This window comes from Hypomesus nipponensis, chromosome 19, assembly GCF_054491055.1.
Source record: "Hypomesus nipponensis isolate SF chromosome 19, ASM5449105v1, whole genome shotgun sequence".
NCBI lineage: Eukaryota > Metazoa > Chordata > Actinopteri > Osmeriformes > Osmeridae > Hypomesus > Hypomesus nipponensis.
Window position 1 is genome coordinate 15833462 of NC_140379.1, and position 131539 is coordinate 15965000.

At 45.9% G+C, this 131539-nt stretch overlaps 7 protein-coding genes and 1 long non-coding RNA gene across 11 annotated transcripts in view; 6 read left to right on the forward strand and 2 right to left on the reverse strand.

Annotated features, from left to right (window-relative positions):
* Positions 1 to 23844: 23844 nt before the first annotated feature.
* LOC146247209 (uncharacterized) lies at positions 23845 to 24762 on the forward strand. Its single transcript, XR_014732322.1, has 2 exons — positions 23845 to 24205; positions 24372 to 24762. It is a non-coding gene; the product is annotated as an uncharacterized LOC146247209 (long non-coding RNA).
* A 14645-nt stretch (positions 24763 to 39407) lies between these two features.
* calca (calcitonin/calcitonin-related polypeptide, alpha) lies at positions 39408 to 42207 on the reverse strand. Of its 3 annotated transcripts, XM_084682267.1 has the most exons (4): positions 42148 to 42207; positions 41344 to 41435; positions 40482 to 40619; positions 39408 to 39853 (listed from the first exon to the last, which is right to left on the reverse strand). In XM_084682267.1, the coding sequence occupies exons 2-4, from the start codon at positions 41427 to 41429 to the stop codon at positions 39667 to 39669; spliced, it is 411 nt and encodes a 136-aa protein (XP_084538393.1). In that variant the 5' UTR covers positions 41430 to 41435; positions 42148 to 42207; the 3' UTR covers positions 39408 to 39666. The 3 variants fall into 3 exon arrangements, with proteins under 3 accessions (XP_084538393.1, XP_084538392.1, XP_084538390.1); XM_084682266.1 differs by lacking the exon at positions 42148 to 42207 and having other exon boundaries at positions 39408 to 39850; positions 41344 to 41511; XM_084682264.1 differs by lacking the exon at positions 42148 to 42207 and having other exon boundaries at positions 41344 to 41511.
* Positions 42208 to 45906: 3699 nt separating this feature from the next.
* Positions 45907 to 49713, forward strand: cyp2r1 (cytochrome P450, family 2, subfamily R, polypeptide 1). Its single transcript, XM_084682737.1, has 5 exons — positions 45907 to 46176; positions 46694 to 46835; positions 46989 to 47621; positions 47899 to 48228; positions 48756 to 49713. Exons 1-5 carry the CDS (start codon positions 45937 to 45939, stop codon positions 48935 to 48937), a joined length of 1527 nt encoding a protein of 508 aa, XP_084538863.1. The 5' UTR covers positions 45907 to 45936; the 3' UTR covers positions 48938 to 49713.
* A 3359-nt stretch (positions 49714 to 53072) lies between these two features.
* pde3b (phosphodiesterase 3B) lies at positions 53073 to 83433 on the reverse strand. The gene is made up of 16 exons (XM_084682735.1): positions 83413 to 83433; positions 60955 to 61005; positions 59701 to 59949; positions 59104 to 59246; positions 58473 to 58576; positions 58159 to 58387; positions 57904 to 57995; positions 57521 to 57684; positions 57053 to 57187; positions 56458 to 56569; positions 56105 to 56218; positions 55107 to 55306; positions 54218 to 54421; positions 53903 to 54064; positions 53535 to 53793; positions 53073 to 53368 (listed from the first exon to the last, which is right to left on the reverse strand). Exons 2-16 carry the CDS (start codon positions 61003 to 61005, stop codon positions 53160 to 53162), a joined length of 2427 nt encoding a protein of 808 aa, XP_084538861.1. The 5' UTR covers positions 83413 to 83433; the 3' UTR covers positions 53073 to 53159.
* A 1621-nt stretch (positions 83434 to 85054) lies between these two features.
* Positions 85055 to 88148, forward strand: LOC146247213 (proteasome subunit alpha type-1-like). The gene is given in 11 exon segments (XM_084682736.1): positions 85055 to 85119; positions 85555 to 85589; positions 85592 to 85599; positions 85731 to 85832; positions 86464 to 86567; positions 86671 to 86759; positions 86910 to 86980; positions 87072 to 87201; positions 87305 to 87384; positions 87672 to 87776; positions 87888 to 88148. Coding segments are annotated over 11 exon segments (834 nt in total). The 5' UTR covers positions 85055 to 85069; the 3' UTR covers positions 87948 to 88148.
* A 1204-nt stretch (positions 88149 to 89352) lies between these two features.
* copb1 (COPI coat complex subunit beta 1) lies at positions 89353 to 98194 on the forward strand. 2 transcript variants are annotated; one of them, XM_084682574.1, is made up of 22 exons: positions 89353 to 89472; positions 89993 to 90144; positions 90389 to 90618; positions 91020 to 91189; positions 91500 to 91614; positions 91716 to 91808; positions 92042 to 92179; positions 92999 to 93118; positions 93235 to 93342; positions 93468 to 93614; positions 93702 to 93847; positions 93973 to 94069; positions 94433 to 94593; positions 94726 to 94846; positions 95157 to 95384; positions 95619 to 95798; positions 96038 to 96182; positions 96307 to 96426; positions 96560 to 96705; positions 96842 to 96931; positions 97305 to 97460; positions 97842 to 98194. In XM_084682574.1, exons 2-22 carry the CDS (start codon positions 90054 to 90056, stop codon positions 97899 to 97901), a joined length of 2862 nt encoding a protein of 953 aa, XP_084538700.1. In that variant the 5' UTR covers positions 89353 to 89472; positions 89993 to 90053; the 3' UTR covers positions 97902 to 98194. The 2 variants fall into 2 exon arrangements, with proteins under 2 accessions (XP_084538700.1, XP_084538701.1); XM_084682575.1 differs by having other exon boundaries at positions 89357 to 89496.
* Positions 98195 to 100009: 1815 nt separating this feature from the next.
* Positions 100010 to 121292, forward strand: rras2 (RAS related 2). Its single transcript, XM_084682424.1, has 6 exons — positions 100010 to 100350; positions 116959 to 117046; positions 117417 to 117519; positions 118876 to 118984; positions 120001 to 120119; positions 120355 to 121292. The coding sequence occupies exons 1-6, from the start codon at positions 100249 to 100251 to the stop codon at positions 120440 to 120442; spliced, it is 609 nt and encodes a 202-aa protein (XP_084538550.1). The 5' UTR covers positions 100010 to 100248; the 3' UTR covers positions 120443 to 121292.
* Positions 121293 to 126376: 5084 nt separating this feature from the next.
* tub (TUB bipartite transcription factor) overlaps positions 126377 to 131539 on the forward strand; it is a 40682-nt gene continuing 35519 nt past the window's right edge. The window contains exon 1 of the mRNA XM_084682414.1: positions 126377 to 126432. Coding sequence (XP_084538540.1) covers positions 126377 to 126432 — 56 coding nt within the window. The remainder of the gene's footprint in view (positions 126433 to 131539) is intronic.

Consider the following 131539-nt stretch of genomic DNA (forward strand, 5'->3'; position numbering starts at 1 on the left):
GCAGCACTAACACTGCACTTCAGCCTGCACAGGTACAACCCAGCCAGGAGCACCACACTTACAACTGCAACTACAGCTACATCTATACCTTCACTTGTATATTTTTAATGCTGTAAATGTACATATTTCTACTGTATAGATGATCTGAGGATAATGATGTGTTTTCCGTTGTTGATCATGAGATCAAGATACAGACAAAGAAGAAGAGATGCGTGGTCTGCATTGTGTGATGTTCTCTCAGTTGTGGACACGGAGCTCTGTGGACTGAACTCTTTCCTTCCTTTCCTACAGCCACATGCTGCTGTCAAGGGCCAGGGCCCCCACAAACTTGTTGTGAGCTTTCAGAGGCTGAGACAGTTATTGACTTGAGCAGGTTTATAATCAAACAGTATAAAACATGGCCCCTGGGCCCCGGGGAGCCACAGCACAATGACAGGCACAGGGAATGATAAATGATAGCCAGGAGATACCACGGTACTCGTGCTTCCTGTGTTTGCCAAAGCCTCTGTTGGCCCATAGAGGCTCAAAGCCTCTCAGCCAGCTAATCCATGCTAACGCTAACATAGCGCTCCCTCCCCACCGCCACCAGACACACGCGCGCACACACACACACACACACACTCTGACAGTAACTCGTACCCAAAGTGTGTGTGGGGAGGGCTGCTTTGATGTGAGCGATTTATAAGACTAATTATACAAACAGGATAATAACAATGGAGAATGTGAGCAGCCTGTGTGAGTTTACCCTCCCCATGTTTACATCAGAGACAGGTCCTTGAGCCATCCACACACACACCCTTAGAGTGACAAATACAGACACACACACATCCACAGACACACACTTACAGTTACACACATACACACACATGCATGCAATGACAAACACAGAGACATGAGCTCACACCTACAACTACACACATACACACTAATACAGCTACACGCACACAAACCCTGCGATATTTTACCGTACAATGCACAAACACACACGCACACTCTTGCAGTATAGACACATGGGTGGTAATTCTCAGTTGTTTCTTGCTGTGAATCAAAACAACAACAAACAACAATAAAAGCCTGACATCAAGGAGGGAGATCATTATGCAGAGTTAAGATTCCCTCCAAGTTGTTGGGTGGAGGCACAGTGTCGTGGTTCTGACTTCCTCCTGCTTTCTTCTCATTGATGAGGGGGCTGCTGTGGTGTGCCGCGTGTTGCATAGCTGCAGGACAGTGTGTTACCATGTGAACCCTCCACTTCCGGGGAAGCTGAACTTGTTGTTTGCATATTTATTCAGTATTGTGTATTCAAGCTTTCTGTGGCTCATCACCTAAATTGGCTCTCATGTCATTATTTCCGAACAGAAGTGGAGGTGGTTGATGTAGGTGGGCGTTCTCCGAGCATTTCCTGAAGTCTCTCTTTCACTGTCTCTCTCTCTCTCTCTCTTCTTCTTCTTCTTCTTCTTCTAAGGCGTGTAACGGTCTGAGATAACAAGCTCCTTTTCTCTGCCGTTTGTTCAAATTCTTGTACAGTTAAAGAACACAAAACCTCAGATGTACTTTGAAAAGTCAGGACAACGGTGGTGAATATTTCATTTGAAACATAGGTCCTTCGTCTCTTCTGTTCAAGTAAAAAAGAATAGATGGTTCTCCGCTCCGACTCTGTGCACCTTTCATCACTCGGCCCGGCTATTAGCTGGGCTTCTCACCCCATGCATTAGCAGCACATTAATTTTGGAATCACAGCACTCATCGGGTTCAAATAATGAGCATTTAATTATTGACAGGGGATGAATTTTTAACCGAGGTGCCAGGGTTTCACTTGGTTGGACTCACATGGAGCAGTATTAAGGAGGACATGCAGTGTCCATGACCCAGAACACACCCTCCCCCACCCCCCCCCCCCCCACACCACCACCAACCCCACCCACCTCCTCTCACTGAACCCACTGGTGCAGCCAAAGTGCCCTGAACGCGGGAGGCCACAAGTACAAGTGCATCAGGGCATAACATCTCGGTTGTACATACTTAATTGACAAGATATTTACCGTTTTTTGCAAGGCCTGTTACGTAAAAAAAAAAGAAAAAAAGTCGAATGTCAGTCAGGATGTGATGCATTATGAAACACACTTCTTAGCCGCGACAAGGGACCCGCACTATCTCATTTTTGTTTTTGGGAGACGTCAAGATAATGTACAATATCTGGGGATGTCCTGTCTTCATTCATTTGTAAACTGTAAAAAGCCCTGTTTGTCAGACAGCCACAGTCTGCTGTGGGACCGCACTCGGGGAATAACAGGACAAGACACAAAGAGAGACACAGAGCACAGAGAGAGAATCCTGTCCTGCACTGAGAGAGTCTACCACTCGACTGTCACTGCTGCCCATCGCTCTCTCATCCCTGCTCATCCTCTCCACTCATCCTCTGCTCTCGTCCTCGGTGCTTCCTGTGGACGGGAGGCCCACGAGATCTCATCTGTTGTGAGACGTTAAAAGGAATGAAGATAAAAGGATGGCAGGCCGTGAGAAAAGCCAAACTGGGAGACTGGGCTGTTGTCTCCACACACAAGATAACTCAGGGGACAGAGGGAAGACAGAGGGAAAAGCCGGTTGACTTTGTTCCGTTTCAGTGAGGAACGTTTTGTATATTTGTTCTTGCAGTATGTCAGTGTGCATCCTCCAGCACGGGTAAACAAGAGCTTATGAAGCACATCTGTCTGGCCGCATGTACAACACAACCCTGTACTTCCCTTGTCCTCTGCATGCATGTTGTGCCACCACCGCAGTAAACACTGCTAAGTCCCAATCCAGCTCCATCCATCTTGGCTTTTTAAAAGGGACCATTATTTGGACGTAGCTGTCCTGCTGCTAATGGTGATGATAGTGGTCCTGTGATGATGACGACCTTCCTCTGGCCCCGCAGGGCAGCTCTTCCAGCGGGCTGCGCTTGCCTCCACTTGGCTCACTGCTGGCAAATGTGTTTAAAATGCCAGTGTTTTACAGTGGAGTGGTGTGTGTAAATCAGGGCAGGAACCATCTCCTCCTCTCCCTGCCTGTCCCCACAGGTCCAGCTGGGCCCTTTGTAGTGGTACTGTATATCTTCCACTCTAGACCCTGCACTGCGACTGACCCACGCCAGCTGACATCTTAATTAAATCTTTAGGATCCCGTTAAACCCTTTTATTGGGCGGGAGAAATATGGGTTTGTTCTGAAGCCAGGAAGGTCACAAACCTCCCGTTGCTGTACTCCACAGAATGATGCGGAGCATATTGTATCCATATTTAGTGGCTTTTGTTGTGTGTTTTTGCCATAAACACTTAGCAGGATCCAACGCAAGTTCCTAGCACCCAGCTCTCCTCCCCAGTCACAGACCAAACTGCCAGTGTGATGGTTAATTCATCCCAATCGCAGGCGAGTTCCCTGCAATGCTTCTGACAGCTGAGAAATGTCATTACAGCCCATAATGAAGAATGAAATCAGTTACACCATTGCCACACATGCCCAAAATTTAATTAGCACAACTGAAGGTCAGCTTTAATGTTTCCTCTGTAGTGTTTTTCTGTAATGTTTCTCTTTGCTTGTGTACAATCTTTGGTCGTGAGATGTATCTCCCCTCAGATTCGACATGGAAAAAACATGAATTACAAAAGAAAGTGATCCTTTTTCCTAAAAGGCAAGGGCATGTGACATGTAATAAACTCCAATGTGTGTAACCTATGAATGGTCTGTATCTCCACCAACATGCTCAGACTTGACAAAGGGAACTGATAAATCATTGAGATTGAAATGAGGTGAGGAGAAAAGCGTTTTTATAATCCGGTGCCACGTTTCACACAATGCAAAATTAGTGCTCATACATCACAATACTGCAGAGTAAGACACAGTATAAGTGTTGCTCCAATTTGCAGATCATTTAGTCCTTTCACACGCAGTCGCCTTTGATAAAACAGCGGGAATCAAAGCTGGAAGAAGATGAAAATAGAGGGTGTGTGGGTGTGTGTGTGTGTGTGTGTGATAGAGAGAGAGATATAGAGATATAGAGGAAGAGAGAGAAATTGTGTGTGTGGGGGGGAGAGAGAGAGAGAGAGAGAAGGGGGAATAAAGTCATGCAAATGACTTTTGTTATTGCGCTGTGATTTTTTCTTTGAATTGTAAGTGATCATTCTGCCTTTTAGTTACAGCTGTCAGCCCTAATTAATGTGCATTATAAATTGCATCAAAGTGCATAAGTCTGCGTGTGATTAATTTATACAGCACTTGGTATAGGAAGGTGTGCAGGTGTGGCTGGTTCAGGGCTCCTTAGTGACGCCTAATGGCTCAGGCTGGGTGACAGTCAGTCTCCTCAGATCTCCATATGCTCGGTGTCAGTGTCACACCACCACCATCTATCTAGCTCCTCAGACCTGCAGGATGGAATTACACGCTCACATCCCCCTGCTAACATCCCGCCTATGGAGACGGTGAAAACGCTCCCTTTTCCTCCAATGAGAATCAGTCATGGCCTGATTAGAGTCAATGACTGATTAGCATCTTAACCTCATGTCATTTCCAATCAACATAACCAACGTAACCAAGGCACAGACTGGGGATTAGGGCTGGCTCTGTTTTCTGCCTCGTTAATGACAGGTCTGTTTAGGGTCTCTCCACAGACAGTCTCCACTTTATTAACATTGGGAGCTTAATGGTAGTTTACAAACACTGGGCTAATTCCTTAATTGGTGGTAAAACAGGTGTTGAGTACATTCACTAAGGGAAAGTTGCCCTTTACAATAGAGGCGGTGTTGATGAATGTAGATGGTCGTGTGGATGTTCCTGGTTCCTACAGCAGGTCTCAAGGTGAGCCTTTTCACATTCTCATAATCATTCGCAGACCTCCTTTTACCTCACCTGAATCTGCCGCCTGTTGCGATGCTGATAGACACCTTTTCTGCTACTTCATAATGACGACAGTGCAAGAGCAACACCATGGTGTCCTGGAAAACATCTAATTGACAGCTGAGTTCTAGTTATTTGTGCAAGAACTACAAGTCTCGTTTATTTTTTATTTATTTTCCCCCCCAAGTGTTGTGTGTTGCCTCCCTACACTTCTCCTAATGGAATCCCTTCAAAGAGTGGCATTATGATCACTAAAGGCTCCTGGGCTTTTCGTTCTGGTGTTCAAAGTCTTGGTGTGGACAGGATGTCCTGGATATACTCTGAGGTTTTTGTTATCGTCATCATTCTCAATGTTCTTGCTGCTGTTGTGCACATTGAAAGCTGATTCACACCGTGCTGTTTTGTCAGTTCATCACTCCTAATGCTTGTTGGTCAAGGAGTCTTACTCTGTATCGTGTTTTAACATACATGCTTTTAGATTTTTAGGTCAGCTTTGTCAGTTGGTTAGTGTGGAATGAATGTTGTAGTCCTCTTTTAGCACTGGTCCTGCTTGGACCCATATCAGTGCTGCTTCAGCAGCATTTCATATGGTCAGAAAGTGATCTTCCACAGCCTGTTTGACTCGGTTGGCCATCTGGAGTTTGCTACACAGGTCAGAAAGAGAGAAATAGAGAGAGCGAGAGTGAGAGAGACAGAGGGTGAGATAGAGAGAGATTGTTCTTCCTCCAGACTGCCCCGCCCTCATGACTTGGTTGGAGTAAGATCAGCTCCCCAGTGCTCTCCAGCTCCCCGCGCTCCAAGGCCATTCTCTTTACATTAAAGGAGAACATGTGAATGAGCTCTCAGAAGCTGAAAGAGTGAGCTGTTTTGGGCTAACATCAAGCCGCTAATGATTTTAATGAGAGCTCCTTCTAGATTCATATTTTTTTCATGGAGTACATCACACGCTAAAACAAAATCAATGAGCAAGATTAATTAGAGGTCCTTTTAGACGTCCTTTGCTGCATCTCTCTTCTTTTTTTTCCCACCTCTCCAGCCGTGGCAGTGGAGTGTTACAACCCGGCATTGAAATAACATCATATGACATTTAGATGGAAGAGGAGGGAAGGAAAGCAGGACCTAGCGCAGGGACACTTTTTGACAGGTCTTTGTCACGCCAGAGAGAAGAAAGGGTCTTGCTGTGAGATGGTACTTTGAAGCCCCGGAAATTTGTTATGAAAAATTCAGGCTACAAGAGAGAAGGGTACTGGGCAGGAGGTGAGGGGGGAGGAGGGGGGGGGGGATTTAGGGGGGCAAGCGCAACCGTTCATTTGGCTCTGCATACATTAGGGTGCGTAATTCAAAGGTTTTGCTATGTGTTTTTGTAAATTTGGCTCTAATAAATATCTTAGAGAATTGCTTTGATATTCCAAGATTGTGTGTGAGGCTAGCATCCGCGAGGGGAGAGAGGGAATAATCAGCTACCTCCTGGCTCTAATGAGAAGGTCATTGCTCTCTAATTATCACAGGCAGCTCAGCCGCAGCCCTTCAAAGGACCCCAGGACCGTACCCGCTTCAGACAATGCTGTCCCTGCACACACAAACACACACACACGCAGACACTCACACACACAAACACACACACACAGACACACACACTTAAACACACAGTATTTACACCAAACACACACATACACACACAGTCTGTCACCCAAGTAAAAGAACGTTTACTGTACATCTGTTGGTACAATGTTCACACGCACGCACACACACACACACACACATTTTGTATACACATGCACAAGCACACTATACACACATTTCATTATGTCATATGCTATTTCAATTACTTCAGTTCGGTACAAGGCTATCTCATTATATTTATAATTGTGCAAGTTATCCAACCATTCAATCAACCATGCTGTATATATACTTTTGTTTACCATAGAGAAGCTAATTAATAATGAATAATGAAGTTAATATTTCATGTACATGGGGTTTTATTCATCATGTAGAAATGCAGTTGAATTCATGTTGACCAGTATCATTGACAGAAACTGACTCAGTTAGTTTGAATCAGAGTTTTAGCAGCAAAACAAAACAAGTTTGATCCACACATTGTGATTGGCTGAGGGGTCCTTCCAAGTTTTGCATCCTTTGGCATCATTCTGCTTCTCCTTGGCCCGTTGTACACCTCCATGTGAGACCTTTGATATGTAATATTTGAAAGAAAGACCTTTGAGCTTATACTTGGTTTGGTTAGTGAACAGATTTGGACTGTCATATTGGGGTACTGTATAATATGATGCGGGTCATAATGGTATCTGTCCAATTTTTTACTATAGCAGGAAGTGCCATGCATCAGTTGTGATAGTGTGTCCCACCTTTCCCTGTCAGTGCAGAGAGCCACGCTCAGAGAGCCACGCTCAGAGAGCCACGCTCAGAGAGCCACGCTCAGAGAGCCACGCTCAGAGAGCCACGCTCAGAGAGCCACGCTCAGAGAGCCACGCTCAGAGAGCCACTCTCAGACCTGCCAACAGACAGGCCCCGAATAACAGCACAGCAGCCCGCTGCAACGCTGTCAGAGCGTTTGCCATCCCAGACCCTGCTCTCTGACAGCTGGCTGGTTAGGTAGGTGGAGCGTTTGTGGTGGAGGATTTGTTCTGTGGACATTACAGGTCCAAAGACAACCTTCCCATCGACGCTGTTTCTCCCTGTCTTCCATGTTCACTGTTGTAGCGATCAGCGCTTAGCCATTTAGTCAGTTACTGTAATAGAACTGCATGTGAAAGCAAATGATGCACCTCACAGCCTATTTTGCTTTTGTCAGAAATGGAGGGTTCCCCATCCGGTTTTCCTTATTAGGTGGTTTGTCTTTTTTATTTGTGGCTTTGATTTTGCTTCTCTCTAAGAATTCTGACATGTCATTGGCCATCTTTAATCTGAATGGCAGAATCCTGTTGGAGTGTTCTCAGTCTCTCTCTCTCTCTCTCTCTCTCTCTCTCTCTCTCTCTCTCTCTCTCTCTCTCTCTCTCTCTCTCTCTCTCTCTCTCTCTCTCTCTTTCTCTCTCTCTAAGACACAGTCAATTTATTTATGTTGCATTTATTTCAAAATAATTAGTGTCGGAGAAAAGTCCTAGGCCTTTGTCTAACGATGCAGAGAAACAAATTATCATTTATTTATAAGGAGAGAAACAGGATTTAGAAATAGCATGCATGTTTCATTATTAATGACCTTTTTTGACAGTTTTAATTTATACGATCCTGCAATTTTCACTGGGCTGGGAAGTGCGAGAGGGGAAAATGTTTGCGTTGCTGTTTTGGCTGATTTGTCAGAAATATGGAAGTTGTGACGCCACCCACACATAATCTGAACACACAATGTGGAGGAAGGAAAATGAAGCACATATGGATGTGCTCACTGCCTTCCCAATGACTCCAACTGTAAATTATTGTCTGTGAATTAATCTAATTAAGAAAGCCACAGTAATGTTCTGAGAGAGAGCCAGGGAGATGAAGTCACGTGGACAGGATGTCTCTTCTTAGTAAACAACACTGCTAAAAAAGACTACACACAATACCCTGGGAGTGTGTGTGTGTGTGTGTATGTGTGTGTGTGTGTGTGTGTGTGTGTGTGCAAGTCCTGTGTGTGCAGTCCACTAAAGATCGGACGTGCGAACACATTTCATTTCCGTGATGGTGTATTTCAAACGTCTGTCACAACGCTCATCCCTCCAACCCTTTTCAGAGACATTTCCGAGAAAACGTCTCAGCTGTGTTCAATTGCGAGAGTTGGGCCAAGCCTGTAGAGAGGCATGTTAAGCTACTACCGTGTTAACAAGCCACTACCGAGCCTCGACACAACACTTTATCACTTGTATTTGTGTGGACAGGGACTCCGTCTAAGATGCTTGGGCATTACTCAAGAGAATATAGTCATCTCTTTGCCATTTCAGAATACAGGCACACCAGAGTGGCCCACAGCCCAGAAGTACAATCACAATGCGAGACATCTCCATCAATTTTCCACTCTACTTCAGTCTGTTTCAAACAAGCCCGGTGACGGGCAGAACAGTACAGTAGGGAGAGTACTGGAGGAAGAGGGGGGAGAAGGGGTGGGTGGGGGGGGGGGGAGCTCCTGTCTTTCCAGGTTTCCGCCTGACTTCCTCTCCAGTCTTACCAACTGACCCTCCCATGCTGCCTGCGCTGGCGACATCTAATGGGTTTCATACGACACCGGGCCTGGCCGAGGCACCGAGTCTGGTTCCTCTTAGCCCTGGCTGCCATTAGCCACCGTGATGGGGGTAGGAGAGGGGGTAGGAGAGGGTGGGGGGGGGTCTGGCAGTCCCCTGAACGTCTACCCCGGTGACTGATGCAGCGCGGTGGCGGAGGCCTCTCCCCTGGGCCTGCCCTCGACGTATGCACTCCGACAAGCGTCTCTCTCTCTCTCCCCTCCTCTCCTCCCCTCGCTCCCTGCGTCCCGACGAGCCTATTATCATGAGGTCCTGTGAATATTGTGCATTCTGGGAAGTGGCACATAAAAGAATGATCAGGCAAAGCTTTCAGACAGAGGCCGCCTGTGAAAGCTGCCTCTCTTTGTCAAACAAAATGGAGACATGGCTGCCAGGGGTGCACCTGTTGAAAGCCCTGGTGAAGACACAGGCTCTCACACACGGCATTACGTGTCTTATTATTTATACGAGGCTGTCAGCTAATATTGCATGGCGCTCTCTCCGGAGCACTTTCTAGCCGGCTTGAAAGTCACAGCGAGAGGCACCCATGGTCCCTGGGACGACGCAGACCTAGTCACGAGGGTGCCCTCTCTGCTGGTGACATGGTGCATGTGTGCACTGGTGCCAGGGGCATTCTGTTTCATCTCACTTCACTGGCTCCTGTTCTTCTTTTCTTCTGCTCAGGCAGGCTCCTCCACACGACATCCCCTGTTCGGAGCATTTACGAAACAAGGTCGAGTTCGACCTACCAAACCCTGAAACCTTCTCAGGAATGCACACATGATATTTGCCGGAACAAAGTATGGCAGCTGGAAGGGTTTGCGTCAGGCTGGTAGAGATAATGAGAATGCAGTGAAGTACAGTCCCTGGTTTCTATTTCAAATAGCTGCAGGAGCCCCGGTGCATGGGGGGGGTTAAGGGCATTGTTCACTCAACTGGAGACGGGGACCAATTTTTATGCAACAGTGACCCCTGATTAGAGGGTGAGTTTTAATGGCAGCTAATTAGGCCACCTCTTTAGCCCTGGCGTAATGATCAAACAAGCTGTCAACGGTTACCTGACACAATGATCTGCTCACTCCTGATATGATATTTTATTCCTCTGCAATTACGCTACCCCCTGACACACCACGTGTGTTTATTGCCTCAAGCACACATGTCAAATTAAAGAGCAGCTTATGCACCTGATATTTAATTATTGCCTGCTGCACCGCAGTGCACAATGGGAAAATGTCAAAGGCAGCAATCGACAGTGCTTCAAGCAGCAGTCGGTGTGCAGCGATCACCGAGCACGCTCTCGCATGCTCTCACACACTCAGTCATATGTGAATTTGAATATTGAATATGAATGTGAACTTTGTAGTGCTTGTCTTGGCTCATTTGGCTAACCGTGATTTTGCTTTGTTACTGCAAAGAGACTTGGGCATGTCAGGAAACTGCGACGCGTCTCGAAAGACAAAATTAAGCTCCGATTCATCCTTCTTCTTTTTTATTCAGACAGAAATGTGCTTTTCTTTTTGCTTTTAATATGAAAATAAATACATTTGTCCATTATTTCGACGCATTGGAATGGACTGTGTTTCTCTTGTTCAAATGTTAGGATTCACAGTGTGTAAAGAAGAACTGGCATGTGTCAATACAGAGATAGATTGTCTGTGTTATGGAAATTAGAGCAAAAATCTGTGTTACAGTAATATGAGACTGATGCATTTCTGATCAAGCAATGAAAATATCCCCAAACACTTAATAAATCTATAGAAATCCAGAGCACTGAACCTAGTTATGAATATACATTGAAGAGAATGAGAGCATGAGCAGGACTCCATGTGTTTTTAATGGCCATGATGGTCACAGGATTCTGCCATAATGAGGACTGTAATTCAGAGGATAATTCATTTATTTTACAAACCATGAAAGTTTTATTCCTTTTCAACTAGCATTTGAGATGATTCCCATACCCTGTGTACTTCCTCTAGAGTTTCCTGTCAAATTTATGACTGTGTCAAATCTGAATCTGATTATATATATGCTTATAAAACTGTGTTTGCACCATGTTTTAAGACCTTAAATAGCTCCTTTTTAATTGACTTATTCTTCTCAGTTGTTTAAAAAAGATGTGGTCAAAGTGTTACAATTCTTACAATTTCCTCTTTTTGAAGAACTGGGCGCCTCTCCACAAATGTTTAAATCTGTTGCTCCACTAATTACATGCGTCTGGAAAACAGATTATCACTTCAGAACGATTTCTCTGTTTCTCTGTTTCTTCACAATTCTTCTTTTCCACTTCAAATGAATTGTGCGTTGTCATTCGAAGACACAGCCATGCAAGTACTTTTGAGAGTGGAAATTGTTTCACCCTAAAAACTATGTCTTGACAGTCTAATTTAATGTTCTGGATTGCTCTGACCAGACACTTTAACTTCTCACTGTTCTCTTCAACCCTGCTGTGCTTTTCTGTGGTATCCGTCACACTGTCCCTGCATGGTCAGAACTGTATTTATGAGACAGACAGGTCACATTTTAATAGAATAAGCAAAGACAGACTGAAGTATAGCTAAAACACAATTCATATTATTGGCACATACGTTCGTATGAGTACAGTATGGCTTGACTGCTTTATGGAGTTTAATGCTTTATGAATGTAGTGGATTAATATATTAATTGCTACAACCCTGATGAATTAGTGAGGTGGCATAGCTACCATGATTGACTTAAAAGCCCCCTCATGTGTTCATGTCATGAGGGATAATTATCTTCTGTCACAGATGAAATAGTGCCCAAACTTTTACAGCCTTTCCTGTGCATGTGCACTTTTCCCATGTTCCATTCCTTTTTCACTGGAAAAAGAGAATGGTGGAGAGCCAAGGTATTGGAACCAAGAGAAAGAAAGAAAGTCTCAGAGAGAGAGAGAGAGAGAGAGAGAGAGGGAGGGAGGACGGTGAAGAGATAGTGAGAAGAAATAACATATATCAGTGTAAAGAACAAATGAAACATCCCCCACTCACCAACAGAACCCACGCAGTGAGGAGAGGCAGAGCCGCAGTGGAGCCGACTGCAAAGGCTCTGTGACAGTTGCCTTTTTGCTGCTCCACTGTAATGGCCTGTGCATTCAAAGACTGAGTGGCTATACATGACAGGCCTGGTCATCCCTGCTGTCTTACACATCCTGGGGGATGTTTCATCTAACAGGCACACACACACACACACGCACGCACACTCACACAGTCTGGGACCCTGGTGAATAGGGTTAACTGAACACCTGCTCTGCAGTGTGGTTTGTGACAAATGATGATAGATGTTAGAAGTTTAAGGAATTAATTGATTGTTTTAGTTAGAGAATTCCCCACAGATGTTAGCAATGGCTCATCTTTAATTGTGAATTTATCACCGGTGTATGTGTGTGTGGACTGATTGTGTTTGTGTGTGAGAGAACGTGCAAGTGAGTGTGTGTGTGTGTGTATGGATTTTACATAGACCTGTGTGTTTGTACGGAATGTACATGTGCGTGTGTATGTGCATGTGCATGTGTGTGTGTGTGTGTGTGTGTGTGTGTGTGTGTGTGTGTGTGTGTGTGTGTGTGTGTGTAATCTAGGGGCTCTTGTAGATATTGAGCGTGAGGATGCTAAGATCCTGACTCTGGTGGGAGCTTTGTGGAGGCTGAGGCTTACAAAGCCCTGGGACTGCTCCCAGCTCTTCTATCCCTTAAAGTCCTCCAACGGCTTCCAAAAACACTCGTAAGAACACAGAAGAATACCCAATCCTCCTGATAATGAACCGAAGAAAAAATCTGGACATGTAGGCTACTAAAATGTCTTACCCATCTTTGTTGTCTTTATCAGATATTCCCCGAGCATGCAGGGTTTTTTAAAGGATTTAACAGTCAATCCGTGCTGGAATTTGCTGTGCTATTTGCCATAGGCTCACTGTCTGTAATACAGAGAGGGTTTTTTTTCTTCCAAACATGCTGTTATTGTTAATTGGAAGCTCTTCACCAGGCCAGAGGCCGGTCTGGTCCATCCCAGGCCCCAGACTCCTCTGCTGGAGTGCAGGCTACAGGGGAAACCAGGAGCACCTGCTCTGTAGATGCAGAGATGGAATGCAGCCGGTGGAAGTTCCTCCAGTGTGCCCCAGATGCCAATATAACACAGATGTCACGGTGTCGGTCCAAAACCACAATCACAACATATGGTAATTGCTGCAGAATTATTTTCTGGCTGGTATCTAACCAGGGGCTGATAAAATAGAGCAGTCAGCTAGCTTAGTGAAGCTCCCCAGGAATGAGGGCCTGCCAAATGGAAGGAGAGGAGATGTCAGGGCTGTGAGTGAAGGGCCACCAGGTAAAGCCATCAGGGCTGCCGATAGCCAGAGCAATCTGGATGGCCAAGGGTGAACGATTCCACAGATGTTCTCTGAAAGATGTTTGTCTCTTCACAAAGTGGATTGTTCAAAGTTTTCCCAGTGGCTGCACTGGTTATGTTCTCATGGACCTACACTGTGGTGTGAATTTTAATACATGCTGTTGGGTGACAGATTTACCTGTGACAGATACACTCTTTTTTTTGGGGGGGGGGAGGGGGAGGTAAAGAAGGGCAGTTTTTGTGTTTCAAGACACATATTTTTCCTCTCTGAGGGATATTTGGTAAACCGTGGCCAAAGGCCAAACCATGGACAGACAGACGAGTGTAAGAAATGATAACAGTCCACGAGCAGTCTGAAATGCAACTGTTCTGGGGGTTTTACTCAGTGAATTGCAACTTTCCACTCTCTCGTCTTCTCACTTACAGACTGTTCAGTCTGCTGTCTTTTTCATCCACATTTTCAAAACTACCACACACACAGACATAAAAACATGTTCAGATATAATGGACAAATATTGATCCACACATCACATGTTGTTATTGAAAAAACATGCTCTCTCGTTCACAGACGAGTATTTTAGAAGCTTTGAAGTTCCCGTCATGGTCTGAAAAGCAGCATGGAAATTGTAAACTTGCTTAAGATATTCATCCTCTGCCACTGCAAATGAAAAATCGTCTCCTTTTCAAATTGACTTCCCCTGCCCTGTGATGTCAGAGCACATCTTCAACACAAATAGTTTGTGAAGCATTCAGCAGGGTCTCGGAACAACATTTCATCTCTCTCGGTGGAGCGAAATGCTAACCACCCAGATATTCAATCACTGAGCTTTCTTAATTGTAAATGTTCTGATGTCGTGTTGTTTTTCTCGGGCTGCAAACGTTAGCAGTGTTGGGAGGGTTTTTTCGTTTTCAGTCCGGTAGAATCCAACCATTATTCACCCATGCCCCGGAACCATCCGATGGAGCTTGAAAACAAACCCTGTTCTCTGCTTCCTAAGTGAGGTGTTTTTTTTTTTTTTGAGTAAACATGGCCACACACACACACACACACACACACTGATACGCACACATGCGTATGTGTCCCCACATATACACGTTCACTTTCATATACGCACACCACTCATGAAGATGCGCACCAAAAACACATATGAGGAAACATACATATTCACACTCAAACACGGAAGCAGGCAGGCAGAAAACGATCCCTCCCTTCTCCCGTCAAATCCAAGTTACAGTAACATTCACTGATGAGTTTTTGGCTCCACCATCTGGCCTTATGTGGCATGGATGAATAATTTAAGTAGAAACATTCCCTCTGTTTAAATTACATATCATTTATATCCCTTAGGCTACTAAACTCTTAGCCTAACTTTATTAGAATAGAAGTAGACAGATTTGTAAACTTCTTGAGGTGGCTGTTAGGTCAATGTGAGGGAACAAAACAACTTTACTTTACAAATGGTTTTGCTTAAATTATCAACTGAAATAAATCAGCTGTTCGATACTGAAGCCTTCCCCCTATCTTGAGTTCTGTGCTCCACTGTTCAAGACCCCCCCGGGTAATCTCCTCAATGACAGTATTGATGAGGAGGAACATGAAAATGCCATGAAAATGTCAATGGTTTAGGTCATTGACTTTGTAATAAAAACTTGGGATTCCTTTGGAACATGGTCGGGTAAACTACAAGTGAATGTAAATTAAACGCAGTAATTACTGTAAGCTTCTTACTGTATGACTCTTGGGAGGAGAGAAGGAGTGGAGGAGAAGAGGAGAGGAGGAGAGGAGGAGAGGAGGAGAGGAGGAGAGGAGGAGAGGAGAGGAGGAGAGGAGGAGAGGAGGAGAGGAGGAGAGGAGGAGAGGAGGAGAGGAGATCTCTCGGTGGTCTTCTGTTTTCAGAAGCCTCTGAGTATTGATTGGTGGAAATGAGATTGGTGAAGAGAGGTGTATGCTCATCGGGGGGGCTAGCTGGGAGAGGAGGGAGGCCGTCTCACTTAAAAAGAGCTCATGTTATGACGCCCTTTATTAAGACTCTTCATTTGCCTTTGAAGCCAGGCTCTGGGGATTGACCCTGGCAGGTTAAAGACACTTGGTGTCTCCCCCACTTATTCTCTTTCCCCTCAGGAGAGTGTGTGTTTGTGTGTGTTTGTGTGTATTTGTCTATGGTATGTTGTTTTTGTGCAAGACTGCCTCAGGTGGAATCCATTTCAGCAATAACTCATACGACTTACGTCTGTCTACCTCTTCACTTACCAGTTTTGTTCTTTCAAATCTTATAAAAGACCAGCGTCTTCTCTTTACAGTCAAAATCAGTGGTTGACATTATCCAATAGCCAACATTAGGATCTCAGGGATCGAGGACAGATAAACAATGTGCAACACTTAATCGATTCAGGTCCTTCGAAAGGTTCTCTGTGATGCCAAAGCACCCCAGGTACAGTTCCTATGATGTTGTGTGTTTGTGTGTGTTTGTCCCCAAAAGTGTGTTTGTGTGTACGTGTGTTGTGTGGCAGGGTGAGAGAAGAAATACTGTGGAGATGAAACCGCGATGGTGAGAACGAGAGCATAGGTTTGTACCATGCGCTTGGCATGAAAAGGAAAAATAATGCTTAGAAGTAAGTCACTCTCCCTCCTCTCTCTCCTCTCTCTCCCCCTCCCCCTTCCCATCTTGTGCAGTGTGGCACCACTGTATTGTGTTTACTCAGCTGAGAGTAAGGCCTGTTTGTGTTGAAAAGTGTTGGGTACTCCCTCTGAACACGCAGTCTTTCACCTTCTCTCAGGCCTCTCTCTCGGGCCTCTCCCGGCCTCACTGTCTCCCTGCCTCTCTGCTGTGCTGACCCTCTGTCCGCTGCGTCTCTGCCTCGCTGCCTCGCTGCCTCTGGCTGCCAGAGTGGCCTCCTCCGCGGAGCCACTGCGGGCAGCTAACCAGGCAGAAAACAGCAAAGAAAACTTGTTTCTCTTTTAAATGGATGAGCATTGAACACACACACTCCCCCTCTTCTCCCTGGCGATTGCTTTCTCCTGACTCAAATGACTGTGGATGCTTATGTAAACTGACTGGCTCCAGATGAAGCTCTAAACAGCTGGACCCTTGCCAGCCATGCAACCGGAACTCTGCTCACCTAATGATAAACTAACATACACCAAACCTTCAACTCTGAGACCCCTATGCCACCCCCCCCCTCCCCCCCCCCCCCCCCCCCAACAAAAAGGTCCTTTGATGTCCAATATTCTGTTTGATTTTCTCATTTTCAATCATGTCTAAATTCAGGCCTTCATCCAGGCCTTCATCCAGGCCTTCATCCAGGCCTTCATCCAGGCCTTCATCCAGGCCTTCATCCAGGCCTTCATTCAGGCCTTCATCCAGGCCTTCATCCAGGCCTTCATCCAGGCCTTCATTCAGGCCTTCATCCAGGCCTTCATTCAGGCCTTCATCCAGGCCTTCATTCAGGCCTTCATCCAGGCCTTCATCCAGGCCTTCATCCAGGCCTTCATTCAGGCCTTCATTCAGGACTTCATTCAGGCCTTCATTCAGGACTTCATCCAGGCCTTCATCCAGGCCTTCATTCAGGCCTTCATCCAGGCCTTCATTCAGGACTTCATCCAGGCCCTAATCCAGGCCTTCATTCAGGCCTTCATCCAGGCCCTAATCCAGGCCTTCATTCAGGCCTTCATTCTCACCATGCATCGTTAACTGGTAAAGGGTGGCAAAGTGCAAAGGGTTGTTCAAGCAACATAGTGTAGGTGTGTGTGACTCTGAAGTTCCTTCAAGAATACTGAAATAAATCAAATTTGAACTTGTGGGAACATTGTCTTGGTCCTCACAGTCTGCATTATTTCAAGGGTGTTTGAGGTTAGAATCACTGTTTAAATTAAGTTACTGGAGCACTCCAATGGCTCACTTGTCAAGTGCATGCATCACATGAGCTCAGGATTCACTGCAGGGGGCCAGGGGCATGGCTTCCAATCAGGCTCAGAGCATTTCCTGCATGTCCTCCGCTCTCTCTCTATATATATTTCATGAAATTCTTCACTGTTTATCCAATTGAAGCAGAAATACCCAAGATCTCTAAGGTTAAGGAAAGGGTTGGGTTAATGGTTAAGGTTTGGGAGAACAGGGTCCCCACTAGAATAGCAATACATACGTGTGTATATATGTGGTCTGTGCATAGTTTTTAGGTGCCTATAGACTGTCTAGAAAGAAGCTGTAAATAGTAGACCCTGTGCGCCAGGTGGAGGAGTGTTGGAGGAGAGATTCTCTCTCAAACACACGTGCGTGCACGCACACACACACACACACACACACATGCACACGCGCATACACACACAAACAGGGGAAAGTAAAGGAAGTATCATCTCCTGCTGCTCTGCTTCATACACACCCTGCATCCCTGATATCTCAGCTAGGCTTGACAGAGAGGGAGAATATGTCAAAGGATCTGAGAGATTAGGCTCCTGCAGACAGATGGCGGTTTGAGTTGTGGAAATGTGTTTACTGTTGGGAATGTGTTGAACATGTTCATTGTTTAACAGCATTGCACACAGGTGTCATTTGAAAGGTGACACAAAAAATGGAAACATATTTTGGCGTGAGGGGTATCATTTCAAAGTATTCTACACAAGACAGACCTCCTCACGCACTAGGCTACATCCGCTTCCTCAGTTTCCCCCTCATGTAATTCCTTCAAACACTGTTTTAAACATGAACGTAATTGGCAATTTGTTAGGCACTTAATATCTCAGTTCTCCCATAAGTGCACATTTAAAAGGGCTCTTTTGTCTAATTACACTGAAACAAGAGGATCCTAATGAGGGCTTGGCTTTGTTGTTGAGCTCACTGATGTTAATGCCATTCCTCCACATGATAAAAGTGCCATTAACTTCCATGTAAATCAGCAGCTCTCTCGCATGCTGGCACAAAGTGATTATGACAATGCCGCCCACCACCCATTTTTACCGGCCATGTTTACCATAATAAAGATTCTCAGGGTACAGAGGGGCCAATAAACCATGTACACAGATCAGACACTGGATAACCGGAGCCAAGTGGAAATTGGAAGTTCTCTTTTTGTCGTACATAATTTATGATCTGCTTGATCCCAAGAGATCCACCCCCACCAATGAGTAAATAAATACCATTGTACTGTATCGCTCGTCTGCCCCTCTGCAGAAAGCAGATTTAATCCCCCATTAAGACCAGAAGACTGCAAGGCTTTGAGGGTAATTAGCGAACATGCTTCGGAATGTTGCCGGGGTTTGGCAGGTGCGTTTGATCAGTGGCGTTGGGCGAGATCTCTGTTGACAGGGTGGGATGGCAGGGGGAGGGAGGGAGGAAGGCAAGGGGGTGGGAGAAATAACCCACCAGGGCTAGGGGGCAGGTTCTCACTCATCCACTCAGTTTCGTTGCATCTTGCACACATCTGAAGTACAAAGAAGAGGATCAAGTCATAGAGATGTTGTGCAACCTACGGGTTTTCAAGACCTATAGTTTCTTTCTTGGTCTTAACAGGATTTGTACTGCTTTATCTTGACTTCAAAATAACAATCTGTAATAGCTTCATTTGGAAGTTGGAAAAATATCATTTCTCCTTCGGTGAGGAACACCAAATTGTCCATCCCTCAATTAAGAATTAGAGGACAGTGGCCTCACCTCGTATGAACTGGAGAAGAACAACATTTGCATTCTTGAATCATTACCAGAATGTTCTAAATCCCTCTGAAAGCCATTAAAACACCCTCTCAAATCACCACTGTTCATAATCACTGGGCTGTGTTACAGCTGCAAAAAAAGGCGTTTACAAACTGGGTTAGGTATTGTATGAGGTAGAATAGATTTAAGATGTAATCGAGCCGCGCAGTGAGGCGCGCACACTTAAACAGATCTAATGTTAATGAATTATTAATGTCATTGGGTGTGAATTTTCAGAGGTGACATAGGAGCACAATGAGGCCCAATTAGACTTGCTATGTGCAAGCTCATTTGCAGATGCCAGCAGCATAGTTTATATATAAATGCTAATATTTGAAATTAAAATGAAAGTTGAAAAGGCTAGTAATAACTGTTCATTAACTCTTGTTTTGTTTTTCTCCTCTACAAACTTGAATCGAGTGGAACATTCGTGAAGGAACGTATTTAACATTTCGGACCACAAAGATACATTTCAAAGCTTTGACTTGTGCCTTTGATGTGGGTATTCTCTGCAGACTAGATATTATTTTAAGATCCCTTTGTTTAAAAATTCATTTTTATTATCCCTGCATGAAATGCATGGCAATTCCCCACATGACCAACCATCGGTGCAATTAACATCTTCGATCGAGCTCATATTCCTGATAATTAATACAGCTTCCGTACCTCCCCTGTGATAGCTTGCAGGGCCGGACTCCTCCACAGAACCCCTTCATTTACAGAATCAGTTTCATCCTAATGAAAATGGAATGTGAAACTTTAATGAACAAGACTCGACTGTAATGATAATAAAGACTTTGAAACAACACCGAGGCTAGCTCTGCTAGTGTGCCGTCTACAGAGCGTGTAGCGACATCAAACCAATTAAGACTGATGATAAATATTAACACTGCGGGGTATTCAGAAAACATGACTGGAAAGCCAAGCTGTAAACAAGTGTTGTTGAACGACTGATCATTAAAACTGTGTTTAACTGTGCTGCACAGCAATGATAGAGGTTTTTTAAAAAAATCACTAGGATTAATCTGGCTGTGGGACTAAACACTAATATGACTAGTATTGTTTGAAAAAACAGGATGACGCAGCAACGTAGAGGGTTTGATTCTGGCTTAGGGAATTTCTGCCTTCATTTCTGTCTTCTCCCCTACATTTCCTGTCTCTCTGGCCAAAATACACGTTAGATAAATACCTTAATTGGAACATGGCTGTGGCCAAACTATCAGTGTTTTTAGAGATGAACGATAATGTATCAAAGTAGCTTCTGTTCTGAACAGCTCTCTAGTGTAAGTTCTCCTTGCTGCCCCCCCCCCCCCCCCATCTCTCCTCAAGCCACAAGTGGAAACACGATAGGAACAAGGGAAGTGTTTTTAAAAGCGCTTGTGGATACAATGTCTGGACATGAACATAGGCCTGCCGTGCCCCTCGGGAGCCACAAAGTGTTTTTTCACAACATGAGCAACACGAGGCGGGAAGGTAGGGAGGCCAGTCACAAGCTTCAGAGCACAAACAAATCATCACTTCTTCTCTGTAGAGATCAGTGATGCCAGACTGGTATGCCTCTTCTGGTTCTGGAGCCTGTTTGAGCAGTGGGGAGGGCCGGCCACGATGCGGTCCAGATCTCCCTCAGCTGATCCTGGGTCTGTTTCAGGCCAGGGCCACCCACACGGCCAACGATCAGTCCATCTGGTGTTTATTTAACAATAGAGAGGAGCAGACTCACTTTTCCCTCTCTTCTTCAATGTAAATCCGTCTCCATTAGGAGGTTTGTTCTCCAGAAGGGTTTAAATGTAATTGCTTTGATAGACATGTAGCGCCCCTTGTGCCTCGTTTCTGAGCACAACGTCAATTAACCAAACCACTGTTTGGGGCGCCCCGAGTTCTTTTAAATCTACTTATTGTTGAGAATGAAATAGGTCTGTTATTTCACCAAAATACAGGTCGTTTAATGTAATCATGTCACTCGATGGTAAACCTCCTTACACACAAGTTATTTTCCTACCACAGTCACTTGAAAATAAAATGAAAGTCTGTCGCTAGCTTCAGAATGTTGCTAGTGTGCGTGGGGCCACGTCATGAATTTTTCCTCCGTCGATGGAACGCTAACTCGTGGCGAGCCAGCCACCTCGTGGTGTGAGGAGTAAAAGTTAGTTGAATAGCTTGTGTCCAGAAGGAAAAAGGAAAGGCCCTTGAAGTGGACTGTCCGTCGAATTTGGTTCCTTTCAAGTCCCAAGTCCGGTGTGCACGAACCCTGTTGCTGAGTTCTCTATCCGACAACCCGCAAATTCAAAGTTACGTGACTCAACGGTCCCCTAATTGGCAACTCAGTACACACCTCTTGACCCGCTCTCCACCATCTTCCTCCCCCCACTTCCGTTCCTTCCCCTACATATACCTCAACAACGACAGGTCACAGGTCAAATCAACTTATGAACCAATAAGCGCACAGACTTAAAATGTAAACAATCTGTTTAAACATTATCATATACGATATATGAAACTTGAAAGCATTAGTTTACAACATATGAACAAAAACAATAAACAAATGCAAAATGAAATAAAATACTAGCAAGGGGCTACAGACAGATCAGTAGTGGTGTGGCTCTAGTAAAGGAAAGTTCTAATAAAAAACTGTGGCTAACAGCTCTGAATGACCTCCGAAACTTTAAAACTTTTAAAGTATACGGTTTCCAAAATATGGAAGACAAAGTACAAATTACATTAAATATGTAGAGTATGGCATGTACAAAACTTTTACTGAAGTCAATTCAACTTGCCTGAACTATAGAAAGGTTGTAAGTAAGAGAAAGTGAGGCTAGTGAATGTCAAGGTTCCTACTGTAATAAATAGGCAGCATTAACGCATGTTTTAATACCAGCACTCCTTAATGGGGTGACGTGTTAAATTATCTATATATCTCAGCGATTCAAAAAGGGCCATCAAACTCCAACTTGAGAGCAGTGTCTTGTAATTGAATAATACATTACATGTGGCAATTATTTCTGTTAGAACCAGACTGAGAAATCAATAACCAAGGGATCAAATCAGTGACTGTGGAGCTCTTGTCTCTTTCCCCTCGTGGCTAATTACATCATCACAGTTTAAACACCTGCACTGTGTTCCTGCTTGCTGTGGCCCAGGTCTGCTCAGACACTGGGACAGCTATCAAAGGCTGCTCAGTGTTTATTGCTACTTTGATAACATTTTGGATCGTCAGTGTTTTTTGTTAATGGATAACTGGAACATATGGTATTTTTGCAAATAAAGAATTACACATCAAAACACAGGCAAATACGGCATGATGGGAGAGTTAAGCATCTTTGTTGAGATAATATGCGCTTATTGCATGGCCTGACCCCGACTTATAAATTATGCACCGGTTCTTAGCTCCAGGCAGTATCTTCCCATGACGTGCGGGTGTTGATTAAGAGAAAGTGAAAGGGGACTGATATAATGATCACGTCCCTGCGCACAAAGGCAGGAAGACAGCACTAGCTGCATTATGCACAACACACAGGTGACACTGAGAGGCTGACCAATACCGTTGGTCTGTTGGCAGAGCAAAGGCAATTTTGCTTTTGTCTAAAATATTCACAGCTTTTAAAAAGCCTGATATCAGGTCTCATTAAATGTTGATGCCGCTGGTGGATTAGGAGAACACTGGCTACATCAAAGCCTTGTTATGTCCAGTGAATGCTAAGTGCTACTGAGCTGCCCCAGTGTATAGTTCTGTTCGCCTTCACTCTGCCTGTGAATGCGAGCCCTCCTCGGCCCTGCCTTTGGCCCTACAGCCACAACCAGCAGTCTCCTCAGAACCTCTGTGGCTCCAGTACAGCCACTGTTTCTCTTGTAAATAGTATGCATGAATACTGTCCGCACTGCCATGTCTGTGTCAGGATAGTTTTCCTTCTAATGGTGGGCTGGGGAATGAGTGAAACTCATTTTAAGTAGGAGTCCTTCCTGTGGACTGTCACAGTGGTACCAGACTAGATCACTGTAAATGTCTCCATCTGAACTGCTGATCTTTTGGTTCTAACTCCAGGTTTTGAGACTAAAGAGACATGATTCCTGTTACATGGGCTGGTCTCATCGACATACAGGCCGTCGACACAGCACGACAGAAACGATGGTAGCCTGGAGTCACAGGATGTACCTGTTTAATGTTAAACTGATTAATGATCTCATGTGCATTCTCCGTCTCTCTCTGTGTGTGTGTGTGTGTGTGTGTGTTTGTTTGTGCACCTAATACAGTATGTTGCTTGTACCTTGTTGAAGGACACGAGTGTTTTATCCTTTAATGTTCCAATGCTGCAGCATGCCACAGTAGACACACTATAAGGGCAGTGAACCTTGCCAAAGGCACTGAGAAAGCCTTCAGTCCTCAACAGAAACAGGTAAGCAGAACCCCACCAATCACTGGTCTCCTGCCTGAACATCCAGCTACACAGTGTTCCACTCTGCCCGTCAATTATTGACTGGGAAATAGAATCACAGAAAGAGACCCTGAAAGATATTCTTAGAACTATTGAGCAGTAAAAAGCTCCTCTTTCAGTGCCTCAAGCTCCGAGGGAAATGTTCCATCCCTATCCTGGTTGTGGGTAATATTTAACAGTGTGTGGTGCTCCTCAGCACCAATGCACTGGTTCTTAGTTAATGACCAACCTGCATTCCAAGCCCGAGTGCCTGTCGCACAGTGACCAGAGTCAGTTTCTTCATGCTAGGTCTTGGTCGGCTCCTCTCTGAGGGTGTCCTTGGAGTCCCCCTGAGTCAGTCCCCCTGTCTCTGCCATGACTCTGATGGAGAGACGGGGATCGCTGAGGGCCCTGGGGATCGACGTGGAGGACAGCGCGTCACTGCGCTGGGCGCAGGTGAAGAACCGAGGCGAGGAGAGACGCGCCGCTCGTGAAGTGAAAATCCTGAGCCGGACCGCGGCAGCGCGCTGCTCTGATGTGAAGAGGGAGCAGGTGGCTCTGGAGAGAGTTCTGCTGAAGGTTAGAGCGTCCACAGGCTACTTGAGGGAAGACACGTGCCACCAAAGGACTTAAACATCCAAAGAGCCAGTGTCTTCAGCTGTTCTGTGAGGTGGGTTTCGCTCTGGAACTTTCAGAGCAGCTGGGTAAAGATCCCTGCTCCTTCTCCATTGTCGACATGAGCAGAACGAATGGTCGCCAGTTCATTTCAATGACGAGGAAGGACCCAACCTCTTATTTGGCAGTGCTGTGCTGAATTTCAATTGTTTTCTCTCCAGTCCAGCAGGGAATCTCAAAAACAAGAGGGAACCCCGCCTCCGTCGAAGGTCCTACCCTGAAGGGCAGAAGGAGAGGGACAAGACAGGCTGGGTTTCTCCACATAAAAGCCTCCAGGTGACCTATGGTTCCAGCCAGGCCTTTAAAGAAATGGATGACAATCAAAAGGACAAATGTGACGGGTCTCTTGTGTGCACTACAACATGAATGCGAAGCGGCCCCACCGGTTCTGTGATGTCTTTGACCTGCTAGTTCAAAGCTGCTTCTGGACCTTTGGACCCCTCTCAGCCAGTGTGTGTTTGTGCGTGTGTGTGTGTTTGTGCATGTGTGTTTGTTTGCCTCAGACAAAAGCTTTGTTCATAATAAAGTAAACCAACCACATTGTTCCTTTGAGCTGGATTACCCTTTTGGTATAACTTGAACAGAGTAGTGTTATAAGTGTAAGACCTGGAGAAAGCGCTGGTTTGTCGGCGCACAGAATGTAGATATGGGTTTTTTATTCTACATCGTTTTCACAGACACACTGATTCTGTGTGATATCTCTGATGTTTTTCTTGAAAGGTGTTTTACAGGGGAAACCTTTTGCTGAACGACACACACTTTCTTTTGACTTGTTTGTGTGGACTCTTCGCATAGCTGAAAACACATTTCACAAAACCACCGTGTTTAACTCAAAAATGTAAACCAAAAACCTGCAGACCTTGACGTTCAGCATGCCTTCCTAATATAACTCTGCAGTGTTCATTAAAAGACACAGTATTTTCAACAAGAGCGGCCTTGTGACGACCTGCACAAACACAGTTCTGTCCGGCCAGGTTGTGTGGGCTGGCACAACGAGGCGGGGAGACCCTCAGCAGCAGCAGCAGCAGCACTGGAGCAGGCTAGGCAGCGTGGGGCTCGCAGGACAGGAGGGGTGGGGAGGGCTGCTAGCCTCTGGTGCTAGTTAGCCGCCGTGTCAAAGCCGAGAACAGAGGCTGAGGGGTGCCCCCTTCATCCCTCCAGAGACACAAGGGGCGAGAAGGCTTTTGATGTTGAAAGTGTGGCTGGAAGACAATACAGGCTGCCTGTAATCCTCTCTGTCTGTGGCCGCGGCCTTTAACAGCAAGCCTGAGACTCTGCTCAGTAATGGGAGAGCCTCGACCGCACCTCTGTAGCAACTGTAGGAGTGGGAGGCATCTGGTCTGTATGTTGCTGTCAGGATTAAAGGTACGTCTGGAACACACAACATGTTGCAGTGCCTCTGTAAGGGAAGGTCCATGACCAGTGATGGGCCCTACTTGGCCTACTGTCGATGGATCTTCGCCATGTATTTTCTGTGGTACATTCAGTGCGAGCTGACCTTGTTACATGAGTGATCACAAGACATTCCCTCAGCCAGAAGACTGCTCTGCTCCCTCCATGGTCCCTCCCCAAACACCCAACACTAATGAGTTCCAGGACAATTACACCGCCTTTAAGAGAATATCAAGACACGCCTCTGTCAGACCCACTTCAAGTCCTCCATGTCGATTAGAATCACGTTTCGCTAATAGTGACGGCGCTCACTTCAACGCTTTCGAATATGTTAACACAGGCCTGCTTTACACTACACACAGCAAACATATAGAGCTTGTCCACGCCTATAGAGGGGCCCTTGAACCCAAACAGGCTGACTGAGACTGGGATTGAGCACAACGCAGGCCTTTGGAAATCAGTTTAATGTTGTCTTTAGAATATCCATGCATCCACTCCATATGGTAATTAGGTCTCTGTGGTGACTGGGTGTCCCTGTGGGTCGGGGCCAGGAGAGTGACGTCAACACAAGAGACCAGGACTGTGTGGGAACAGGGGGCTGCGTTTCATAGGGTTAGCACTCCTGAGTCACACTGTACGGCCTGTTCATAGAAGAGTGTTCTAAAGTGTTCTAAAGTTGTTGTTGTTGTACATATAGGGTGGCTAATAAAATGTTACAGTTTTTTCAAAATTGTTTTGTTTTTATCGGTGTGAGAAGATCCAGTCTGAATGAATTATTTTGACAACAAACTTTTAGCTAGTCTCTATTTCATTGGCAGTGCTCTATGAATCCATACTGGGGTGCTGCTGTCCTTACTTCAGTAAAGTAAATGCTTCTACAGGGGGGACTTCTGTTTAGACAGGAGGAATTAGCTCCAGCATAAATAACGCCATCCATAAATATGGCAATGTAGCAAATGGAACAGTATGCACGATTTGTTACAAATAGTTCATGAAAGAGTTCAACGAGGTGAGGGGAGAAATGATGGTGGCATGGTTCTTTGCTGCCATCTTGAGGAGACAAGACCAAATCGCAGGGTTTCCCTCTGATGACAAGCCTCCTGGTTGCTCCCAGGTTCTCCATAGCTGGAGCCGGGAGCTGCCTCCTCTCACGGACAAATACAAGAGGGAGACATACTGCTGCTGTTGGGAAACATGTCCTGCTGTTATACGGGCACACATAGGATGTCTGCACTTATTTGAAAGGTAAGTCAGTAGGGACAGTATAGTCACTGAGGAACAACCATGCTACCAGAGAGTTTTAGATAGACACAGAGAGAGAGGGAGACAGACAGAGAGACAGAGCCACACAGATACTGATGATACAAGGTCACTACCATTCACAATGTGAAAATAATCTCAGTAGCTCTAAAGAAAAGCCCCCATCGTCTTTCCAAATAAAAAAAAATCTTCATTTTATCCGTGCACAATTAAAGGCCATGGGGTTATGTTTCTTTTAAGTTTAATGCAATGCACAGCCATTTCAGAGGGCATCTTAAAATCTTGAAAGTCTTAGTGAAACTTCAATGGGAAGGGATCCAGATCAAATACAAAAGTTTCATTACCACTGGCATGTAGGAAGTCAAATTAGGCTCTGAAATTACGTTAAATTAAACCCAGCAGACTTGGTTGCAGTGTTCACGATGGTGAATTATGAATATAATATGAATGTGTTGTATTATTGAATAGTCTTCTCTAGCAGGCAGAACAGGGGCCGTCTCAGCAGAGGGAGGGGTGTGTGTGTGTGTGTGTGTGTGTTCATTTAAGTGAGAGTGAAAGAGAGAGAGTTTGCAGGAGTTTTGTAGAAATTGTCATATTTTACTGTATGGGCAAATATTGTACAGTATTTGGCCAGGTTAAAACTGTATGTATCAAGCTGGTATGCTAGTAACTTTTATTTTACTCAAAACATTCCTCATTTGAGAGACACTGTTTTCCACCAGGATATACTGCAGATTTTTTCTCTTTTAGAATACAGTACACGGCACATGGTATGGCAGTGTTCAAAAAGGCAACAACAAAAACTACTATCACTAAGAAAACATGTACTATGCATACATATATTGAAACATGGTGAGCAGTCTCAACAATGGATTTAATAATAATCCATGAAGATGAAGCTTTGTTTCCATCTCCAGACAGGAGGACAATCTTGTGACCCACTGTGAGCTGGAATCTCACTAGCGGATCCAACTGAATTTGTTCACTTGTCACCATTTTGGCACCGGCCCAGTGTGTTTAATCGCCCCATGAAACATTTAGCTTAAGCTAGCAATGTAATCTAATAAAAGCTCTGTTACAGAGCAGGGGGAAATGCTGATCTCAGCACTTTGGTAATAAGTTGCTCAGAAAAAAAAACTGAAGCCTGGACGACTGCCTAACTTTTATTTGAGATGTTCCGGAGCTTTCCGTGCGTCAGGAGGGAGGACGGGCGTCAGACCATGCATCACTGTGATTGACAGCCCACGGCTCCCTCTGTCAGAAGCACAGATCACACTGAGCACTCAGCCATGCCACCGCTGTCTTCAGGCCCTCTGCTGCCTTGTGTCTGATGACCACCTACACAAAGGAAATTGCCAATAGCAGACTTATCTAGCGTAGCAGGGCACAATCTAATTTGTCCAGAACCAACACAACCTCCCTATTACAAAGTGCAATGCTATAAAGTTTAATGAGGCGTTCATAATTCGGAGTGGATTTCAGAGAGCGCAGCCCTGAACACCATCCTGTTTTAACCACAGGGTGGCAATGCAGCACTGAGAGAGTTTGATAACAGTGTCGGATCAGACTGCACTGGGTTTCATCAAATACAGTGAGAGAAGACCAGTGTGTTTTTATGTGAATTAAAAATCATCATGGTTCCATAGGAATACAGAATCTTCTGTTACAGTGAAGATAAGGATATGTTTCTGCTTGGTCTGTAGTAGAATAATGTCAAGATGTCTTGTCAATGTCAAGAGTTAAAGGGATTTAGAGAAGGTGAACGCTTTGTTTGGTTAGATATAAATAAACAATGTTATTAATTTGGAAACTGGGTTATTTAAAACTATGAGACCCCCTTGATTATCTATATTTTGAGCTTAATGCTACTCATGCTCTAAAATATTATTTTGAAGATTTCAGTAAACAGCATTGTTATTGCCATGGTCACATCCACATTGTGACAACTCCGTCACTAATTTGAAATAAGATGGAAATAAGTATTTGGTCTCAAGTGTGCATTTTGAGTAGGTTTGAATTGATAAGAAGAAACAAAGTGGTTCTATGTTTCTATCGAGCAGAAAGATTATATATTGGTGATGTTGGTGAAGATGATAGATGGTCATGGCAGTCAAGTTTTCAATTGTCAAATAAAATGTGTTCATTGATTCCCAAATAGCTGGATTGAACTGCTCTGCATCATTTGTCAAATGTACAGCTTGTTAAATCTTTCATGGACTTGTTGACTCAAGGGCTGATCAGATAAAAGCTTTTCAAAACGTATATCTAATTCCTGTTTATTACGGAGTTAAAATAATTTAAATTGTTGCATTTAACTAACATTATTAAGAGCTGAATTTCTTATGATTATAGCATACATCATTCCTATTCCTAGATAATGTTATATTTGACATTATGTTCTATGTAGAAGAAAACAAACACATTTCTCAAGAGTTGAATATGTGAGTTGTGTTTGAGCTGAATGTTTGAATTATCATATGAAGTGGCCTAACCACCACGACAACTCCAGCCTCTGCTGAAGGATCACTTTTCCAAATGCCACTGCTTCCCTGAACATTCTGGGCCAGACAGAGGTGTCGATATCAGGCTGTGTATCAGGTGGCTGTGGTCATGTACCACCAGATATCACATTGGCGTTTGGCAACGTCACCTGGCTATAGCGTCAGTTCTGAGTGCAGGTCATCTCCCTCCCTTCACAGATGGAGTTCATCCAGGCCAAACTTCCCTACGCTACAGAAGTTGACTAACAACCTGCTCGGACTCCATCCATTCAGTTGGATAATCACTAAAATAATGGTGTGGCTGATCGATAAACGTCTGGCAGACTTTAGATGAGAAGAGACATTCAAAGTAACAAATAGTACAACGAGAGCATACTATTTTAGGGTATGTGCTTCTGCTGCCAAAGTTAAGCCCACTTATTATTAAACATCCAGCCTTTCAAACACAGCAAAACTTCACCCCCCTAAAATATGAAATGACCAATACTGAAATACTTAAACGAGTCTAAACCACAGATGCGTAATGATGATCCTCTATTAAAACTGATAGAAAATTCCCTTAACCCTCTGCTCGGGCTCCAATCAGCCAGTCATTGACGTGGTGGCTGTGACAGATGCCCGTCCCCAGACAGACCCACGCAGACACACAGACACAGAGAGACAGCTCCCCGGGGGGGGGGCTGTGGACGTGCAGCGGCAGCAACACCAGCCGACAGCACCCGCCCTCCTCCTTCACCACCTCAGCCTGGGTGAGATTTACACTCGGCTACTCCCATTCAGCAACTCCTCCGAGTCCTCACACTCTGCTTCGCCGACCAATCAAGCAGGACTGGCATCTGTTTGGCAGAACGCAGAGATCACGCAAACTCATTTCTCGACACCTCAAATTTTGGTATCCTCACCGCGTGGGTTTTATTCGGCTAATCTTTGTGAAAACCAAGACGCATGCGTTTGAAAACCAGGGTAATACTTGAATCAAGTGGTTGTGTTTGCCAAAGACTAAACAAATGAGAGTAATCAGATAAAAAACACAAAGACAAAAATACCCTTCTGCTACATCTTTTTAGAGAAGTCCTGGCAGAAGTATTCAGAACATGAGGAAACAGCTCCCATTATCTGGATGAATCCCATTACCCAGCTGACACACACACACAGCCTGTGAGATTGTGCATTTTGAAAAGGGGATGTCTGCCTAATGGTCTTCCTCGAAAGCTCTGTATTTTCACACTGATTCTGCTCTGTTGGCTGGAGAGCCCTCCACATGAGACAGCGCTGATTTTATGCCCAGGCTCAGCCTATTCAGGATCGACTTCCTGATCACACCTCATAGTCATGAAACCCTGTTGTGTCTCCCCAACAAGAGTTCACACACTAGACTGATGATACTATCCCTTCACATGCATGAGTCTATTTTGGTAAATAGTTTCTGACGCCAACATTACCAGGGGTGGACTGTAGATATTTGAATAGCACGGTGTACTTTATACTGGGGTAATACTTTACAAAATGTAATGAAAAGACATAACTACAGTCAGCGTTCTGTCAACTACTTTCTATCATTGTTGCTAACATTTCACTTCATATTATCCATAATCTCCTCCACGGCCCATCCATTATTTCAATTTCAGGAGAAAACCTTCCAGTGTTGGTGTAGATGTGATATTCTCTGGTGAGTGCTGGCATTTCTACCTCAGAGAGGGAAAATGGATGAATAATGTATGTGAATGGTCTCCTTTCATTATCCTGACTGACTGACAAGCCCACCATGGTTTTGACATCGCTGCATTCGGAAAAGCGTCGTGCACAGCACGCCCTAATGCACAAAATAGAGCAAACATATTTGTGTGTGCTGTGTCCAAGTAGGCATGTGCTGCATACATGTATTGCATGCGCCATAAAGGTGTGTGTGTCTCAGGTCAGGGCTGTGTAGATCTGCATACTTCTCTCTCTATGTTATGTCTGTGGTTAAGGGCATGGTTGTTATGTTGGTTATCCCACTCAAACAGCTTTAATGGTTAGGCTAAGGTTTTAGAGAAGCTGGTGTTTGCCACCAGACCAGTGTAACTAAGGTGTGTGGATGGTAGAAAGTTGGGTGCACTAAAATGATTCACTCCTGGTACGGTAAACTTTGTGGAGATGTGGCAAGAATTCATTGGCTGTGATATCCAGATGACTCGAGAGATACGCACGTCCTCCGGTATTACGTCCCACTTATCCACAGGGAGATGACATCATGTTTGTCGGTTATTCCCTCTCCATGGGAAAGGTCATGTCATTTTGGGGAGGAGAGTACTGTCATGCGTCAATGGGTCTTCTGATCTTCTGGTCTTCTTCTCCAGTCAAATATGTTTTTACCAACAATCCTCTGAGCAAAGACGATATATCTGTATTATGATGTCTTCATCAGTAAGCTACAGGGAATTGACTCAGGGTTTTAGTTATAATGCACCATGTTAGATGCATAATCTCACACGATGGCAGTTTGCTTACTTCCTAATCATATCAGCAATACAGCTGTCCTTTCCAGTATCATTCAAATGGAAGGAGAGGCTGTCAGTATTGATTGAGTTTCTGGTCAGGCCAAAGCCGGGTGGGTTGCATTCGCATAGCACGGATGCTGGCATCGACCTATAGCTGGACAGTGAAGGTTTAATTATCTGTCCAGGGAGACTGTGAACCACCATCATCCAGTTGGCCACAGTATTCTCGAGACACTGGAAAAAATTAGAATGAAGTACCAAATAAGACATTTGTATAGGAGACAAAATTGTTTCATTACATTAGGTGTTCATAATCTATAATGACAGTACATTGCTAAAAAAAAACTGTGAGAGTCAATGTCCTCATTGCAAAATGTAGGGTGGGGATGGAATAACACAATTTTGGTAATACAAAAGGAAATCACCTTATTAATTTTATTTTCCATCATTAATTAAGGCAAGTGAGCACTGCCATTGGTGCTGAAAAAGGGGGAGCATTTTATGACAATTAAAAAAGGAAACAGACCATGCCATTTTGCAATTAGTTTCAGTGGACTTCCTGGGTGAATAAAAGTTGGATGGATTGTTGTGCAGAGCAGCTGAACTGAGCGTGATCTGCTTCTGAGAAAGAGCCATCCCTGACTGCATGGTCTCCCTGTGGTGAGATCCACCGTATACCCTGACGCTTTCACCGTCCACACATGTATTATGGATGAATTGTTTGTCGAGCTTTCTCATCCTGGCCTGCTTATTCCAGCGAGCAGATTTAGACCCAAAAGATGTGAGACACGCTCCATAAACATCTTTGTTGGCATGTGAGACATTGATGTTCGTTCACGGTACTGTGTGTCCTATTTGCACCAGAGATCTCTGTATGTGTATTTGTATGTGTGTGTGTGTGTGTGTGTGTGTGTGTGTGTGTGTGTGTGTGTGTGTGTGTGTGTGTTTGTTTGGTGGGGAGGTGGTATCAGGGGGCCTGTTTACATAACAACATGGAAGTATTGTTGCTACAAATCTTGAAGTGACAAGAATTTTCCAATGGGAGCTGGAACACATTGAACTATCGATTTGTCATTTTGGAGGCAAATTCTTGCCAACTAAACTGATAGCAAACGATTCCTATTTCTCTTTGGCATGTATGCATTTGTACAACAATTGCTAACCATAATCACCATCAAAAGAAACCATGCAGACGTGCTGAGAATTTTTAAGCATGTCATTACAATTATTGCCTGTGATGTGTGCTTTGTGACAGTGTTCAGAGCCTCATCAGTGTTAGCTCTCAATGAAGGCTTATTTAATTGGTTTGTAAAATACATGTTTTATAGCTGATACGGACCATTAATTATTGAACTGTGACTGGAATTATCTATTTCTGTTAGCGAAGATGAAGCTTCCCTGGTGAAGTCAAGTCTTGTGTTAAGGGGATGTTTTTCATGCACCGGTGGCTCCTCCTACTTGCATTGAACATGGACAGTAGACTTTCCTCTATTTCATGGCTTATTGGGAGCAGAATATGAGATGATAAAGGATGATGGACAAACTATGAGTCATTCACTACGATTTAATGGATCGGGATTTCAGAATAGTGTCACCTACATCATAGATGTTAAAGCAATGCTCGGGAGGAAGAGTAAGGATATGTTACGGCATCACAGGCTGACTTATGTGGTGTTAAAACTCAAACCTCACACCAAAACTCTAACATGGTATTTTCTTTTGGTTGAGAAGGCTGTGGATGGGGATACATGATAGGAGACTGTTCCACAGATTCTTCCCAGTCAACCTGAATTATCCTTCAAATAAATCTGAAGACAGTTCATTGTGCAAAGTATAATGACAGGATATGTTGGCTGTCTTATTTGATTCATTCATTGATCATGGAAGGGGGCTCATTTTACTGACGACCCAGTCACGTTTTATCACTTAAACTATCTCAGGTTTATTATAACAAGTCTGTTTCAGCACCAACGGATTGAAGTTAAAGATTGATTTAGCTTTATTTATACTTGTAAACGAAATTAAACCGAGACGTTGTAAAGCTTTTATTTTCCAATGTCTGATCTGCTAAAGAGAACATTGAATACATTATTGTTCCTTTTCATCCTTTTTTCAGAGGCTTTATTGGCATGTAACACTCGTTTGAGTCTGAGACCGATGGATATTCAATGTACCTGAGTCATTTTTCAGGTAGGATCTATTTAATTTTTCATGGCTGTCCTTCTATATGAAGACATGGAGTAACCAAGATGATGATATTTGATCTACTGTATGTGAGCAGATGAAAATGTGCATAATTCTTATAGATTACATTTGAGAATGTTTAACTGCTGCTGATAAAGATTTATATGTTTCAATTAAGAATGGGCACACTCTGTGTCTAGTAATAAACTTTGTACATCCATCCCTAAAACACTATTAAACATTATACCGTTGTCTTCTGTTTACTAATTATTTTGGGATTCTTTGCCAAAACGTTTGTAGTCAAGTGAAACCGTTGATGTTTCTGCTGACATTTTTAGATTAAATATATCAAGCTAAGTAGTGACAAGGTAAAAGCACTATGGCGATTGAATCAGCGAGTGAAGTATGAAATTTAAAAGTTAGCATTACATTAAAGTGCTTCAGGCCACCCAACTCCATACCACAGTTGTACTCTATATGAACAAATTAAGAATTATTCTCACAGTACCCAACAGCAGCATCAGCAGTTTACTGATCTGCTTGACATCATCCAAAATAAAGCCAAACTACATTAGTCATATGATTAATACATCAGGGAGCTACTCTTCTGCTTCCTTAGTATGCCTGTCAGTGGGTCTAAGTCAACACCATTACAGTCAAAGTACTTCATTGTTACCCTACATTAGAGCTCCAAACCAGGATCTTGTTCTAAAAAACTGTGTTTGGAAACAGTGATGTCAATTCATAACCAAACTGGTGTTTTTTGTTGGCAATTTCAAATGTCAATAACTCATAAAAACATATAAGTATCAAATTAAACAAAGGAATGTGTCTGTTTGGCTCACTTATTCGCTAGCCATGTCAGACTGATGACCGCAACCTTATCTAGACAAGAATCAGACGAGAGGTTGTTAACCCCTCCACTGGGTTTATTCTGATGATGACATTCCAGAATCAAACAGCAATGTTATATACCTTCTGTAACCCTAGAGATCTGAGGTAATTGAATACTCAATCCTGATTGAACTGGGACTAATGGACAGTCTGGTGATTTGCACTGTATGACTTCAGAAGAAAAGTATGCATTGCGCATTAATTTAATGTTATAATTAATGAATTAATTTAATAATATAAGACAGACGACCAATGCTCAATACTCTGAATGGACTCAGCACACTTTACGTCCAATAGTTATTACTCATTGCCTCTGATATCACAAGAGCTTGAATATTAGCATTTTATTACAATTAGCTGCAGGGAAAGTGTAAGTCCAGCCAGAAGAATCATATTTGTTATCCTCTAATTCCTTGGCTTGCTGCCAATCAATGACTCTGCGAAAGAAAAGTGGGTAAAGAAGTCTGCTTGATACTGCTAAGTGCTGGCAGCTTAATTCAACATGTTTTACTGATGAATCCAGTTTAGATTCTTATTTAAACTTGAGGCTCCAGAGGTGAAGACTCACTGTAATCCATTTAGCTAATGACACCCCACAGAAGAGATATCACAGCTTTGCAGTTTACACTGAAATGGATCAATTAGCACATATTGTACACCTTTTATATGTTGCTTTACCGTGACAGTGCACTTGAGTCTTGGTGATTAATGAGAATGTATTATTTGTTCTCACACTTTATTTAAGAGAAGCAATTTAGAAAAGAGAGACAACCTGATAGCCATGGTTTTTCAGGGCTATTGATTTTTTTGTTGCAAACCACTTGTGTCATTTGTATCCTTAAAATCCTTGATTTGGGTAATCTGGTAGAATATTCTCCATTCCAGATCCTAAGACTATATTGCAACCAAGCTGATAGTTTAACCAGAGTTCACTAGGAGTGTCCCTACTGTTGCACTTCTGACCCAGCAAACCCCTTTGACACTTTGACTTGGCTACTCAGACTTTGCTTCCATACCTGTACAAAGTACTGTTGTTCCTGACTGCACAGCCTAGTGCCAGGTCAGACACTGGATGGGGAGCTGCTCTCTCTGTGTTTGAGTGATGAGAGATGACAAGGGACTCAGTCTGTGTGCTCAAAGGTTTTGAAAGGTCTCCTTAAGGGTTCAAGGTGTGTGTGTCCGACAGTCAAAGACGGATTTGTGCTTGTCTAAAACAATGTCCATCCTCATCTCTTCCCTGGCCTCCATGTCATCCTCTCTCTCTCTCTCTCTCTCTCTCTCTCTCTCTCTCTCTCTCTCTCTCTCTCTCTCTCTCTCTCTCTCTCTCTCTCTCTCTCTCTCTGTCGCTCTCTCTCTCTCTGTCGCTCTCTCTCTCTCTGTCGCTCTCTCTCTCACACTCTCTCCCACACTATGTCTCTTTCTCTCTCACTCTCTCTCTCTCCACGTCCCTTCAGACAACACCTTGGCCCCCTGGTGTGTTGTTCTGCTTCTCCTCTGAATGCACAAGGCACCAGAGCTTGACATCAATCTGCTCAGACTCATCCCTTCAAGTCTTCACCAATCACTCTCAGGAAAGTTACAGGAGGCAATGTGCCCTTTTGTGAGTCACTGACTGAGTGGCTGAAATCTCAAAGCAGCTGTCACACTTGTTGTTGTTCTTTGTACTTATTGTGGTCTTTTTTGCCTGACTGACTTCCGCTGTCTCTGGGATTACATAACTCAGATGAATGAAACCGACAGGTACATTTCTGACACGGTTTTAAAAGTGTAAAAGTCATTTGTAGATTGTGTGGGGGGTGAGGTAGTAGACATGACATGAGCTATGAATAAGATAATTAGCTTGACATGTGTATTGTTGAATCATGCACGGCGTCGAGGACTTTTCGTACCTCGCAACTGAGCTGTCACACTGTTTTAGCCGCCCACCTTACACCACGCCCACACACATAAACACAGGGATTGTTAAAATAATATGTGAGATCACCATGTAAGTAAAGCGTACTACATGATCCCAGGTTCCATTATCCAATAGTTCTGTCGATAACACCTGTAGCACGTGCGCAGGTTGATGGAAGAGTCTAGTACTCCCCACTGGGTGATTGGGAGCCCAGCGGATACACTTGCAACTGCTATCATCATTCAGTTACAGTAATTCACTGGTATTAAAAGAGAGCGAGAGGAGAGCCTTAAACTGCTCTCCCCTGGGGATGACGAGAATTGATACTTCAGACAACAAATGGGAGCCTCCTCTCTCTAAAGATGAGAGAGAGATAGAGGAGAGGTCAGACGAGGGGGGGAGCCAGCACGTCAATTAAGGAAGACGAGCAGGCGTGAAGCTCGGAGAAGGCTTGTCCCAGCCCCGGGAGGCCTGGCTGGCTTTAGTAACAATACACGGTGGAGATAATAAGGCAATAACATATGGTCCGTGTCCTCTGTCTGTTTGTCTGTCTGTCAGCTGCTGAAAGAGAGGCTTTTTTACGTAAAAAATCCCTGACTGCTTCGCAGAGAAGAAACGTATAAAAATAAAAGTAAAAAAGAGCAAACTATTTTTAGGCTGCTATTTGTGTCAATGTGTATTTTAACTGTATTTCAGAGGGAGTTGATAGATGTCTAAAATATTTGCCCATTTCAGAGAACCTATTGGGGTCATTATTGAGGAAGAATTGTGTGTTTATGGCACAGTAGACAAGGTCCACTGCGCTTTTGTGATCAGTCTGTGGATTTGAGTCTTACAGAGGCCATTCAAGTGATAGTAGATCGAGCAAGATAGAGCATGTCGAGTATTGAGGTGATAGCAGATCCAACTGTGTAAAGATAAACTGCCATAAAGGTTGCTAAATTTGTTTCAGTTGCAGTTTAGTTTGGCTTGTGTCACAGTTCAACAGCAATCACAGTATATTAGGATTCCTCAAATAATATGTGTGTTTCAAACTGAATTCACTGGTCAGACTTGAATCTTGTTTATTGTTTTTTTCAGACTAAAATATATATATTTCAAATTAAATATGTCATATATCATCCATCACTGCTGTTCTTGGAGAGTTGTAGACAAAAAAAACAAGCACCGGTGAGCCATATGTATCTAAAATACATTTTAATCTTGCTTCAATTCACAATTATTACAATATCCAGATTCTGTAATATTTTTCCTCGCACTGTTTAAACATACTGTACAATTATGAAATGTAAAGACGTGTTTTACATCAAGGCACAAGACACAGCCATGGCAGGGGTGAAGGGTTGGAGGAGGGGTGGGGTGGTGGATGTTGACGACGTGTCCACTCTCCACCGCAGTGTGCTGCCTATGCAGGAGAGAGGAACATGCCTCTGACAAAACATACATGTGCTCTAGGCCAGGAGAAGAGAGGAGAACCAACAAGTCTCGTTGGTCTCAATGTCCCCTGCAGGGAAACTGTATTTTCCCTCCATTATCTCATTCTACATTTCATACAATATTTATTTCATCATTGTCATGTTTGCCAGGTGCTTGTTTCCTCTCATAGTCATAGAGCAATAATGAATGTTGGGAACATTTCTATGGACACGAGAAGTCTGGTCTGAAGGCTGCCTTTGTTTTCTGTTTTTTTTCTCTAGTTTTTTTTTCCAACAAAGAAGGATTCTTGTTTCCAGGTGTCTGTAGGAGGGTCTGAATGTAGCATTGTCACACAAAGGGGGTCGTAGGCTGCAGGTAAACAACAGGGGCAGAGAAGGGTGAGATTAACCTACTTTCTGGCAAGACGGACAAAAGTCAATTCCAATTCTTTTATCCTGAAGGAAATACTAGGTATTGAGATAATTTTGTGTGCTGTTACAATAAGAGGGAACAAAAAAGAGATGATGTAGAATACATGTATCTGAGGTAAACATACCAAACTATGTTTCTCTAAAGTGCACCAATTATAACCAAATAATATTCTTTAATCAAGGAAAATGTAAAGAAAAAGAAAGATGTGTTTGTGGAAAAAAGTAAAATGACAGAGACAAAGATGAAGATGGAAGAAAATAAGCTTTCATACCAATTCCCAGAAATGTCTTTTCACATGGGGCTGTCTCTCCTTCGTCGTCCGAATGCCTTGGCGCCCACGTTGGTGGGGACAAACTTGCTGCTGCCCATCCCCCCCGATCGACTGAGGAAGTCAGCTAAGCGGTGGGTCACACAGGTGGCCGTGTTGCACGCACGCTTTTGGGCCGTCACACTGTCGTAAGGAGGGAAAGGGAGAGGTCAGGACTCAGGAGACACACACACTGGTCAAACTGTCAATGGATTGAATAGAGAAATACAAATAATTAGCACTTAAACCATCAGATTAATTCACTGTGAACAGCATCCATACCTTACCTTTACTTAGTTGAGCGATTAATTTAGTGTTTATGTCACTTGGGCAGAGTAACTATTGTTCAATGTTTTTACTTTTTAAATACATAACAGGGAAAACAAATTCAAGTATAAAAATAAGTTTATTAAACACGAAACACAGTCACAGGTGAAAGTATGGATTAATAGTTTTGATTTGTTTAACTGTCCAAAATGAAATAAAAATATTATGTGTTTAATATCTAATTCTCTGTCAAATTAATTCAACAACAGAAAATGCAACCAGGGTTCTTTGGCAGTCAGTCAAGCAAGCAAGTTCGACATGCATCAGCAATCTCAATCATGATGAAACTGGATGGGATGAGGGGGGTGTAGCTAAGTTAACTAGGAGAGCATGGAGGAGGAGGAGGAGGAGGAGGAGGACTGCCACTCAGATGCGATCGAAGGAGTCTCCATAGCTTGTATAGTGTTGAGGCAGGCTGCGCTTCTTGCCAGGCGTGCCAGCCCCAACGTTGGTGTGTGGGTACGTCTGGAGTTTGTGCAGCTCCTGGGACAGTTTCCCCAGCACGCAGGTGCTGAGGTTGGAGCAACGCTTGGACATGGGTCTATCCAGGCTGCTAGAGAGAGACACACAGACATGCAGACAGGCTCATGGTAACCATGCAGTCGCACCCCAATCAGAACATCGTTCACATGCTCTCAAGGCATACTCTCTAGTCATGCAGTCGTACCTTGTCCAAGTAAAGCCATGCTACCAAGTTCAACTAAGGAATTTGTCAAATATAACCAACTTAAGGTTTTATTCAATAGAAATAATAATTCAATAATTCATGCCTCAATTATTTGTCAACTGTTTCAGTTCTGTTTCAGCATTCAGTCATGCTTTCCATTTCTGTACTGTTGCAAATCATGCGAACATTCTTGCATCAATGAAAATTGTTCAAATTCAGAACATTCCAGTGCAGGCTTGTTTAGGAAATAGCTTCAATGATATATAACTGCAATCCATGCATGAAAGGTAGATTATGACAGAGAATAGATTTTAATAAATCACATTCTAAGACGATACCTGATGTCTTTTAACAAACAGCCAACTTGGAACTATCGGAGGCTCACCGCTTACTTTGTTTGACAAAAAAATATGAGGTTACATGTATTACATGATAGGCAATGTAAAATTAGTGTCCTCTGGGAATCCTGGGAAATAAAAATGTGAGTTAAGTGGTTGTGGAAAGTTTGATGTACCTGTTTTCATCAGTGTTGACTTGTTGGTCCAGTTCCTCTGAAGTCATTTGAACAAACTCCTTGACAATAGCGTTGAGTAGCCTCCGGGCCTCATAGTCAGTTAGCGTGACGCGCTCCGACATGGTCTCAAGACCGGTTCTGGAAACACATCGTCGATTAGGTTGATCAGACTGGCACCGGCCCAGTACTGGGTTAAAAATAGTATGGCTCAGGCTAAAAGCCATTGCCTCATGCTATAAGGGATGCAAGCCAAACTCAAAACAATTTGCTAAAAGTGTTCCTTTTAAGAGCTGACAGGTGGCCAAGTTTAGCTTTATGACTAAATCAATAATGTAGTAAGACTGGTAACCAAGGTCTTTCCAAATGGAATGTTAAACATTTTCAATATAACAACCATTTCAAAATATTAAGCATAAGCAGTTGCAATCATCTCAACACATCACTGCCTCATTAAATTGGATTATTTCCAATTGGAAGATTACTAAGTACAAATTTGAATAAAAACGTTTGTCCATTATTGAGTTTGTGTAATTAGTCAAAGGATCTTAAGGAGTTTGTTTTTAGATTTAATATACCCTATATATATATATGCATATATAGGGTATATTTTTCTAATCACCGTCACACAACAATCATAGGCAGAAATATGGAATCACGTCCCTTTAGGTTATTTCACATCTACATTTACTTAAGTCTTAATTTAATGTAAAGTGTTGCTGGGATAGGAATGTTCCTTCACCAGATGTCAGACCTGTGGCTGACTGGACATTACATGATATAAAAATGTGTCAAATATCTGTCTTAACACAGATGTAAGAGACTTTGCGGTGTGTTTCTGTATGTGAAAAGCGGGAAGGCTCACCTGGCTGGGGCAGCGTGTGAGCTGTACATCTGACACATGACCAGGGTGTAGGCGAGGAGCAGAGCAGAGAGCCTCAGGATAACCATGGTGCCCTGCAGGAACACATCATACATCCCTCCCGGGCTTTAACACACACATCCTCTCACACACTGACATCCACATTTACCAACAACATCCTCTAAATCCCATTTCGCACTCAAAGTTTGGAGTTCTACTACACTTGATTTCTGTCTGAAACCGCCGTTCTCCCTCTCTGTCTTAGCATCCAGATTCATCCATCCTCCATGAGTGTTGAACTCTTTTTTCCTCTTGTTCCTGACTCTGTTCAGTCTAACAAGTAGCGCTACAAGCTCATGCAGTGCTGTCACAGTTAACCATCCACATACAGCTCCCTGAAGAACTGAGGCTGGCTGGGCTTGGTTTAGCCATGCAGACACAGTGAAGCGGAGGAAGAGGCAGCATTAAAGATATTATCTTTCTAAGGAGCCCCTGGCAGCGACCAACACAGCAACTCCGTGCATTAGTGTAATGAGGTGCAGAGTCCAGCCTCTCACACTAAACACAATCACTCTATCTACCCTTGAAAAGTCAGATCAACTGCATCTTTTTACTGTTCGAGCGCTGAGGGCCAGTAACCCAAGTAAAGTTAATGGCTTCCAATTCAATTCCTTCCAATCATCTTTGCACCAAACGGACCCGCCATAGTTTCAGATGATATCCCTACATTAGAATACAGTAGTACCAACACCCCAGGACAGAGCGTCATGTTCTAGAACAAATTAGTTGAAGTAAGCCTCTACTCACCAAAGGTAAAAGGTCTTCTGGTGAAGAGAGATGAAATGAGTTGACTTCAAGTTTTGGACCAACTTGTGAATCTGTTGCATTCTGCCACAATGCAGAGGTTTATATATCTCCCACTGGGGGCTCTGTGTAACATGAGTAGGTGTTTAATTATATCTTCTAGACCAATCAGAACATGCAGCTCAATCCGACAGCCAATGATGATCTCTCCATTGGCTACGACAAACCAGTAAAGGACATAGTACACAAATGACGTCAATGTACGGTCACAAAATGCTCCATTCACAAAAAAACAGCTCATTTGCTCCATTTCATATCCCAATTTGCCATGAGGTCATTCATTAAAATAGAACATAGCCGTACCAGCAGACAATGGAAGATTTCTCAATTTGCCATATCAAAAGTCTTAAATGTGGTTCAGTGCTTGGGGTTTTGACAATAAACTCTTAAAAGTACAAGCATTAGATTTGCTGGCAGAGCCCTCTACTGTGCAAACACAATCATTACACCTCTTTACTTAAACTCAGTGAAGTAAATTGGTCCACAGCCTGCTATTAATGCTGTCTCAAACTAGTCTAGTGTAGTCTAACTGGAGCTACGGTGTAGTTTTTGTGTATATAACTTGGACATTTGCAGTAATCCCATCATGTGCACTCATTCATTGTTGGATTTGGTTTAAAAAGGTGTGGTTTCATACGTTTTTTTAAGGGAAATTAGAATATTCTGTACCTCCTGGAGACTATCTTACTGTATGAAAACGTGCATTACTATAGATCAATATAATCTATTGCTGTGAAGATTATATAAATCACTCTGTTTCTTGTTTGTCACCAGGATGCAATAATTTGATCTATTTTCTCCGTCAGTTCAATGATCCCTCTATGAATTCCATACCACTGCCACCCTAGTGAACTGGCCTCCTCCAGGTAATCAATGGTGTGTCTGACAATGTTCTGGCCAGTTCCTCCCAGCCAATTACTGGACTGCCGTTCCAGGGGCATCATCTGATTCCCCTTACTTTACATTATTGGGTGAGGCATCGTAAAGCATCCCGCCCAGGAGTCTGCTCCTGCGTCACAGTAGAGCCCCATTAGTGTGGATGAGCCTTTTAGTGCTATTGAACCAAGTGCAGATCCTATGACGGAGCCTCTAAATCAGGGGAATTGGACAGAGTGGTGGTCCATCCCTCTCAGCACTCCCCAGCCGTCGGAAACACAGGGTGTGTGGGTGAACAGGCTCGTCTGATTATAATGAATGGCAACTTCCGGAAAAGAAAGAGTCAGAGTGTATGTGTGCACGGATGCCATACTATGGGTCTGAAAACGGTCTTGTACGCTTGTGACACAAGTATCCCCGGCTTTAAACTTTCCAGTCAATACAGTAACCTTTTGGGTCTGGTCTTATCCCGGACCCTCACGCTGCATCAACTTTGTGTAACAGACCTCCCCAGACAGATAATCATTCACCTTATCTGGACGGAGAGGAAAGGAACATTGAAACACTTGACATGTGACATTATGTATTGTACGACATGGGCAATGGAAGCAGATAGCCCAGTACCTACCGAGGAAGTTATCAGATAGATTTAACTTAAACATCTAAACACATTTGTGGTTCATTAACGGTGAATAGCAAGAATATTTGTTCCCGAAAATCCTTTTATGTTCGAAAGAAATCCACTTCAGTCTAATGCAGTTCCTTATGAACTGATGCGCTTCCAGCAGGCTGTGTGGAGTACTAACACTACAACACAACCACTCAGCCTGGGGCTCGGCCGCTTAGCGTGACTGCTTCCCCCTGTCAAGGTGAAGTTTGCACACCTGGAGTTGGCGCTAGCATAGGGATTACCAGGGCTCTTGACCTGTCAGCGCCTTGTCCGGTCAATGTGGCTGCTGGTTGGGAGCATCTTATCTTTGATTGCCTTCTGAAATGCAATTTGACCTCAGGCGCACGTTGGCGCTCCGAGGAGTAGCGGGTGCGTGCAGACATTAGGAAATGAGATCTAATCTCTCGACGTTATCATCAATCAGACCCTTGATGTACCATTTGGTTTAATCAACTGTGACCACCTCCCTTTCCAGCATGTGACTGTAAGAATACATGTATTCAGTTACTTTTGCTGCTGAATGCATGATTTGCTTCCAGAATAGTTGCTGCATCCAAGGAATTGCCAGGAACAACAAGGTTGCTGGTGTAAATTTGCTCATTAAGAGGCTATAACAAATTGGCATGACCAGGGTCGGTCTGAAAAGGCTGGTTAGCAGCATGTGGAAAAACTGTCAGCAGCCTCAGCAGGAGCGGAAGGGTAAACATGAATCAACAGTAATGAGGATAGCAACGCGGCGAAAACACATCCAACCACCCTGAGAAGATGACCTCGGAGATTTGAATTCACATTACGCTATAAGGGCACCATTACATAAGGGTCCCTTTATTTCAGAAGGCTCTCTCGGTATTAATAGGAAGATCACAGAGGGAAATCAGATCAGGGTTGCCCTCAGTAGGAGAAGTGACGTCCTGTGCAAGTGTGCATGAAAGTAACCTTTCCTCTCCGCTCTGGGGATCAATACGGACGCCATTTGATAAAGTTGGTCATAATGGTTTGTTCTTTTTGAGGAATCCAACTGTTCTGTATTTTTCTGTGCAAAGGGTTGTATGCTGCTTACTCTCTGAGCACAAGTTTTTTATAGTGCTGTATTAGCTTAAAAACGGAAATTGACCAGCCTAAAAGTGATAATGATTGGATTTACCTCTTACCCATGCTTTATCTATCCATTAACATCAAAAATGAGAGGAGAATATAAGTGACTTTTATGGAGAAGTGTAGATATCAATGTAGTACCCTGTACCTCAGAGTTCTTTAATTCAAGCTAAGATACATTATTCACCACAACCACAAAGGCAGCAGACATGCTACTCAACTCAAAACACAAACAGACGTTATCTCTTCTCCATCTCTACTGCCACCTATAGGTTACACGAGAGACCGCAGATGGAATGTGACGTGTAACATCGTGATTGACAGAAGAAATGTGGCCAAATTGAGCTCTGGGTCAAAAACCTTGAGCTAAAGCGCCTTAAAAACTGCCAAGGGCCTAAATTAAGCAATCATGTGTCTATACTGAGAAAACTATTGAGGAATTATTTTTTTTATCCTACAAAATGAATGACAATCATTATACTTACATAAGGTTATGCACGGTCCAGAGGTAGGTTTAGGGGTGTGACACAGACAGACATGTAAAGCACTGCAGCTCAGGAATGTGAGACATGACCTAACCTCTTGGGTTGAATTTAGGGAGCTCAAACAGCTCTCAACTAGGTCAAAGTTTAATTCCTTTCAGACAGCCCAACCACACACACCCAAACACTATATTGTTTTTTTTTCTCACAAAACCATCATAAATGTATGTTTGATTTCAAATATATCTTCACATTTTTAAAACTTAAATGTTTACATAATAAACTTTGATGTATAAAGTTGTATAACAACAGTCCTTCGTAATTTCTGAAGATAAAGACGTCCTCATGATACACAGTCGCTTTATATAACACAATGTACACAAATGATAAGGAATTGGAAAGAATCGATTGGAAATATGATTCACAGAAAGCGATGGATCAGGATCAGCCGTGGGTAAAGTTCATTCACGGTTATGGTCCCATTGGAACCTTTAGCCAATCTTTGTGTGTAGAGGCGGGGGATAAAAACTGTGCAAGATGATAGCCAGCAGCCGCCAGACGTCTTTTTGCAGGAGAGATTCGACAAGAGAGGGAAACTTCTGATACACCATGGTATCGATTAGACTCCCAACTCTAGCGCCGGTGTCGTATGAACATGCTGTCTTTAGTTTTAGTTTTAGTCTTTTTATTGCTATTCTATTTCTTCTGCTGATTCGTCAGCTGCTCAGACAGAGGAGACCCAAAGGATTCCCTCCTGGTCCATCACCGATTCCTATAATAGGGAACATTCTGTCTCTCGCCACGGAACCGCACGTCTTTCTGAGGAAACAGAGTGCTGTCCATGGACCGGTAAGACACCAAACTTGTCATTTGAAATTGAAATCACAACGTCTACTGGTGCAAAGTAGCCAATGCAACTATGTGAGTTGGTTTAAATGGGATGGCAGGCCTATCACGTTAGTTAAAAAGTATATTGCGATAGTTTCCATACTGAAAGAAAAATCTTAGGGCGCACGCACGCACGCATGCTCACCAACATACTCATCAATACAGGGATCAGAACACGAAAGTCTATCAAGGTTCCGCCGATGGACAGTCATGCCCTTGTGCTTTGCGTCAGACATAATTTCGGGAACAAAAGAGTAGGCTGTAACTATGCTGCGTTCCCAGGGTTTCGAGGAATGCCCAAGAAGCGCTGAGTCAGCCTGGCCCAGTAACAGTCTTACTCAGTCTCTGTACCTAACATGAACATTGTGTCATATATAAAAGGGTGTCTGTTCCTCTTAAGAAATTAAATAATGTCCAAAGAATAATTTCAACATACATTCATTTTATTGTGATATTAACTCAAGTGTTTCTCGTTCAGATCTTCAGTCTTGACTTAGGAGGCATTTCGGCTGTCGTGTTGAACGGGTATGATGCAGTGAAGGAGTGCCTTTACCATCAAAGTGAGGTCTTTGCCGATCGACCATCCTTGCCTTTATTCATAAAGATGACAAAAATGGGCGGTAAGAAACCCTTCCCAATACAGCTTCCATAAGCCTTCTCATAAGGCAAATGTAATTACATAAAACATATTTGCTTGTCATTATTGCACCAAGTAGCTTTCAAAAACATGTCATACATCAGCTAAACGGAGGCAATCTCTTTGACTCTTGTAGGCCTCCTCAATAGTAAATATGGCAGAGGGTGGATAGAACACCGCAAGCTGACCTCCAATACCTTCCGTTACTTTGGCAGTGGCCAGAAGATGTTTGAGAGGAAGATCTCGGAGGAGTGTATGTTCTTCGTGGACGCCATGGACGAGCACAAAGGGAAGCCCTTCAACCCCAAACATCTTGTGACCAATGCCGTTTCCAACATCACCAACCTCATCATCTTCGGCCAGCGTTTCACTTACGACGACGTGCAGTTCCAGCACATGATCCAGATCTTCAGCGAGAACGTGGAGCTGGCCGTGAGCGGGTGGGCGTTTCTCTACAACGCCTTCCCCTGGATCGAGGTGCTGCCCTTCGGAAAGCACCAGAAGCTGTTCCGCAACGCGGCCAAGGTCTACGACTTCCTGCTGGAGATCATCGAGCGTTTCTCTCAGGGCCGGGTGCAGCAGGCGCCCCGTCACTACATAGACGCCTACCTGGATGAGCTGGAGCAGAGCAGAGCAGACCCTGGCTCCTCCTACTCCCGAGAAAACCTGATATACAGCGTGGGCGAGCTCATCATCGCCGGTACAGAGACCACCACGAACACCCTGCGCTGGGCCATGCTCTACGTGGCTCTTTATCCCAACATACAAGGTCAGTCCCCACTGGGAACTCCCCAGGCCCCCCTAATCGCAGCCTAAACCTACAAGCGGCGTTGTTTCCAACTCCCCGTTAACCAGAGAATCCCATATTCTGAAGCCTCCTTTGTTTTGGTTTGACAGAGAGTCCATCCTATTTATCTTGAAGTGTTTGTTACATAGACCAAAGCGTGCATTGACGATGACGAGAATCCCAGTGAACAAGCATGTAGGCCTGCTGTCCATAGTAATATCATACTGACTATGTGTTGCTGGTGTTTGTCTTGCCCCAGAGAGGCTCCACAAGGAGATCGACAGCGTACTGGGGGGTGCTCGACCCCCCTCATTGGAAGACAAGCAGAATATGCCCTTTGTGGAGGCGGTGCTTCATGAAGTCCTGCGCTTCTGTAACATCGTCCCCCTGGGGATTTTCCGTGCCACCACCCAGGATGCGCTGGTCAATGGGTACTCCATCCCAAAGGGCACAATGGTCATCTCAAACCTGTACTCGGTCAACTTTGACGAGAAGTACTGGACCGACCCGGAGGTGTTCTCCCCTCAGAGGTTCCTGGACAGCAAAGGGAACTTTGTGAGACGGGAAGCCTTCCTCCCCTTCTCTCTGGGTGAGCTAAGAACACACACTCTTTCTCCCTCCCTGCCTCCTTCTCTCTTTTTGTGCCAAACAGCTATGGTCGCTGGCATTAAATTACATTCTCCAGTTGTGACCTCATTAAATTTGGAGTCAGATGTAATAAAGTGGTCTAGATGTGCAATCCTAATCACTGCTGTGAGCTCTCAGTGTCTACATCGGAGACTGACTTGTCCCCTGGGGTCATTATAAACAGTGTCTTCATTGCTGAGAGAAAAACAAACTGACAGTTAAACACACCACACCACAAGACCAAAGCTAACTCTGAATAGGGCTAAAATCTGTCTCAAAAGAGTGGCTTACTATATTGCAAGTTCCTGTACAGTCACCCGATGCTTCTTTTAAAGATGTACTGTTTGTATCGGATCAAGTGAGGGAGAGTGTCTCGTGAGTTAAATAGAAAAGTGGTAGTGAGGCAGTCTAGCTTTAGTCAGACAATATGGTGTGTGTGTCTGTGTGTTGTCACATCCAGAGCTGATACCGGCGTGTGTTTTTCCTCAGGGAGGCGTTGCTGTCTGGGTGAGCAGTTAGCCAGGATGGAGATGTTCCTCTTCTTCACCACCATGCTGCAGCGGTTCCACCTGCAGTTTCCTCCTGGCACCGTGCCCAGCCTCACCCCCAAACTGGGGATGACCCTTCAACCACTACCCTATGCCATCTGTGCCGTCCGGAGGCAGCTTTGAAACCCAGCCCCCCTCCCACCCCCACCCCCAGACACACAGACAGGTTGCCAGACAGAGACAAAACAGCTGGCCTTGCCTCTCTGAACTTATTTACGCAGAACTGCTCCCAGTTCCAAGCACTGCCCAGTGGGGCCTTTTTCTCAGCATTTGCATGTTTGCACAGCACTGTTTGTAAAGTCAAAGGAGCATCGGAACAGTTACCAGAGGTCCAGGTGAGCACAATGACTGTGTGAACGTTTGAGCCAACAGCGGATCCAACAGGATAAATCAGCATTTCTCCTGGTGTTATCTCACCTCCTGATACTGGACTGGGCTCTGGTGCCACGGTGCCTTACTGAGGGGGTTGAGGAGCATTGTGACTGGGTGGACCTCTGTGATGGTCCGAGGCCCTGTCCCCTCTCTATTCTCAGTCTGACTAAAGGAGAGGAGATCCATTTCAGCTGTAGCAGCTGGACATGGAATTTAGACAAGCCGTCTTTCCTAGAAAGTCTTGTACATGTATACCGGCCTGGATCCAGGCAATATATTACATCTGAACCAACACTGAACTTCCTCCAAGAAGAGCCCTCCATGGAAAAACCTCTTGCCAGAAAGTTACAAGAATTGCCGTGGGTTTCCAGAATTGCGAAGTGATGTCATATTTCATCAGACCTCCAGCAAATTGTAACTTCAATGTTTTGACTTGGTATGTTGGACAATGACACAATGGTGCTACGTTGTAGAGTGTTCATAGACATAGTCTTACCTAGGAGCAAAATAAACTTTTTTGCTTTGTTCTCCACTGTTCATGTTCTTTCTGGTGAGTGAGTCTTGATTAGATATACCTCTTCAGTTATTACATCACTGCCTATCCACGTACACACACTATACCTCTTCAAGTCTCGTTATATGAGCTGGCCTTCTGCATTCAGTCCAGATCAAGGGTAAATCAGGATACACACGGCTAGTATAACTCATACCAAACTTTCAACTTTATTTATCCTTTATACTTAAAAAGGAAATTAGTGAAAAAGTAAAAGTACCTAGAGATTAACAGTGTTACCTTAACCTCAACACTACCTTCTATACGAACACTAGACTACAGATGTGCCCATTCAACACCCAGCCCAGGTTGTGTTTTAGATTTGATCCCTGCTGATATTTTGACAGCAAGCAGTCGCCGTCTTACCAAACAGAGCTACGGAAAATGATGCTGGATGCTAGATGGAGTGAATAGGATATGCCCCTGATCCATGTCTGTATGACGGTTCATGATGTTACGGTCACAGAAACATTGAGAGTTCAAATTGAGGTGAGACACTAGACCGGAACAGCATACAGTGGTGAGAACTGTAACTCAAAGACAGTTAGGAAGTCACAGTCCAACATACTGGAAGTACACACTGCGCAGACAGACTCTTTCTCTCCCTCTGAAACAGACAAAGTACAGTGAAACAAACGGAGGCGTCAGGATTATTTTAGGGATGGTGTTTTATGACAGCTATAAATAACAACAAAAATCTGTTTTCCCCACAGTGTTGATAAGGTTGAACGGTTACATCAGACATACGTATATCTAAATGCTACATAAGGATAACAGCCATTCCTAGATGTATTTATGACAAGAACATTGGAGGACACTGTTGTGTGTGAGAGACTGCACAGTGAGAAGCCAACAAACCATCAACGTTTACAAACATAATGAGCCATAAAATGGGAGGTGGTGGTGGTGGTGGGGGGGGGCAATCCTGCATCCGTCCATTAGCGAAACACAGAAGACTCCAGACCCCACTCAGACAGTAGGAGGGAGCACTGAGGAGTTCAAGTGAGCCTTCCACACCTGGTTTCTCCACTGTCACATTGAACATGGTGGATGTTAAGCTCTGAGCGTTCTTCACCACACTTAACCCCTGGGCAAGGGGTGGTGGTGGTGGTGGGGGGGGGGGGGTCGCTATCTGGGTGCCTGGAAACCGGGCAGGGACAGTTTGGCACTGGTTGGGTTGACTGAGAAACAACACAGAGTTACTAGATCAAACCAAGACTGAGAGAGTGGTTATGACAAGGAGCAGGGAGACGCTGAATCCAAAAGAAAAAAGAAACAAAACACCAAACCCACAGTTCCACATCTGTACTGTAAATAGTATTAGATAAAAACTCTGGAAACAAGATGGTAATTACAGGGTCTCAATGTACAATATGTGTCAGCTGCGTGTAGAAAACAGATGCATTCAGTTGATTAATTAAAAAATATAATATATTTATATATTTATATGCAGATACTCTTTTTGTGCAGAGGCTAAACACTTGTTTGGTAGTAAAATGTGCACATTTATATCTATATCTTTTTTTTGTCTTTAAATATACTAGCTTGATTTACACTGCCTACTTGAGAACATCTCCTCTCTGGAGAGAATGACAGGACAAGGTGACCGGAGAGCTGAGGCTTGCAAGGCTGCCTACCCCTCCATCAAAACGCTTTTCTAGTGGAATGCCTAGAGTTATTACAGACAAAAATATAGAACTATTAGTATTAAACCTGCCTCATGGTTCAGAATAAGAAAATATAAAAACAAAAACAAAGTGATGGGGAAACCCTGGATCACTTCCCTACACACTGGCCTGGTTATGGGTTCGTCAAAAAAGGTATCGACCTCAAAACATCCGTTTCTGCAGAATGAGTGAAATAAGAAAATCAAAAATGAATCGATGACGCTGGAGTATGTTGTGTTAAAAACAATGCTGAGAACAATGCCATCCAAAACATCTCCAGCAAATATACTGGTATGTGAATCACCATGGGATTTCACCGCCAGAGTTCAGATTCTGCTTTGCTGCAAACAGATCTTTGCAGTTAACTGACAGTTGAGGATCCCAATTCTACAGTGAGGTCTTTAATAGGTAACAATGCAAACAGCACTAGTGAGCAGCTGTGTTTGAGTGACAGAAAGACAACATGAACTATCCTTTCTCACCACGGAGCATTTCAATTGCTTGAATGTGTTTGTTTTCAAGTTGTTCGTACAAAGATTAAAAACCATTTCAGTCACCCAGATTCGATTTTTCTTTGATTTAAAAGCGTGTTTAAAATCAACGAGTTCTCGCAAAATAATTATTCAACTTCACGTGAATCCTGAGTAACCGTGAAAAATAGATACAAATCAAAACGGACATAAAGGAAAAAAAAAATCCCTTCAATGGAACAGGACTCCTGTTCTGAATGCAACATGCTTAACACCAGAGGACAATTTATTGATTGGCAACCAAGCATTCCTGAAGATACACACACAGGCTCACATACACCTGTATATGTTCACATACAAGCGCACGCACACGCAAACACACCTACGTAACCAAATGAAAATCAAATGCACACTAAAAGAAGAGTAAAACCAAAAGGCAGGTATGACTAAAGGGCATCAAAAACGATGCAGGTATAATGCTCATTATCAGTCAGCATTGCCACAATGTCTCTGAGACTGAGTCGGTGATACAGTGTTTCGTGTCGCCAGCAAGGGGAGAGGACTGCACAGACCCCGGGACTAGACCCAGGGACTCAGGAAAGAAAGTTCAGACAGGCACATTTGATATATAGGTCTACAATATTCCTGACATGGAGTCTGAAACAGTCTATTGTCTTTCCATGTTTGAACTGTTTGCTTTGGTAACAGGTGTCAATCATGTCAAAGTGTTGTTTTGGAGTCTTCTTCTACTTCTATTTTAAATAGTATGCTTTTCTTTTAGTACCTAAAGGAGAGTTAAGCGCTCTGCGTCCAAGGCAGCATTACAGCCAGGTCACCACGGAGGGCTGGGCTCTGCTGGGCCCGTCCATCCTAGTCCTCCACACCAGGCTCCTCAGGTCTGGGGGCCCGGGCTCTCCATAAGGGTGAAAGTGCATAGGAGTGGGACTCCCACCGTTGCAGCAAGGATCCAGTCACAGTAGTAAGGCCATTTTCTCTCTCTCTCTCTCTCTCTCTCTCTCTCTCTCTCTCTCTCTCTCCCTCTCTCCCTCTCTCCCTCTCTCCCTCTCTCTCTCTCTCTCTAAAACAACATGACTGCGTTTAGCATCTGAGTGGCGGCACAGTGACAACTTCAATGTGTGGAGAACCAGCAGGGTTGTTTTGTGTGTGAGTGTGTGTGAGGGAGAATGGGGGGGGGGAGTTGGGGGTGGGGGGGGGCGTGAGGGTCTCTTGCCCTCACTCTTCCCCCCTGTCTTCCTGGCTCTGGCCCTGGTCCTGCTGGACTGCTACGGTCGCTCCTCCCCCTCCTCCTCCTCCTGGATCACCTGGATGTCGTCAGACGGGGATGAGGGCGACGGGGGCAGGCTGTCGGACTGCTGCTTGCTGAGCTCCTTGCCCTTCTCTTCCTCCTCGATGGTCTTCTTCCACACCTTGTGGTTGTCCGTCAGGTGCTGCATGATGTTGCAGAACAGCCTGCGGCGGCCCTTCCTCCTTTCTGCGTGGGACAAGGGGGAAGGAGAACGGCTCAGTTGACCCAAACACTGCCCTTAAACGGTGTACAGCGTGTGAGAAACAGAACGTGACAGGCATTCGGTGGAAAGTTACTTTCGTGAAACATTCCCAGGCTGACGAGAGCGAGCCGGGATGACGATATTCCTTACTTGGTTCAATATCCTCCTCCAGCTCGTCTTCATCAGTTTCTGTGTCGTCCACCTGATCTTCCTCCTCTTCCTCCTCCTCCTCCTCCTCCGAGCCCTCCTCGTCGATCCAGTACCCCGGCAACAGGCCCGCTGCGTCGTAGGAGTTGCACAGCGGCCCGACGATGTGGGTGATGAACGACTCCTGCAGCTTGGCCAGCTGTGGCGAGGAACGGTCCATGAAGGGGCTGATGGGTAGTTCCAAACTGGCCTCCTCATCTCCCTAGACAAGACATATATGATACGGGTTCATTTCCCGGTGCCAACGGGTCACAGTTCAAAGCAGAGATCGACCTGCGCGTTTCCCCCTGCCACACAGACGCCTGGCTCACCTGTTCATAGAACTCGTTCACGATGCCTTCTGTCCACTTGAGGTGGAGGTCGCGACCTTTGGCGGGCCCGTTGATGTCTGCCAGCTTAATGCAGATCTGGCACACGAGCAACCTGTCGTTCTCGTTGGTCCAGTCAATTCCTGGACTGTTCACATCATTCACCTATTTATAGCAAAACACAAACACACACAGCTGTTTACCTTCCATGTTTTCGCAGAGGATTGTGCTCTTTGGCATGCATTGGACTGAAATGATAGGCCTTTTGTCAGATCAGTCATAATACAGTGTGTCAATCGGAGCCGTGAAATGACAGACCTTCGAGTTGAACTCTGCCAGGAAGTCAAAGTGCTTCTTCAAGTCTGTGGCCAGGATGGCCTCGATGACCAGGAAACGGAAGCGTTTGAACTCCACATGGTCCAGGTTGGCCAGGAAGTTGAACTCAGGCTGGGACAGGTACAGACTCCAGGCTGAGGCGGCGTGGTGGTTCTCCAGGACCGAGCGGTCGTTGTACAGCACCGCCTGGAGACAGCCGGGGGGAAGGACAAGCATGACGACGGGGAAACAGAGGAGACACGGTGGAGGAGTGGACGAGAGGACAAGGAGGGGAGGGTTTCGTGTTGCAATAGAAAACGGGGTAGAACAGTGAGGTAAGATGTGTGGAAGGCGAGGGGACTTTGGGCCATTCTCAGTAGAGGTGGAAGCCCCGGACAAGACTGTTTGTCACCGAGGATCAATACATTCTGGGATCCCTCTCGTTACGCTCGGTCATTTCCACGGACATTTACGCAAGTGGAACGTGATCGCGTCTGTTATAACAGGAGCCTGAAAAACCGGAGCGCTCTGCAAACAGTCCGCTAGTCTCGCTGTTCCCTGTCTGATGCCTACCTAGAAAAACCTATTCCTAATAATAGCTTGTCCTTGTGCAATACCTCAAAGAAATAGAGATACGGATTCCCCCAGGGTTAGAATGGAAGCATCACATGGACAAACAGTACCAACCTGACCCCTTCACAATATTCTGAAATCAAAGGGGTGCCTGATCAGCAGGAAAATCGAATTCTGCCTCAGAATCACAGCTACACTATCGTTGCTTTATCACCGAGCAAGAGTGTAGGATTCTCACATCCAGCCTTTGGGAGCACCGTCAATCAAGTCATCACGGGTTATTGGGTCAATCTGCAGGTGAGGCTCAGTTGGGGCTTACCTGAGGGGCGTTGGTGGCCACGAGGAATGCGTTGGTGCGGCCCGGGTGGTCGTAGTCATGCATGGCGGCTGCCACATACAAGGCCATGAGCTCCAGGGCTGGGATGTTCCAGGCCAGGCAGCCGTAGCTGTCGTCCGACATGGACGAGCTCTTGGAGGACGCGTAGGACACCCGGCCTGGGGAGATGCCGCTGTCGGAGTCTGTTTCCAACCACACAGAGACACAGAGTCACAGCCAGGGAAGGCCAGGCCTAACAGTCTGAATGTGCACTTCTCCATTGGGAGTGGAGGGCCGTGGGCTGAGGGGGAGATGGCCCCGTCATGGCTGTGGAGGATCCCGGGACTGGACAGACTCAGACAGAGGAGTCTGAGGGAGGGGTGAACTGGGTTTGGATGCTGGGCCAAAGGGCTGGGCCGGTGACTCACCAAGCTGCACCATTCTACTAACGTACAGAGCCAAAACGCGACCTTAATGCGCCGAGCTAAGTCTCGCCAGATCTGTATCACGACGGAGCCTTATCATCTCGCTCCCTATCTCTCACTCTGCCACTGTCTCTCTATTCCTATCTCTCACTCTGGCTCTCTTTCCCTGCCTCTCCCTGTCTAATCTCTCTCTCTCTCTCTCTCTCTCTCTCTCTCTCTCTCTCTCTCTCTCCGCCCTGTCTGAAGGCAGCTGCTCTGCTGGCAGCCAGTGAAGGAGTGGTCAGTGAGCGAGCTATAATGTGTTTCGAATGGATCAAGGGACATAAAGCAGCATTAGCCAAGACAGGCCTGGGGATCCTGGCGATTCAGACCCTCCCATCTGGGCTCTCTGTGGGGAGGAGGGCACATGCAGCCCTGTAGGAATGTGGATGTCCTCCTTTAATCCTACACCAGCCAAAGAAATCCGTTAAGATGCCCAATTTGAAGGTGATTTAATCCAGGACTTGGTTAGTTTATTGGTTAGTTTGTGTGCAAGAAGCGCACAAACGTTAAAAAAAATCCTTCATCAGTGCTTACCTGTGTCACTTCCTGTCACATGCTCATTGTGGATCTGCTGGAAGCCTGGGATTGGACGGGTGGTCAGGTACCAAACAGCGTGGAGCACGTCAGTAGCGTGGACACGGTTGTGGTCTGTGACAAGGGATCCACACATCAGCCCCACTCATTCCCCTACCCCCCCCCCCCCCCCCCTTTGTTCAAGCTCTCTTCGTCACACTACAGCATTGGTGTTATAGCAGGTGCTGTGTACAGAGCAGGTTACCTTCACGTGACCCTACTGATCATTCATGTCAATGTGAGTGGCCTGTTCACCACTGCTGGGTGTGGGCTCAGTGACAGAGAGTCAGGGGGCGTGGCGGGGCGCTACTTACAGGGGATGTCCCTGTAGCCGTTCTCCAGAGCACAGAAGTAGGACATGAACTCCCTCACGGGGATCTTAAAGATCTCAAACAGACACGTGTCCTGGAACAAGGTGTACGTCACCTGGAGAGGAACAGGGGAGGAACAGGCGGCACTAATGAAGACACAAGACAGGCGCTCTCCTGCGGGAGCCACACAAGTAACACCCCTGCATTAGGAAGATAACACAGACGGAGATAGAAAGCAAAAAATAGACCAATTCTGGACAGACTTTGGCCTGACAAGCCAACAGTAGCTGCTAATATGGATCAGACGGTCTTTACTTTGATCCCTGTTCTGCTGTGTAAGGGTTTGGGGTGTATCTGGGAGGGTTATTGGTTTGTCAGCTGTGTTTTGAGTTGTGAGTTGATGCCCCAGTCCAGTTACTTAACAGCTCACAAACCCAAGCTAAGATTCCAAACCTGGCATATTCAACAAATAAATAGTTTAAATATAAAAAAAGCGAAAAAGCCATTCAATGAATGATATGCTAAAGCCCGGTAGATGAGTGTTACAGTTGTCAAAGACGGATGGGTACACAGGCAGATGGAGGGTTGAGTTACTGACATAGCTTAGTATCCTTCCTGTCTTCCCTCCTGTTCTCTCCACAAGGTCGAAGATCTGGAAGTTCCAGCTGTTTATCTTCTCCATGAGAGCTTCATGGTCATCTAGAATGGGCTCAAGCTTAAACTCCTGGTCACCCTGCAGATCACAGACACACATGTACACAACTTATTCACCCTAAAACCATTGTTTGGGATACTGGGAGAGCACTGGCGTACTGCTGTTACACAAAGGGGCATTTGGAATCGGATTACAGCTAGGCATCAGTCCCTTTAAACCTGAGAGGTTAGTAGAAGTAGCTAACGCTAGGGTTACTGCTGTAAGGGTATCTATTGCTGCGTAATATTGCATGAAGCTAGCGCTGTTTGCCTCATATCTGTGTTCCCTATTCTGTTGTTTACATTATTAGTGTTAGCCTAGCCTAGCCAATCTGTTGTTGTGTAGCTGCTGATCCCACCACCATCCCAATACCTCCGTTTGCTGGGTCTGCTGCTCCGCTGTGGGGCTCTTCTCCTCCGGCTCCTCCCCCTCCGCCTGCTTCCTAGCTCCTGGGTCGGAGCTCTTGTCCCCGGCCGGCTCCACCTCCACGCTCTCCTCCCGGATGAGGCCATCGCCCACAAAGCCAGACGCCTCACCTGCCCGCAACCAACCAGCACACAGAACACGTGTCTGAGAACAACACCAGAACCTCAATGGGAAGTCGACTGCATTCGGTGAAGGACGTTGACCGGCATTCATTTGACTGGTACTTTATCCTGTCACACCCAGAGGGTCGTACCAGGTAGTGAAGAGACTGTGTGTGTGTAGGTGTTTCTGCCAGCGGGGGGGGGGGGGGGGGGGGGGGGGGGGCATACCTGAGCGTCTGCGCTGGGCCTCGGTGGTTTGGGGCGGGTGACCCTCTCCAGCCTCCCCACTAGACAGGCCCTTCAGCATCTGACGGCCACAGCTGCATGAGAGACAAGATGGGCACAGACACGCCAGGTCAGTTTACGCCCAGCACACCTGGGTCCTGGAGAGCAGGCGGGCTGTGGTCAGCGACAGGGCTCAGGGACACGGTCGGCCAGCATGGGGGTTCAGACAGCTGAGGTGGGTAGTGGGTGGTCCCCTACCTGGTGCAGAGGGGGGCGGAGGGCAGGCCTCGGTAGGGCTGCTGGAAGTCCGGAGAGCTCAGGGTGTAGCCCAGCGGCTTGTGCAAGGTGACACTGGGCTTGGTGAGGAAGTCGGCCGTGTCGGGGAACTCCACAGGGGAGCGGGTGACCAGGGAGGACACCCCCGCCCCCCCCACAGAGGGGGGACTGTGGCTAGGGGAGGTGACCGGACTCAGACTGGGAGACGTGCCTAGAGGAGGGGTGGAGAGGATGGTCAGCAAGTCACTGTAAGTTAGAGCTCTATTGTACAGTCCACTGTGTATGTGTGTCCTCACCTGCTCTCCTGGACCCAGGGTGGTAGGTGAGGGTGACAGAAGAAGACCTCTGCTTGGGAATGGTCAGCAGGTTAGCATTGGGCCCGTTGGACAGAGACCCTGGACTGCAATACACAAGCACACACCAGCAACATAAGGGGAAAAAAAAAAACAGTTGAACATGTTTCTTCTTTACTGAGGGCTGACATGAGGGGAGGCAGATTAGGTTTAGACAGCTGGATCACGACTGCCACCTTGTGGCATTATAGAGGAAGTACAACTGGTAGAATTGGCATATTATGCTTTAACTGTGGTGCCAGGGAGGAATTTAACTTTGGCCACAGAGATATCCTGTTTAATCAAGTGTGTCAACGTACAGCAAAAATAAGTATACATAGCAACCAGTTTGGGGACAAATAATGAGAAAAGCATGGTGCTTGTACAAACTAGGGAGATTTTCACTGGGGTGCTTAAAGATGGTTTTTGGCTGGAATACGACCACCTATTTTCAAACTGAGGACACAGCTAAAAGGTCAATGTAAACAATTCCACCTATTAAATGTGTGTTCTTGAATGCAATATAGCTCTTGAATCCCGATCACTGTCTGAGTGGGTTTGGTCAGGTGAAGGTTTGTGTCTATTGGGGTCGTACCTGGTCAGGTTGAGGTCGGGGTGGGGTCTCTTGCCGCTGTTGCGCTCCCAGCGGGAGGAGGCTGACTCCATGGGGGGGAAGGGGGAGGAGGTGGAGCCTCGCCGGAGCTGGGGGGTGGGCAGGCTGCTTCTACTGCTCAGCCCCTGGGGAGGGAGGGAGGGAGGGAGGGAGGGAGGGAGGGAGGGAGGGAGGGAGGGAGGGAGGGAGGGAGGGAGGGAGGGAGGGAGGGAGGGAGGGAGGGAGGGAGGGAGGGAGGGAGGGAGGGAGGGAGGGAGGGAGGGAGGGAGGGAGGGAGGGAGGGAGGGAGGGAGGGAGGGAGGGAGGGAGGGGAGCAAAAGTCAGCAGGGACAACTAACTGCTAAAGCACAGCAGAAATGTATTTTATAAAGAAGCTTTCAAATCATACAGTGTACAATAATACTGAGATTTCAGTGCTTGGATACACCAATATACGTATATTAGGTCTCTGCAATATAAGCTTGTGTCACTATTTAGCCCATGCGCCCCCCTATCGTAAAAAGCGAGTTCTCCTTCCAAGGAATGGGATTGGTGAAGGAGAGCCACTGGGCCAGGCCGTGGCCTGCGGTGCTGGCTCACCTTGAGGGGCTTCCTGTCGGCCCGGTCGGCGGGGTCGTCCACCTCTGTGCAGGGGTAGAAGCCGGGGAAGGGGGTGAAGGGGTTGACCCGGGGCCGGCAGGAGCCGGAGAAGGTGCCCATCAGGCTGCTGACGCTGCGCAGGGACGACACCGTGGGTGGCGACAGAGACGAGTCCATCAGCAGCTCCGACACCAGGTTCCTGGCCTCGTTGATGACCGACAGGTCCACGCCATTCCCGCTCACCGCACCCTGACACAAACACACACACACAGAGAAAGACAAATAGGTCAGAGAGTGCCCAAGACACGACAGTGCAAAAGGTGACTGTCACTATACACATGCACACAAACCCAGCTTACCCAAATACATGACAAGCTGAACAGGTGCTTCCGTATTTTAGGATTCATAGCTGCACCAAGCCGACACACTACGTACTAAACATACCACCAAACGGTACTCTAACCGCTACCAAACGCACAGCACACACACACACATGAAACATGCAGGTGCGGAAGCTAGATGTGTAACAGGACACTGTTGTGTTCGTCACGCTTTCAGTATCGTGTGGGTAGAGGGCCACACAGGAAGGGGGCTGGGGGGGGGGGGGCGGGCGGGCGGGCTGAGCTCACTGCATTGATCTTGGGTAATTGAAAGCCGTCTTGGGTTGGTGATGTCAGTAATAAAAAGGAGTGGCGGGGACGTGTGCGTGATAAAAGTGCAATGTGAGCACTTCCCAGTCTTGGTGACGCACGGTAGGTGAGGGGCAGAGTGCCTGTGTGTTGTGCTGACGGAGTTCCCTCACCTCCTCTCCTCCCCTCTCCCCTGCCTCCCCACTGCCTCAGTCCTCTCTCACTCCTCGTCTCCGCCTGCCTCCCCACTGCCTCATCCCTGCCTCACCCCACCTCTCCACATCTCACCATCTCAGCCTCCCTCCTGCCTCAACCCCCCCACCCGTCCTCTCCCCTGCCTCCCCCCTTACATCTCACCTCTCCTTCTCACCCTACCTACCTCACCCCTCCTATCCCGACCGAATCCCTCCTCTGAATCTCCCTCGACCTCCCCTTCCTACCATTGTCTCTCAATAGAATTCCAGTTGGTTTATCATCGTGCAAACGTGCTTTCGTCTATTTCAAATTGGCCTTTAAATTTGAGTTTTGGCATGATTACGAAGTAGACCCGCGCCCTCACACACACACACACACACACACACAGAGAAAGGCACCAGAGCGTTGTCATCATCCACAGTGTACTGACCTGGTACTGGGGCTTGTACCACTGCTTCAGGTCCCAGTCCCACAGGATCATCTGAAAACACACAGCAGAGACGCTCAGCATTGGCCCGGGGGCCTCATCACAGTCTCCTAGTGTTTGTGGGTGTGGGTGGGTGTCATGCAAAGTCCACATCTTCAAGGGCGTAAAGTGCATGTGTTGGTAAGTACGGGTACCGGAACACCACCAACACCACATGTACAACTTGACATTCAAGAGAAAACATCGGACATAAATAACCCTCCACAATGTGTCTTTTACTTCTATCCTGTGTTAATGCAGACAATGTTCTGTAGTCTTAGGGTTAGAGAGAGAACTAACCTAGACCTTTCGCAGAAAGCAAAAGCCAAAACAAAAAAAAAAGTTTAAGTAAAATTCTCCACCACTGCAACCACAATGACACGTCAACAATGGTGCTCTGAGATCTTATCTGGCCGCAACTACGTCAATCGGCTGCATTTCCAGAGCAGGGCTGTGTGTCTGTCTGAGACAAAAGTCACCAAACAGGAGCTTACTTTGTGTGCTACAGTAAAACACATGGGCTGGGGCCCATGCACAGTGGGATGGTCAACTGAATTATTTCAAAGTTCAAATGACACTGTGGGAACAGAAACATAACTGGAAAGTTTACATTCTGGGTCTTAGTTTTGTCGTTCTCAGTTTATTCAGTCCGTCTTGTTGGTTTAACACTTGAACTTCTAACATGAATGCAAAATGTTAACATTTCTCCTGAAACTAAATGTATTGTCTCAAACTCACATCTGACACAAACATATTCAGCTATTCTGTAACCAAGAAAAAAAGACACAAATAAGACAATGTTGACACGTATAACAACCAGGAATGTTGAACCTGCCAGTGCGGGGCCTGGCTAGGTGTCAGAGGAGAACATGCTAGCTAGCCTCGTGCTAGTAATGTCTATCCCTGTGTCCTCATTGGAGAGCACAGGTCGCCATGTTAAAGCCAGGGAGTAAATATTCCACTCACAGGAGAGAGAAAGGCAACACGTAGTACCTCTGCACACCACCAGGGGGTGTGATGGAGGCAAAAGGAATAAGACTCCCAAGACTGATCGCTAGCAAACCAATGAGACCAGCTCCCTTTTGCTTTATATCCCTCTCCCATATCGAATACAGGAGTGGCATATAAGAATGTTGAAAATGGCGCTCAATCATACAGGTGAACCTCAGTGTAGTGCATATTACTATCATAAACAGCATTACACCCCTATATCACACACGGGCATCTGTGCATCACAGGCACAGTCCATATCAAGCTGTGCCTGCATGTCTGTCTGTCTGTCTGTCTGTCTGTGTGTCTGATTGCCTGCCTGTCTGTCTGCCCATCTCACTGCCTCTACCAGCTTGTCTGCCTCTCCACCAGCCTGCCTGCCTCTCAGTCTGACGGACGCCGTGCCCCTTCCTCTCCAATCAGAGTCTCCTCCATTGATCAGAGCGGCAGGCTGTGCGTTTGTCATCAGCATCTGTACAACGCAGCCAAACATTTAGTACGGCAAATAAGCACTGCCATGGCAACCTGACAGAGAGGCCGGCAAACAATGCGCCGAACGCCATGGCAACGGGATGGCGGGAGAGGGGCCGGAGGAGAGATCTGTTGGACGTCTGCTTGTTTACGGAGAGAGAGAGAGAGAGAGAGAGAGAGAGAGAGAGAGAGAGAGAGAGAGAGAGAGAGAGAGAGAGAGGGAAAAAGAGGAGGGAGAGATGGGGGGTGGGTTGGGGAGAATGAGAGCGGGTGAGGCGTGAGGTAGAGAGAGATAGAGACAGAGAGAGAGAGAGAGAGAGATGGAAGGTAGTAACAGGCTGTCATGGAGTCATGCGGATGACGCAGACTAGACGTCTTCTTGGCTCATGTGGTAGACTGAACCTACTGTTCTAACGACGCGCGTGTGTCGTTCTGCCCACACACGCACACGAAAAGGTATGTTTGTGTCGGTACGCCTCAGAACACACACACACACACAATACACTCGTGCAAAAACAGGTATGTCTGTGTCTGTGCGCCTGAGGACACACACATGAGCACATTCTCTCTCACGTGATGACTATCCTGCACACACACACACACACGTTCCACTTTGTATTTGACACACGTGAAAACAGGAGATTCCTCGCGTTGTTTTAGTGAAAATGTAGGCTAGCTTGATGAAAGGACCAGGGGAAGGGCTGGTTATGGTGACAGGAGGACAGCGGCCATGTTGGAAGCCTGTCAGCTACACTACCTTGTGGACCCAAAAACAAATATGTCTTGTTGACGCATCCACCTCAGTCCAGGTCAGACAACGGAATCAGTACCTTTCCAAGAAAGGAAAGGTGTTTTTCTTGGGTGTATTGTTAGGAGAAACATGCTACGAGTACCAAATAAACTGCGACCTAAGCACTGCAATTAAGTGCTCGAGGGTGTGGTGCCATTGCAAACAGTGAGGGCTCTCCATCTATTTACTTAAGCTATGCTAAAGAGTACCGAGTATTATGGGCTGTGGGCTAGCCTAACAAGCTTGGTCGATCAGATGATATGGTTAACGATCCATAAGGTTCTAAAAGTGCTATTCCAGAAGGCTCTGGTACTGGCCAGCTCAGAAAAATAGAGAAGTTGACCGTGAATTGTGTGTTTTGGTATTAACTCCTCTGCTGTTGTTGTGAGTGACACCAAGGTATACGTTGGAGGCACCTCTTTGTGATTGGCCGGCTAGGGGAGGAGGAAAGGCGGAGCTCTCACCTGCCTGCCCCCGAGCCACGTAACGTGTCCCAAAAACAGATGGCAGAAACACGACCCAACACCTGGGTAACACCCAGCACCCTGTGGTCATCCTCACCAACCATCGATACCACCAGCTGACCCATTGCCTGCCATTTACGGCGACCCCGTATTAACAGCAGGGGAGCCCGTCTCTGCACGGTCACACTCTGCACACAAACACGCCGGCTGAACCAGGCCCGAGCACGGCTGGGCCCACATAAGGAGACGGGAGTGAAATGCTTCTATTCCCCTGTGAAACAGAGCAGTTCCTCCAAGCACGAAGAGGGGGGGGGGGGAAGGAGGAGGGGGGGGGTGGGGGGGTAGAGTACTCTTACACCTGTGTGTCACATTACCAAGCCACTAGCACTGGGCTGTGAGATCGGGTCAGGGCTAGCAATCATAAAAGCAGGGTAATGACTGTACAGGGGACGGGAGAAAGGGGGACACTGGCAGGCAGGAGATTTGTATTAAGAGGAGCAGGGCAGGACTGACGTCAGCCGGCAGCGTCACATGCGCGCACACACACACTTATAATGAGGACAGGCTTTCACCGTCACACACAAAGGCACATCTGAGGAGAAATGAGTCTTGCGGACACACATGCACACACACACATCCACACACATCCAAATGTATGCACACATACAATAGGGGGGGGGAAGAAGACACATTGAATGAATGGCGAGAGAGAGAGAGAGAGAGAGAGAGAGAGAGAGAGAGAGAGAGAGAGAGAGAGAGAGAGAGAGAGAGAAAAAAGAAGAAAAATGAAAGAAAATCACTGCAGCCTCGTTCAACACTTTAGTCTGCATCCCTGGGAAGGCAGAGAGCTAACTAGATCACTGCCCTGCAGTGTGTGTGTGTGTGTGTGTGTGTGTGTGTGTGTGTGTGTGTGTGTGCGTGTGCGTGTGCGTGTGAGTGTGCGTGTGAGTGTGCGTGTGTGTGTGAGTGAGTGTGTGTCCTGTTCCACTAGCTGAACATAGCCAGTATACCCCTGGTAGTGCTGTCCTAGATAGGACTAGGCTCCACCAGAGACCAGACGGAGACACGAGGGCCCGCATAGGGGGGCAACGGGGGCGCTGGGGGGTGTCAGTCGGCCGTGTCGTCAGGGCAACCTGGCAGGAGCGTGGAAAATTCTTGGAGTGGGGCAGAGGGCTGCTGGACGGCATCATCCCTCTCTTTTCACACCTCTCCGTCAGTTCTCTGCTCAGGTGGGTATGTGAGACTGTCCCGTCGATTAGTCTTACCTGTTCCTCTGCCCTGGCAACACACTGGCTAGTAACACTGACCCATGTCCATGCCCAGAGAACACCGGAGGCCACTATCGCTGTACTACTGGAGTGTTATTGACCACTCCAAGCACTAAAACCATGTGTACAGTGTAATCACAATAATATGGACAGACGAAACACATTAAAATGCCCTTCTCAGAATCCACTGTTTGCGTTTTGTGCTATAGCCAATACCTTTAAACACAACAATGTCTGGCTTGTTTGACTAAGTGCTCAAACCCTGAGTAAAAAAAAAACAAAAACGAAACAAAAACAAGATTAAAGATGAAATACAAATGTGTACGCTCTGGCCAATTTATTAAACAAAAATGCAATAAAGCGCAGCTAGGGATCACTGTACTGTGTATGCGTGTGTGTGTGTGTGTGTGCGTCGTGCTGGCCGTTTGATAAATGGCATGTGTTTGTTTGTGTCTGAACTAGGCTAGTCCATATTTATTTCTGCTAAGAGGTTCAAGGTTCGCCCATCTCATAATGATGTGGTTAAATCCCCGTGACGCTCAGTACAGCCCTAGAACGTACCATGACACAGGACCAGGTCCAGGACAAGCCCTTAGCCCCAGAACAGCCCTGGTTAGTGCTGCAGTAGGCCTAGTCTGGACGTCGCCTGAGCCACAGACGGAGTTCTCATCAGACTCTGCTCCTAGGACCCACTCTGTCTGGCATCTGGCATGGCCATTGCTGTTTGTTTACGCGAGTCAGGTGGATGGGACGAGCCAGCCTCCCTACCCTAGATGTGATCCCCATGTAGGAGGCTGGGGGTGGGAGTGTCCTGGCTCCCTGCCTGGGCGTGACAGCCAGCCACAGCCTTTACAGGGAGAGACCAGGGGAACTGACAGAGAGAGCAGAGTACGCCAACAACTAAAATAACGGGGGAAGAAATACGACTGTACATTACAGAGATGGAAAAGCCAGAGCTTGAACCTCCCTCCTAACCAACGTCCCAGAGCCAGGGGCCAGGGACCAGGTACTGGCCCGGGGCTGGGGCTGTGGAGGGGGGCTGGGATTCCGAGACGGACACAGGTCAGGGGGGACTGGGAGAGGCCGCCTGGCGTCCTCTGTGGCCAGACAGGTGTGGCTGCAGAGTCAGAGCAGACTCACGCCTTGGATCCCTCTGCGCCTCCCTCAGCTCCTCTTTCCCTGCCTCCTTCCCTGCCTCCTTCCCTGCCTCCTTCCCAGCCTCCTTCCCAGCCTCCTCTCCAGCCTCTCCATAATTCAGGCCCAGCTGGCTCGTTCCTCACTTTCTTAACTCCAAATGCTACGTGTTCAAAAGAAGCATGCCACTACGAGCAGTAGAATACATCGGCCAAACAAATAGCCTGTGTGAGCATTCGGGACAGACCAATGCTAGTACCAGTCACCTGCAAGCAGCTCACCTCAGGCCAGACCAGAGCAGTCCATCAACCCCAGGCCAGCCTAGCTCCGCCATCCAGTTGACCCCCAACAAACTCAGCTGATCCCAGTTGGGGGGGGGGGGGGGTGCTTGGGGACACGACGTCCCGTGCACTTGGGGCGCCTGACGAGATAAACCCAATCAAGCAGATGGAAACTGAAATGATTGCTCTGCTGTGAGGCCCTGAGCTGACCGGAGGTTCCCTCCTCTCCTATTGTCTCCTACAGTTGAACATGTTCCAATCACCACTAGAATCAGTTTAGGACTCCAAACTATAAATGCTACCCCGAAATATGACAGATCATGGAAGTATGGGCCTGGACTGCACCAGAACATCTATCTTAGTTCTTAGATTTTTTTTGTTTTGTTATTTTTTAAGAAAAGGAGAGGGGAGAAGGAGGGGTTGACAGGGTATTATGTTGAAACAAGAAGAATGTGGAGCTTATTTAGAGTAGAAAGTCTCAGCTCAACTGTCAGCTTTGCCTGTCCTAGCTGCACTTCCTACTCTTGGCTGCTTGCCAGACAGAGCAAAGCTTGCATAATGACAAACACGTGTTTGCAGGAACAACAAAAAAGCCACAATCTGAGTAGGGTCAACCCCTATTACGTCAATGATGAACTTTTTCCCACAATGGCATGTTTCAGGCTTAAATAGCCCATAAGTATTTTGCAGTGGTCATTTACCAGCATTCTACAGGACGACAAACAACACACACACACTTCAGCACGTCGTTCATGAACTACTTCGAACGCATTCGCATTGTGGATGGGATGAAGAACAAATCAACCATTTCGGCTTTGGGGTTCGTTTGGAGTGTCTCCAGAAAATTCGAAAAATAAATGTAGGACAGAATTATTTTGGTTATCAGACCGTTATTAAAATCAAGCAGCCTAAGAACAACAAGGATTTCTGCGGGGGAAAGGGAATGTGATAATTATCATGAAAGGACCTTCCTGGAAAGCTTGAGCTTGGAGAGCTCAGTCCTCAGCTGAGACCTGAGCTCTTAGACTGGGCCTCCGATACTGAACCGTACTCACTCCCCTACACAGCGAAACAACAGCTCTGCCCCCAAAACACTCAACGCGTTCAATTCAAACAAAGTGCAGAATTCTTTTTTACAACATTTAATTTTAAAATGTTAAACAAATGAAAGCTATGAATAACCCAGATAATTATTCTTTTCATGAATGTTGCTTTATAGCTTGGATTAAAACTTGGCAGGTGTAAAAAAATAAATAAAATGTATGGGCTGAGTGCTGAAGTGCATTTGTTTTCTACAGCTATACACACACAGACAAAAGAAGAACAACTAAACTTTGATTGTATTATTGGGTTATGTTTCCTCAAAGGTGAGAGCAACAACTTATCATTTTTGGTGAATCAACAAATCTAGAAAATATCCAGCAAAATGACACATAGTTTAAATTAAACCAGTACCCCTTTCACAGAAAAATGTGAAAGGCCTTCAATGAGGAAGGTAAAGACGACTCATAGACCTAATCCCAGAGGTAAGGGATAGAAGCCCCGCAAGTGGAGTTTGATCCTGAGTTTATTAGAAAACCACACAGTAAATCATAGTCCTATACAGAGTTGTAGGCGGTGTGCATTTCGTGCAGGTTAGGTTTTATCTCTGCTTAATATCCACTGTTGACCTGAACTTGGGTAACACACGCTCACCACAGGCTGGAAAACACAGGCCTCCGTGATCTGAGGAGTTCACTGGCTGACTGCCCTGGCAGCATAAATAGCTTGAATTGTCCTTCTCAATGATAAGCCCTACTTTACTTTGCGTCGTTGATCTGCATGTTCATAAAAAGATCCAGGGTTTATCTACTTTTAACACAAGCAATTATGAAAGAGACCGTTGACCCAGTGACGCACCAAATGTACGCTTCTCACGGCGGCACGCCAGACTTTATATGTTACCTGGAATTTATGAAGAGATAATTTACGGGGGTAAAATAACTGGCCCCTTAGTGGCTTCCCTGTTCTCTTTTACTGTTGAACTCCTCCTGTAGAAATATCTAACCAAGACATCGTGTTCAGAACATCTAGAACACTATCACTCTCCTTCTTTTGGTCTCTCTGTCCTTCTCTATCTCTATCTGTATCTATCTATATTGTATTTCTTCCTCCCTTTTTGTCTTTGTGACGTTACTGCGACGGAACACACAACTGTGCAGGTTCAAATATAGGTTGTGTAGCATGTTTTGGTCACACCTAGAGAACAGGGCCTCACATCATTTGACTCCAACTTTAATGGGCACTCGGCTTCACTGTGCCTCTCTCTCGGAAGGGAGGTTTGTGTGTTTGTGGTGGTGTAGACAGTAATCAGTGGCTCTCAACTGAATGACATGCTGTAATTAGCCTGGGAATCCTGGCTGGAGGACCAGAGGGCTGTGCTCTCTTCAGCTCCCACAGGGGTCAGCTCCACATCCTCCCCCAGACCCAGCCCAGAACCAGCACCTCCATCTGGACCATCCAGCCATTCACAGACAACCAAATGTCATTTCCCTCAGACCGGGAGAAGCAAAATAAGAAAGACACATTGCCCTTTTCCAAACTGGAACTTTGCGACGCAAACACCACACACATGTAGGCAGTGAGGCGGCGGGGTAGCCGGTGTGGAAGTGTTTCTGTGTGACAGTCTATAAACACTTCCTTACTGTCCTTCACAGCCATCTGCGTTCTGGCCCCGTGTTGGCCACAAGGCTAGGTGGCTCGTGCAGGCCCTGGAAGGGAGGCGCTGAGTAGAACAGGAAGACTATACCTGATATGGACATGGGTGCCAGATCCAAGAGGCTGGAGGGAGCCTTGTAAGGGAACATCTGGCTTTATCATGGAATCAGAGCAGGCTTCTCTCATAAACACTGGCCAGCCAGTCAGCCAGCCAACCAGTCAGCCTGAGCCCTGCTGTAACCCAGGCCAATAACAAGCACGAGAACACAGACGATATATCAGGGCCAGGGAGGGAGCAAAAGAGAGAGCGGGGGGAAAGTACAGAGAGGTCGAGGGAAAGAAACAGAGGGACCAAAAGAGAGGTAGAGAAAGAGAAAGACAGTGAAAGAGACACCCGGTGAGAGGCTGAGAAAGACAGGGGGAGAGGAAGAGTGAGAGAGTGAGTGAGACATAAGAGTGAGAGTGAAAGAGAGTGAGACACACAGACAGAGCAAGGCTGAGAAAAAAAATCGGCTGTTGTCAAGTAAATCATTTACAAACAAGTGGCCGCCACCGGCACCAGACACAGCCTTCCCTTCTACTCAATGATCTAAGCTGTCACCTTTGCAGCTCGCACTCGGCTCTGTGAACATCCAGTAGGACGACTGCGTCTGCACTGCTGGTCAAACTCAGATTACATTTGGCCAAAGCTCAAACTAAATAACTTCATTTGACTATCATTCAGTCCCAAATCTAATCTCAAATTAATTGAACAACTGTTGATTTACAATAGCCCTATACCAATCTCTGGAAGGACGTAAATCAAACAACAGATAGGCCTAAGCCAGGAACACTTTCATGACCGGGTGACTTCACCCTGAGCACCTTCATTACAGGAGCACCACAGGTGATCGTGTGTGTGTGTGTGCGTGTGCGTGTACGAGTGTGTATGTGTGTGTGAGTGGATGCCAACAGCCAGACGGCATCTCCTCTGTCTGCAGATGTCATTCTGCAGTGGAATCAGTAAGTCAGTGAGTGAAACGTCAGCTGATGATGCCTCTGTGTCGCTGTGTGAGCACTTGGTGACAGCTTCCATGCAGGCCTCATCAGACCGTCCTGTCCCCAGGAGCCGGCCCCGGGGCCTGGGGAGCAGTCCCAGCAGCGTCTCACCTGTGACATCGTCATCAGGGTTTTAAACGAGCGAGCAGCAGTGCGGTTGAGTTTGGCGTTCTGGCGCCTCATTACGATGGAGCAGCAACAACAGTATCCCCGGTTGGAGTCGAAGGAGAGAGCTGTGATTGTTATTGTGCGAGAGGGCTTCGGCGCTGATTCCCGGGTGTTTTAGCGCGAGCATAATGAAGGGAAAGTGTCCTTGTCTGTCTGCGGTGTGTTGCCAGCCCGCTTTGCCAGGGGAGAACACAGAGAACCTGTCGCTGGAACATGCAGACACGGACACACAGACAACGGAGGGGGGGGGGAGATGTCTGTTGAGGAACTGGTTTGATTTACACTTTCTACCACCTTGTACTTTATGTTCCCGTGGACAGCATCACTGGCTAAATGAAGCAGGGTCTCTCTCCAGTTCTATACACATCTAAACCACACCGAGTCTGGGAACGGGTAGAATCACAACTGCTTGAATCTAATTGGTCATAAAAAATCATGTGCAACCGACGTCATTTCCTGTCCTGTCTTTGCACCACAATCTCACGCTCTGAAGCCGTCTGGAAGCACCACAGGTCCACACACTTCCCTCCCTCTCCAGGGGGAATACCAGCAGGCACAAACACATCAGTTAACAAGTGGCATGGTATAGGACTGGACCTGTAATCCCGAGGAGCCACACTTCAAAATATGTGTGTGTCCTTCATCACAGGATGTTCCAATCACATAGCTCCTGGTCTATTTAAAAAGCTGAATGTCAAACCGGATAGGCCACCGTCATTTCAACTTTAATGTGGTCCGTTTCGTCACCGTACAATAAGCCATGCTATCGCCTCGAACATAACTTTGCAACAGGCAAACAAAAGGACACAAATAACATGCAACAATCTATGTTTGGGAGTTGTGTGAGGGGAGGGGAGGGGAGGGGAGGGGAGGGGAGGGGAGGGGAGGGGAGGGGAGGGGAGGGGAGGGGAGGGGAGGGGAGGGGAGGGGAGGGGAGGGGAGGGGAGGGGAGGGTGCAATCGTTTGACATCTACAATTTGTGACGGTCAATATGGAGTGGACCTTGAACATCCTAAAACAAACTGTATAGCTTACAGACACGTACACACACACACACACACACACACACACACACAGACACTTAATACTTGTCGACCTGCCATAGGAGAGTTGAAATCAATCTGAAATTGAGGCGAATTACCTCAGGTGAAGATACCACCCCACGTCAAAGTTTAAGACTGTTAAGTCAAACGGCGATTCCATTACTAATGATGACGTACATCCGCAAGTTCATCCGACAGGCTGAGCTGAGAGGGAACAGCGAGCTCCAGGCAATGTAAGGAGATCTGTACGCAGGTATGTGCACAGGTGGCTCCCAACAGGGCAAGCCCTGCTTCAGCCTACCTCAGACACGCACACCGCGCTCCACATCAGCACTCGCTGGCTAGAACACCGACTGTCATGTGAGTCAGTCTCACTCACACCAACTCATACCGCAGAACTGGTTTAGGCCTACACTGCACGGCAACAGGAGCACAAGCACGTACGCGCGCACACTGACGCACACACACACACACGCACAACCTGGGAATGACGGCAATAGGTCAGCCTCTCTCTGCCGCCACATTTTCTTTGCACAATTCCTGGAATTGCAGATCGTCTTGATAGATTAGGATCTAATTGGAGGGAAAGGCCATCACCCCAGTACAAGAGAAGTGGGTCATTCGGACAGAACAAGAAACAGCAGATGAACCGATGCAGGGGAGGGCGTCTTCATCGCTGGTTTTCACATCAGCCGTGGAGAGATGGCAGAATCCCCCTCTTTGTCTTCCCTCGGTGCAGAGTGAAAGGACACACGTGGCGTCCATCTGCGCCCCATGTGCTCCCAAAGAGAGACCCCCGTGTGCAGCTCCGCTACTCATCTCTCCGTCTGAGCGAGGGTGCCCCTCCCTCCCTCCCTCCCTCCCTCCCTCCCATCCTCAAAACAAGTGCAAGTGCTTCTGAAGTTGAGCTCAGAAGACTGATAAAGACTTGGCGTACGTCAGAAGCGGCATGTGGGTTAGGGCGGCACACCTAAACCACTTTTAGCATTTGTCTTGGGTGGAATCCAACATGCCCCTCTTACAACCCCCCCACCCCCAGCCCAGTCAGCCTGAGTTGCCATTTGGCCATGCCCAGGCTACAGCTCCCACCTCTGTGTTGGTGCCAGGGCCGGGGCGTATGGGGGCCCTCTGGGGGTGGGGGGTGTATCTGTCAGAGGCAGGCTGGGTCGTGGGTGCGTCTTTCCCGACAGAGGGGCAACACAGATACAGCAGGCCTTACAGACACACAGCAGCATCAGCTGCTGCCATCCATCCATGCTCTGCAGCGACACGAGAGAAGACTCACACTGGAACACTAAATACCCTTTATCCACACCAAACAAAAGCTCCACACACTGCGCGCACACACACACACACACACACACAGTGGATGACCACGGGGCACAGAGAGGGACCAGGTGGGATTTTAGCTCTGCGAATGCAAAACTATCCGACACAAACGGCCCTTTTGTGGAAAGAAATCCAGAATCACAAAAATCAAACAAATGATTAATCTGACAGCGCCTGGCCTGATCTCGCTGGGCGCTCAAGAGGTGGAGGACGGTGACATTACTGCCACTGATTGTGGGCCTCATGGCCACCTCTATATGTCGCCTACATGCTGATGGCCATCCCTGCCTCTATAGCTTCTCTTCTCCCTCGCTCCCTCTCCCTCGCTCCCCCTCTCTTCCCCTCTCCCCCTCTCCCATGCTCACCCTCTCCCTTGCTCCCCCTCTCTCCCTCGATCCCCCTCTCCCTCGATCCCCCTCTCCCTCTGGTATCAAGAGGCTGCGTCAAAGCAATAGCCCGCCGCTCTCCTCCCAACTCCCCCGTCACTAGCTTATCTCATAACACCAGCACACGTCATTCATAACTGACATGGCAGACATGTACATCTCTACGCACTTATCCAGCCTTGGCTGGGCAGAGGTCCACACACACACACAAACACACACACACACACACACACACACACAAAGCCACAGTTGTGGCTTTTCAGTTACTGACATCTTTATCTGTTCTTTTTTTTATTTCTTCCTTTTGCTCTCTTTATCTCGAGCGTTGACATACTTTGAAGCGGGGCAGGGCCCTCTTAGTCTGGGCTGTGTTCCTGTCAGAGGGACAGACTCTGACAGGCAGGCTGATTCAGAGGCCGAGGCTGAGGAATCCCAGGACGGAGGACAGCTACCTGAGGCTCCTGGAGTTAACAGTCCTCCTCAGAGGCTGCTAAACCTTCGACACTGCTGCTTCCCTACTTTTGTTTTTCTTCGTCCGAATAGAGACAAAGAGAGACAGTACTGAATAATTTGCAACCGGAATGAAAAACCTGTCTAATAGAACAAAGGTTTCCAATTTCAAGGGCAATTTTTTAGGCATGTTATGTCAGTGGAATATGGACACTTAAAACTTGAACTTAGGCCATAACGGAAAATATTTCTGTCAACTCCTTCCACCACCTTTGTCAATTCACCAAAACGATTGAATAATATCCTACACTACGCTGAACTTAACAGCGACAGGTCATATTATTTGGCCCAGTTAAGCAAGAGAGAGAGAGCGAGTGAGAGAGAGATATGGGTTCCCGGGAATTGATTACACTAAACAATGGCAAGCAGGCTCCAGAGCCACCTTGGTCAGACAGTGAGATACCACGAGGGAGATACCTCATTGGAGCTCTCAGACCTTCCTTAGACACCAGTGATTGATTTTTTCCTCCTCACCACAAAATCTCACTTACGTCATTGGCTCTGTAAAATGGTGGTGGGGGGGGGGGGGGGGGCTGCTATAGCATTTGAGCCTCTGTGTGAGTGTGTGTGTGTGTGTGCGAAAGAGAGAGAGAAAGACAGGGGGAGAGAAAAGGAGAGAGAAAGTAAGAGACAAATAGAGAACGAAAGAAAAAGAAAGAAGAGCAACAAAGTGAGTGAAAAGGAGACAGCAAAGGAGTAAAAGACAGAGAAGAAAAGAGGGTGGGGGTTGGAAAGGCAGATAGTTTCTACAAATGTGTGTCACATTATAGTATTTTTGTCTACAATTCTGAGAGTTATTGAAAAAAGGCTACCCTCATTAACTGATGTTTGGGATTTCATTGAAATGACTAATATGGCTTCATAGTTTTGCCCTTTCAGTGGGGTCTGCCCTCAGCTGCAAACACACAAGCCTTCCTCTGTAGCTGCCACTGACGTCAACCGTCACCTAGCAACAACCTTTTGGTGTAAAAGCGGCAGTGCTGACACTGTTTTCAATGGGGGGCAGCAAGAAAGAGAGCAAGCAGCAAGGGTAGAATTTAAGCAACAAAAGTTTCATCAGGACTACGAACACTTACATTTCTGTTTAGTATTTTAGTGAGATTTATGTAACAGATTGGGATTCTATCTCTGTGTTTTAGCCAAGAAAATGTGAATTTTACCGTTTTGATTTACAACGCCTATCCATATGAATGTCCATGATTTGGCACACAGTATTAGTCAATACTATAAAACATACTCCCACAATTTTTTCATAACTATTCTTAACAAAATTATAAAGAGAATAGCCACAAACTATGCTACCCCACTAAGCCACTATTTATTAAAGAACCTGATATGAATCAAAAGAGCGGCCTCCTCTCTCTCTTCTGTCCAGGGATAACCACCATCCTAGTACTCAAATCTCGACCACCAGCGCCAGCCTACGTCAGAGCAGCAGTCTGATCTCACCTCGGCAGTCACCCCCACCCCTCCTCCTCCATACCCTGCCCTGCCTCCCTCCAGTCTTACCCAGTCACTGGGCTGAACAAACACTGGACACACAGGCTCGGTTCAACAACCTCCTTCTGGACTTAAAAGCTACTAGGCTACCTGAAATGTTTGAACTGTTGGGAACCTTATGGTGCAATCAAGTGTCCGATATGAGCCATGCAGAAAATCCCAGCTCCTCTTGAAACCAATGAGTGCTGATTGGGTGGTTGATACAGCCTAGTTTGTGTGTGTGTGTGTGTGTGTGTGTGTGTGGGAGTGTGTGTGTTCATGTGTTATTAGTAGAAAGGGGAGAGTCCATTCTTTTGTCTTCCTCTAAATACTTCTTTATCTTGTCCTTCTACTTCTGTTGTTTACCGGTAACAGTTTAGCTCGTCCAAGAAAAATTCTTATCAGCTCAAATATGATGCTAACGACCACTCGTCACGCACCAGGAACTTTGTTTCACTCACACATGCACACAGCAAGACAGATGGGCTCAGATAAGAATATAACACCACACCAAGATGGACAAAGCAGCATATGGAGGGGCACAACCAAACTCATATCAATTTCACTTTTTCTTGCCCCAAAACTGTCTCCACATAATAAATATGTTCAAGTGAAAAACACTGAGAACTGTTTACAGTTTTTATTTTATTTGTATTATTGTTCTCTACGCGTGTTAGCAGAAGCAACTGGGCAAGGCCCTGGCAGACCTATCATGAAAACTAAAGAGCTGCAAGCTAATTGCTGGTGATCATGACGCAAACCGTTTCCAGGGTAACCTGGGTTTTGGAGTACCCGCTCCTGCATTTCCTCATCTGTTTGCACACACCAGTAGGCTGACAATGCAGTTGCTGCATCCTGTTTCGCTCTGCAGTCGGCCAAACAGAGCACCGCGCAAGTTCACTCGTTCGCATTAACCCCGTCATTCAACAAGTCTTACCACTGCCAAGTAGCCTACTGAATTAACAACGGCATAACCTCAGTTCCGAATTTTGTTAATATCTCTTGTGTTGTTCTAAGTACTTCAAAAGGGGTGAGTTCCGCTATATGTAGTACTTTATGGTAATTGCTAGCACAAAAACTGATACATTTTAGCCTTTCTATTGACAATAAGTAGACCAAATTTAGAACTAACCCTAACCCTGACTCGGATCACTTGAGAACTTCCCATTTGTAAATCAACACTCAACTGAAGGTAGCTAGACCCATTACAGGAAACTGGGACGACAGATCTACAACACATGATTAGTGTTATCACAAGGAGCACGAACAACATGAAAATACAAAAACAATTATGGAACCGTGTTTCTTGTGTCAAACAAACAATACAAAAAAGCTAGGAAAAGACAGAAACTAAATCATCAAAGCTTATTTTTTCCATCAATGTAAACTTAATAAGGTAATGTAGCCTATGTAACAATGTAGCCTAATATGTAATAACAAACAAATAATCACTCACATTATAAAGGCCACAATCAAAAATAAAAGAAAATAGTGCAATCACATTTCCATAATCTGCTGTTGTTAAAAGTTGTTAAAAGTATTAGGTGTGGTAGACAGTACATTTTCGTACAATTGTTGAATGCATTACTGCAAAGCAATACAGTCAGATGCTGAAATCTCTTTAGGAAACTAACACACCTAATCCTTTGAATTAGTTACCACTTTAAGTGTGTCTGATATCGTGTCAGTATTGGGAGGTGTGTTGGCTGACAGTGTCCAGTCTGGCTATAGGCTTCTGTAGCCTTAGTGTGTGAGACGAGAGGGCATGGGCGCTGCCGTGGTCCTAATTTATAGTCTAATTTGATTATCGTTAACTGGCTCAAGACAGGGGGAGTGACTCAAAGATTCCAAAAAAGTTTCCTTTATATAAAATAAAAGAGAAAGTTACCTGAAGAGACTCAAATGATTTCAATTAGAACAATAATTCAAGTTAGGTAATTTGGTGTAGTAAATGTGTTCTAGTTTAACAGTGACTCTGGACATTAAGAAGATAATTAAACATTGTGAGAAATTTGGCCTGTAGACTGGAGACAGAAACATACAGAGTACTGTTCCAAATCTGGCTTTATTGTTTCCCTCACCTGTATGTCTAAAGCGGGTTCTGAGAAGCCCTTCCAGCCTACTGAGGCTGAACACAGGAGCGCCTGCCTCAGTAGGATTACACTGAAACAAACTAGCCGAGCAACAATTATATACTGGCAAAACAACCATTGAAAATATTATCATTCTATATGCCTCGCTGTATATTCACATGGGGTCAGAAAAACAATGAATCATGAATAAATGAAATGAATAAATTCTGGCACTACTGAGCAAAGGATCCTCTGGAAAAAGAAGACAAAAACACGTGGCCAAAGCATACAAGCAATCTCTTTAACACACACACCATTAGACCAGCAGTCACAGTCTCGCACCATCAGCTAAAGATGATAATTAAATGATCCATTAACGTAGTCGGTCAAATGTGTTGAATTTAAACATTCATTTGCTAAGACACAGGGCTCCAACAAATACATAAATAATATTTGTCTGTTAACAATTCAGTCAGTCCTACAGAAAATGTTTAGCGGTATCTTTAATTGCAGTTTTCTCTGGGGAACATTCTGATCGCCTCTGTTTGTCTCATCAGAGCTGAAGGCAGTCACCGACTTCTACCGGGCGATTAGCAAAACTTGCATTTTTTCTCTCTATTTTTTTGCTATGCAGTCACACTGTGGTACGTCACCGGGTAGTGACGTCAATGTTATATCATTCCACATGGCTTTACAGCAAGAGAACGTGACAGCTGAGGCAGTCTGCTTTTCCGCCGCCCTACTCTTCCCCTCCCTCTCTGCCTCCCTCCTTCCCCCCCCCCCCCCCCCGCTTTCTCTCTCTCTGCTGCCTGCTGCCCTGTCCTCGTGTGTATAGGAGTTAGTTAAGAGCATTATTCACCCCTGCCTGCCTGCACCCCCCCCCCCCCCCCCCGCACCCCTCCGGGAGCACTAACTCTACACAAAAAGGGGTCCGTCGAGTGGGTTTGACCCTGGGCTAACCAGGGGTACTCCACCCAGCAGTCCCACCAAGAAACAAAAGACAGCCCAACTGAGGATACAGGCTTCACAATGCTGTATGGCCGTGCATTTAGGACATCATACAACACTCGTACTTATTGTGTCATGCTATCCTCACCCAACTGCTTATTGGATGTGCTAAAACAGAGGTTTCTACATCTGGATGTGGAATGAGTGGAAGACCTGGTCAATGGGAGTTGGGCTGGTAAAGATAGATGTGGAAAATGGTGGTGTAATGTTGACATGGTAATTACAGTTCTGTCCATATAAGTTGAGTATTTATGGTTCTTTAATGACACAGAGAGTAACATCATGGTTTTATTTTTCGTCACCAGAGATATTTGGTGAACTCATATTGAAAAAGCCTGCAGTAACTCTATGGTAGCTTAATGCATCCTATTAAGAGGTTGGAAAATACAGTAAAGAGAAACTTGGGGATAGTTTCCTCACATGCAAGGGCAGAAAGATGGGTGCACAGTGGAGTTGCAGTTGAACCGGGAGGTAGGAGGTATTTTCAAACTAAGTTGGTCATTGTGTTTTATTGTGGACTACACACCAATTTAAAGAAAACTATTGTAACAAGAACAAACTCAAATTGGCAATAATATTTTACGGTATTTGAGAAATGAGTCTTATGAATAGATAGGATGTCATGAATACAACACAGTTCATACTAATAGAGATTATTACAATAGGGAACACTGTGGAATGTTTTTTTTCTCCAAAAAAGGAAACAATGCCTGTCCTTTAAAATATAAACTCAACCTTTAATTGCTGCTGTAATAATTTCTTTGTGAAACCCTTCTCAAGATGATAGGATTGTATACACTGGACTGTTGACACCTTAAATGAACCAAAAACACAAATCCCTCTCATCCTGCACCATTAATTATGAATCAGATGTCTCGCTATCACTTTGTTAATACATTATGTATACAGTGAGAGTTCCAAAATGGCAGAAGTATCCATGTAGGGCATTCCCTCACTGTCTGTCTGACACATTTACTGATCTTACCAACGACAAACAGATGTGTTCACTTACACACAGCTTGTCGTCATACCTCTAACCTAAAGTTTAGACCTACATCAGCAAAGAAGGGACACTGCGAAGCCGCCTATTGTTTTGCAAACTTGGTGGACAGTTTACCAGTAAATTAAAATGTTCCTTTGACCCTTGAGGAAAGAAGTCAGTTTGTCTGTAATTACAAAGTAGCAGGGATGTTGCTGTTAACTGGTGAAAGCAATGCTATTACCTACTCAGCACTCTGTAATCAGTTAGATAGGCCTACGGAACACGACGGAACAATCTATTTAATAACCTATTCTATTTCTTAAAAAGATCCTTTAAAAAAGTCTTAATGCAAGCTTATCTAGGTTACTTTAACATTCTCACGTGATATTCAAATCACTTTTACACAAAGGTAAATACATCTAAATTATTACTGTTGAAAGTGATCCATTCATTACAAACCGACATGAATACCACCAGCTAAATAAGAGCCATGTCTTGCATTGTGTACGTCAGCGCACAAAAGTGTTGTTTGTTCCATAATAAGGGTGCCAGCCAGAGGTGGGTAGAGTTCGGAGAGCGCTGTTGGAGCCTACATTGTTATGGTGTTCATCTTTGGGAGCAAAAGCAGTCATGAGCTAAAATGCCAAACACCTGTGATAGCAGTCCTTCAGTGTCTGCCCCCGTCCCTCCTCCCCCCGGCCGCACAATACCAAACCCACAGACAAACTTCCTCATGTGCTTAAGATGAACCGATAAAGCCACAACTTGCAGAAAGTCTTGCACAGGGAGGGGGGAAAATACAGCGATTGATTACTAAAATCAGTTTCCCTCAAAGAGGAAAGTCACAATGGACGTGTTGTGTAAATGTTGTGAGACGCAAAGACACAGGGGAGAACATCTTGATGTCATGGTTCAACCTTGAGTGACTTTCTTTCAAAAGTCAATTTTTTTCTGGCCGTCACATGCTAATTTGTGATCCCAAGCCATTCTATGTTCAACATGCCCTTTATCACTGCATGAAAAAAACACATAAAAAGGCTAAACATGAAAACTGATTATACTTTATGACATAGTAGACCCATGAGGTATTCTTTGTCCCGTTTTCACGTGCACTATAGTAGCTTTACTCGTGTATTAAAAACTGAAAATGAATACACCAGAAACAAAATTGTAGAAATTAATTGTAGTCCTCTTCCTTTGCTGATAAATTACCCAATCACGGTTTTATGCTGTGAGGTGAACATACTTATTATTTTGGCCTTCACATTCAAAAATATGATTTGAATATGCTGTCTTCTTTTTTCTCACAGCAGACGGTATGCTGGATACAGACAGGCCTTCCTCCACTGCTAAAGCCAGCAGGCTCCCATGTTACTGTGTCTTTCTATATACAGACAATGTGACCATACGAGGCACACAGCCTTCTACCCTTAGCTACATCCACCATTCCTGGTTGAAAAGCCGTAGTAGTCAGGGTGATGATGATGTTAATGACAACCAAACAAGGCTGGTTGGAGCTGGGAAATCTACGACTCAGAGGCTTGGTTATGGGGGGGTTGCTAGCTGTGCTGCTGATCACGTAAAAAGGCCATGAGGCCACATGTTAGAATTAATCTGGGCCCAACATATATTCCCGATATTAATTCACAATAATTTGGATTTATTCCACCAGATTAGAGTTGATCAATTATTGTTCATTTCAATTTGCCAATAAAATGTCTAAATATTTAATATTATATGTATATTGATACATAAATATAAATCAAAAACATTACATATATTGAATAATGTAACTTAAAAGATTGATCTAAACACCCAGAATGGCAGAGTGAGTGATATTAAGAGAAATGTATGGAAGTGGTAATTAAGCTTCCATGACTACATGCCTAAATGGTGCTCTTCTGGCCTCTGTTGACGAAAGTGCCCACACATCAGATGGTCTGATTCATGTTCTGCTACATAGCTTATACTTGCAAATAAAATATTATTGAATTCCAGACATTAAGATGAGAAATTGATATGCCATGTAGAAGGTCTAGACTACATTAGTCTTGAACTATAAATTGCATTCTGTTTGTGCAATAATAACATGAGTGGTCCAGCATGTTGGGTATAACAGGTGTGGGTCATGTCTTCTTCTCTGACAAAGTCAAGTTATAAGTCAAGTATAGTTGTAAGCTAGAACATTTACAGCTGACAAGACTGGACTGTGGACAGCAAATCATACGTGCTAACCATCACAGGTTAAGTCCTTGACTGAAATGTTCAAACATGGTCCTTCACCTGGGCAAGCCAGTGACACAGTTTTGGGTGATTCTAAGTCAACAATGTTGAACTATCCACCCATCTTCTATTTACAGAACCTACAACAGACAGTGACATCTTCTTTCACTGATACCTGGTCCTAACTATTCCCCCTTGTCGGTGGACAAGGCTGGAACAACATCAGGTAGAATTCAAGACAACAAAATAATTAATACTGAATAGTAAAACCCTTTATGTCACCATACTGAACTTTTGGAATTCTAAAATAATAATCTTAAAATAGATTTGAAGCCAAATTTAAATAGCTTTTAAACCTACCTGTGTAAAAGTCACATCCTCATAGTTAGACTATTGTCTTTATTATGTTACTCATAATTTAATAAGCAATTTGCACTGGCAGAAAAACTGAGTGTATTTCTAACATACTCTAAATCTACTGTGTAAGGTCAGAGGAGTCAGAGAAAAATAGAATACTCATATTTTACAATGTAGCCTATTTGGGGAAAATGTACAAATATTTTACCCCTCTTTTTTTTATATATTATGAAAATATATAACTCATACTAAAATATATTTAGAAAATGTAGACCTACACATCCAGACTAGTGATGTTGTTTTTATAATTACAAATTTTCATCCGTCATTTCATTTGTTGCAACCTAAATTTGTTGTGTCTTGGAACACGAATTAGCTTTTATAAAATGTGCATGAATAAGTATTTGAAATGAAATATCCACTCTACAAATGTGCTATTGGGCAAAGTTTAAATTGCTTTGTCTTACAAAAAATATATTGTAAGAAGTAAGGCTGAGGTAAACAGAAGCAGTTAAGCATACGTCTTCACCCCTGTTCAATAACAAATGAATATACATTGTTGCCGTGCAGGATCCCTGGTATTTTGATCGGCATTATTAAAACAAGGCAACATGCCTGCATCGTCAAATGACCCAGGCCTAATTAGGCCCCTAGAAACAGGCCTGCTGGGTTTCAGTAAATTATACCTCATTAAACTAATATAGGAAGACCATAATATATAACATTGTTTTGGTAACTTGGTAGCCTAGTTGTTCTCTCTACAATCTCACATTCCGTCCTAGAATATTGACATTTCAGGAGTTTTTTCCGGTTGACAAAGGCACATAATTCAGCTGTTGGGGTTTGAGTGACATGGCTTGAGGTATGAAATACAACGTATTTTTTCTCCCTTTGAGCTTAAGGTTGAATATGTTCGTTGGAGCACGTGTGTTCACAGAGTAAGTAATAGCCTACTTTTGAAACTGACGTCGGCAATAATAAACAGTTGTGCCAGGACCTACCTGTTCTCTGGATATGCACGGTAATGAAGGTCTGCGAGGCATTTTACAACTGCCATAATAACTTGTCGACGTTTCCCCCAAAGAAACGCAACTGGACCGTCTCCTGGGTCTGATCACTGGGACTTTCTCCTCGGAACTGTGGATCCTATTCGGTGCGTCCCTCGATGGGTAATAATGATCAAAACAGAGCGCCAAAAGAGAGCCGGAGACCCCAGCAAAGCATGCAAAGAAGGGTCGTAACAGGGGAGTCAAACAGCTGAGGCTGGTGAATGACACCAACCACACAACACTGGCAAAAACCAGTATAAGAACACTGTGTTTGAGTTTTAAAGTGGGTATCAGTGTTAGAAGACCCACACAACCCAGCACAAATAACAACCTGCCCACCATTTGTATCTGGTGCTGGTCTTCTCCCCACTGCAAAAACCGCAAAACCAAAAAGTCCCCTAGGTAACATGATGCTGGCAGTGACACGAGCCAACATGTATTACTTTCTTTCTTTTTCCTCCTTAAATAGAATGTTAAAAAGAAAAATGCACAGCCTATGCTAAAGAGTGGGCTGATACACTGAGTAAAACCAGACAGAAAAGTCCGCAAATACCAAAGGCTGAAGTCACTTTGCAAGCTCCTGGAAATAAGCAACGAGGTTGCCAAAAAAGCGAATGCGCCCAAATAAAGGGCAGAAATTCGAAACAATTTGGAATTCAGAATGTCTTCATTGCAAAACCTACAGACGTTGAATAAAAATCCCCTTTGGTGGTCTTGTTTTAAAGGGGTGACGCAGCTCTTCACATAGCCGTTCCTGAAGCTATCTGTGCTGTTTGCATTCCCAACCCCATCGTGGTGCCTGATTTTATTGTGCAAAACCTCTCCTTCTTCGCGTAGAGCCATGTCTTTAACTGTAGCTCCTCGATTCCCCCAAAAGTGTCCTTATTCCACTATTGTCGCCGTCTCAACGTTCAACTAAATATGGGCAAATGTACTCCATGGTCACTCAAACGTGCCCAAGCATTTTGACTAGAAGAAAGACAGGGTGAAATGTTGTTGTTTTTAGAGAAAAGGGACTCTGTGTCGCCGCCTAGAGTAGAAGTGACAATCTGCTATAAAAACTAGAGCCTACACGCGCTCTGCATTAACACTTAACACTGCAAACAAAACTGGTCGTGTGTATTTCAAACCTAAAAAGAAAACAAACCAGACCATAAAATATAATAAAAACATGTTCCAGTGTTAAAACAGGTTACTTCTGGCGACTGTACGACGTAATGGTATACATGTTATTAAACTTGGAAAAGCTAGGCTACTGAAAGTGAATGTAGGCCTACTAGTGGAGTGGAACGCTGTCAAGTCATTCAACAACTGTCCACATACGATTACAGTGTATTGGAATACGCAATGGTCACACACATCACATGCCTCCTGCCATATATTGATGTCAAACACAATCCAAAAGTTAAACCTTTTTTTCTTATTAAACTATGTTTATACGGTCTTATGCCTGCAGACTTATAAACTGACAACTGTCGGTAGTGTCTACTGCCCTCTGGTTGATTCTATTCAATTTAATACAACTTTATTACAGACTGATGGTCTAGACACTCAGACAAAAACAGAAAACTCCAACACAATAAACGATCAAGGTTAAAAAACGTTTTAAATAACTATAGGCCTACATCAGTGTATTACAAGGAGGTGTGTTCCAATGTCTCCACAACTGGTCTAAGGAGAGTAATTAGGTCATATCAAACTCATCCAACTATTTTTCATTGAGTTTGTAAAATGAAATTACATAACGCTAATGCACTCTAAAGCTCCCCCGAGACAGCAGTGCAAAACATGTTTCATAACTTTTCCCATGCGAAGACGTTCCCTAGGTGTACACGCACTTGTGCACTTACCTAGCTACATTACGTATATTTTGCCATGGTTAAGATATGATAGCCTAAATATACACCAAAGTGATCGCTCTAAACGCCTCTCTCACAAGTTGGTGAAGGAGACACGGACATGATCTGTGGCACTGACTTGTTCTTCTTCTTTTGTTCATCTCCTCTTTACAATATTAGCACATCAATTCAATAGAAAAAGTACAAACATTGGAGAACAAACACAAAGTGGGGGGATACAGGAAAAAAGACAATAGTAAACGTAAATCAGAGGCAAACTTTATAGTTAGGTTTACATTTAAGGTATTTTGTTTTATAAATGTGGTATTTACCCATCATACAAATAAAATGTAAGGTAGCAACCATGGTAGCAACGTATTGTCAGAAACATGAGTGAAATATAAAACAAATTGATCTGTATATCACCAACCGGGGAGAGGAAATGTAGGATGTGACGTACCTGGCAGTCAGCCAATCTGTTAGCTAGCAATCTATCCTGAGCATGCTAGCCAACTACATCCGGGCGGCTGATGCTGTGAGAGCTCAATCATGGTGAGAATGAAATTCCAGTTTAGACACATTTTTTCAACAATCAAATATACACATATATAACACCATTTTAAACTATGTGATACATGACTTACCAAGAATTTAATTCACGCCGCTCAAGCTGACTTAGAATTAACTTAGTGTCCTACTAACCAACTAATATGAGTAGCTAAGCTTTTTAGCACAAGCAAGCTAACTAGGCTAGCTACCTATATAGCCTTCTCTGTTTTCAAACAGAAACTGGAAAGGCTAACTAACGCAATGTTTTAACTATGGCATTATTTATTCACAATAATTTAACTGTTTATCATTATGATTACAAACGGTAGCTGGCTGCATGCATTTTGTGAGATTTGTGATACATTTGCTTAACAAGCTAGCTGATGGGATGCCTAGTTTGCTAATAAATGTTCTATGACTATGCTCTGACTGTTGTAGTTCCGCAATCAATATGACAACGATGTCACAGTTTGGAGCCCCCAGGTAATACATAACAGCGTCTACTTGGCATCGCGTCAACAATGATGTTGAAGCATTGCAAGTACCATAATTAAAGTCAACTGTGAGTGATTCAAATGTTCTCTCGATTTCGATTTTCAACTTGATTTTTTTAGGGGCGCATCCACCAGATTGAGTATGCCATGGAAGCAGTGAAACAAGGATCTGCCACTGTGGGGTTGAAATCTCGCACGCATGCAGTCCTGGTGGCTCTGAAGGTAGCTTTGTTGGCAATAACCAACCCAATCTATCACATTATTTTACAGTTTACAAGCACATGTAAACACACTGGTGAGCCTGAACATTATGACCACCTGCCTAAAATGCTGTTGGCCCTCCGTGTGCCGCCAAAACAGTGCCGACCTGCAGAGGATTGGACCTGGTGCCTTCAGGTAAAAGATGGACATGTACATGGTCATCCACGTGATGGAAAAGAGAACAGGACTTAGCAGACCAGGCAACTTTCTTCCACTGCTCCCAGGTCCAGTTCTGATGCTCCCTTGTCCATTGTAGGTGTTTGTTGTTGGTAGACAGATGTCATCATGGGCACTCTGACTGGTGTGTGGCTAGGCAGCCCCACACGTAGCAGGATGTGATGCACTGTGTTGACACATTCCTCCCGTAACCATCATAAACATGTTCCTTGACTTGTGCCACACTTGACCATGTGCCCTTGTTTGGATATGGATCGTGACTTGCTGTGAGAGGTCATAATGTTCTGGCTCATAGGTGTGAACATGCATATACGTATGGTACCTGCTAAACATAGACTAACTTAAGGGTCTTACTGTAGCTACCATGGCCCTTTAAAGCATCTGTTAAGAATTCTATTTTGTCACGATTACACAGAGAGCTCAGTCGGAGCTGGCTGCTCATCAGAAGAAAATTCTCCATGTTGACAGTCATGTAGGCATCTCCATTGCTGGCCTGACTGCCGATGCAAGACTTCTGTGGTGAGGGAAACTTCTGCTGTTGATTGCCATGACGACATTCCTGTTACTGTTAACTGAGGTCTGACAGAAGTGAATGCCTTGTTATTCCATCCTGTACATGCAGTAACTTCATGCGTCAGGAGTGCCTGGACTCCAGGTTTGTGTTTGACCGTCCACTCCCCGCGTCTCGGTTGGTGTCTCTCATTGGAAGTAGTATCCTTGTTTCCAAGATTGACATTTTGTTTTGGGAAATATCATCATTCAATAAGTTTGTGTCTGAAACGTGAATGATCAGTCTGGCAGCTCGTTTTGAAATGTCCTGCTTGCTGCGGGACAGAAACATCTACCTTGACCCGTTCTCAGAAACCCAGATCCCAACCCAGAGGTATGGAAGAAGACCTTATGGCGTGGGACTCCTCGTTGCTGGATATGACGTAAGATCAGTGTTTTAATTTGTTTGTGTATGCGCATAAATAACAAGAACGTAAGAAATGTAATTTGACACTTTTGCTGGCTCTGTTTTAGGATATGGGGCCACACATTTTCCAGACCTGTCCTTCTGCCAACTACTTTGACTGCAAGGCGATGTCCATTGGGGCTCGCTCCCAGTCAGCACGTACCTACCTGGAAAGAAACATGGACGCGTTTCTGGACTGTGAGCATTATCTTTTCCTTTGAGCAGACTCCTGACTTTCCTAACATGGTTATTGGTTGTTTAAGTTGTGTTTAAATGATTTTTCTTCTTTCTTTTTTTGAAGGTGAACTAAATGATCTGGTCCAACATGGACTTCGTGGTCTGAGAGAAACTCTGCCTGCAGAGCAAGATCTCACCACTAAGGTAAAATCAAAGGGCATGATTTACCCTGACCCCAAAAAAATCATTCCTACGGTTTCCTCTGTGCATGCAAGTCAAACAGACTCCATCAATGAAGCGCTGCATGTGATAATCATTATTTCCATCGTGGTCTGTATAAAAAAGGATTTAAAGCAAGAGATGATTAAAGCCTGACTTCTCTTTTCAGTAGCCCTCTGTGACATGCTTGCGTATAAAAAGGGCTATACAAATAAATTTGATTTGATTAGAAGATTGAGGGATTCATAAACTGAACATATCTATTCTTTCAGAATGTTTCTGTTGGGATTGTTGGCAAGGACATGGAGTTTACCATTTATGATGACGATGCTGTGGCCCGATTCTTGGAAGGACTTGAGGAGAGGCCACAGAGAAGGGTAACATATTTTTCCCCTATCAACTATTTGCTATATACTCTAGAGTTTGGCTTGAGTTCTCTTCAGTATCCTTACTTGTGGATGCCTAATATGCCTGTTCATGTTCCTTAGGTGGCACAGCCCGAGGAGGAGCCTGCTGCAGAGAGGCCGGATGAGCCCATGGAATTGTGAACAAGAACTGCTCCACTGTTGAAACAACAGAGCTCTTATGACTGCAGATAACAGTTCTGCATTCTGTCCCGATGTTATTGCACTGTTGGCCCACTCATGGTCACTTGTTATGTTAACAACATGATGCTAATTATGTTTATGATTTTTTGTGATGGATAATGCTTTGGGGTTTTGTCATTAAAGATAAACATCTTTTTCTGACTTCTTAGACTGTTTCCTTTAAACATATTTTAGTGTCTACTATAATGATATACTATGATTGAAATCACCCACATCAAGATGCAGTCTGAATGCCAGATCCATGCACCAGTTATATTTATGTTTCGACTGGTTCATGCATTCAAATAAAATAATTATGTAATACATTATTGTAAGTAAACTTAACACAATTTGAGAGATGCAATCAGAAGTGGCTATTGATTTTATTACACTGAAAAATCTATATGCCTTGTATGCAGGGGTGAAAGTAAGCCGGTACTGGCCGGTACGCCGTACCGGTAACAAATGTCTTCCCGCTACGCCGTACCGGGAATAAATCACGACACACGCACAGGCCCGTCGCGACGAGGCAAGCAAAACAAGCAATTGCTTGCGGCCCCAAGACGACGACTAGTTAAGAATAAAATGCAATGACAAACTGTGAGCGCCCCTTTGATAGTCAATGCAGTAAAGTGCAATGACACTGTTATTGTGTTATCTGCCGATTGGGCACTCGCATGTGCTGTACCTGACTACCTGACCCTCAACGTGCACCTGTATTGAAAACAATAACCCTCACCCTAAACACTTCTAAAACACATTGCCGACAGCTCTGTTTATTATAACAATACTTCTGTACTGTTGCTAGCCCGGGGCTGTGTCAGATCATACTACTAAATTGACTAAACTAAGCTTAAACCCTTTTTGACCGCCAAGGGTGCATCACTAAAGTCAAGCAGATGAGGACAGCTACTTTTAGCCTCTTTGGAATTTATTTTAAGTGTTTTACCTGTTCTGTTCCACTGTTCTGTTTTAACTATTCAGCTAATAAATAGATAAATGTTGAAATTAAGTGTTTGCAATTTATTCATAATAAAAAAACAGATACAGGTGGGTTAAAGAGTGATACTAGAGTGATAAGAAGTCCTAGTGAATGCTTGATAAGTACACTATAATAAAGTAAATAAACAAATAAATAATAAATAAATAGGCTAAGTGAAATTTTTGGTACGCGCACATTAAACCTGTACCATAGTACCACCAAGAAATAAAAACTACTTTCACCTCTGCTTGTATGTGATTGTTTGCCACAACATCTACCCACAGTGAATGACTGTAAACGGCTGGCATTATGTTCCATCTGTGTTATTCGCCTTGGCAAATATTGACCCTGTACGCTTGCTGTAGTTGTGATGTGGCCCTGAAAGTAAGCTTCCACGTCACAGGGAAGTGGAGAACGGGCAGCTCCAGAAGAAGGATCATCTCCCGAGCAATTCAATTCATCCACAAATGTGCCACGCCGAGACGGGATATTGAAGTCTATTTAGTAAGATCATAGAAGTGTGCTACGGTAATGTTATGTATATCATGTTTAACAGTTGTGCAAGAGTGACTGTTAACCATAAAGACTACGGGAAAAAAAACCTTTTAGCTAGCTATCCATCCACCATTTTCACTATTGCAAGTTAGCAATCTAGCGTGTTGACTTGATATGATGCTAATGGTTGACAGGTCATGGAGTTATTCGAATTCACTTTCGCCAAACTGGGCAAATAACGAAGACTGATATTACATTGTCATTTTCTTAAGCTATGGATCTGAATTATTACTGAGGTCAAATAACATATTAGCTAACTGTGCTAGCTAGCTAGCTACTTTAGTGCGTTTGACTCAGGGCAGGCTTGTCTACGTGGATATCACTGACAGTCGCTGCAAAACAAGTTGATTTGAAGTAGATAAGCCTGCCTGTTGCAATTAGCTGTGCGTTCAGATTAAGTCGTTCGTATGTCTAGATATGATTGTGGGTTGCGGATATTATTTCTCAACAATTATTGATGTACTTACAGGAATCATCTGCACTGTCTATAACTGGGGTTCTACAAGGAGAGAGACAATCCTACCGGCACAATGACAGCCGCTGAGAACGTTTGTTATACCTTGATCAATGTTCCAAATGACTCTGAACCTCCCTCAGAAGTCAGTTTGAAAGCAGATCTAGGTAACTGCACTACGTTTATTTCTTGCATTGTATTTCTTTCTTTTAATTATTCAAACTCGTTGCTCAAGCAAAGACCCCTACTACCATCGTTGTAATTTGGCTTTACCATGCTCCATTCACTTGACATAACATTCATACAGGAATGTCTTTATTGAATGTGTTTATAGAACAGTTTTGTAAAAGGAACAGACTTAAGAAGATACGCTCTGAATATTGATGTGACCGTAAATGTGTTCATCTGTAGAAAAGGGTGAGATCAAGGCGAAGACGGAGGCCCTGAAGAAGGTGATCATAATGATCCTGAATGGAGAGAAACTGCCCGGCCTGTTGATGACCATCATCCGCTTCGTGCTTCCACTTCAAGACCACACCATCAAGAAGCTGCTGCTCGTCTTCTGGGAGATCGTCCCCAAGACGACTCCAGATGGCAAGCTGCTGCAGGAGATGATCTTGGTCTGTGATGCCTATAGGAAGGTAGGAAGAAGCCATGAATTCAGTAAAAAAAAACTTTATTGTTCATCCCCCATAGGGGTACAGCATTGTTTTAGACGGAGGCTTAAACAGACAATACAAAACAAACAGAGGTGAATAACAATAATATAAGTAAAAGGAGAAAAATTGTAGAAGACTGAATAAATTACCTTGATCATATTTCAAACGTCTAATGCACTAGGGATGAAAGTCTTCTTATAGTTGGGCTTATTCACCAGATGTGCCTTATATCGGTATTTGGCCTAGACCTGTTTTGTATCATAGTTGATTAAGGCATAAATAATAATGGCGTGTTTCTTTATGAAATGTTACATTACAGTACACGGCTTCCGAAAGCTGCGTTTTCTATTTTCTTTAAAAAAAGTCAAATCTCTGTCTTTCAGGACCTCCAGCACCCCAACGAGTTCATCCGTGGGTCCACCCTGCGCTTCCTGTGCAAGCTGAAGGAGTCAGAGCTGCTGGAGCCCCTCATGCCTGCCATCCGGGCCTGCCTGGAGCATCGCCATAGCTACGTCCGCCGCAACGCTGTCCTGGCCATCTACACCATCTACAGGTTTGATTGGCTGAATATGTTTGTGTGTTTTGCACCCAAAGGCTCCCATCCGAAAAGAGTTACAATGACACTGCTGATATTGAACCACCTGTTGACATTTAACGAGTTACTTATTGTATGAGAAGAATGTTGCCTATCTCACCTAGCTACATTTTGATTTGGTAAGAGGAATATCTGCAAAGTTGGTTAGTGTGTCAATGTTCATTTGTGCTATTAGCCTTTAGAGAGAGGCATACACTTTTCCCTGTGTGTCCGAGGCTTCTCCGTTTTAACAGAACAAATTTCACCCGGAACATTCCGTTTCACTTAGGAACTTTGAGAATCTCATTCCGGATGCCCCCGAGTTGATCCACGATTTCCTCGTCAACGAGAAGGACGCTAGCTGCAAGAGAAACGCTTTCATGATGCTCATTCACGCAGACCAGGTGAGTGCCCCCCCCCCCAGGTGTTGTGTCCAGACTGCTGCAGTGTCCACCGAGCATGTCGCTTGTGGCCCACCTGACCGTGCTGTCTTGTGAACATGCAGGACCGCGCTCTGGACTACCTCAGCACCTGCATTGATCAAGTCCATACGTTTGGAGACATTCTCCAGTTGGTCATTGTGGAGCTGATCTACAAGGTAAGTCACACAGCGAGAGAAAAGAAAGCTCGCCCACACAGAGATGGCTTGTTACCATCCAAGTATATCATAAAGTCCAAAAGCTTGATGATTTCCCAAAGTCTCCAACTGCTGACTGTGTGTTTCAGCCGATCAAGTTGTATTCGTAGAGCCCTTTTCCCCCCCAGCAGTGTGACAGAGAGCTTACTGCACCCCGAACCAAGCTGTGAGTCTGGGTCTCCATGTGTCCCCAGGTGTGCCATGCCAACCCCTCCGAGCGTGCCCGCTTCATACGCTGCATCTACAACCTGCTGCAGTCCTCCAGCCCAGCCGTCAAGTACGAAGCCGCAGGCACCCTCGTCACGCTCTCCAGCGCCCCCACGGCCGTCAAGGTAACGCAGACCACAGTGACATCTACAGGACTGGACCCATCCAATACGTTCAGTTAAAGTGGATATGTATAAGTCACGACCAAATGCTGAGATTTGTCTTTTTTGGGCCATTTTAAACCCGTCAGCAGTACTTTAACTTCTCATTTGTAATTTCTAGTTTTTATTTTTCTTTCTCCATATTAGCTGTCTAGCTAGATAAACAGGGAGCAGAAATTGGCTATGGTTCCATAATGCATGTTCAGTTTGCATTCAGCGTAGGCCTGTGCGTTTGAGAACAGACCCCATGGTGACCCCAGCCTGTCTGGTACCATGGTGACCCCAGCCTGTCTGGTACCATGGTGACCCCAGCGTGTCTGGTACCATGGTGACCCCAGCGAGTCTGGTACCGTGGTGACCCCAGCCTGTCTGGTACCATGGTGACCCCAGCGTGTCTGGTACCATGGTGACCCCAGCGAGTCTGGTACCGTGGTGACCCCAGCCTGTCTGGTACCATGGTGACCCCAGCGTGTCTGGTACTGTGGTGACCCCAGCGTGTCTGGTACCATGGTGACCCCAGCGAGTCTGGTACCGTGGTGACCCCAGCCTGTCTGGTACCATGGTGACCCCAGCGTGTCTGGTACTGTGGTGACCCCAGCGTGTCTGGTACCGTGGTGACCCAGGCGTGTCTGGTACTATGGTGACCCCAGCGTGTCTGGTACCGTGGTGACCCCAGCCTGTCTAGTACCGTGGTGACCCCAGCCTGTCTGGTACCGTGGTGACCCCAGCCTGTCTGGTACCGTGGTGACCCAGGCGTGTCTGGTACCTGCCCCCCCTCCCTAGGCAGCCGCCCAGTGCTACATCGACCTGATCATCAAGGAGAGTGACAACAATGTCAAGCTCATCGTCCTGGACCGCCTGATCGAGCTGAAGGAGCACCCCACCCACGAGCGCGTGCTCCAGGTACAGGCCGGGACGGGGGAGGGGAGGGGGGGGGGGCAGCCTGTCGAAAGGACGTCCTGTTTCAGTGTTCCTAACCTGGGTACCTGCCTGCTGGCTCTGACCCTGTCCTCCTCCAGGACCTGGTGATGGACATCCTGCGTGTCCTGAGCACCCCAGACCTGGAGGTCAGGAAGAAGACCCTGCAGCTGGCCCTGGACCTGGTCTCATCCCGCAACGTCGAGGAGGTGTGTGTGTGTCCTTTCCTCCCACTAAGCTCCTCACCAGGAGATTTCAGTGGACTTGTCCTCTCGTAGTTCTAGAGTCGTGATGCCTCTGTGTGTGTGTGTGTGTGTGTGTGTGTGTGCTTCAGCTGGTCATCGTGCTAAAGAAGGAGGTGATCAAGACCAACAACGTGACGGAGCACGAGGACACGGATAAGTACCGGCAGCTCCTGGTGCGCACCCTGCACTCCTGCAGCGTGCGCTTCCCCGACATGGCCGCCAACGTCATCCCCGTGGTGAGCCCCGCGGTCCTGCTGCGCTCCTAAACCTCACACTCCGTGTGTGTGTGTTTTACATGGTGTGTGTGTGTGGTCTCCCAACAGCTGATGGAGTTCCTGAGTGACACGAACGAGGCGGCGGCGGCCGACGTGCTGGAGTTTGTGCGCGAGGCCATCCAGAGGTTCGAGAGCCTCAGGCCTCTGATCATAGAGAAGATGCTGGAAGTCTTCCACGCCATACGGACCGTCAAGTAAGCATCCAGAACCGGGGGGGGGGGGTTGGGGTCAACAAGCGCAAGCCCCCCGTCCCAGATCCATTTGTATAAAGATGCTCTGTGGAGGAGATGTGACTGTCCAATGTGTCGCTCTGGGACAGGATCTACAGAGGAGCGCTGTGGATTCTGGGAGAGTACTGCAGCACCAAGGACGACATACAGAACGTGATGACGGAAGTGCGCCGGTCGCTGGGAGAGGTACGTCCGCAACCGCCGAGGTTCTCCATGTCCACCCTGCCCCCCTCTCCCCTGCCCCCCTCTCCCCTGCACGCCTCTCCCCTGCACGCCTCTCCCCTGCACGCCTCTCCCCTGCCCCCCTCTCCCCTGCACGCCTCTCCCCTGCACGCCTCTCCCCTGCACGCCTCTCCCCTGCACGCCTCTCCCCTGCACGCCTCTCCCCTGCACGCCTCTCCCCTGCCCCCCTCTCCCCTGCACGCCTCTCCCCTGCCCCCCTCTCCCCTGCCCCCCTCTCCCCTGCACCCCCCCCCTCTCGCATGACGTTGCGAGTGACCCCTGTCGTCTGACTGGCCTTGTCCATCCGTCCCTCCATTGTGAGTCCAGATCCCCATCGTGGAGAACGAGATCAAGAAGGAGTCGGGGGATTCGAAGCCGGAGGAGGAGCAGAGCGCGGCGCCGGCCCAGAAGCTGGTGACGGAGATGGGGACCTACGTGACCCAGAGCGCCCTCAGCTCCTCCCGACCGTCCAAGAAGGAGGAGGACAGGTACAGGGACCCTCCCATCTGAGTGTTCATCCTCATCCACATGTGGAGTCCTCCTCCACCGTGTACAAGTCGCCTGAGAGACCAGGAGTGTGTGACTGAAGCCTGTGTGTGTGTGTGTGTGTGTGCGTGCAGACCCCCTCTCAGGGGTTTCCTGATGGAAGGGGACTTCTACGTGGCAGCCTCCCTGGCCACCACCCTCACCAAGCTGGCTCTGCGCTACGTGGGCATCGTCCCAGACAAGAAGAGACAGAACGTAAGCCCCGCCCATCCGACGGCCGCGCTCACTCCGCGTCGCTCGCTCGACGGCAACTGAATTTCAGTTGGGAGTTTTTCTGGGAGTTTTTCCTTGTCTTCCTTGAGGGTTTAGGTTGGTTGAGGGGCAGTTCTATGGGCGTTTGTGAAGCCCTCTGTGACATGCTTGCGTGTAAAAAGGGCTATAAGAAATACATTTGATTTGATTTCAGTGGTGAAACGGGCGACCAGCGCCGAGGTTATGAAGGGTGTTAAGAAGTCTGCTTCCCTCTCTCCCTCCCCTTCCCTCACCCACCCCTCCTTCCCTCCAGACGTTTGTGGCCGAGGCCATGCTCATCATGGCCACAGTGCTCCACCTGGGCAAGTCGTCTCTGCCCAAGAAGCCCATCACGGACGACGACGTGGACCGCATCTCGCTGTGCCTCAAGGTGCTATCCGAGTGCTCGCCCCTCATGAACGACATCTTCAACAAGGAGTGCCGCAAGTCGCTGTCCCACATGCTGGCCGTCCGCATGGAGGAGGAGAAGCTGTCGCAGAAGGTGACTGGGGAGCGGGGGGCGGGGGGGGCAGGGGACGAGCTCATCCATTGGTCGATACTGGACCCACTTCCTTGTTGGCCTACGCTGTGGGGAAGCTGCAGTGAGACGGTCTGGGAAGAGATTCCCACTCCATTCACTTCCTCTATCCGACGGTCGCTGTGCCTGAATCATCGACCGGCTGCTTTCCGTCTGTGTGTTGACCGTGTCGTGTGTGTTCCCGCCTTCGGCCCACAGAAAGAGTCTGAGAAGAGGAATGTGACGGTGCAAGCGGACGACCCCATCTCCTTCATGCAGCTGACGGCCAAGAACGAGACCACCTCCAAGGAGGACCAGTTCCAGCTCAGCCTGCTGGCTGCCATGGGCAACACCCAGAGGAAGGAGGCGGCCGACCCGCTGGCGTCCAAACTCAACAAGGTAGCTGCCCTCTGCTGTTCTCAGGACGCACGCTTCAGTTGTGGCTGATGGGCGGGTGGAGTTTTAATGAGTCCTGTGTTATACCCCAAAACCAGCAGCAGGTGGCAGTGTAGCTTAGAGCAACTGTCAAATGGTTGAACTGAGATTTCTGTGTTGGATGCTCTATTCCAAGGCCAGAATGATGAAGGATTTATTGGAAGTGACTGTTGAGGCTGTTTGTTTTGTCATTGCTTTCGTAGGTGACTCAGTTGACAGGATTCTCAGACCCAGTGTATGCAGAGGCCTACGTTCACGTCAACCAGTACGACATCGTGCTGGACGTCTTAGTGGTCAACCAGACCAGCGACACCCTCCAGAACTGTACCCTGGAGCTGGCCACACTGGGTGAGTGGTGAACTGGTGAACTGGGGTTCCACAACTGCGGTCGGCCTCAGCTTCATTCGGCGTGTGTGTGTGTGTGTGGGCAGCATGCATCTGTGGAACTAACCGGAACGTTCCGATCCCACAGGCGACCTGAAGCTGGTGGAGAAGCCGTCCCCTCTCACCCTGGCGCCTCACGACTTCGCCAACATCAAAGCCAACGTGAAAGTGGCGTCCACGGAGAACGGGATCATATTTGGCAACATCGGTGAGAGGATCGCCGTGGAGACTCACTGGGGGTCTCACTGGGGGTCATGTGCTTTTTTCTCCACTTACCCTGTGAAAGGTGCTCACTGTGTGTGTGTGTGTGTGTGTGTGTGTTTTTTTTGTTTTTTTTTTAGTGTATGACGTTTCGGGGGCAGCGAGCGACAGGAACTGCGTGGTCCTCAGCGACATCCACATTGACATCATGGACTACATCCAGCCCGCCTCGTGCACAGATGCAGAGTTCCGACAGATGTGGGCCGAGTTTGAGTGGGAGAACAAGGTAGGCTTGTGGACTCTGGGATGAACCCTGCCCCGGCCTTCGTGGATCCATGGGCCTTAGTTTCCGAGGGACCTGCAAACTTTCCATGGTGTTTCTGTGTGTCCGTACTGAGAGGAACCTCCTGTGTTTTTTGAAGGTGACGGTGAACACCAACATCACCGATCTGAACGATTATCTCCACCACATCCTCGGCTCCACCAACATGAAGTGCCTGACTCCTGAGAAGGTAACGGGAGCAACAAGAGGCTCAGTCTGTCGCAAGAAGGACTGTCCGCGGAAACTTGGATTCAAACTTTTGTGCTGCCGCTGTCTTTTTCATAGTATTAGGATTGGACTTGCTAAAATCCGTTTTCAGAGTCCTCCGGTTGAATCAATCACTCTGAACAGAACAATGTAGCGCACGTGACACAGAAAAAAAAAAAAAAAAGGCTTTGTACTTTTCCTTTCAAATTCAGGCAATTATGATGACGACGACGAAACGTCCTTTGTAACGGCCCTATCTTCAGTTAGCTCATCACATGGCTCCCACCAGCCAGTTAGATAGCTGGTGAAAGCTCCGTGCTCCTCAAACCCTCCCGTCTCTCTGTCTCCCTCGCCAGGCACTCTCCGGCTTCTGTGGCTTCATGGCGGCCAACCTGTACGCCCGCTCCATCTTCGGGGAGGACGCCCTGGCCAACGTGAGCATAGAGAAGCCCATCCACCTGGGCCCCGACGCTCCGGTCAACGGCCACATCCGCATCCGGGCCAAGAGCCAGGTGGGTGCCTCTTTGTCTCTCTCTTGGTCTCCCCTGGCCCACCGCAAACCCCTGGAACCAGCGCCCGTGTGCTCCACCACTGGGGACGGGGAGATCTCTTGAATGTGTCGGCTGGCCTGGGAACGCCTCGGGGTCCCCCAGGAAGAGCTGGTGGAAGTGGCCGCGGAGAGGGAAGCCTGGGCCTCCCTGCTTAGGTCGCTGCCCCCGCGACCCGATCCCCGGACAAGCGGCAGATGATGGATGGATGGATGTGTTGGATGATCGGAATCTTTCTAGAGTGGTTTCGGGTGCTAGGACGAATTGAAGTCTGTGTTTCCAAGAAGTACATTTCCTACAGTGTGCCATGCATTAATGATCAACCTCTTTTTTTTTCTTCTAAAGGGCATGGCTTTGAGTCTGGGTGACAAAATCAACCTTTCCCAGAAGAAGTCTGCAGTGTGAAGCTACTTCAACAGTCGCGCTGTAACCTCTCCCTACCCTGGCAAGACGACCCTGCAAATAATGTCTCCTATCGCTTCCCTCTCCAATTCTGTTTTATTGCTTGTGTCTGCCTCCCCTGATCACGGTATACAAAGCGCTTTCTGTCCAGTTGCGTCAATACTGTTTAATGTGTGTATGAGAGAATGTTTTTCACCATCTGTTAGATAACAGGCTCCTTCTAAGCGTCATTGCAAGTGATGTCATTGGCCTATCTATAGTTTTCAATAAACCATGTATGTTAATGGACATGTTCATACAGAGTCTTTGTTCTTCTGTGTTCATAAGATTGCTTTCTCTTCTCTGTAGGAAAAGCAGAGCATTGTGAGAAATATCCATTGTCTCTGTAAATTGCAAGGAGGTTTATAAATGCAAACTAAAATTGATGATTTTTGAATGGGTTCCAAGTCCTAGGGCTCCAATTGAACAAATGTGCAGGGATTACAATCAATGTCAATTGTAATCGATCTTTGCCAAGTATGTTTGAAAGGATGTAGGAATTAAAATATTTTCTCTTTAAGACTTGCCGCACAAGTTTGCTGTGCTCAGACTGACTTGTGCTATTCAGCGTCATAAAAAGTCACCTATGAGGAAAAAACCCCACTCTGAATTCCTCTCAGTGGAAAGGAAATTACTTTCCATTTTCTTTTTTGTGGAAAGATTTTGAATCTAAAGCACTTCACATAGCTTCTCTGAGGGGTGCACACTTTAGCGCTAAATAGTCAGTTGGAACAAGGACATCATGATAAAACCATGAAATGAACAGTGATTGCAGGGAAGGTTTGAATAACAATCCCAGGCTGATTATGAAGTGTTTGGAGTGCTAAAAACAAACCCCAGAATGAATCACACATTCTTTGTCCTCTCCCTTTCAGTTGTGCCCTGCTGTGGATGGTGCAAGGCTCGACACGTTATCAAAACATATCTGAGTCACCTTCTCAGCTTCCTCTTCTCCACTGCATTAGCATGATCAACAAAGAGCACATTTGACGACAATTCGACGCAATTTCTCCTTTCGCTGCAAAAACCTGCTTTTTCTTAACCCCCTGATTAGATATCATTTTTAGAACAGTAGTAGGTACAGATGTCTGGGCGCTCATGGCCCACTGTTGACCTTTGACACATTTCAGTCACTCATTCACCTTGGTGGAGGGACCGTTTCCCTGCTGTTTGTGTTCAGGTCTCATAGCTGAGTGGACTGGATTTCAGCGACTTATTGAAATTCCTTGAATGCCTCTGGCAATGGGTTGCAAAGGGTGAGTCTATTGGAATTAGTTCACTCAGGACTGAAAAAATAACAATCATCTATATAGACCCAGAAGGGAGATGAAGATGATGATTAATCAAGTCTACTGTCATAAAATCAGCATGTTGGAACTGCAACAGCCCAGACCCACAGAACTAGAATATTTGAGGAAAGAGTTTGAGGATGATTGTGAATGAGTTGAAAGTGAGTGCAACATCATTCTTGTATGAAGTGTGAATGAACACCCACATCTGGGATAAGACTGAGTAGCTTAGCAACAGATGCATTCATCCACAGCTAAGGCACAGTTGTGTGAAATCTCTCACTCTGGATGTCTAATTAATGGCAAAAGGTGGCTGTAGGGTCAGTCGTCTCCACAGCTGTGACAACAGAGCCCAACACCTCCCATCCAGCACCTTCACCCACATGACGTGTGAATGGCTGTTGGATCTGGCTGAATTTCAATTACTATATCAAATAATAATGTGTAGCCTAGACACAATCCGTTAAAAAAAATATAAACACTAAAATGTTATCCTTATAAAGCTTTCATGACAATGAAGAAAAAACAAAATAAATAGGCCTATGCTAGCCTACTGACAGTTTAAACTATAACGACAGCGTGCGCACTTCGGTAAGTAGGCTATAACCTATTCGCCGTATATTAACATACATTAAATAATAGTCCCGGAAAATCTAGGTTCATTTCTGCCTGGTTGAAGTGAGATCCCTAGTAGCTTTTAAATTAGGCAACAGTCTAGAAAGTGCCCCTAGCGACAGACATTTGTATTGGACTCACTCATTACTCCTATCTGTTTCACATCTACAACGCAGTGGCTGAAACACTGTTGCGGGGCGTATGGAGAAGCGTCCGTACAGCGCAGTGAGCAGTTAGCAAATTCCCCTTTCCCGGTCTTTGAACGGATAAAAGCCAAGTTTATATTTTGGCTATTCTTTTAGCTCGCGTTTTCTGCGCCCCATTCTTTCAACTGTAGGCCTTTCATTGAAAAGTGGGTGTCTGCTCACTGGTGTTCAGGCAGCGGCGAGTGCGTAAGTGTGTCCTCGATGGCAGGGTGGAAGGACGGCTCGGTGCAGGAGAAGTATCGGCTGGTTGTGGTTGGAGGTGGCGGTGTTGGAAAGTCAGCCTTAACTATCCAATTTATCCAGGTCAGTAGACTAATATTTGTCATCTTTTCTACACACACTTTGCTCTGAATATGTGGAAATTCGGGAGGGGAAGCTGATGAGAATGTGGACCTCACAGCGGATGCGGGGCTGATTTTCTTCTCGCAATACAGCCTGTTCGCAGAATAGGCCTGCTTCTTATTCCTTTTTCAAAAACTACGGAATTTCTGGAGTCTTTGAAGGAGGTTTCTTAACACCTTCTGCATATTGGCAGCTACATACAAATAGCGTAGTGTACGTATTGTGCTGTCTCACAGTGAACGAATATTGCATGCGAAGAAATGCGAATTCTGGGATACACACAGATTTACAGTTTGTAACTTGAAAAGGCCAATGTTAAGTCAATGACAGCAAATGATTGCATTGCATGTGGTTGTATTTGCACGAACTGGATTATTAATTTATACATTGAACATAATTAGGCCTATTTGTGCTCTATTCTGAGACTTTGATATGCTTTCGAGCGTTTGTAAAAGACAGATAGGTAAACATTGACCTATTTCCTCTCAAGCAAAACATGTATCTTTGTGTGAAACTCTTTTTTGTGTTGAACGATCAAAATACGTCACACGAAGCTTCATGACAGAAATTGTAGCGATAGACACAAATCACTGGCCACCATTGGATTGGCCACCCAGCGCGACTCCACTCTTGCTTTAAACAATAGCAGAACTTGAGGGCCTTGCTGTGCTTTAACATCATTCTCTGAAAATAAACTGTCACGTCTATTCCCAGTTACAATAAGTCATTTCGTGTAAATGTTACATTTCATCAAAGAAGGCAGCTCTTTACATAAAGTTTTATTTTAACTGAATATGGATGTGTGCGTCTAACAGGATTAATAAATATCAATCCCGGGTTTAGAATAAACAGTTGCAAGAAAAAGACAGCTGCTGCTTTTTAACAGTTGCTCATCAAGCCAAAGGTTTACCCTTCCACAGTTGTCTTTTACAGCCTTGTCAATGGCATTCCAACACACACACACACAAACACACACACACACGCACGCACACACACACACACACACATACATGGGCAATGACTGGAAATGGAAGACCCCTTTTATTTTATAAAACAGCAGAGGTCCTCTGCGTTTCTGTAGGAATCTGCGTCAGGTTTCTCTTCCAGGAGATGCATTGCAGGCAGCTGCATATCCAAAGTGACAGCCCATAGTGGGGCAGCACGTGCTGAAGGGCTGAGGGGGGCTGTTGTGACTTGAAGAACTAATAAAGGTTCAAAAAGCTCATTAAATCTATACCATGGCTAGAGGGATCAGATTCCTGCCCACTGGGTTCAAGCATTCTGTATTCACATGGTACAATGAAACCTTTCAATTACCTTTGTTCTTTTCCAAATCCCTGGCAGTTGTCAAGAGACTGTAGACCATGGCCACTGGCCAGGCCTCATTTTACACATGAAACATATCGGTTATGATATTGCTACTGTCCTAACTGGGGACAGGGCTGCTGTAGAATTTGACAGTAATACCATGATAACGATAACATGATTATATTGCGTTATTTCCTAGTTTCCAACAGGGGCATGTCGATAATAACTGGGGGAAACGGCGGCTGTTGTTTTATTGAAGTCAGGCATGAAGTCACAAAAGTAGAGTTTTGAAAAAGATGATGGATGTTGTTTGTGAACAAGGGAAGCGTTTTGACCAGGGCATCAGTTTGCAGCTGAGTGATTGCCACTCATACTGTTCTTTTCTGGATGATTGCTTTGTCATGGCAACAGAGCCGTCTAGGAGCCCTTTGTTGTTTCACGCGGATCACAGTCAGTCTGCAGACCCCACTTTTGACAGTTTTCATTCGAGAAAAGGGATACAGTGCATTCTAAGTGGGTGCAGTCTTCCTATTAAAATACACTTGTCCATATGTTCCCAGACTCCTTAGGAAGCTATAGTCCATTAACATAACATTTAGACATTTAGCAGACGCTCTTATCCAGAGCGACACACAGTAAGTACAGGGGACATTTCCCCCGAGGCAAGTGGGGTAAAGTGCCTTGCCCAAGGACACAACGTCATTTGGTACGGCGGGGAATCGATCCAGCAACCTTCTGATCACCGACTCCCTCACCGCTCAGCCATCTGACTCCCCAGTCCAGATCTGCAAACTTGCTTGTAAAGTTGCCTTTACGATAGAGCAGGCTCTTCAGTCTCACAACCACAGAGAAAGGGGTCTCTAATAGGTCCAGTGCCACCCAAGCAGTCAGTGAACTGGACCTAGTTGAAAGCTGGACCTGGGTGGGAAGAGTTCCCCTGTCATACCCAGGAGAACTTAGTTGTGTTAGTCTGCAGCTGGCTGAGTAATTGCTTGAGCTTTATAGCCTAAATCATTATTATGAGTTACTTTGTGCAGGTCTACTGAAATGCAGTAGTCATACCAAATTAAGTATCGCCATTGCAGAGACCTTGTATGATATCTTCCGACGGGGGGATTGCAAGCTTGTGTGGGTCTCACATGTAAACGCCTGTTTTGCAGCTGAAATGACTCAGTCACAAGTGTTTAACTTTTTAAATTATTTGACGACTGAAATAATTGCTTTATCACGATGGAATAAAACAACAATTGAACTGTTGCGCATGAATTTGTGTAATGCGATTTAGATGGAGAAAGAGAAAAGGACAATAGTAAGATATTGCAAAAAAATATTTTATCAGGCATCTTTAACTTAGTGTTTTGCAAACCACTTTCACGCTTTCAGCCCCCTAGTCTGTGGAGGTAATGTGATCTTAAGAGACTAGCTGTAGTTTTATGGAGTGTGAGCACAAAACATGATCCACAGCCGTCCTATTCCAGAGCTTTCTATTAGTTCCCCTTGCCAGGGGAAAAACCTCACAGCTGGCTGTTGAGTCAAGGCTTTCCCATCCAGCTTAGTGGGAGGGTGGTGGAGTGGAGGGAGGGGGTGCAGCCTGAGTCATGTTGGGTTAATGATGGGACATCCGGAATCTGGGCCTTTGGAAAAGGAAGTCTATACACTCCTGTTCATTCTCTGAGGACCTCCTAGAGCTGGATGGGAAAACACAATCCCTAGGAGAGGTGGGGGTCGGGGGGAGCATGAGGTGTGTGAACGTGACTGGATCAAATAAGGTGAACTCGTTGGCAAAAGCAAGGACTGACGTCATTGTGGAAAAAAACCGTTCAACAGAGATGTGTTTAATATGCTGCGGAATGTAAAGCCTATGTCCTCAGAACGAGGCAGACCCGGCCATCGTGAGTGTGGAGGGGAAAGCCTTTCTTCAGCTCTGCTCCGGAACAGTCCGGGTCAGATCCTCCGGTCACTCGAAGCCGTGCTCCCGGGAAGAGGAATGAGGTCACCGTGACAATAGCAGAACGACAGGTCACCACTGGGAGCTGTTGGGGCCTGGTCGCTCAGCAGAGTCGGGCCGTGGGTGACATAACAGTGAGTCATCTGACAGGAGCGAGTGTGGCGGAGCGTGACGTCACCGAGACGTAGGACGGAAAACATGAGTCACGCGCGACTCTGGGAAGGGGACGGAGGAGCTGCGAGGGTGGGTCTCATGTCAGGGCCACGGAGGTTATCAGAAGCAGCTCAGGTATTCTGGAGGGGGGGGGGGGGGGGGAGTCGGATGGTATGGCCTCCCTCAGCAGACTGGCCAGCAGTGTTAGCCCTTCTCACCCTCCTGCTAGTATTTGCTCTTATCACTGGGCCCCTGTTAGCTGCTGCTGTGGCCTCCCTCCTGTCTGAAGTGAACAGCATCCAGACTAATGGAGGCCTGGCACATTATCTCCAGACCATTACAGGATCTCTTAGGCTGAAGACGCATAAGGAGCACTTGATCTCTACCCCCCCCCCCCCATCCCCTTCTCCTCGCCTCCCCTCTATCTGTGGCTTGGTTCCCATTACTGAGGTATGAGGTCATCGAGCAGGAATGTTGTCCCAAGCAGTAATTGAATAAATAGAGATTAAGATGGAGGCCTGTCCTTGCATGGTATGTGGAGGCAAGGTGCTCTAATGACGGTAGTGGTGTGTGTGGGTAGGTGTGTGTGTTTTAGAGAGGGAAAGAATTGCGATGGGGGTTTTGGCATGCACATTTTCCCCGAAAAACACACAGCCAGCTGACTGAAAGAAGTTTGTGCAGTGTTGATGGTGTGTGTGTGTGTGTGTGTGCAGGTAACATGTCCACACACAGCATAAGGTGCGTGAAGACCAGGCAGTATTCAGTGCAGCACACTTGAAACCTATTTTTGGACATAGAATGCTTCAATCTTACCCGGTAATACGTCACATACCATACCAATGATACGTGAAGCAAAACAGTTGCATTTTAGCTTTCCATTTCCTTCATGGAAGTGGATTACCTCATGCCTTCTAACTGAGCACCAAAAACAAATGACATTCAGCCTTGCTTTACATGGTTTATAGATAAACAGGGATTAACGTTACAAGGCTGTTTGGGTAGAGTGTGTGTGGGCATGCATGTGTGTATTTGTCCACGTAAGTGTGTGTGTGTTTGGAGTGGCAGCCAAGGCGGGTGCTGAAGGATGGTTGTTGGTTTAGCTCTACAGGAGGGTCACCTGTTGGTTTCTCACAGGGCTGGCTCTCTGACAGAACGTTCCTGGGAAGTGAACCGAGAGCGGGAAGGTCTCCTCTATGAGCCACTAAAACAACAAGTCACCTCCCCGGCTTTTAGACGACTGGTCTCCGCTGCCTATCGTCATGAAATGTTCTGTTTTATTGGATTTAGCATTTGAACAGAGTTTCATGACTTTTTTTAATGGACAAATAAAATAGGCCTATGTTTTTCATCTGTGCAAATGAATTGTGAGTGCAGCTTCAATTACATAAACATTATGTGGTTAGAATGATGTCATACCATCCTGGAAGTGGACATTAACCATACACAACATTTGATCACAGATCACATTTGAGAACAGAAGGATAAATCAGGAATAAAGACGGTAGCGACATTTCTACTGGAGGATTGGCGGTTGGAGACTCAACCCGCTGACCAATTAGGACGTTAGAGCTGAAATCAGGTTCAGTGTTGATGTGCCAACAGACAGAGAGATAGAGTCAGGTTTCTGTACTGAGTCAAGTTTAGAGTAAACACATACAGAGTAGAGGCTTGATACACAACCAGGTGAATTCGGGTGAGCTCCAGAGATCCCACTGCCTGGAGTCATCATCCTACTGTGTGTCTGCAATGACACCGGAGACAAACTGTGCTCAATTTCAAAGTTTATGGAGAACTACTTCCATGTCGTCCTGGTAACAGTCTAGAATCTGGCACAGTGCCATGGGGCAGACCAAAGGAATGTCCCAGAGGAGGGTGGGGGCGGGAATGGTTTCACCCTCCGTGTTGTGAGTGTAAGCTCCAGAGATAGACCAGGCTCGCACACTGGCTTCCTGGGCCTGAACTCCATGACCTGCCCGGCTGAGGGCAAGAGATGTTTCATGTTATCAGTATCTAACCCTGACCCCCCCCCATCCCCATGTAAAGTCACAGACTGACAGAGGGCAGAGACAGGGGACTGACCAGTCAAAGCCAACACGTTTACAGTGTTACTATGATGTTGATAGTTTTGGTTAAAGTACTTACTCAAAAAAAGCTTTTTGCCAGTGTGTTTGTATGTTGTGTGGTAGTCTTCCCCCCCCTCTTTCTCTCTTACTCTTCTCTTGTTTTTTGTCTTTGTATTTACTCATGTGGCATTTCAGGGTTACACTTGAGCTTATCCTGTTTACTGCATGTGTTAACCACAGGAAGACACACAGTTTCATCTCTCAGTTGCTCGCAAACACACACGCACCTTTAAAAACAACTTTTGTTGGATTGACAGTTATTCAAAAAAAACCTCAACGATGTGAGATATATCTCACCTCGACAAGGTTTTTCTTCCACTAAAGTGTGTTTTGGTGCTCAAATGTTCTCAGTTTCTATTTCCACTCCTTCACCCCCTCAACAGTCACGACACGGTTCCACAAACTTGGTGCGACTGTGTCTGCGTTGCAAGGGAGACGATCCAACGTGCATGTGTTTCTGTTCACAAAATCACTTCCGAGCATGAATGGGAGCAGATTAGAGCGAGGCCGACTGCCCGAGGCTGTGTCACATTTAATGGTCTGCACAGAGGGAACATATGCCTCCCATCTCCCTGCTCTGAGACACGGTGTCTGCTTCCTCGTCGGTCCCCCCGGCCTCTCCTCCATCGGCGCCGTCACGAGGGGCTCGTCAGAACGCAGCAGGGCCCCCGCAGACCCCGACGTGTGTGGATGTCCTCGGTGACCTGCGCCCCCCCCCCCCCCCCCCGCGCGCGCGCGGCGTCGGCCTCCTTCTCAGGAGGGAGCGACACCGTAGGCCCGCCACGGCCACGTCATCGTACAGTTCGGATCGATGCGGCCGTATCCATAACAGTGATGGATTGCGCTCCGTCTTTCGGATAATGAAACCACTCGACGCCGGACGAGGAAAAGGGGTTGGGTGGGTATGTAGGGGTGTGAAGGGGAAGGGGGTGAGGTTGTTCAGTAGAACTGCGGAACGGCTAAATGGCTTACTTCATCGTTTCCAAAGGCATATTTTGTGGTTTGTTGAGGCTGTGTGTTGTGCTTCGCCAGCGTTTGGTCGCCGTGACAACTCGCCCTCAGCTGCAGGTCGGCATGAGGGCCTGGGTCCGCCCCACACCTCCCAAATCTCCTCTCCCCTTCCCTCTGATCTCCCAGCTGGGAGGGTGTGAGCCATGAAGGAGGCTGTGTTGCTAATCAGATGACATCACAAAAGACTCCCCGAGGCATTTTCTGACAAGATTTTTGGCGCGGTCACTAGAGGTGTGCCTTTCTCTGGTTCTGTCTGTCTGCCTGTCCGCCTCGCTTGAGCTCTTCCGAACGAAGAGAGAGAGGACTGAGGGAGGGAGGAGGGAAGACTGAAGGAAGACTGTGATACTGTGCTGCGCTGAGGTGCAGTTAACGGTAGGCTGCCTGCAACAACAAACACAGCAGTGTCAGTTACTGACTGGACAGGACCCACAGCCTATATTTTCCCTCTGGGTTTGTTTTTGCTTTCCTTTTCTCCACAAGCTCACGGCTGCACTCGACGTAACAATGTCACTGTCGATCACACTGGTAGACCTCGCCAGAGCTCACAGAACCGGTCTGTCTTCAAGCGGTGAATGACGGTCGTTCCTTTAGGGACACTGTCTCAAAATTAAACCGATAATCAAGATGGTCACTACGGCAGGAGACTCAGATGTGTCCAGTGGTGCATGCAGTATGCAGGTTCAGATTTACTCTCCCTCCAGACTGACACCAAAAGGATCCAAGTTAAATCTGACATGTATTCACTGCTCAGTAATCCACGAAAGAGGCTTCTTTCGTGGTTTGTCAGTGCTCATATTTGGTTGTCTGAATGGGGTGTATTTGGTCCTCTCAGCCAGACTCACTGGCTGACTGACAGAGATATATGGGTACTTTTGGGAGCCTGGAGTGTTGCTTTTGCTAATCCTGCTCCATTCATCCCTGCTGCTGAATGCTCTGCCACAGTGTCCTACCTCACATCTCAGTGTCATACAACAACAACATGGCTGTGGGAAAACCTCCTGATGTGGCGCTTGTGCATTCACTGTCCAGCCCGCCGCAGTTTACGTGCTACGTTATAAATTCACTGTGTCAACATGCATTTCCTATACGCCATGATAAATCCTGGTTTTTAATCACCCACTCACGCTAAAAGGCATTATAAAAAGAGTGGGACTTTACGGCCTCGTCCTTGTTTCAGGTAACCAGTGGATTTGACTAGAGCTAAGAAGCGGTGGGGCGTGCGTGGAAGGGGTTGGTTCTCGATGGCAAACCCTGGCTCTGACCGGTTGGCACTTGCCAGCAGACTCTGCCCAGACGGCTGGGCTGTGCCTGGTGCGCTCCAGGCGGACACCTGGTTCCAAACAGGTGTGCCGAGGCGCGGAGCAGCTCCGCTGACAGGTGACGGGAGGGGAAGCACGGATGACAGACCTGCTCCCTCTCTGTTGCCCGGCGCTGTGTCTTCACCGCTAACAGCTGGTCCAGAGTCTGTTGTTGTATGTGGTAATGATTGAGGCTGGATAGGGCTTGCTGGTCTGGGGTCAGTCCTCCCGGGGGGCTGGGAGAAGGAGCAGAGAGGGCAACAGCTGCTGTGACTGGGTGTTATGGTGATCTGAGGGACCAGGGTCTCTGTGTGTCTGTATACACTCAGCTATCAGTTGGTCTCAACAAACACAGATGAGAGACACAGTTCAACTGGCACAAGTGATAGCACAGCGGGCCATCAGCTGCCTCACAAGTGGGTTTCATAAATGTTTGGTATGTCTAACCCAAACACTCCTCTTGAACATCCCCTGGGTCAGACTAGCCAGAGAGCTGAGGGCCCATCACACCAGCAAGCCCGTCCGTCAGTCATGCTCATGGCTCTGTGGAGTTTGTGGACACGGGATCCGAGAGGGCCGAGTCTTTGTTTGATTTAGCTTTGTTCACACCCACTTCACGTGTCATCAATGTGAATGGATTGTGGAAGTGAAATGTATCACCTATATTTATCCTAATGCCGGGCCGGAGGGCTTGCATGGACTGGTGGTGGTGGCGGAGGGGGTGGAGGGGGGGGGGGGGGGAGGTGGCATGACAGGTGGAACAGTGCCCAGGAAGGCGGGAAAGTTGCCCCGTGTGCCAGCGAGCAACGAACATTAGCTCTTATTTATGAGGAGCCTCCTGCTAAGGTAATACATTTCCGTTGTCTGTGTTTGTGTGTGTGTTTGTGTGTATGTGTTTGTGTGTGTGTCTCTGTGTGTGTGTCTGTGCGTGTGGGGGTGGTGGTGTATGTGTGTCTACTTGATGTGTGTATGGAGTGTGTGCATGTGTGTGTGCTGGCCTTAAACGGTAATGTTTCTGTTGCGTTTCTGACACCCTGCCAAGACGTGCCACATAACCCAGCACACAGCTAGCATGCAGCCTGGAGCAGCCCCCTGCTAATGCAAATCCACTGGGTAGCTCTGGCACTGCTCTAGATTCAAACAGGAAGAGGAGTACGTTGGGTGGAGTACAGTCAAATATAAATCATGCAAATTGAATCTATTGTGTCCTACCAGTCTACCACTGAAAATTGGTGGCAGGGGTGGAAGGAATTGGGGGAGTTACTATAGCCTACATGTAAGTGTCAACACAGCTAACATGACTGCCATCCTTACTGCAAATACTGGCAATCTGAGTGGCTTGCTGAGGAGTATGTGGTTTTAATCTGGATCTTCTCAAAGAACTTTGTGGGATTTCTCACAATTTTGTTGATATTCTGTCCAGAACGTGGGAACATCCGCTGTTGAGGCGACCAGGATGGCACCAGATAAGGGGATTAACAGTCAGTATTATGCATTCACACTGTTGTTTTACTCGTTTGGTTGAGGACATGTTGCCTTATTTCCTGAACGATTGCAGCTCAGATCTAGTGTCACATGAGTGCCTAACTTTGTCCGCATCCACAAAAGCCACCATTGATGGAGAGTCAGTGGAGCAGAACATGGCGGTGGTGGGGTGTGTGTGTCTGTGTGTGTGGCTGGGTGCAGGAGGGAGGGGGGAGGATGGGGGGTTGGGGGGGGGGGGGCTGAGTTGGTAAGGGCTTAACTGTGTCCGACGGGACCTTTATCATAATAACTCTTTAGTTTCTGCCCCTCACAGCAAAACCTCGGAAGGGCCACGAGAAGCCTGCATCAACAACACCACAATGGTGGGGCTTAGAGCAAGCTTACTGTGATGAGCTGGGGGACAGAGGGTGGGTGGGTGGGGGTGCGGGGTGTTTTGGGTCGGATGCCGATGTCACAAGATGATGCAGCGGCAGCCCCCCAGTCCAGTTCACAAAGCGCTGTGTCTGCGAGCAGCACCGTGTCCAAACCCTGGGCATCAAATGTATCGTGAACTGCCTCCCGTTACCCCCAAACTCATGGTTAAGGTGGGGAACAGAGGTCGAGAAACAGGTTTTGGTGTGGACACTGGCAGTCATGATGAACAGAGGCTGTTGGATGTATAGTGTCGCTTTGAGCTCTGCTGGCCAGCTGACTTGGGGAGAGGGGCCTTTTAATGGCGACCTCTTTGATGGCAGACCTTTTGAGGGGGTTCAAACGCGCCCAAAGTCCAGCATGGTGATATTTAGCCGGCTGACTGAAGTCCTAATGCCACTGAGGCCAGGGGGTCAGTGGGGCAGGGGAGGTGAGGTAAAGGGTTGGAGAAAAAGGAGGCAGGGGAGGCACAGAGAGGGGGGGAGGGGGGCATTGAGTGCAGGGGGCTAACACTAGTACCCAGTGAAAGCCTGGTTGACGGAGAGGTGTTCATGAAAGCTACTCCACCTGCTATTGACTCGACAGGAACTATGCACCGTCCACCAGAACTGCTCCAGAACGCCTTGGGGGGGCCAGGGGACAGAAAGGTCCGCCCCGCTGGTGACTGTATTGAACCTGGGTGGTGACCAGGCCAGCTGAACGCCAGACGCATCCCCCAGGCAGGTGATGCATGGTGCTGTGGTTGTGGCCCTGGATGGTTCCAGCACTGAGGATAGCCAGTTGGACCTGGGAGAATGCAGGGCTGCTGTTTTGTTGGGCTCTGGGAGAGCAAGGCAACAACAGATTCAGGGATCAGGTTATTGATCTATTTAGGAAGATAAAAGGATGTAGACTCCCTGTAGGTTAATTTCCACTTTTCTGTTATTTGAGGACTGTATGAAGTTACTAGTACGTCATTTGTACATATGACGTTGTATGAAGTTAGTAGTAGTAGGCTGTATGTGTAACATTGTATGATAACTACAGGGTACAACGCAATCGCTACCAAAAAAAATCTTTTGACACCGACGTTGTCTATGTAATCCAAATATTGAGGTATCCTTCAATAAAAAAAAAATTATACATATATATATGAGAAAAACCAAAGGTTGTGCTCTTGCCAAAGGCAAAGCACACCCAACTAGTACATATTTGAATGTGGTGAGATGGCTCAGGGAGGTGGAAGCGGAGCAAATGTTGAACTCCCAATGGCTGCACGAGTCCTGCTGTTTTGAAAAGAAACATGGGAGCGTGCTAAAGGCCTGTCTGAGTTGGAGTAGAACCATCCCTCGTGCCCTTTTAAGGGGGCGGCCTCATGTCATGCTTTCTCCCTCTGTATTACTTATTGAATAATTGACCTTTCTGGTTTGCATGAGCTAATGGGAAAAGTGGGTGTTTCCCCAGGAAGAGGCCTTTCACTCTCTTATTCTGTCGCTCTGTCTCCCCCTTTCCCTTTCTTCCTCTCGCTCTCGCCCTCACTCTCTTTCCCTTACTCACACACGGGCCCAAAACACAAAACACAAATTGTATGGCTGCACTTGGCTGGAACTCCTGTCTCTAGAGAGATGGAGTCAGACATGGTGGGAGGGATAGGATATAGGGAGGGAGGGGAAGGGATAGAGGGGGGACGTAACCGAGGGAGGAAGGGAGGGGTGGGAGGAGGGTATGGGAGAGGGGGATGTGGCTGTTCAGGAGGCTCCTATCGGACGCAGAGCTCCCCTAAACATCCATCTGCTTCACGTTGACCTCTAATGGTGGCTGTTGACCGCTGATTACTGACGGCTGCTCGTGGCCCGACCGATCACACAGGGTCACCAGAGGTTAGCCCTGGAGGGGAGGGGGTTAACAGGAAGTCCACACATGGCTCCATTCAAGCTCTCTGTTTACAGGTGTTTGTCTACTCTGAGGAGTCCCTCTAGCAAAGACAGCTGTGGAGCATAGTTCAGAGGCCTATCAGTATGAATGAGACAAGCCTGGGACCTGAGGTGAACTCTGATGGACTACAACTCTGGAAAAAGAACACCAAGTGCTCTGAACACATTCTTATCGATAGACCTGGCCTTGTGAAGATAAGCATGCTAAATACAGTTAAGAGGACTATTGATCTCGATGATCTAGTCACGGCCTAGCGCCAAAGAGCGCCCTCTTCAACCCTCTTGATAATGAGTTGTTTCCAGCTCCCTGCCACTGCTAAGCTGGCCTAGCCAACAGCCAGAAAGCACATTCCAGAAAGACTGTGGATCCCCCCGACCATCCAAATCCCTGGAACAGCCTCACATCAATGCTTTTAGGAGCATCAGAGAGGGCTTATCAGTCCGCCACTGGACCACGCGCTCCCGGGTCCAGCCCTGAGCTCACCTGGCACGCCTGAACTCTCCAGTGAAACGGTGCAGATGAGAAGATGAAGTTCAGATAGAGAGAGAAAGTGAGAGAGAGATACATTGTAGTCGTATGGGTCATGTCACCAATGGGCTGTATCTGTAAATATCTAATGGTATCCAGGAAACAGACATGGAACTGTGGTGCTGTGGTTGACAATATGAGAAAAAAGAGGTGAATGAACATCCACACTATAACTAGCTCTCTCTCTCTGCCTGGCTAACAGTCCGATACTTGGCTAGCTCCTTAGCCTGCGCTTAATTGAAATGGCTGCACTCTGAACTGGCTTCCCATAAGCCCTGTTGACAAATGGCACCATGCGCCTGTCATCCAAGAGACACTCCAACCCCCACCAACCGCCCCGCCCCTCCACCCCTCCTCCCGGGCAAGCTCGGACTCGCCGTGTCAGCAGAACCAGTGGCCGGGTCTTGAATCGTTCAAACCTGCGTAAGAGGGCTGGAGTGCACAGGACAGGGGGGTGATATAAAGTGCAGCCGTTCGCAGAATTTCTTTGGAGATACCAGTTTTTGTAACTAGCTTTTACTTTACGTCCTCTCATTAGAAAAACTCCAGCTCCTCATTTCCAAGTCAAGGTCTGTGAACGCTCTCAGGGCGTGAGGGGGACGTACGCGAGGCAATTAACTCCAAAGAGGAATGATGTCTACTTGCGTCAGCCAACTGTGTTCACAGCTATTCTAATCCAGTAGGCATGCAGAACAGTTTCCTCAAATATGTGTGTTTTTATTAATGAATCGCCTTGGGTATTTTCTTTCTAAGAAATTCCAGAGTCTCGTCCACAGTGCTGAATCTGAAAACAAACTGCCCTGTGTGTGATTGTGCATCAGCCGGTAACAGCAGCAGACTACTGCAACCCAAAGGAGTGGGATGTCTGTCTCAGATAGACAGCTTTTATATTTAGCGCCGCTAGAGCTGTTTGCGTGGTGAGGAAGTGGGTGCACAGTGTGAGCATGGCGTTTATTGCACGCCTACACGCATCCTTGTTTTCCCTTTGGTGGAAACCAGCCTGCAAGCCATACATCCAGCCAGCCATCCTGCCAGCCTGCCTGCCAGCCATGATATAGCCAGCCATACAGTCAGACAGTCATACAGCCACCCAGCCAGCTGACCATTCACCCAGCCAGCCAACTAGTCATCCATCCATCCATATAGCCAGCCAATCAGCCAACCAGCCAGTCAAACAGCTGGCCATGCAGCCAGCCAGTCTGTTGCAATACTGGATTTGTTTCATTGTTTCTCAGACTCGCTCTGTTCTGTCATAGCAGCTGTAATCCTGAGAGACAACTCCTCAGTATTACTCAATGACAAACATGCACACACAGGCACGTGCACACACACACACACACACACTCACACACACACACACACTGAAGCTGCAGCTGAGAGTCATCCACTAGCCCTTTTTTCACGGCGAACAGGACCCTAATGTTTTCCTGGTGTGAATGTGCAGAATGTGAGTGGGTGGGGTGTGTTGCTGGAACGCTACACTGGAAATGAGTGTCAGTGGTCTTCAGTGGGTGGATGGGAGGTGTGGATGAAGTGACATCACCCCACTCAGAGGGCTGTGCTGGGCAGACCGCCCTGCTGTGGAGGTGGAGTTTCCTTCCTGCTGGACCGAGAGGTCTGGGTGGGGCAGCCTGCTGGAGGGACAACTCTACTCTATTCTACTGTACTGTACAGTACTTTACTGTACTACTCTCTACTATACTGTATGGTATTTGACTGTACTCTACTGTACTCCACTATACTGTACTCTACTGTACTGTTATCGACTCTACTCTGCTGTGCTCTACTCTGCTGTGCTCTACTGTACAATTATGTATTCTGCTGTACTCTGCTGTACTCTACTCTAATGTACTCCACTGTATTCTACTCTCTAATCCACTACTCAACTGTAATTCACTCAACTCGGTTCTGTACTCTACGTTTGTATCCTCTACTCTACAACACACACACACACACACACACACACATGTTTCTATTTCCTGCTGGCGCCTGTGATGATGAGATGAAAGGTCAGTGAACTGCTCCCTCAAACAGACCACGGTGGGGGGTTGATGGATGGATAGGTGAGTGTGTGTCGTTCCGCCTGTGTGTCGGTGCGTGTCTCACACACAGTAGACTGAGTCTCTGAACACTCTGGACAGTTTCAGATGTCCGCTCTGCCCTACCTGTCCAGTATAATTGTCATGGAAACAGGAGGTGAATACTGGAACCTGTCATCATCTCTTGTTCCCCTCTTGATGTCTACCTGTTTCTCTACCCTTCTGTCATTTTCCGTACTGAAAGAGACTGTCATTTGGTTGGCTCCATATCCAGGCAGTGCTCCCCTGGCCCTGCTGGGAATCACTCCTGTTGAATGATGACGACACTAAAGTATAATGAGCCATGTGATCATCTATCTCAAGTATTCCTGGCCATGGTGTTCACCATATTCCTGTAGATGTGATCTGACTCATGGGAGTGATGACGACGTACCTGAGTTTGAACTTGAGGCTGGGGCCTGGAGACAAGGCTGGGGATGGGGGCTTGGGCTGGGGCCTAGAGATGAGGCTTGGGCTGGGGCCTGGAGATGAGGCTGGGGCCTGGAGATGAGGCTGGGACTGGGGCCCGGAGATGAGGCTGGGGCCGACTGCAGCTGGTGGCTCATCCCTCATGGGAACCAGAGGTTTGAGGGAACCAGGCAGGCTCTACTGACTCTGGCAGAGTTCAGTTACGCCGGACTGGCTTAGTGGATAGACCATGGAGAGTAGGAGAGTGTGAGGGGTTCTCTGGGGCTGGAGGACAGTTATTTAGGCTAGGGAGGGTGAGAGAGATGCTGTTAGTCTTTCTGCATTTACAGACTCTGTTTTCATTCGTTCTCTCCTCACTTTCTCTGTACACTCTCTCTCTCTTCTCTCTCTCTCTCTCTCTCTCTCTCTCTCTCTCTCTCTCTCTCTCTCTCTCTCTCTCTCTCTCTCTCTCTCTCTCTCTCTCTCTCTCTCATCCATAGGCAGTGCTGCTAATGAATTATTGAACAGTTGTGAGTGGACGTGACACAGGGCCGCATGTGCCGCATACAGAAAGGCAAGAGACACTAGCAGCGGAGGGATGTGGAGAGGTCTTGTGTGCATAGGAGGCGGAGAGATTGAAAAGATATGCAAGGTCTATTCAAGAGTGGGAAAGATCCTGTAGGAAAGAGGAGTAGGTGCTAGAGAATGACAGAGAGGAGTGGGTAGAGGGAGGGGGAGATACAGAAGGGAGAAAATAGATTCACAAAGTTCACGTTTATCTTCCGTCTTTACTGACACTGCATATTCATACTCAATCAGGCAGTCAGCTGCTTAAGTCTGTACACCAACAAGGCATAGTTTAATGTACCTCGAGAAAACTATTCTCCTGGGTCTGGAAAAGGAGATTTTTTTTTGGGGGGGGGGCTTAACATGTCTGCTAAAGGAACGCAGTATGCAGTGAATTTGACTAAACACCTTGGGTACTCGGGTCCTTAAAGGTCATACCAAGGTCATGTCTAGGTTTTGAGTGTTTCTACCTGTTCACGGGGTCCGTTCCTTTAGCTCAGGGGCAGCCAGTTCAGGTGGATGGGTTCACCATGGAGGACATGCTGTGTACATAGTTGTCAGCTGTCATCACTTAACCAGCCTCCCAGGAGAAGAGAGAGGCCCACTAAACAGGAGAAAAATGAGAAAAATGCAACCCCCCCCCCATAGAGCTCCCCCACCATGCCCACTCTGTAGCACCACCCCATAGTTAGGGTGCTGGAAGACCATCGTCGTGTTTAAAGTATCATCAGCAAGCTTTGGAAGTAGTTTGTGTCGTCAATGTATTTTTCGGGGAAATCAAAGTGTCCGGAACACAAAAGCTGTATTTGTTGTTCTGTCAAAAACACGAGGTGGCCCATGTGTCTGATACTGACACCCTGACTGTGAGCTGGAGGGTCACATGACACAGTACTTACCCTTTGTCTTGAAACAAACTGACACTTTTTTGCCTATCTCCTACATGATAGTAGTCAAGGTCACACAGGCACTCTTTGAGCTCTCTGTTACTTAGTGACACAGCTGAGAGAAAGGAAAAGGGTGGGAGAGAAAGGGCGAGTGACAGAGAGAGAAACGCGAGAGTGAGAAGGAGGGTGAGAGACGGACCCAAATGGAGAGACACTGAGGGAGTGAGAGGGGATGGAGGGAGAAAGAGAGAGAGAGACACTGACGGAGGGAGAGGGGATGGAGGGAGAAGGAGAGAGAGCGTAGTGTTGACTTCCTGATTCCATGCCAAGGCGTGTTTAGCTCACTGCCACATCTGTCTCCTCCTGAATCATGTTTTCAAAGTCATATTCACCCTCGTCTCCCTCGCTATCTCCTCCCTTTCCCCCTCCCCTTCTCCATTTCCCTCTCTGCAGTCGTACTTTGTGACAGACTATGACCCCACGATTGAGGACTCGTATACGAAGCAGTGTGTGATTGACGAAAGGGCGGCCAGGCTTGACAGTAAGTGCATCCAGTTCAACAAGCAAGACAAAACATCACAGCCACGCAATCCAGCCTTCAACAAGGATTCCTTTTTCCTGACTGACTTCATTGACTCAGATATGAGGTTCCCAACTATGACACTGGAGATGTCAGTCTAGAACCTGTTCTAGCTTCTGACAAGGACGTGATGAACTACCAGCTAATTCACCTGATGCACCACACTTAACACCTGTGCTCAATAGGATAATAGAGCCATACCCTCTTTAGTTTACAGACACGCTTGCAGTATTATGCTTCATCATCAATATAGCTAGGGTTAGTGTTGTGTTTCGGTTCTATTTGAGTGTCTAACAGTGTGTGTGTGTGTGTGTGTGTGTGTGTTTGATAGTTCTGGACACGGCTGGACAGGAAGAGTTTGGAGCCATGAGAGAACAATACATGAGGACAGGGGAGGGCTTCCTGCTGGTGTTCTCCGTCACTGACAGAGGAAGGTGAGTGACAGCCCCATCACCTCACCTGCCAAACCTCTCTCTTCTGCATTCTGTCTCTCTGTCTCTCTGTCTCTCTCTCTCTCTCTCTCTCTCTCTCTCTCTCTCTCTCTCTCTCTCTCTCTGTCTCTCTCTCTCTCTCTCTCTCTCTCTCTCTCTCTCTCTCTCTCTCTGTCTCTCTCTCTCTCTCTCTCTCTCACACACACATACAGTCATCTTTCTATATGCTTAATATTCAGTCTGCGTTTTGATTTTGGTCTGATTGTCTCTGCCCTTTTGCGTAGTCTCTATCACTCCCTTGTTCACTGTCATAAAATGAAAACACATCCCACTCAGTGTCGTCTTTTGTTCCCTTTCTTACTTCCTGTCTCCTGCACGCGCTTTCTCATTCTCTTTTGTTCTCTTCTTCTTCCTCTCTCTCTCGCTCTGAAACCGTCCTCGTTCGGATGCTTCTGCTGTTTGTTTAGAAGCCAGCCCCGCCTCTGCCTGCCTGCTTAGAATGTAGAGCTGTCCTCTGCACTGCTCCCTACAGCTGTGGTGGTAGCTAGTTAGTCAACCCCCCTACCCTACCCTCCCCACCCCCCTGCCACCCCTACTCCAATACCCCCGCTCGTCCCTGCCTAGCCAGAACGTTGTGTCGCAGCCCCCCCCCCCCCCCCCCCCGCAGCCCCCCGGCCCCCCTCCCTGGCCCCCCTCCCCTCTCCCTGTGTTTATGCTGTAAACAGCTTTTCCTTCCTGCGTTTACATTAGTCAAGTCCCTCCAGATTTACTATGTGCTCACTAAGCTGTCTGCTGGGCTTGGTCCGGCCTTTCTGCCCTCCTGGGTTCTGAGTTGTTCTCTCTCTCTGGGCCGGGTGACATATATATATATATATATAGTTCAAGTAAGTTTGGCATTTCTACGTCAGTGAGCCCCTTTCAAGTCAATGGGGATGCTTCAAGGGTAAGAAAGGGTCAGACCCCGACCACTTCTAGAAAGGCTTCCCTGGGCTGAATGTTGTCACAAGTTTATCTGTGTTGTGTAACGCTCATCACAGCCTCCCGAGAGCACTTAGCCCCCACCGCAGGAGTTGACTGACTTCTGCATCCCTTCTCCCCCCCCCCCATCATCCTCATGTAAGATCCACAGGGAGAGTGACCCCATCTGCGGGGGTGGATGTGTAGGAGGGGCGGGGGCGGGGTGGGGGCTTCATTCATGTGGATAGGCTGCATTCCTGGGAGGTCTGAGGGAGAAGGATGGTGAAGTCCATGAATCCATTAGCTTTCTATCTCTCTTTCCCTCTCTCTCTCTCTCTCTCCATCTCTCTCTCTCTCTCCATCTCTCTCTTTAATTATGCCTGGTCTGTGTTTGTTTCTCAGCTTTGAAGAAATCTACAAATTCCAAAGACAAATCCTCCGAGTTAAAGACCGCGATGAGTTTCCCATGATCCTGGTGGGCAACAAAGCAGACTTAGAACTGCAGCGGCAGGTGAGAACACCTCTTCATTGCACATACACGTGTGTGTGTGTTAGTTTGTATATTACAGTAAACAGATTGGAAGACCCAGAAAGTGGTGGTAAAACTGCTTTTGCTTTAGTTAGGATAGAAGAGAAGAGGGATATACTAATACAAACAAAAAACAATGTCTCACAAGGGGAGTAAAGGAAGAGGGGAGAGTTTGAAAACAAAGGTGGATTCATTCACTCCGGCCTTTGTTGATATGCAGCTTTATCCTTCCATGACTCTAGATTGCCATCTGGGGGATGAGTGGCGCACTGCAATGGCATTCTGACATATTTTTATCTGTACAGTAAATGCATTGATTAAATGCAAATTGTCTTGTAAATGCATTTATTGATTTAAGGACCTCTATTTGTTTTTACTGTTGCTCAATATAATCCAGACAATTGACTTTCTGCCTAAATGATTAGTAGTTCTTGGAGTTTTCCATCTTAGGCTTTCATCAATTCCCTGTAAGTAGTGTTATGCCCACAAGCTATTTTCAGGCTTAGTGTGTTTAATGATGATGTAGGGATGGTGTTTATTAATACCCAAGGGTAAACAAGACGCAATTATTATCTCACTTGTTAAAAATTATAGTGCATGAATTTATAGAACTATGACTATTGACTATTGACTATTTCAATGCTTTAGACCAAACTCAAAACAGTTTACCAACAGCTCAAATACCAAATCTTTGGGAGATGTTCTGTTGTTTCATCGAGAAACCACCAAACATGCAATGCTCCATGTGACCAGCAGATGCCACCAGTGTTACACGTTTTCAGTTTTGGTGTTTTGACGTCTTTACCTATGTCCATCTGCCCCATTTCTGTCTCCATGTTCATGTCGACCTGTCTACCTCCCTGTCTCACTGTCGCTTTCCCCATCTCCCTACCCCCTGTCCCTGTCTGTCTGTCACTCTGTCTTCCTGTCCTTGTCTCTCCCTGTCTTCCTGTCCCACCGTCTCTGTCTCCCGGTGTGTGCTGCCCTGTCTCTGCCAGGTGACCCAGGAGGAGGGTCAGCAGCTGGCCAGGCAGTTGAAGGTGACGTACATGGAGGCCTCAGCCAAGATCCGTATGAATGTAGACCAGGCCTTCCATGAGCTGGTTAGGGTTATCAGGTATGTCAACGCTCACTGGCCACTACCAACGAACGTCTGTAGGGGGCAGCAAAGTCCTGACACTCTACAAAACTGTACACTTGACTCCTGTCTGTCACCAGTCCCAATAAAGTACAGAACTTTCATACTAAGATGATAGATGTGTTTTTTCTAAGACCTATTCTTCATTGTCATAAAAAGAACGGTGGAAGAAAAACCTTTTCTCTTGAGTAATTATATATGTTCCTCCTTACAGGAAATTTCAAGAGCAGGAATGCCCACCGTCGCCGGAACCCACAAGGAAAGAGAAGGACAAGAGTGGCTGCCACTGTGTGATCGTCTGAGTGGGCCTTATCACTGTCACTCACCCAGCTACTGTTAATTGTCCCACCCCCATGCCTGACATCACATCCTGTAAGGATGACTAAACGCTGCCTTCTCCACGTGCATGAGTTCAGCCCCTCCTGACATGGCTACCAGGAAGTGCTGCCCCCCCAGGACTTCATATCTAGAAGATACTGACAAAGCCAAATCTTAACAAACACCACTCTACCTTCATCAATAATCAATTTCACACAGAGAAAGTCCCAACACTAAACATTGCCTTTTAAATCAGCTTAACGAGTTCATTTTTTTTGTATTATGAAGGACTTCTCTTGCCTTGTAGTGACATTTGTACTTTTGCCGAGATTGAATGAGAAATCTATGATATCCAGAATGTTGGGGAAAGATTTCTTTTAGTTTCCAGTGTCCATCAGACTAGAGAGGGAGAGACGAAGTGATGAAGCATTTTGTATGTTGTGCCATATCTGTTTTTACTTCCATGTGCTAATCCGCTACTGTACATATGTGAAATTTGTTGTGATTTTGAAAGTGCATTTTTAATGACTTATTAAATCGCCACAGTACAGTGAGTGAGGTTGGTGAGTTTGGTTTGACATACAGTATATGAACATAAATGTATACACGTATGTACAAATTGTATATATATACAGTATATATATATATATATATATATATATATATATATATATATATATATATATATATATATACTGTACGAAAACTTAACAGTCCATGGAATGCAGTTGATCCATCTTTGCTGTTTGGATGCTGCTCTCATCTATGTGGCCAAATACTGTAAGGTTTGTGGACTTATAATAGGCTTCAAACTCTATAAACATTTCAAACACTTATTGTTTTATTTATGGTGCAAAAAAATTCAAATGTTTGCTTCTCTGATATGTTTTTGATGATCAAAATCAAGTTTTCTTGATCGAAATAAATAACTTTAAACTTTTGACAAAGAGATCATACTGTAGGTTGGATAATTTTCAGTAATACAGTAATACTATCACTGAAAACCAGGAGGATACACTAAACACAAAATTCATCTTTGTTTATCATTCCAATTATATGCATATGAGCCCATGATGAGGAAGTTATTGTATTAAAGATGGTCTTGGTTTTTGGCATATCCTGATGTTCTGTCTTTGTCTTCATGACAAAGAGACAGGAAATGACTCAAGTCATCTGTGTCTGGGGAGACGCCAGCTCAATCTTTCACCTTTCCAAGTTAACGTCACCATAGAAACGCAGTAACATTTAGTTTAGTTTTTCTTCTGTCAACGTGGATTGTAGTTAGGATACAAAGGAAATATTATAGTATTGCATCATTATGTAATTAACATAAAAAGAAAAGGATGGAAATGACTCTTTAATGAACTTGATTCAATGTTTTTACTATACTTTTATACCTTATTTTCTTATCAAACTAGCTGACAAGTATTTTTCTATGTCTGTTATCAAATATGCTCTCATTGCATAGATGTTTGTACATTTTAGGAGGAATATTTAATTTTCTTAGTTTGTTTTTAGAATAATATAAGGCTAACTTCTGCGACATTTGTTTATAAAAAGCTGTTGATGAAATAACTATTCTCATTTGCTGGTCCAAGGATGGACAGTTGTACATGTGATAATTCAGTCCTCCACTACGTATCCCAGTCTTCAATATCGGTCTACTTTAGTTCCCAATGGCATGGTCACAGAAGCGGCTGATCACGAATCACGTTCAAAAGGAAAACATCTCTTCTTTCAGACCTTTTTTTTGTTCACTCAAATCAAACTCTGTTTTTATTTTGACTTGATTGGCCCATGCTCCTTGTAGAGCTCCTGGTGCTAAAATAAAATACGTTTTTCAGTCAAATACAATAAAGAATTTTTTTCTTTTTTTGTTTTCAAGCACTGTATCGAGGTGAATTTGATTACATTTGGATTCAAAGCTCCTTTGAAGGAGCTACTGGGCTGTTAGAGAGGAACTGGAGAAAAACATGTCTAATTGTTTTATACCCACAATCCCACTGTCATCCTAAAGACTGAATCCTTGCATGACAACACCAGCAGCTCTCACTGCTGAGTGTAGTGTTATCAAACCCCCTACACCAGCTATCTGAGTAATAGCTACAGCTCAATAGGATTTGACTCGTTCGGTCCCAATCAAAGGTAGACCTATTCAAGTGCTGTTTCCATTGGCCAAGTTATTCTGTTCATCATCAGCACAGAGACCTGGGGTCAGTCTGGACTACAGTCCGTCTGATCTGATTGGCTTGCCCCAGAACACAGCACTGGAAGAAATTGCTAGACAGGGGGCCACGTTGCCATAGCGCCCGAGAAAGAGCCTCATGAATCCATACTCGACAAATGGGAGATTTGGTTCGAGAAGAACACTTGAAGATCATTTTTACATCCCCTCCTCCCCGTTTTGTAAGACCTTGAAACTGAGTCATCATAGTCGTTTTTGCAGGAGTGGGTAGGAGCAGGTTGATTTATTTAATGAATGTATTATGTCCATAAAATGGACCATCCTCACTGCTATGGGTTATATCTGCACTTGAAAAGTAATATTGTTTCCTCACACGCAAAATATCACTAGTTGACTTAGCCGCACATACACGATGGAATAATATTATTCATCTGATATGGTATTAACGCATTATTGGTACAGTAACTGCATAGACTATTGACATGAATCAGAGCCGCAGACAGCTTTAGACTCTCCAGGGAGTGTGAATCTGCCCACCAGCCTGAACGTGGTTTTGATTTGGTACTGACTCCAGAGAGTCACTCAGACGCCATCACAAAAAATGCATCTCATTAGTTCTCATTTGGTGCTCTGGGCTGGTCGAGAACAGAACCATGCCAGTATGGAACCCTTGGTGACAGTTGGCCGCAGGGCACCCATTCTGTCGCCCCCCCCTTTCAAATCTTGAATCAATGATTTATGAAAGAATATGGAGATATGGGTTTCTCATTTAGCTGTGGACTTTTGCTCCAAAACCTTGGATAAAGACTCCCGGGGTAGAGGAAGTAGTGGAGATGAGAGGGAAAGGTGAGAGAGGAGAAAGGGGGAATGATGAGGAAAAGGGGAAATAGAAGGCTGTGTTCCTTATCCATTGTGCCTCAGTGACGACTGTTCTCTCCCTCCTACACACAGAGACATCCTTTGATCCAGACAGGCTTTCCATGGACACTAAAATTGCACTCGGCGTACAGGTGTTTAAATCCCCCTCTATATTCCACGTCTCTCCCCCACGATCATCCAGGTCCCTCTCCATCTGTCCCCCCCCCCACCAGCACCTCATTGACGTGCAACATTGGATCTGAAAAACCAGGAGGAGTCATAAAGGGATCAGGGAGTGATCAAGGAGAGCTTGATAAAAAATCTTCCAGCAGTATTACTGAAATATAACATTTATCTTGTTTGGCTATCAAACATCTATTCATGATCAAGAATATGGTTTCAAGCTTGGTCATTGTTCTTTGTTGTTGTGTTGGATGTGTCATTGAGGATGAGACGCATTTGTTCCTCAGCCAACATGTCGGCCTCTCTCTCTCATCTCCTTTCGCACTCTCCCTCCTCCTCCATTCCACTCTCCTCTCTCCTTGTACTCTTTCAAATGTAATTGAATGAGGGGAGATGGCGTTTTACTGTCTACACAACACAGTATATAAGAATGTCACTTGAAGTCATTAAGCTGCTATGAAGAGAAAGGATAAGAAACAGTAATAATAGGAGATGAAGACATTCCTGTTCTCAACTAACATTTGTATTTTTACCTCAGATGATTAGAAAAAATGGATGATCTGATGGGATGAATACAATGCATGCTGTTGCTGTGGCGGAAACTGCTGCTAGAAAATGCTTTCCAAACTGGCATAATTAAAAGTTAAGATATGCCATTGCGACATATGCTGTGTTTGGCCTTTTGAAAAGCACTTTCTAGGGTTTCTCTCTGCCTTAATAGCTGTCAGCATCCCTTTTTTTCTCTTCATCGTTGTGTTTCTCTCTGTTTCCTATTCAAGGTAATATTTGAATGTAGACCTGCTGTGTGCAATTGATTCTTGTCTTGAATCTATCCAATCAGAATTTTAATGAGGTACTTCCCTGCTTCAGAGAGCTCTGTTTCACCAAAGGACAAACATTCCCTCCTGCCCTTCATCTGTGGTCATCCTCCTCCCAGACTCCCTCTGAAGGGAAACCGAGATTTGGATTTGAATATGCCGACTCTAGTGCAGTGCCATTTCAAACATCCTCTAAAATGGAACCTTTTACGTGCTGCCCGCCGCCTTCCGCACAGTCAGTTGGGTGCTCTCCACCGCAGTGCCCCTGCGGTCTCTCTCAGCTCCTCAGCTCAGTTGTCAGGGAGTCAGCCTCTTTGTCCATTGAGCCAGGCAGGGATGGGCCCCGCCCACGGCCCTGAAGGAGCCCTTTTCAGACCAACAAGGTCTGCTGACGCCCTCTCAAACAGCTAAAGCTCTCTCCATTGACACAGGGGTGAGGGTGGGGAGGGGGATGGGGGGTGCAACCCACTCATATTAACTTCCTTTCCTCAGTGAATCCCAGATCCCCCCCCCCCCCCCCCTCCCCCCCTCAGTGTCTCAGTGAAAGATCTGGCCTTGAATTTGGCACCAAGTTTCACTCCGGAAGGCAAGCGTCCAAACCAGCTGCTTAGGATATCTGGCCCCTGAGACCATTCTATGTGGTCACCTCATTCTTGTCACTTCCAGGCCTCTCTCAGTGTGGACAGACTTAATATCTTATATATTCACTCCCCTGAGCGGTCCTGCCAGGCTCTTAGAAAGGTATTGAATTGTAAAATCTGACCATCTGGGTTTGGAACACATAGACAGTTGGATGTTAGTGAATTTGATTGTGTCGTCAGTTCGACATGGGTATACCTTTATATCTGAGTGGAAACTTCCAATGAGGGTTTATTTGATCAAAGAAGCATTATAGATCGATACAAAGGCTTTTGTTGCTACAGGTCAACTGTTCACAAGATGTTTTTGAATCAATTAAATATTTTGATTAGTATTGTAGGATTAAATTACATTCCAGCAGTAGAGCTTAAAAAGTGCGACCTCCTAGCACCTCGCCATACCCGGAAGTCTTGAATCAATTAAATACTGTGTGTGTGGTTGTTAAGGGTGTGAGCAAAGTGTTTTTCTAAACAATAACATACATTCCAATACACTACCATGTTTTGTTCTGGAACCACTGGAACATACCTAGAGTAATAGAGAGGGTGCTTATAATAAAACGTGTCATTTTATTGTGCAGATTGTTTAATCATGCTACCATTCGTAGCCTACTGTTTAAGATTGTCTTCTCTGTCGTGATGGTAAAATAAGAGTCACGGTTGCACATTGCTGTCCTCCATGTGTGTAGAATAACTGACTACTCATCTAGAAAATGTGTAGTGATCAGCACTGATATAGAAAGAATGGTTATTTAGTTTATGTACATAAAAGTCAACACAAACGATGTTATTATGTTTATGCATCAACCATTCTTACCTTCGCTTAATAAACTAAAAGGTTAAAACCTAGATTGCGTACTTTTGTGGAAACTATTTCCGAGGCAGTCATATTCTACTAATGTGAATTATTACAATAGCATGATAAACTGAATAAAAGCACAACTTAATTCTGTGTAGTTGTGTAAAAGGACTTTTGTCTCCTGTAGCTAGAGCGCATCGATCCCTTCTCATTGTAAATGGTATAGCCCATACAGTGTGTATCCCTGAAAAATATATGTGCATCACATCTTTACTCTCGCTACAGGGGTAATGGTAGTAGTCGGTAAGGGATAGATAGTGTGGGCTACTCTTGATCTAGAAGAATCATATCGAGGACTCGTACGATCTACACATCAGCGGAGCCTTTGTTTGCTGCCGTCTCAATAAAAACCTTATTAGTAGCAGTGTTTCAGAGTCATGGATGGAGTCGGCGGCAACAGGAGCATGTCTTACAGCCGATGGAGTTATGACAGGTGAGCTGTCGCGCAAGCTTTATACGTAGCCTAATGTAAGCCAATATCATTCGCGCGCACAGTTGGTGCGAAAATTGTCTTAATTTTCGTGTCATTTGGGTCTCTTGGTTATATCGCTACGATTTACAAGTATATATACTAGGCTAGTGATTGGCAATAAGGAAGACAAAGTCGACAGGTGCTTTTGATATTGACCCGACAAAAGAGCAGCATATGAATGCATTTAGTACATTTTCATCACTGCTTTGGATTAATGTTTTATTTTCATTTCGACTCTATGCCTATGTGACCTACTTATAGGTATACACTGTACAGTATACACTGTACTTGCTAACGCATACTACAGTGCATTATCGAGAATTATTTGATGCAATTAACTTGCTAGACCTAACAATTTTGCTAAAACAATGGAATGGAATGTGATAAACAGTAGGCCTTTGCAACGTCAGTCTATTGAGACTGACACAGAAACTGTTATAAACTGTTATGACTAGGGTTTTTGATTTCCTGTAAACCTTAGTGTGCCTCACGCACTTGAAAGATGTTGGGTCATCTCAAATAAAACACAACATTTATTAGGTGTTCTACAACTAATTCACTGGCTTTACTGTAAAATGAGCTTTCCAGTCATTTTGTACACATCCATCTCCCACCTGCAGTAGTATACAGTTTCTTCTGTCAGCATGCATGGTCTTTGGTCTGTGTGAAGCCACAGTGATTGGTATTCTGTAACTGTGCTTTAGCATCCCAAGAGAGGGCAGTTAAAAGCCTCAGGTCTCCTTTTGCTTCATACGTTTTCCCTCAGTGCTGTTAAACAATATGGGGAGAGAGAAAGAGAGTGGAGGAGAGAAAAGAGAGAGAGAGCGCTAAGAAGAGTAACATGTATGTGCTGGTATTTTATTCTCTAACCGTGTGATGTGCCAGCCAGGCCATATGTGCACTAGCAGTATCATGCACTGGCCTTTCATGTGCACTCTGCTGGACGCGTTCAGCTGCAAGCACTCTTGTCATGAAGTCCCAAACACAGAAACAGATATCCACTGGGAAGCACATGTCTGAAGATCCATACATACAACACTGGATGACACATGAAACGTTTGGACCTGGAATGTACACACACACACACATACATACACACACACACACACACACACACACACACACACACACACACACACACACACACACACACACACACACACACACACACACACACACATCCCCCCTTGACTACAGTGAACACAACCATCAAACCAGGGTTGGGGAGTCTAAATGTTCAGAGGAAACACTACAAAGAGATGCTCTCTCTCTCTCTCTCTCTCTCCCAGATGATGCATCTTCATCATGATTGAACATGTGCAAGTCAATGAAAATTACCCCGTAAATGTCAAGAGATCTTGTCAAGTCTGAAACGACTTTGCCTGTGGCCAATGCAGTTGCAAACTGCTGTGCTTCCTCTTGTAATTACATGTCATATATGATTTCTGAGGAATACCGATTATGTCGCAAAATGACTTCAATCAAACTACCTACGGACTTTATGTACTGTAACAGTTATGTCAAGATGACCACGTCAATGCAGTACAATGGTCTGTGTTGCATTGGACTAGGCCGGAGTAAGGTATTAGACCTAAATACTGTGTTGTCTGTGTTATGACTGTCAGTCAAGAAGGAGCGGGAGAGAGCACAAGCCCCAGGACAGTTTCCTGTCCTAGATCTGTGTGCACTGTGCACTAACTATCTCCCTCTGATCTCCTGGGGAGACTGGATTTGTCACGTATGATGCACACTCCACACTCACCTGCATCGCTGTTAGAAAAGGGGGGTGGCAGACAATAACAATGGTTAGCAATATGACATGTATGACATGTTTTTCTATTTAGCTCAATTACTTTTTAATACATGAACTGACATCTACACACACGTATATACGATATGCCCTATACATACACAGGTAGCCCACTTTACAGAACTAATGAATTATTATGAAGCATGGAGAAGAAGGTGGAAATGATCACTCCATGAAATTAGCCCCATTCTCATGTCTTCAATCTTTGTGGATTTTTGATTAAGAGAACAGTATTACTCCCTTGTGATGGAACTCCGGGTCTCCATTTACATGGACTCTTACAGCCGACGCTTTTATCCCAGTTCTCTTTCAAAGACTGCATAGAATGATTACATCCTTGGGCTGAGAAGGATTGGACCCATAATGCAATATGCATGAGGCTCATTTCCCCGAATAACACCTTATCACAGTGAGCCATCCAGAAGTTCACCAAAAGCTTCATTTTCTTCATGGAGGACATGATGTGTTTTCCTGTGAGTGCATGTACAGTAGGTTTACAGTAAGTGTGTTTGTGTGTGTGTGTGTGTGTGTGTGCGTCCCTCTTCTTTCTGTGCAATCAATACCTCTTGCCAACAATTCCCGCTGTGGGAACTGAGGACAACAGAATTTCACTGCCACAGTCATGAAACATCATTTAGAGAGAAGCTTGAGTCCAGGGTCTGTCACAGTGCTCTTCAGTGCTGTATCTGAAGACCTGGCAGGAAGACAAGTCCTTATCTTCAAAGCAGCACCCATTCCTCCCTCCTCCACTAGAGTTCCTCCTCCTCTGCCCTCTTTAGCTCAAGCACCTCTGTCTCTATCCACCAATCTATCTACCTTTCTGTCTATCTGTCTATCGGTCTATCTCTCTGACTGTCTGTCTGTCTGTCCATATGTCTGGACATCCATACACCGTCCCTCTGTCTATCCACATATCTAAACCCCTGCAGGGCTTTGTACGGCTGTGGCAGTAATGATGGTGGATGCTGGTGTCAGCAGCACCAGTCATCAACAGCATTTAACCCTTCCTATCGACCCTGGAGTCTCTGGGGAGTGGGGTGGCTCAGCTTCTGATCACTACTGTGACTCTGACTCAGTACTAAACCCATCCAACTCTCTGACCCAAACACAGTAGAACACAGCACAAATCATGCGGTCGAAATAGTTTATAATTAAAGCCTGTATTTTCTGCTTGATTGGATCCCATCTGATGAACCTGTGGTGAAGGGAGACTAGGATTCCCAGGGACGTCATTGTTGTTGTTTGTCTCCGGCAATGAATTGCGGGATATTTTTTCTTCTTAAGTAGAAAGTGTGGACAGGATAAGGAGCTGTCTGCCCTGAGACCAGCCCGGAGATGTCATGGTGCACTCTTCTAATCACAGCCTGCAATCAGACAGGGACTGTGCACAGCCCCTGAGGTTCACATTATGGGGATCTCACTGCATATTCAGGCCACTGTATGTCTGAAAAACAGAATCGCTAATTAGTAAGAAGCTCCAAAAGGAGAAGATGTTCAAGGAATACACTCCTGGGACTAAATTAGCTGTTCCGGTTCAGGCTGCATCTGAATTTGATTTACACTTTTAATATTATCAGAATGTCTCACTGAGATCCAAGGGAGTTAGGATTTAAGCATAGTCCTCCGTTCAAGTCTGACTGAGACAATGACTCAACAGCGCTGTCGGAAAAAAACAAACTCTGACGGTCAGTTTGGCAACTGTCATGATGAATGTTCCAAATCAGATTGATTGCCAAAAGTATATGTTTTTCGGATGCATTTGACAGTCAGGAGTGACTGTGGGAGTGTTTGGATGCTAGCTGCTAAGGCCAGACAGTGCCAGGTTCTCTCGGGGTACTGGGAAGCGTCTTTAGTAGATGTTCTGTGGTGTCGAAGGACTAAGGGGACGGTACACACACACAGTATCAGGCTCCATGCTTTGCACATCCAGATGTGAGTGTGTGTGTGTGTGTGTGTCTTACGTTCTGTACATGTGGTGATGCGCTGCAGCATCAGTGTTGACCATTATTGTATGTAAATTGTATGTACCACTAGGTGGACTCATCCAGAACCGAGACTACACCAGATACTGCATGCATCACCTCTGATCCCTATTTGCAGCATGGAGTGAAAATCACGGTCTGAATGCTTTCGATTTGTGAAACCTGGAAATTTGGAGGTGGTAACTGAACGGAAGCAGACCAGAATCCAGGCAGGAGGGTGAGAATGAGAGGCTCATGTGGATTCCCGCTCCTGTCCTCTCATCAGGAAGATGGGGCTGGGAAAGTATTCTGAGGTTTTTCACTCCGGGTGAAAATGTCACATCCTTGGGGGTTGCCCACCTACGGTGGTGCTGATGTATGTCAGTGTGTACTATGTACTGTGTGTATATGTGCGGGTGTGTGTGCTCGTGTGTTCTTCTACTGGTACAGTGTGAATTTGTTCAATCGTTACATCTCTCAGGTTACAACGGAGAGTGGCTGGTTGTTCTGTTGTTTCCATGAGGCAGTTGAAGACTCAGGTGGGATGTTCAGGATGTTCCAGTCACCTTCAACTTCGCTGCATTGTTGTGCAGATACATTGTTTTGTTGTTCAACTTCAGTTGTATTCCCTCACAAGGTTTCCATGTCTCAGTTAGCAACAGTCACATTCGTTCTCAACAGCAAACATGAGTAACATGTTCTGACCTCTGCCGTGTGGGAAATTGAGGTGACATTCAGGTTTAGCTGTGAATAGCGGTCTTGTTACCCTTCTTGCTATCTGAGAATCTTCAGCACTGTGTTTCAGACACCCATCCCTGGTGTGCTTTGGTGCTTTGGCATTTGATACTAATGGTGTTTCAAGTGATTTCAAGATCGGGAAGACATTTTACAGTAAGTGTCAATTTCATTGTTCTCGTTTTCTAACAATAGAAAAGTATTTATCAATCATTGACTATCGCAGTGCTTCTTTGTTAGAGACCAGCGAAACAGCTAGGCAAAAAGTATTTGAAAACATTCATGCCATTTACCGCTTCATTTCATTCTCCAGTGTTGGTGCCAGTTTCCCTGTATTAAAAGGGCATACAGTGTTTGGAGAACAAAAATAATACATGCAAGGTTAACATGGGTGGTAATTGGCTACATCATTGCAGTAAGACAACTGGGGGATACCGCCCCTGATAACCTTGTGTGTTCCAGCAGCAAGAGCAATTATTATTTGTTTTGACCACTTTGTCACCTAAGGTATAGACTTTGATAGGCCTCACGGAATACAAGGGCTGATCAAAATAAAGAAGCA

Coding starts and splice junctions, on each gene's coding strand:
- calca (XM_084682264.1), bottom strand. CDS start 41,456: ATGTATGATGTGTTCCTGCAGGGCACCATGGTTATCCTGAGGCTCTCT. Junction 40,620..41,343: donor TCACACGCTGCCCCAGCCAG/GTGAGCCTTCCC, acceptor ATGTGTTTCCAG/AACCGGTCTTGAGACCATGT. Junction 39,854..40,481: donor GTCAACACTGATGAAAACAG/GTACATCAAACT, acceptor GTCTCTCTCTAG/CAGCCTGGATAGACCCATGT.
- cyp2r1 (XM_084682737.1), top strand. CDS start 45,937: ATGGTATCGATTAGACTCCCAACTCTAGCGCCGGTGTCGTATGAACAT. Junction 46,836..46,988: donor AAAGATGACAAAAATGGGCG/GTAAGAAACCCT, acceptor TGACTCTTGTAG/GCCTCCTCAATAGTAAATAT. Junction 48,229..48,755: donor CTTCCTCCCCTTCTCTCTGG/GTGAGCTAAGAA, acceptor GTTTTTCCTCAG/GGAGGCGTTGCTGTCTGGGT.
- pde3b (XM_084682735.1), bottom strand. CDS start 61,005: ATGATCCTGTGGGACTGGGACCTGAAGCAGTGGTACAAGCCCCAGTAC. Junction 56,570..57,052: donor CAGGAAGGATACTAAGCTAT/GTCAGTAACTCA, acceptor GTTCCTCTCCAG/GTGACGTACACCTTGTTCCA. Junction 55,307..56,104: donor TGTGACAGGAAGTGACACAG/GTAAGCACTGAT, acceptor GGTTGGAAACAG/ACTCCGACAGCGGCATCTCC.
- copb1 (XM_084682574.1), top strand. CDS start 90,054: ATGACAGCCGCTGAGAACGTTTGTTATACCTTGATCAATGTTCCAAAT. Junction 91,190..91,499: donor GCCATCTACACCATCTACAG/GTTTGATTGGCT, acceptor CGTTTCACTTAG/GAACTTTGAGAATCTCATTC. Junction 93,848..93,972: donor CACGCCATACGGACCGTCAA/GTAAGCATCCAG, acceptor GCTCTGGGACAG/GATCTACAGAGGAGCGCTGT.
- rras2 (XM_084682424.1), top strand. CDS start 100,249: ATGGCAGGGTGGAAGGACGGCTCGGTGCAGGAGAAGTATCGGCTGGTT. Junction 100,351..116,958: donor TAACTATCCAATTTATCCAG/GTCAGTAGACTA, acceptor CCCTCTCTGCAG/TCGTACTTTGTGACAGACTA. Junction 117,520..118,875: donor TCCGTCACTGACAGAGGAAG/GTGAGTGACAGC, acceptor TTTGTTTCTCAG/CTTTGAAGAAATCTACAAAT.